Below are 101,000 nucleotides of genomic sequence, written 5' to 3'. Positions count from 1 at the left end.
GCAGCCCCAGGGGACTGTGACATGACTGCGCCCCGTGCAGCTGCAGGGATGCTCTGCAGGATGGGGTCCTGCTGCACACATCTCCCAGCGCAGGGATGGGGAGAGATGAAAGGCAGCTAAAAAATTCAAGGAAGACAAATCCATCGAGGGCCACTAAAGAAACTACTTCGGGCTCAGGAAATCCCAGCGCTGTGGTTATCAGTGATGATAGCAGGGAGGGACCGGGCCCTTTTCTTGTGCTTCCCCTCTGGCTCCCAGTAGGAGCCAGCAGGGCCACTGGTTTGGCTCCACATGACCTCCGTGCAGGGACTGGGACCAGGTGGCCTTTAGGGTCAATGCAAACAGTTCTGTAATTGTGCAGTTCTTTGCAGGGACGTGGATGCTGATGGAGGGGGCACTGCACCCATGGGATTCACCATCAGAGCTGGGGCAGTGGGAGCCCCACAGTGCTGTGCGCACACAAAATGAGGCTGTTTGCAGTCCCAGAAGCAGAACACTCCAACAGTGGAAGGCAGGGCTTCCTGGGCTGAGCCCCACTGCTAAATAAAACACAAAGGGAAGAGTAATTATCTGCCATTAATTGTTGAGAGAAGTTTTGTTGCGTCCTCTCAGGAGATGCCTTACCCATCCCACCTGCAATGAAATCCTGTGCAGATTGAGTTTATTTTAAGCAGCTCTGGACATTTCATCCCTGGTCTGATTTGAAAATGACAAAGAATTCTGAAAAGTATACAGAATAGTTGTAAGTAAGGAATGTGTAAATGGTACCAAAATGCTCTCAGTGCTTTTGTCTGCACGACGTTTGAGGGAGAGTGCAGGATTGGTCCTGCAGTCATTAAAAGGATGCTCAGCCCCTGTCACTTACCTGGGCTCTGGCTTCTGTGTTTCCCCATTAGAGTTTATTCATGCTGATAGCTATTATTTTGTTGGATGATGGATGCAGCCCTTTCGGCAAGCCTTGGGACATTGCCTAGAATTACAAGCAATTGAATAACAGGGAGCTGGACGCAGAGGCCCTGCTTTCACTCCTGTCTCGCTCATTTCGTCGGGAGGAGCTACAGCAGAAACACGGGGACTCCCCCAGCTCCACCTCAGCCCCTCCACGGCCGTCCCATGCCCATGCTGCCTGGGGACATCGCAGCCTCGTGGGGCAGCAATAGGGGGTGGGGGCTGAGCCTTTCTCCAGAGCATTTTCCTTTCCCTCCAGCTGTGCTCAGGAGCTCTCAGTGCCCATCTCTGCAGGTGGGAGAAGGGCACCCCATCTGGACACCTCGTTCAGTCATCCCCCACGAGCACTGAGCTGAGAGCTCAGCTCTTCCCCAGCACGGTGACGTGATGCTGAATCCCACGGTGTGCTCCCACCCTGGCATCCCCAGAAGTCGTTTATTTACTTATTTTAATTCCAAATCTTCATAATTCCCTTATACAAATATATATATATATATTGCTTTTAATCCACAGCATCTCCTGAACCGAGGGTGGTGCGTTTTTTGAGACGTTCTTCCACAGATGTGCCACTCCCTCCGAGTGCAGCAGAAAGCACAGGCACGCCTCCTGATGGCAGCCCCCAGCCCCCCAGGGGGTAAAGCAACTGCTCCGGGCTCTCTGCCAAAGGAGGGTCATTGTGCTCAAGCAAATCCTTGCTTTGGTAAGAAATCACGGTGCTGCATTAAGGGGAAAAAAAAAAAAGAAGAAAAAAAAAAGGAGGTTTGGGGGCAATCTGGACGCCCAGCTGGGGTGGGTCCCACTCCTCTGCGTTATCTCTGCCTCCACTCGCCCCCCCCCGCGGCATCTGGAGAAGCTCACAGCCCGCAGGCTGTTTATCTCCGCTGCACATCTGTAGGGCAGGGAAGTGCCCCCAGTCCTGCTGCAGGGAAGGAGGGGATTGACTTTCCAGACGGCCGGGAGCTGAGCTACAGAGAGGTCAGGCGGGTTGCTCCAAAACCAACTCACTGGCCAAGTCCATGTGGGGCACTGCAAACCGTGTCAGGGCGTTGTGAACGTGTGCCCTGGAGTCTCCATATGCAGTCATCATGTATTCTTTTTTCTTCCTTTCTTCTTTCTTTCTTTCTGCTTGGGTAATGAAACAAAACATTTTCAGAGCACACGGCCGCAGTGCCTGTGTTGAGGCCTTACAAGGTGACCATTCAAATGGAAGATGGGAGATGTGGAGGCATTTACTTGGTAAAGGAGAAGCTTGTTTTTGAGGCTGGGTGGGACTGAGTGCTTGAAGGCTGCTTCCAAACTCTCATCTGGAGCCTTCCCTTGAAGTACAGTGCTACCAGGCCCAGCAGCTGGGTGCAGCTCACCGCTAAAGCTTTGTGCACGTTTCCAGGCACCTTGCAGCAATTTTTTTTTTTTGTATTTTTTATTATGATTATTATTTTGTGTGACTATCCTTTCTATTTCGCTTCGACCCCCACCTCCCTCCTGCCGACAGCCGCGAGCTGAGGCATCGCTGGGAGCCGCCTGCTGCCTCTGCCCGGCACTGCAGCCGCACCGCGCTGAGCCGCAGCGATGCGAAGCTCCGTGCTCTGCATCACAAGGCCACGAGCTCACGAAGCCCAGCAGCTGCAGGCAGGCTGGAGAAGCAGCCCTCTTTCCTCCCATGCTCTCCTTTCAGGGAGGCAAAAGTCACAGGGCAGTGAGCCTTTTTTCCTATTAAATCAGCTGGAAAACTTGCACCAGGGTTGCAAGCTCACAAGCTCTCCTGTGGCATTGGTTCTTTTCAGTTCACCTTTGCAAGATCTGAAGCACGTCATTGCCAGCAGATCCACATTATGCTTTTCACCTTCATTTCACACCCAGTGGGTTCATCCAGCCCTGACTTTGCTGCCTGCCTACCCCATTCATCTCCTGAACACCAAAAAGAGATGGAGTCAAAACCGCCCTGAGCCCCACTGCTTTGGGCTGCTTCAGTGCAGAGCACGAAGGATGCTCAGCAGCGCTCCGGCTCTGAGCAGCACAGCTGCACCTGGGTTGGGGCAGGTGTGGGGCTGACACAAAGCCTCCCCACAGCACAACACCACTGGCTGCACCCAGCTCACCCTGAGTCATTCCTGAACCTGACCCCGCCTGCCTGCCCTCCTTGTTCTGACTGGTGAAGCCTCAGTTTCCTTATTGTTCTACTGCAGCAGACTGTGGCAAGCCAAGGAGCTGAGCCAGACGCACAGCAGCGCTGGGGGGGATGCCCAGCATCGCCATGTGGTGACCCCTCAGCAGCAGAGCCAAACTCAGCAGCCTGCATGGACCGGACCGTGCTGGAGTTCTGCACTTGGCATCTCCGTGTGGTGTGTGCGTGGGGATGGTCCCTCCAACAGCAGTCACCTCCCTGAGCTGAGCTGCACCCCATGGAGCCCAGGCCCTGCGTGCCCTCCCAGCTGCCCCCAGGCTCTTCTCTTCCCACCTGAGGCCTGGAAAGAGGATGTTGTGCTGGGAAATAGCTTCAGGTACGGGTGGAAGTGAAGCTGTGGGTACTGGGAGCCTTCCGAGCAGTTCAGAGGCTTTCCCATACCCTGGAGCACTTTGGTTTGAAAGGCACGTGAAGAGTCCCACACTTTGGCTGCAGATCTGAACTTTCATAGATCTTAAAACCAGAAAGGACCATAGATTATCCAGGCTGACTTCCTGTTTAACACAGGCCATATGAGTCCATCCTTATTCCTACAGTGAGCCCAATAATTTCTCTCTGGCTATGCATCTCTTCCAAAAAGGCATCCGGTCTTGATTTAAAGACTTCAAGAGATGGAGAATCCATCACTTCCCGTGGCAGCTTGTGCCAATGGTTATTTCTAATAAAGGAGGAAACTATTTAGAGCTGGGCTTACATCTCAGAATCCTCTCTGGGTAAAGAAGCGCTCAGCAGCTGTCTCCCTGGTAAAACAAAAGCACAAAGCAGATGCATCTTGTCCCAGAAGTGCCTCTGCTCTTTCCTCCTATTGTAGTTGCTCTATCTTATGCTGATCTTTCCTCTACGAGCGTCATCTTCCGTAGCCCATCACAACTGTGAGAGTTGAGCTTCAGCAAACCTGCTCCTTCGTTGTAAGTTGGTTATCTTTCTCAGAAGCAGCCCAGCATGTTTTGCAAACGCACGCGTTTCACAACCCTGGGAGCGTTCAGCCACCACCAGCTGTGACACAAGGTGATGCTGTGCTGAAAACTGTGCCGTGGGGCACCTTCCCGTCCTCCTGCCCCTAAGGCACAGAGCCATGGGAGCACACTGCCAGGTTACCAGGACAGCTCTGCATGTCCCTGTGACACGATGTATGTGACTGCCTTGGAGTTGGAGTCGTGCTACTGGCTTACCCTCACTGCTGGACTCCCAGCACAGCTGGGCTGAGATCCTCTTGGGCTCATTCTTGGGTACATTCCGACAGTGTGCTGACACCCAAAAGCCTCTTCCCATGGACTCACCACTTTGCTCCCCTCATTTCTGTCCCGGTGCCATCAGACTGTGCAGGATTGTGCAAAACCAGATGTCTTTTACTGAGTTATGTGGAGCATCTCAGGCAGCGTCGCAGCACAGGGAAAAGCAGTGCTGGGAGAGCAGCGGAGGAGCAGGAGGGAGGGAGGGAGGGAGCTGCTCTGCAGCTCTTGACAATTTAATGCGCTGAGATAAAACCTTGTGCTTCTATAGGAGGGCTGTGAAGCCGCTTAGTGAAGAGATTTGGCACCCACTGAGCACCTGTATGAATCAACCTTAAACGGCCCCAGTGGGAACTCACTTGTTCTTATGGCTGAAATAACCCCTCCTTTGCTGGAACGGGTTTCCCAGTATTGCAGCTGAGCTCAGCTCGTACTCCATCTGGAAAAAAGGAGTTCAAGCAGGCCTGAGCCAAACCCACAGATATTTTTACTCACGCTATATATCTGTGCTCTATATGCTGGCCACTGGGGACAAAGCTGCCATCAAATCCCAGATCTTAGATCTTCCAGAATCACATGGGAGAGATCACTGGGATGAGGGGAAACATCTCATGTTGTCTCAGTGATTGACACAGGCTGCCAGCCCAGATACAGGAAGGGCAAAGTATGGCATGGAGGGAAAAACAGGATCAAAACGCATGGGGAGGCATTGAGTTTGAGAGGCCGCATCCTAAGAAAACTCACTCCAGGGCTGCTTCAGAAACAGAGCGCGGGGGAACAGGACTTCACGTCCGCAAATGCGCCCAATTTCTCTCTCTGCTTATGAGAATTTCCTCTCCAACCACCGGACCTGGAGGAGCAGCCCTGGACCCGGCCGAGTGCTATTTCCCAGGCAGCCAGCAGGTGCCAGCAGCTCAGAGGGTTAGAGCCGCGCGGTGCGGGCTGAGTGCCCCCCAAGGGCTGCGTGCGGGGCAGGGAGGAAGAAGGCATCTTCGTGGGGAGGGGGAGATCGCTGCTGCTTCCTGCGGTTGGACCTCTGGCTCTGGGGCAGCTTTCGGTGATGAAGCCGCTGCTACCCAGCGCTGGTGTGCGCTGGTGCAGGAAGGGCACCTGCTCTCTCCAGCAGCTCCAGCTGAGCTGATGCTGCCTGTCTTTGCCCTTTAAGGAAACATTGTTCTTCTCCAGGGCCATGCAAGCACTGCTGCTGGAGCTCTTCAACAGCATCTGCAGCACTTTACAGGAGGAGATTTCCTTCTCACTTCCCCAAAATGGCAAAGAGAAAGACAAGACACTTCTCCATTTTCTGTATCAGTTACCAGGGGACGTTCCCCAGCCAGCCCTGGGGAGCACTCAGCTCTCTCGGTTCTGTTGGTGCCCATCTGACCACTGCCTTCATCCCAGCACTGGGAGAATGACAGTTGGTGCCCAGTACCCCCAGGACCATGCAGGGCAGACGACCACAAAGAAGGAGCAGCTCTTGGGGTTTCTCCAACTCAGCTGTGTTTTTTCCTTTCCTGAAAAGGCACACAAGAAATACAGCTTCTCCATCACGCTGATAACCTTCTGACCCCCTGCTAGCTCACCAGCAAGCTTTCGGTAATTCCTCTAATCCCCAGTACATCCTGACCCCCAGGTAGGCACTAACACTGCCCATCACTCTGCATGGTGGGGCTGGCACCCCCAGGACGTGGGACGAGGCAGACAGTGATGCAGGGTATCCTCTGGGCTTCAATCTGAAGGTCTCTAAAATGAGAGTCCTGAATCTCAGCCTTCCTTCTGTAGCTGCACCTCCGTAGATGGAGAGGTGGGAGAATCAGCACACATGTTCTCATCAAAATGTGTTTCTTTTCTTCTTGGATCTTTTCATGGATCTTCTTCCTGATGCTGAGAGGTAAAGACAGTCAGTGTTGATGGGTAATATGGTAAGAACACAAAAACCCCTTTTGGTGCCAGGTAGGGCAGGGCAGCCAGCTGCTTTGGAGCTTTATCATTAAGGCCACTACACATGAGGGCAATTTTGCTTGTGACTTTGCCTTTGCAGTCACAGAATTCCTCGCCTCACTGCTGCAAATCTGTACCTATGTCAGCAGAGGAACCTCAGTTTTCACAAACCAAAGCCCAGGCCAACGACTTCTGTACCTTCAAATAATGTTTTACACTCCCAGGTCTCCCAGCACACTGCTCTCTGCGGCTCCACAGAGGTGTTGGACAAATTTCCTGTCTCACTTGTGGAGCAACGAGCCACAGCTTTATCAGCAAGTACTCCTCGAGACAGACCCCGCTCCCAGACAACGCTGTCTCCATAAAAAGAGAGCTGTGAAAACGACGCTACAGAGTAATTACTTTCCTGCTCACCGCAGGCCGGCAGTTCAAAACCACAGCTGGAGAGCTGACAGCATGTGCTCTCTTGCGACAGACGGGGGATGCTCATAAATGCAGCTTATCCAGAACGTGTGCACGGCATTTTTTCCCCCCACACACATATCAAATGAACTTCTCTGCTAAAAAGTGGAAAAACAAATGTTTCATCTTAGGACCGCAATACTGGTTAAGAAAACAAACAACAAAAAAAGAAGCACTTCTCTCGAAATGACCAAAAAGTATTGATTTTCCCACTAATATTTCTGTTCTACTGTTGAAGAAAGCCTGTGAAACCTTCTCACTTAGGAGATAAAATAGTGTCTTATCATTAACTTTCCTCAGGGAAAACTTGCAGCCAGAACGTCCCCGTGATGTGTTACCTGGCACTCGAGCCGTGTTAGAGAGGCACGTTCCCCAGGTCACAAAGCAAAGCCAAACCTCAGCCCCAGCTCTGCAGGTTATTTGTCTCCGCCTGGAGCACACCTTGACACTGGGTTTCCTGGCACTGGGAAATGCTGGAAGTTGCTTAATTGAACTGGGACCACAGGAGGAGAGCACAGTGCCAGCATGGGGTGCCACTAGGCACCAGCAGCAAAGATGCTGAAACATCTGAGCTGTGCAGAAGATGTGAAAGGGGCATTCCTGCTCCCTTTGCTGTCGCTTCGTCACTAACATGTTGCAGAAGAGCCGAAAAAGAAACATGCTGCCACCAGATGTTTAGAACATCTGGTCAGAGCAATAAAGCAAAAATAACAACAAAAATAACCGTGGAAAAAAAAAGAAAAAGAAAAAAAAGGAAAGGAAAAGAGTTGCGTTTTTGAAGCCTGCAGGTTGCTGCTTTCTTTTTGACATGACAAGGTGGAACTTAGCATGAGGTGTGAGCAGCATGCCCCAGGAGAGCGCTCACATCCCCGGTCACCAAGAGTGGCAGCCTGTGGGATTTAGACACCCACCTCCCTCGGGCAGCCCCATGCAGATCTGAAGCCCTCCTGATGTCTGGGTGTCTTGGACGGGCGTTTATGGCCTGTTTCATCTGCACATGACATAATCTGTATTGTATTTATAGCATCCCTGGGTGGTAAGGAAGTGTTCTCATCCCCGTTCTGCATACTCATCCCAAAGTGCAAACAAGCACCGCAGTGAGCTGCGGTTGGGATCCATGGAGGTGAAATTAGGGAAGTGCCAGCAGAAGCAGAAGTGCGTTGGGTTACAGCAGGGCCCCGGGCTGGTGCAATCCTGCATGGGGACATCCTGCTCTCTGCTCACAGCCGTTTGCTTTCTGTTCCAGTTGACCTTGAAGCGAGGCTTACAGCCAGTGCCCCATCCAGCACTGCTGCCACATCACTGCTTTGCACTCAAACATCAGATCCCCTGAGCCTGAACCCATGCAGAAATGTCCAACTTTTCCCCAGCCTGACTCTGCAAGTTGTTGCAAGGACCTGGGAGCCCAGCTTGACCAGTGCACGGCTGCTCACTGCAGCATTGGCCACCCAATGGGCCCAACACTGCACAGTTTTCATGCCAGTGGACATGGTGGCTTTAATAACGTCCAGTAATCACAGCTTGAAGGTGGTGAATGGGTTTGGATTGCTTTGTGTGACATTTGTACCTTAGTTGAGCTTCCAGATCTTCTCACCTGCACACGGAGCGGTGATGCTGGGGTTGTACATCTGTACCAATGTCAGCTGTGGTCCTCACCCGATAATCCTGTCTTTGCTGTGTCCCACCAAGTGTGTGATGTCTGTCTCACTTCCAGTGTGGGACAGAGATCCCTGGGAGCAGGGGACAGCGTGCCACCAGAGGGCACCTCCTCCTCCCAGACGTGCTGCGGTAGGTTACACATATATAAATATATACGTGTACGTATACATATATGTATAATGTCTGAAGGCAGGAAGAATGAATCACTTGGCAGAGGTGGAGCCCTGTGTTGGTGACAGGCGCTGACTTGTGAGCAGCTCTCCTGGTGGGACCGGGAACTGGCGGTGCAAAGGCAAACACGGCTGGCGGTGGCTGGCTGGAGGATGGGTGGAGGGGCCGCCGGGAGCCACGGGCTGAGCGCTGACCTGGGAGGCAATAGAAAGGCAAAGCAGCGTGGCTTCCAAGCTAAATAAAGACAGAGATTCCACTCTGCCTTCAAACACCCTCTGCTTGCGCTCGTTTCTCCACAGCCATTTAATAGAGGCCATACAGCAGCAAAACTGATTCACTCAATGACCAACCCAGGTTTGAGCTCTAGCCTTTGCATCACATCATTGCCCTGGAGCAAAGGGTTGAGTGACATGCGTGATGAAAATGAGAGCTCTGAAACTCAGGGAGCAAAACCTGTTTTCCATGCACAAACGTTTCTTTCTCTGGGTGGTGCTGTCCTGCCTACTATCAGCATGGGAAACTTCAGCATCCTTCTTTCTGCCAAGGTTGCTTGCCTCCAACTGGTCCCTCTCATGTTGTTCCCTGGAAAATACCATGATGTACATCTTTCCTAGGCAGTTTTGAGATGTATCATGGCAGTGCATAATCTAAAGCCTTGGAAGGTGAGAATCTGTCTTGGGATACTATCATGAATGAAAGAATGATTCTGACTACAGCAGAGAATAGCGAGGTCTCGCCTTGATCAGACCTGGTCTTTGCACATGCCACTGAGGGAAGCAGCTCTTCCTAAGTGGCTTTGTATTTTCTTCAATATGAAGAAGAATACAATTAATTACAGAACTGGCGCGTGGACATGAGCCCAAACATTTTACCTCAGCAGGTGATTGTAACAGAGGAAAAGTGCATGAACAGTGTAGGGAAATGTAAAAGCAAAAGTGCTGTAATCTTGGGAAAATCTGTGGGTTTTTAAGTATTTCAGGCAGCTCCAGACTAGGAGCAGGGGGATGCTTTTTTCCCTGAGTTCTGCTATGCTGCAATCATTTGAGCCAGCTCAGCTGGATGGCCATTTTTCTGATGCAGAAGAGGAACGAGGACATCTAGGCTCGGGGGGTGGAGGCAGTTATCACTTTCCAAATCAGCCAGCAATCACAACACCCAACACATGGGATTGTGTTGAGCCAGGAGCTGCTCCTCAGGCACGAGCACCACTCATGGTATGCAATCACCTCACAGTGGTCAACACAACCCACGACTCCACTTGAACCCAGGCTCTCCAGAGAGCCCCCAAATCGGTGGTCTGGCTGTTACTTCAGCAGTTATATTAAGTAATAGGAATAATTTGCCCTCCTCCAGCTACTCAGCTTGTGATGTGGCCGCCTGCCCGGAGACAACGTTCCTGCTGGATGAGGAGGTGTTTTGGATGGCGAGCTTTCTAGGGCAAGGCTCATCTTTCTCAGGTGTTCAGGAGACACACGGAGAACGCTGGAAACTTTAATAAGCACCACAGTAAATCCTCAGAGGATTTGATCTTCTTCCAGGACAAAATCTGGGGCACGGCTTTGGAGAGGAATGGAAAGAATTCTCCCCCTCAAAGGCAAAACCACAGCATTTCACAGTGTCACCTTTTCCTGAGGAGAAACAGCAGCTTTCCACTTGCTGGAGAGGTACGGGGTGGAAGGCAGGAGGGCGATGGTTTCCTTCGTAGACCCATTAATCTGCACGTGTGCTGGAGAGGGACGACCGCCACGTTGCTTTGCAGCCTGCTCATGCGAAATTTCATGCTTGTGAATGTAAATTTCCACCCTGGCTGACATCAACGCTGTCTCTATAATTCCCAGGCATCTGGGCAGGAAACATACATGCTCCACTCCGCTCAGTTGCCCAGGCACAGCCTGTGCATCTCAGCCTCGACCCTCATCCCAGTGCTTGCAGAGTGTGCTGATAGTGAAGATGCATTAGCAACAAGCATGCACGTGGCAAACTGTTTATATATACAGTAGCACTTTTCTAGCTTCCAGGTGTAAAAATAGACCAAGTTTCCTATTGCCTCTCTCCCCTGTTGGCTGTGTCTTGGTCCACTGGAAGTAAACAGCAGTGTCACAGTGAGAGTGGGATGGGGAGCAGTGATGAGCTGGGTCCCCCAAGAAAGGCAGCTCCGCCGAGCAGGGAGCTGAAGAAATGAACTTTCTGAGCCATCCATGATTTTAAGCTTTGACTATTCCAACTCAAAAATGTTTAAGAAAATAAGAAGGGAAGGGAACCATGAAAGTAGAAATATTTAGTTCAGAAATAATTGAAACACCTAAATATTGAGCTTTCACGCTATTTGAAATGAAACCAAAGTGTCTTTTCTGATCAAATATTTCTCAGGATGGAAAAAATAGATACACATTTATTCAACAACTACCAAAACAAGGCACTTGAGGTTTGAAAACAGTTGGAAGAAGGTCTGAATTCAAGACACATCTGTGAAACATTTCAGCACTGCTGAACTTGCAGCAAAGGAGGGTTTGCTGGGCTCTAGTGAAAGGATACTTGAGCAATCTCCCCACCACCTTTCTGCTTCAGACCTGCTCTCCTCGCTGCCTCCTTGACCATCTCCAACCCAATAGGTTCTGAATATTTTTGCCCTGAAATCTGAATCTCAACTCTACGGAAGGCGGTGGTGGCTGTGCCATCCATCCTGGTGGGATCACATTGTGAGAACTGGTCAGTGAAAAATAGATCCTGGCTTAAATGAAGCAATCTTATCTTTGGCTTCTCTTCCTCTTCCTGAGGGGAAAATGAATGAGCGTGGCTGCCTGGCATAGCTTCCATTTCCCTGAGTGGTTACGGGTGGTTGGGCCCTATGAATCAAAGTGTCGCAGCAGGAGCCAGGAAATAGGTCAGGATGGAGAACAGGAGCTGAAACCACTCTACCACGAAGGATGTAGGCAAGGGAGAGCCCTGAAAGGTCTTCCCTGGCTTCAGCCAGGGATGCGGGTGGTGTTCTGGCAGATTCCCAAGATTTAAGGTTTTCACCATGCATTTTCTACGAGAAATTTCTTTTTTGAGAGGTCAACCATAAAAGCCGTGCGCTTGCAGCCGCCATCTGCTTTTGTTGCAGCTTTGGTGGCCGCATGTACACATGTAGGATGTTAAGGATTTTGACTGAAGTCAAAGACAGCAGCATGTGGAGTTGAGAGGGTATGACAGAACGAAGAATCTGCGTGAGTTTGTTCAACAAATAGGAGAAAAACTTACATTTTCTTCCTCCCTAAAATAAACTCATTTGATCCTTCAGCCAATCCCTGCCTGTCAGACCTGTGCGTGGTTTCTGTGGGAAATGGAGTTCGGCTCTGCTGGCTCGCTTCAGCCTTTTCCAGCAGAAGGCCAGGCTTGACACAAGCCAGCTCTCTGCCTTCACATCCTTCTCTATCTTCAATATTACACAGCCCTTGTTGCCATAGCATCTGAGCACAGTTATCTCCACAGTGACTTCATGTAATGGAGTCCTGCTATTATCTCTGTTTTGCAGATGAGGAACCAAAAGACAGCAGAAATGAAGGACAGGACTGCAAAGTCCTGACACTCTTGAACTTCTCTTGGCAAAGCACAATAGTACTGAATTCTGCTGCCTTTCCTTGGGCAGAGAGTTTTATAAGTCCTCCTAGAACCTATTTATGTCAATAGGTGCAGGAACTGTTCTGCATCTGACTTGCTGCAATTCAAGCAGCTGCCTTCATGGAGCACTTGGTCACCAGGGGAATCAGCAGCTCATTGTCCTCCCTTGACTCCTTGTGCTTCATTAGAGCCTCTCTGATGAGGAAATGAGTTGGGTTTTCCAAATGAGGCATGCCTGGGCCACTGATAAAGAAGGCATAAATGGGAACTTCTTTCCTTCACATGCCTGGCTATTTCTCCCTGCTTCTGGTTGTTCTCAAATAATTTTTTTGCAGAGGCAGCTGATGCTGTTATCATGTGGGTGCTCCCTGCACGTGCACCTCCCAACTCTGTGCAGGGTGCAGAATCAGCCCCTCACATTTCCCTGTGTTGTTTGTACCCCTGCTGCACCCCATCTTCTCGAGGAATATGTGCCAGAGACTCCAACTTTATCACAAAAAAAGGCTCTGAATCTTGCACCCAGCCGAGTCAGCAGCAGGTTTTATTGACTTCAGCACCATCATAAATTTACATAGTACTTTCCATGCAGGGATCACAACTCTTTATCATTCCCTTCAGGCCCCGGCTGCCACAGACCCGCAGTCATTATCTGATCCGTGGAAGTCGGGATATCTTCGGTACCTCGAAGATCAAAAGGAAATTTTGCATGGTTCAGAGAGAAGCATTCTGGGGCTGCTGGATGTGCTTGCTGTGAGCAGATTTCTCTTCCTGTAGGAGCCAGTGGGAGCTTTGTCATCAGGATTAAAACCCTTGCAAGAAAGCTTTGTGCGTTAACCGCAGTGATCCAGCCAAAGGGACCATCCCTGCCTCCTACAGAAACAGTTGTATAGAAGTGTTTATAGCCACGTTGCTCCAGTTTTCCTTCACCCCAAGCATTTTACCAGCACAAGGGTATTCAGCTACCCCACAGCACGCCCAGCACTATGCAGTGTAGCTGTGCCATAGAAGCACAACATGAGCAAAGTCAGCTGCACCTGTAAACATACACCTTTTTTCCCTATAATCATCGCAGCATCAGGGTTATTCTGTCAGCTGAGCTCTGTCAGGCAGGAATCACACTGTTTCACAGGTATCACCAGCACTGTGCTTAGCAACGTGTGCTGTTAGACCTTGCCTCCTCTGGATCTGGGAAGTGAAATAAGATAGAGCTGCAAAACCTGCAGCCCTTCCCCATGGCTTCAGCAATTCCTTTCTGGGTGTCACTCCAGCAAAACTTGGCCTCAGAGTGCCTGGAAGGAGATGGTCATCCAAGCACTCTGCTGTGGAAACACCGCCTTCCCTTTGGGAATGGTCCAGTGTTTAGGAACGGCCAGAATAACAGGAGCACATGGTTTACAAGTGCCTGTTGCACTGGGACCTCCACTGAACTTCCTTCATCAATCTCCATCAATCCTCCCTCTCATACAACCCAATTTGGTCTCCAAAACAGCTCCCTTCCTCTTTTACCCTCCCCTCTCTCACTACTCCCCCAGCACACACATGCACATTTCCTTTTCCTTAAGAAAACAATTTTCAGATTTAAAAGTGAATTCTCAGTGCAGGCTGGAAAAAGACAATGCAGCCTCATTCCTTATCTCCTGCTATCTGCTGCTGCTTGTACTCACAACAGGCTGTAAGTCTAGATTGGGTTTACAGTAGATTTGAAGTGTTTATGAGCCACAGGAGGGAGAGGAGGGGAAATCTGGTCAGTGAGATAAGTCCACTGAAATGGTGCTAGCGACTGGAGCAGAATCAACAAGTTGAGTGGGCAACCGGACACCTCTAAAGACCCAAGGATGCGTGACTCAGTGTCACGAATTCAGTCCCGCAGCAAACAGGAGCCCTTAAAGGGGATTCATTTGTGATTGTCCAGAGGGGTTCGTGCCTGGGATGGAGAAAGGAAACATCTTGATCTCTTTATAGGCACAGAATATTTTCCAATTAGGAGCCCAGATTTAAGCTTCTCGATCCATAGCTTTGCTCCGAAAATAACTTCTGGATTTTTGTGGATTGCAGAGCACATGCTGGTTTCAACAGCAGCTCGCGGGTCACTCTATCACACTACAAGGTTTTATAATGCGTTGGGTAAATCTAGAAGCTCTCTGGGGCCTGGAGCATCATCTGGTCTTTGTTCATATGCCACCTAGAGCAATGTGGCCTAGTACCAACAAGACGAGGTAGTAGCTGTTCACATGGTCGCTAGAATATTTTTATGATCACCTTTTATCCCCATGTGGACAAGGTTTGTGATAGTAACTGGAAAAGTGTGCAGGCTTCATCTGTAATGTATTTCAAAGACAAAAATATCTGGGTTAGTTTTATCAGAGAACAGTAATTCACATTGTTCTAGACAGCTCAAAAAAACTGTCTCTAAGTATGGCTGTTAAAAAAAAATGTGGAGTTGTATACTCTTCCCCTCAAAGCCCAACTTGAAGATGTCTACGTGCTCTGAAGGTTATTTCTAAACTGGAAAAATATTGCAAACCATGTCCTTCAGGAGAGATGGCCTTTTTTTACCTCAAGAGATGCAATTTATTATGTGCTTTTCATATCTTAGCTACTGAGCAGGAAACATGAGCTGATGTTTCTATAAAACAGAAGAAAGCACTCAGGAAATGTTTCTCCCTGTTGTCACAGTACACGTCTAAGTAACTCACACCAACTGCCCAATGCAGGAAACACATCTAACCATCCCTGCCCTCTGAAATGTTCAGGCCAGGTCTGAGTGTCACGGCTTCGACACTTTGATGAGCTGCATAAACAAGAAGTCAGTGCCAGGACACCAGCACAGGATGTGGCACAAAGAAAACCTTGTCAGGGTAGAGCAGAAGGCCATTTCTGTAATTATTTACTCTGTATTTCCTCTAAAATGTGCCTGATTCTGATATCAGGGGCAGCAGTGTACATCCAAAGTTACTCCAATGAACTGGCTTTGGATTCAAAAGACCACAGATGAGACTACTCTCATCTATATAAGACCTGTGAATTCTTTTGAAAGAATTAATCTCCTTTGACTTTTTGGAGACCACAGTGACACGGATTTCTGACAGTCACCAGGTGCAGAAAAGCCAGGATCATCACAGATTTTGTACAGGTTTTGTTCTTTTAGTTGTTTGTTTTAATCATGTACCAGTGCAGCCTTTCATTTGGGTCTGTTATTCAGTAGTTAATCTATTCGGCATCTTCAGGTTTCCTCCCCTTGTTGTCACAGTCCCAACACACATCTGATCGCAGCCATGAGCTGCCATCTCCTGAGGTTTATGTGCTCTTTCAATGCTCTTAACCATTCACACAAAAGCAGACCAGTCCTCCCCTTCTCATTCACACAGATTCCTTTTTATCCTACACACCTTCCCTTGTGAACCTCCTTCAAATCCCTGTTCCATCCCTTCCACACTATTGTAATCTGGGGCAAATTTGTTCTCCTTCCATCTCCTTTCCTCGCATGGGGAACAACGTTGCTTTCTTGTCTGAAACAATCTCTGTCCCAGAAACCCCAGGTCAAAACAAAGCCTGCTGAGCTCAGTACTTTCCAATGTCTTTGTTCTGGTAGGAACGTCCTAGAGCCACCCCAGCAAACAGGGATGTGCACTGACATGGAGCCACTTCACAACACAGCAAATGCTCACTGTAAGCACTTCGTAATATTAACCAGAGATTTCCCAAATCGTCACTCCTTTCCATATGGGAACAGTTATTTGCACATAAAGCACCTTTATACCAAAAGAGCTGCAGCCTTGCTTGGGAGGAGCAGGCACTGAAATGCTTTAATTTGACTGGTGTACTCCAAGCTGTCTGATGATAGTGCGTAGACAAGGCCCAAGGCATAAGAACCCTTCAAGGAAAAGCCTTTTGAGGAAAGGGCTGTAAAACACCATTTTATTGTGTTGTTCTAAATTTCCTTTTTATTTTATGGTTCATCCAATTCGAAGAGAAACCTTCTCCGCAGAAAAGTGCAATGGGAAACATGTCTCCATGTCAGAACACTGGGAATCACATCAAGCTCCTGTTTTAGCCATTTATTTTTCTTTAATTCACTTCTATTTTTTTTTTTTGGTCTTTTTCACGCATTCAGCTGCTTGCATTGCTTTTTGGTGGAGCTGACCACTCCTTGCTCTCTTCCCTCCTGCTCCCCTCTTTCACCCTCACCATTGGCTCAAATATGAGCTGAGACGTTTTAAGCTCTGGAAAGAGAGAATTGAGGCATCTGTGTGTTTGTTTGCTTTTCTCTGCAGACACCAGAGCAGACAGAGGCCCTTCACAGCTCCGCATGGTTCCTCACAGCCGCCTGCTTTCTCCTGTGCAGCAGCTACTCCAGGAGCTGTGGCCAAAATTAACTGGGGAGGTCCTCAGGGAGCTGCAGAATCCCACTAGCCCTGTGCAAGCTTTAAGAGCTTGAGAGGGAGCAAGCCAGAGGTGTGAAACAGATGAGGTGGGATCAGAGGGGTTGGGGTGGGAAGTGGGAGATTATAGAAATGTGGCACGATGCATGGTTGAATGGCAGCCGTGTCCTGAGAGGTGCGAGGAGCCTCGTGCTTCCCATTGGCTGCTCGTTGGCCTGGGCCCGCCCCCTGGCTGAGAACAGCCAATCACGTGCGCCACCGCCCAGGATGGGAAGGCTTCCCACTTGTTGGCCGCCATATTGTGTGATGTAGGGATGTTCCCAGTCCCCTCATGGTCACACTCGCTCTCCCCTCAGCACCCAGGGGCCACAGCGTGGCAGGTCTCCTTGTCCCTCAGCAGGCTCACTGTTTGAAAAAAAGAGGCTCCAGGCACCACCCGCCCCTAAAATATACGTGCAGCATTCACCTCAGCATTCCTGCCACAAAATCAACTCCAGTATGACCAGTCTGTATCCGAGGGCCTTGCATCGGGCCCAGACAGCCTTTCACAGGCTGCTCAGGGGCACCTCTGCTTTGTCCAGCTGGTGTTTGGTCACCACATGAACCCAGAAGGACCTGAGCTCAAAAACTCCATCAATAAAAGCATCGCAGGACTCACTCCTACAGACACGAACCCCCAGCACAGCCGAGGCTCCATCCAGGGCTGCTGTGGACAGCTGGGAGGATCAGAGCCTGCGTGGCATTACAGATGTGCAAAGATCTCTGTCCCACTTTCTGCCGTGCTTTCCCGCTCCTTAAGGTCATAGCACCTCGTGCTTGTACTTTTCTTCCCGTCCTTTTGTCTGTTAAACTGTATTGAGGTCAGGAGGTGGGTTTCGTTATAATGTGTGTACACTCTGTAAGCCACCTGCAGGAGCGTGGCTCTAAGGTCTAGTGAGAAAACAGAAATAAAACTGTGCACATCAACCAAGAAACGTGCACGTCCATTCACAAGCAGAGCGTGGTGAGCAGGAGAGTTATGCAGATTGTGGATCATTTCCCTAAAAAATGGGTGAAAATTCGATTGGTTTTGCGTATGATTGTGCTTTTAAAGCCAAAAAGCGGGAGCACACTTTCTTCCAGCTTCCTAACATCATCCGAACAGCCTGACCCCATAACACCGCCCCAGCACAGACAGCTCAGCAAAAGTGAGAGGTTCTTGTTCCCGCTGAGCAGAACGTTTCACTCCTAAGGGACACGTGAACTTTCACCCAACATTCCTTTTTCGGGAACAATAAGTAATCCAACAATCATGCCAACCCCTTCTTTCCTATCCCCCCATGTCAACTCTGGAACTGAAACTTTTCTTTTGTTGTGATAATGATTTTAACATTTCTGATTGTTTATTTTAATGTACTAATGACAATCACTGTTAATATGAGACCTGAGCGAAACACTTTATTTTTTATTTTTTATTTTTTTGCTTTTTCAAATTTGTTGTTTGCGGTAGAAAGTGATTTAGCAAAGCTGAAATGTTTTTTCCCAAACACTCACAGCAATTGTGATGGTTTCCAGTGGAATTCATCCAACTGCTTCAAACCAAAGAGCCTTTCTCCACTGAAATGGCTCTTTCTGATCTCTCTGAAACTGTCCTAAGGTGATCGCTTCCACTTCTGAACCTCACAGAGCTTCTTTTTGCACTGAATTTCCAGAGTTGAGCTGCTTGTTGATTGTAGGTGAAAACCGAAGTTGGCAGGTAGGAATCGCCTGTAGAATTAATATTTTAATTTCAGCAATGGTCTGATTGTGACCACTGATGGTTAAATGCAGCCGCTCCTCAGTGTTCCAACCACCTACTGCGCCAATGTTGCTTATAGGTAGCAAACACAGACACATTTGCAGACACAGAGGGGTTCTCGTCCCATCCAAAAGCTTCCCTATAATACACCAGGTGAAAAATCCTATGGACATCATCTCTCCATGGCAGTTCTCTGTTTCACCCTTCCTCTCTTGAAGAGGAAATTTACGAGGCTGCCTTTATTGGGTCTCTTGGACCTATCTGTGAGATGTCTTTGTAGCAGCAAAAGTGAGCTCAGAGGCACGCTCACTGCTTTGGAAACAGAAAGTGGGAAGGTGTGTTGGAGTTCACCGTGTGTGTGTAACTTTGCCTCCTGGTCTCAGGTGGGTCTTTAAGGTCTCTTCCTCCCAAACACAGTTGTTTTTTTCTGGTGGAGAAGAGAATCACAGCAGGCTTTGGCTCGTCTGGATACCTTGGACCCAGGTTGCTAATGGCCTTCAGATTTTGGAGCAATTCCATGAGAAGAATAAGGGGAAAAAAAAAGTTGTTGCCATTGTTTACCCATGGCATGTGGAAATGATGATGGCCAGTTAAAAATCACCACATTTTCCTCTTAGGAAAGAGAAACTGAAGCTCAGAAGTGTGTGTGTGGTTATATGTCAAGCACTGGAACTCCTTTTGACTTCACATACTTTCCCCTTATTTCTAATTAACATGTTGAGGAATTTTAAAATGTAATAAACATTATTTCTAAACAACCAGAAAGTAAAGCTTGCTTATTTCTGGTTTGATGTAAACATTTATAGCACAGCTCCATCCTTAAACAGTTAATCTTATAGCGACCTATTAAAATAAAATGAATTGTGTTATAATTCATCCTAAAGCAACCTCAGGGTTAGTGTATCAGGTAACTCCTGCTTTTGCAGTCCTCATGACGTTTTTAATCAAATTCAGCTGTAATTGCTGGAGCATACACATGCCTCTTTTAATACTCTGCCTACATTTGGGACTCATATGAGTCTGTTTTCTCTTAACATATCTAATAAATAGAAAACATGAAAAGAGCACATTTTGCAGGACTCTGAGCTTTTCCACCGTTTCATTTGTTCTAGCAATTGTCCGACAGGCTTATGAGAATCGAGCACTTGTCAGCTTTCCCCCCCTTGGATAAAATTCTTTGTGGGTTTCAAGTCACTGTTTGTGTTGCTAGCACCCTGTTAAAGGGGCATAGGCACAGGCAGGAGCAGCTGCCACAGAAGTGAGGTGGAAGCGCGGATGTGCGAGAGGGAGAGATTACACAGGCGTCTTTAAAAATCGCTGCCGGTGATGGATGTTGAAATGTTGCGTACATACAAGTCACCTAGGGTTTGTTGGTGAAAACTCGAGATGTCATGTCTGCGTGGAAGCTATTTGAGTAAACAAAACTGCTGTAACTTTCTCTGCTCGGGAGTTGGGGGGGGGGTTACCGTCCCATGCTGCAGCTGTTTCCAATTTGCCGGCAATTTTCTTTTGGGCTAGTAAAGCTCCCAAGATGACTACAACTAGCCACATGGGTTTCACGACTGGATTGCGGGGTTTGATTACGAGGAGCGGCAAAAGCAGCTCGGGGTTCGGGGGAAGCATTGCCCCTGGACTTTTAGGTCCCTTCCATCCCAACTTTTTGTTAACACCAGCCTTTAAAGTTTATTTCACTGCAATTTAATAGGTGTTGCGCTCAGTGGTCCCGCGTATATCTCTCTGCTGGAAGCAGGCTGCGATTTTGAGCACGTTTGCTTAAAAACAAGGGAAATTTGAGGGGAAAGAGCACGGGGAGGGGGTGCAGGCGCCCGTTAGCCGCCCCTCAACGAAAGCGCCGGGAAGAGGGGCTGGTTAGCACAACAGCACGCCCTCGGGGTTCCTCTTCAGCGACGTGGTTTTTGTAATTCACACGTGGAAACGTGAGAAAAGACTGAAAAATGACTTTGAAATGTGATCTGATTCGGTCGCTAGCTGGCTCGCTTGCGAGGGTGCAGGAGGAGGCGTTCACGTCCCCGCCGAATAATGGGATTAAGGCTCGTTTTTAACCCGATGCGTGGGATTTTTTTAAAGCCAAGAAAAGAAACGGCAGCGCCGGTTCTGTTCGGATCCCCGAAGGATCTGCCTCTCCCGCACACCTCGCCAGTCCCCTCTGCCGCGTTGATTTTCCCTTCCCTCGGAAGGTCTCTTCCCCAACTCATCCTCCTACAATCCCAGGTGCTTACCTTACCGTGCCTAGGAAACTCTCTCGCGTAACAGAAACAACAACAACAATAATAACAAAGAATCCGAAGAATTTCTATATTAAAAAGCGGTTCTGGCGAGGTCCCTGGCCACTAGGTACAGGTCTGAGTCTGTTTTCCTTGGAAATTGGGAGGAATGCTAAACGGCTCGTCTAGCGCAGAGTAAATTGTGTGCGGAGCTCTAGGCACGGCTCCCAAGTTGCCCTTTCACCCCTTCACTTTATATGCTCCTCTTATTAAGGAGAAAAATGTTTCAATATGTTGGAATTTGGGGCAAAGACGGGAAGGAGAGAAAGAATAGAGTGGAAGGACATTTTCCAAATAGTTTTGGTAACCCTTCTGGGGGTTACATTGGAAATTGATGTCGTACGAAGATCCCGGGCAGTTTCTCTCCCAGGTGAGTGCAAATTATTGCACGCCAGCCCTTCCAAGATGGCAATACACGCCAGGAGCGTGACACCGCCTGGAAAACACATCCCTGACTTGAAGACGTGTTTTCTTCTTCTCCCTAAACGTGTTTCTGTTTGATAGGCGCTCCTCGGTAGCTCAGAGGGTCTGGAGGTTTTGGCTTGCAGTGAGAAATTACTGATGTGGTGCAGAACAGGCTGGGGACGGCTCCTCGCTCCTCCAGCCGTGCTGTTCTGCCCAGCCCGGTGAATGCAGTCTGTGCTATTTCCAGTTTTGCTTCAGAGGGAAACGGGTTAACTGTTTTCAAGGTAAGAGTCAGGGGAAAAAAGCGCAAAGTAAGGGATGATGATTTTAAAACGGATATTTGAAACTTCCTTATTTAAAAGGGGGATTTAAAGTAGCACTTGAGCTCCACTCAGCGTCTCTTTTCGGCTTGACTCCTCAGCAGTATTTTTTTTTAAAGTTGCGAATTTTTTCTTTCCTTTTTTTTTTCCTCCTTTAAAGTCGCAAGTAGCGCCAGACAGGCTCAGTGGGCGAAGATGTCACACAGCCGTGATTAATCTGAGGGAGCAGCCGAAATATTGATAAGGGGAAAACGGAAATCAAATGAAAAGTAGAGGGCACAGAAGAGAGGGAAAGGAAAGCACGTACTGGAGCTGCGAGCGCTGCAGAAGCCCCCTGAGGAAATGCCTGGTTGATGCAGCCTGTCTGGATGGGCTGGGAATTCTGACTCCAGCGCTGCTTCGGATCTAACAAGTTTAATCTCTCCTTTGCAAAACTGCAGCGGCAGGGTAGTAATCCACAGCTGGTGGGGAGCTTTGGTTTTGGTCTCAACCTGGATTTTTACAAACTGATCTGCCACTGGTTGAGGGGAAAGGGTATCAAAGGTGAGTCATTTAAATAATAGTAATAAGACTGAGCAAGAGGTGAATCTAAAAGTAGTTTAAGAGGCCCTTTTATGTTTCTACTGATGCTGGCAGGGTAATGCGATGGGTAAATAATCCACAGCAGACTTCTTAAGGCTAGTTCCAAATATGCAGATGTATTTATTTATACGAACACGCGTAATTGTACGGGGGGAGGTGAGCGGGGTGGGGGAGCGCTGATGAGGGGTAAAGAGGGGAGCAGGGGAAACCGAGACGGGAATCCTTGACCCTAGAAAATTTACTGGCTAAGGAAAATTACCTTGTCCTTCGACTCTGCCTGCCCCCACCCCCCGGTGCAAGTTCAGAAGCAAAAGAAACTGGAATGTGTTAGGAGGGAGGACGACAGAAAAAAAAAAAAAGAGGAATTGTACTTATCAGAAACACATTGCCGATTTTATAATCAGTTGCCCTTCTGTGCCAGCTGGCCGCGTAATAAATGCTTTAAAAATCAATAAAAGTGTGTGTGTGTGTGGGGGGGGGGGGGTCGTGCAGATAGAGAACTTTGATTTTTGCGGAGTCGTTGTGCTGTTGCCCTTTTTCCGCCTTCCCCTGCTCTGCTCTGGGGCTGCACCCGCTCCGCCGCTCCGGGACCGTCCGCAGCGCTCTGCGCCCATTCCTCACGCTGTAGTTTCGCGTGGTAAATCCTGGATGCACCGATCCACCCCCTGCAAAATAGAGGCAGAACGGCAGCGCTTAGAGCTGCTCGCTAAGGGGGGGAGAGAGGGGGGGTTGGTAGTGCTTTTAACGACACACTAATTACAGCAAGCTAATCGTTTTCTGGCGCGTCTGCAGGGGTCTGCAGATCTTGAGTGTAACGGGAACAAGTTGTCAGACCTTGTAGTGACTACAGAGTCATTTTCCCACGTAACTTCACGTTTTCCGCGGTCGTAGTTCGTCCCTGCAGCGATGACTTTGGGGTTAAGGGGGAGAGGCGAAAACCTGTTCGTCGGGAGATCGTCAAGTCTTAGAAATACAGCAAAACGGAGGCACGGCACTGATGCAGACCTGAGATAAAGCACCTCTGTGTCTGAGGAACGGCGCTCACCCAAACGGGAACACTGAGATTGACATCTCTGGGTTTTTGGTGCTGTTTGGAATGCTACTTCCGTTCGCTATATTTAAAATTTATTGTTTAATTATTATTGGTGAGAAAGGTTCTTTAAATCAATAGAGGCCGGCAGGCTAATGGCGCGGCATGGTTTCAATGAGACACCAAAGGCAACTGCCCCTCGTTTAGCCAAGTGAAACCCTTGGATACAAGTCAATAGGGTTAACTAGTCTCGACATGAAAACATGAGTATTTCAGATGGCTTTTAATTGTTGGCTAAGAAATTCAGTTAATCAAATGTCAGACGTTTCCCTCTGCTCTCTCCAGAAGTGAAGAAGGCTCTTTTCCTGAGGGGACTAAAAATCCAAACGCAAAGACAAACAAACTGTTGTTAAACATGGAAACAAACCCCTGCTTTGTGAAGTTCTAGTGCCTGACATTTAGTTACTGCGGTGGACGTTTATCTGCGTCCCTTCTTTCAATGAGTGCACTTAAGTGCTTGATGACTTCTCTTTAAATTATATTATTAGCCTTACTTTGTAAACAGTGTTTTGGTTTTTTACTTTCCTGTATATATAGGCATGACTTTGTTTTCTATTTTAATTTCAGATAAACTCTAGGACCTCTAAGTAAATCTGTTAAACACGTGAGGATGTTTCAGACTGTACCAGACACTTCGTCTTACGTCAAGGTAAGACATGACAGCATCTTTAAACAGGTAATGTCAAAAATCACAATCCTTCGAAAATTTGCTATTGTCTGTGTTAACCGAAAGTCTGTTTCCCGTTCACTGATCTCAGTTGGAAAAAAAACCCAAAACAAAACAACCTTCAGTGCAAGAGGGGTTGTCATGGTTCTGGAAGGCAGGGCTGAGTCCAAAGCTGAATCATGAGAGCAACAATAGGTTACAGTGCTCTTGTCCTGCGTAATGCTCTGGAGCTTGGTTTTGTGGATCATACTATAACCACTGTTACTGTGAGGCTGTCCTGAGTCACATTACAGGAGTGGCTTGTTCCTCTGGAGCCAGTATGACAGCGGTGGTGTGCAGCTATATCATAGTGGTTTCTTAAATTGGCTTCCAATTTTCTGATTTCCTCGGTATCATTTAATACTGAACTAAAGCTAAACTTCGTTTAATATCACTCTACTCCTCTGCCACGCCAGCCACTGAATTCAATACTCAGGATGATATGAAAAGTTCTGATTTTGAACGGTACATTTCTAATCAGATTTAGAAGGGAAAAAGCATTTAATGGGTTAAAGCAAAACATCTCTTTCAGTTGCTGAAGAAATGGATTGTCACACCAGACAGTGCTTTGTTAAACTGGCATTTCTTTCACAGTGTCACTTATGGTTTTCCTCAATCAGTTCTTCCATACAGTTCTGTAGGAAAATTGGTATTACTGGGAATGGATAATGCCAGAGAGTACAAGAACTTGCATTCTAATTGTTAATAATGTATGTACAGTTTTTTTTTAATTAAAATGTGAATCTGAGAATGTACTTCAATGTGCCACTTCTATCTCTTTCTTAAGATTAAAACAAATTCCAAAGAGGAGTTGGCACAGCCTTGTCCCTTTATAACTCAATTGAGTACTATATTATATTTGACATCATATAGTTTTTTTACCACAACAGTTCCCAAGAATGTAAATAAACCAAGCCTGGGACATCTGGGTTACACGTTTAAGGCAAACCCTGCATGCAACAGCACTTAGGGAAAATCTAAAACACAAACGCCTTCTCTCCCAGGCTGAAGAACTGCAGAAGGGTGTTAACTAGAGCTGGGTGGATAATTTGTAATGAATAATTTATTACAGGAATTTTCTCTGTCTCTTTCTTTTCTTTCCCCTTAGCCAGTGATCCATGTGTTGATTGCGATTTTCATGTGCGTACACATTATTGGAAATGATCCACTGGATGATTTCTGTGCAGAATCCCTAGGCTGCAGATCATTTTGCCAGCAGTTTTTAGTAGTATCGGAAATGCAAGCTTGGTGGGAAGGATCCTAGGTCACACAGAATTACTTGTATTCCCTGGTTGGATGGTCTTGTGCAGCTTTCTGGATAAGGTTTCTTTAAGGAATTGTACTGAGCATGGTCAAGATTCCAGATTAGGTTAATATCCCTCTAAGATCACACTCGTAACTCAGAGTTTCAGGGAACTTTGATTTAATTTTGCTTATTAGATTCACATAGCTTTGGACCAGATTCTGGAAGAATATAAACTCCATGCAAAACAAATGAAATTAAAGTCTCAAGAAAGCAGATTCAGTAAACATTAAAGCAAAGAAATAAATGATGCAGTCTGTATCCAGCTTTAGGATTAACATATTTGGTGTTCATATGTATGGGAAATGATCTTAGATGCGTTCTGTTTACAATGAAGAGATGAAGGTCCTTTGACATCCTATAGGACCTTCAAGCAGGCAACGTGCTTGGACAGAGCTCTCTTCAGACAAAGGTGTTTTATCCACAGAGAAGAACCCCTGGAGCTGGACATTCGTGCAGTGTTTCAGCCCTGGTGGGATGAGTAAGCTGTGTGATGTTGAGCTCTGCCTCTTCTTTCAGCCCTTCATTGTCAGCTGCCATAATCTGGGGCAAAGGCCTTGATGTTGGTATTTTGTCTGTAAAGCTTCATTCTCACTAATGTCACTGGGGAAATAACGTTCCCGAGGTTAAAAACTCAGCAGAACTTTGAAAGAAAGCTCTTAGGAGTGATCCTTTTGCTCAGGGCCCACGTAGTGCTTCTGGCTGTGGCTGGCTTATTTGTAGGAATGGCACTATCGATCCAGGCAGGTAGTAAGGAAACCCTGTAGTAAGGGATCCCATCCCTTCTGGCATTGCCTCGGTGTTCCTGAGCAAAACACTTCAATTCTGTTTCAATTTCTCCATTTCTAAGTGTGGATGAAGGTGCTGTATAAGAAGGAAGCACTGTTCAGTTTTAGATAACGTTTGCTTTCTCTTTCCCATTTCTCTGCGCTCATCTTTGAGGACTTACCAAGCTGTGGTATGCAAAACACTTCAACAAGAAGCTGAGTTACCCTTCTTTCTCTCTACCCACATCTCTCCTCTTTCTTTTCTCTTTTTCTTCATGTCATTCCGTTTCCAGAAAAGTCTTATTTCTTTGAATTATGAGGAAGATGAACTTTTGTAATGGCCCTCATGGAATCGCAGCTGATGACTGGCACAGTGCCTCCATCTCACAGAAGAAAGGCAAGATTGGGATCAACGTCTTCTAAAAGTTCTCTCCAACGAATGTGTCGCGTGTATAAGCACTGTTTACTCTTTGCCTCGTTCAGAAGAAGGACTCGTCTCTATTAGCTGTAAATGAGAGGGATTTACAAGCAGGGTGTTCCGCTGGAGGTCTGGGGAGGAACAAACGTGGTGCCATAGCCCTGAGCTACAAAACGAGCTGTGATCACCCTCAGGCCACACAGCTTCCTAACCACGTTTTTCAAAATGCAAAAGCGTGGGGTGGGACACGGGAGGGAGGAAGCAGAGGTTTTGAATTTTAAAATGGTTTGTTTTAACAGAGGTGGTTTATGTTGAGTCACACTTACTTGCCAGTGTTGTAACCTCGATTTACATCATACGACACAGAGACCTGCATCTGAAGCACTGTTATAAGATCCTATTTAATCTCATGACAGCACACGTTCTCTGCTGTGCATCCTTCTGGTCTGAGCCTCAACGCAAAGTGAAGTAGAAATTCATAAGTGCTACGAAGTATTTATGATCCTTATTCGTTTGGTTTTTTTTTTCTATGTTCTTGATAAATTATTTCTCTTCCACATATCATGATGATGCTTACCGATCTGCAAGTAGTTAATAGTAGTTAATAATTCGCAGTATATCAGAGGGTGGTAATCTCATCTAAACATGAGTATTTGACTGTGAGAATGAAATATGTAACATAATTGGGAAATTACATTTTAAAAGTCTGCACTGCAATCCGGACTGCAAGGATACGGAAAACATTAGGACTGTAAGCAGAGCAACGTGACCTTTGCATGCTGATTTTTTTATTATCACCGTTGCCACAAACTACTATAGGACAGAGCAATCCTCACTCCCCCTCTTGTATCGCCAGTCTGTGCTCGGACATGTCTGTAAAGGCAACACTAGAGTAACTTCACGGTGCTGCAGTCTGCTGCAGGAGGCCTGCCTTAGCGGGGGTTTGAACTAGATGGTTTGGACTAGATGTTTGAACCAGAGGTCCCTTTCAACCCCTACGATTCTGTGGTTGTGCTCTCCAGCGTTTTTCTTCATCCCTTCGGTACCCACCTCCTCCATCTCCCCGTCCTCGTGCAGCAAGGCCCCCGCTTCTGCTGTGCCCGCTGCTCCTTAGGGCCCCGCTTCGGGTAGCAGCCGCGGACGTGAGAGTTTGAAAGCGAAGTGCAAAGAAGAGGGCCTTAATGGTCTATTCCAATCTTAAGTATCTGTGAAGTGTTGCTGCTGTTGGGGAATCGCACTTCTCGCCCTTTTAGCCTAGGAAGCCCCCCTGTCTAGAAGCCGCAGCACCATCATATCGCCGGCTCGAGTTCTGCTTTCCAGCTGCGCTGGGGACTCCTACTTTCCCCTACCAAGGCCACCGGATTCCCTTGGGCTGGAAATGGTCTCCAGGCCTCCGAACGGACACGAAGATGGACATTCACTCAGCTGCCTGAGATGGGAAGAAGGACCCATCGTGCAAGCGCAGGACTTCTCGCTTTAAAAATGGATTTCATGCAGCCATAATGTTTGTGGTACCGTACAAAGAGGCATATTCATGGAGGCAAAATAGTCTGGGTGGCTGGAAACAATATTTGGTTTGTTCTTGCTTTCCCTCTGCCTGGAAAGTTTACAGAAGCCCTGAAGAGAGATTTTTGTTATTATTTTTCTTTCTCCTGAAGGACAAAACAGTGGGATTTTCTGTGGAGGGGGCAATGCGAAGGCTACTGACAAACCCGGCATGGACATTCTCCCTGCCACTGCAAGAGGAGCAGACAGAGGCTGCTCCGGGCACAGGTTGCGTGGGAAGAATATCCTAGTATTTATTATTATTATTATTATTATTTTTCAGCAGAAGTCTTGCGGTAGAGAGGATAGCTAAGGGACCAATCGAGGGACGCGTCAGGGATTGTCAGCCTGGCTGCATCCCACAGGAGCTCAGGGGCACACGGACGATGGAAACGCGACTGCGAAGAGAGGGCAGAAACCTGCAGCACGCACTTAAGGACAGCTAGAGTGCTTTGTCCCGCAGACAAGGGGAAAACCAGGCTTCATGGGCTGCTTATTTTCATGTAGTTCAAGTAACGTCGTTCCTACCGAGGCTATCCTACCCAGTTCTGTCTTTTTTCTTCCTTTTTTCTTCTGCAATTTACGGCGTCCCGCAGAATCTCTGGTCCTCGCATGTGGGCTCAGGAGGGCGGCATCAGCACCCTCAGACAACGGGGGGTTGGTGGGCAGTTGCGAGCACCGCCCAAATCTTACACAAAAGCATGGGTTCCCATCAGCTCCTACGTCATTCTCACGCGGAGTGATGGCTAAACTGTGTGTGTAGCGAATCGTTCTCGTTCTGAGGCAGAAGCGCCGTTGTTTGACTTCACAATGCGTCCTGACAACTTGCTGCTGAAGGATTTAGCTCGTTTGCAGCCACTCCTCTGTTTTAAAGACACAAAATCCCCTTCCATTTCTCGGTGCCCAACACATCCTGCCTGATCGGGTAACCGTGCGTGGGGAAGGGCTGGCTCTGCTTCTCCCTCGCTATGCTTTCAGGATACTGTTTGGTTTGAAGTCGAAAATGTGGGAGAAACGTCGTTTCTTCTGGAAACGTGGCACGCTGAGGCTTTCTAAAATGAACGGCACTCGGGCGCAGGGGACAAGATTTTATACTCAGCCACTCCGTCCCGTCCAGATACCAGCACTAAGGCAGCCCACTCCCTCCTCAACTCTGAGACCTTCTAATAGCTCCGTTTTTTCCCCCCGTTATACACCAAAAACGACCCCCACCAGTCAGCTGGAACCCGTGGGTTTTTATTCCAGCCTTCCATATGCGTTTCCAACGCTACGCGGCGGGAAGGGAGCAAAACGGGAGGAAAAAGTGAACGCTAAGGGGGAAAAATGCTTAAAATCTTTCCCGCAAATCTCCAAATATATGAAGTCTGAGGAACAAATTCAAAGCAGGCACAGATGCCTGAAGAGAAGTTAGAAATATTCTGTTCCATTCAAGCGCATCAAGGGTCTAGCTGAAGTCTTGTTTGGCTAAGGTCAGACGAGACTGGGTTCTCCAATAAAAATAAATCTCAAATTAATTATGGCCTCAAGCGAGGGGCCAGACCTTTGGAGCTAGTGCGGTGCCGTCTGTTTCTTTGGCCTTCGGTATTTTTGTTTTTTTGTGCTCAGCTTTTCAATAATTGCGGGATGGGGGAGGAAAGGAGGGCGGGGGCTGTTTTATTGGGACATGGGGCTCAAATAAAACTAGCCAGGACGCTGCTTGCCCACTCTCCGCGTAATTGCAACGCAGCTTCAAAGCTACTGCATCTCCTCCACTCTACTTTTAAGACATTATGTTTTACTTAGCGCTGATTAGCAGTGAGTAACTTTCCGGGTTCAAGTTCCCAAATCGCATGGGCTGTTCCCGAGGACCAGGAGGGACCCGATCCTCCTGCTGAAAACTCTCCTGCATCCGCTTTATTGCTTTTGCTGAAAAGCAGAGGTTTGCCCAATTAGTTTAAAGTGGGATTCGTTTCTGGGGACCAAATCCCAGGGCTGTAGTTGGGGCTTTTTGCTTCTGAGAATGTGGGTTTAGAAAACAAACAAAACACGTTGCGTTTTTCATTCTGCGATTAAGTCGCTGCCAGAGGAAACTCAGCGCAGGGAATTTGAAACGTTCGCTGAAGCTGATGGAGATTTTCCCTCTGGTAAAGGCTGCGGCAGGATCGGCGCTGGCCTGCGGATACAGCCCCGGGCAAGGGAGGATGGTAAACACCGCAAATGCGTTTCTGGAGGACGGTATATTTAGAAAGTTTTATATGAATTCAATCTATCTAGCGCAAGGAGCGCAGGCACGTGCACAGGGGACGTTAGTTAGGAAGCAGGAGGTGCTCACGGTCCGCTCTGCGGTGGCGGAGCCCGACGTGGCCGCTCCCCGGGGCTCCTGGCCGTCCCCTCGCTAGCCCCGGTGACAGCCCCGGGCTGCCGGCAGCTGATGCTGCTGGGACGAGACGAGGTGAAATGAGCCAATCCCCTTTCGTCATCCGAAAAGAGTATTTTCAACCTGCAGCAGAGGCCCGAGAGGGTTGTCATTATGCCGCTTCCCGTGGAATAGCTAGGTTTTAATTATTGAACGGTGACCACTAATCTCGCGTATCTTTGAGGTTATGTCCTCCCGCGATGGACCTGCGGTGGGTTACACGCGGGGGTTAACCCCTTTCGTACTGGATGTGGAATAGTCTCGGACTGCCCCCCGTGTGTCCTCATTCACCAAACCGGCATTTTCACCCCTGTGTGCGGCTCCAGGCTGTGTAGCTCAATTGCAAGGGCGAACGGAGGAGGTGGGGACATGCCAAGCACTTGAGATCAATATTGAAACCATTAAAAACATCGGGTGAGAATTTTGCTGCACTGATAAGCGCAGTTAAAAAATAACAATCGAGGAGCGACTGATTTCTACCAGCCTGTCCCAACGTAAGCAGTCGAAATCTTCAGTGGTTGCCAAGATCAAATGATTTTCCAGATGTCTGGTGGTAACCACATTAAACGGATCAGAATTCCTTTACTGGATATACATACGCATCCGAAAGCGGAGCGGCAGAGCCCGCACACCGCCCGCTGCTCCCCGCCCTGCTCTGCGGGTCGCTGCCGCTCACCTCGCGTGACGCGGAGCCCGGAGCCGGGGAATATTCCGCCCTCTTCCCAAAAGTCTGAGATAACTTCAAGGGATTCTTCCTTTTTTTCCCCTTTTCTTTTTTCCTGGGTAGTGGGAGATGAAGGGAATTGTTATGCTATATGGGAGGAAAGGAGCAGGCTTGTCTGTTATAATGGTTAGCTACTTCGCTCGTTATCTTATCTGATGGGTGACCCGAACGTGCTGCATTTTGAGTCGCCCTCAGACATGCAAAATAAACCCCTGAGGGTCACGGTGCCCTTCTGGCAATAAAATGCAGAGTCGTGTTCCTAAAATATCTCTAGGTGGGATGGAGGGGGATGCTTGACATCTGCCCGTCTTTGGAAGCACCGGGGAGCTACTGCGAGGGCTGGGCTTGTTTGTCTCAGCAGCCCGGCGTTTTGGACGTGTAGGACTCCTCTCGAACACGCTGGCCACGTTTTCGGGTGATTTCTCGATGCACCTCTTTGCTCCGTGAGGTCCGTGGGTGAAAGAGGCTCCTTCCACGGTATTTTCCCCCTTCCTTTCGCGGCCAAGATCCCTCCCTCACCCCCAGCCCTGTCGTTTTTCAGCGCCGATGGAGAATGTTGTCTAGAAGGGAAACCATTTGGGTTTTGAAAGGATGCGTTTCACTCTTCCCTTTAACCTCTGGCTTTTCTGCTTGCAGCAGCCGTGCGGTAAGGCTACAGGGGGAGTGGAGAAGAGAGTTAGCTGGAGGGGTGGAAGAGAGGGGAGGGAAAGAGAAAAAGAGTAATGAGGCAAGCAAAGGGTTAACCGCGATTTCTTTTAATTGAACTCCAGTTCTTGTGGCCCTAGGCAAGGGGGGACCTGACCCCGCTAGCAGCATCCAGATGTGCTGCTCTCCGGGGACCCCAGCGCAGCCCCCTGGATTGTAAAGCAGACAGGGGAGGACGGGGGTGGGGGGCGGCCGGGCTGTCCCCTCTGCCCCTCCGCCTTCACCTCCTGCTTGCAGGCGGTCTCAGTCGCCGGCAAGCGGCGAGGCAAAGCTTCAGGTCTGGTCACGTTCAGTCCCTTGTCTGCATCTGAACTCCCAAATTGTAGCTGAATTGATGAGACTAATTTCAGAGGAGGGGGGAGGGAGGAGAGGGAGGGGCGAGAGGGATCTACAGCTCGCTCCTGCCAGCTTCGAGCTTGGAGAAATAAAGTATAATAAGGCATCTCTGCAGCAGCCGAGTAGAAACACTAGTGGCATTATTGCATTTCCCTTTTGGAAGGGGCGGGTGCAGAATAACTTTGGATATATTTTGATCTCCCCCGGCCCCCCGTGTTTGGACTAAGGACAGGGGAAACAAAAAGACTTGGACACAACTGGCACTGGACAAGGTAATGCCCTCCACCGAGAGATGTGACGTTCAGGAGTGTCCTCCTGCCTTGACTCTTGGCTTTGTTGCACCCTCCGCTCTTCTCCTCGGGTTGCGGCAGTTTGCAGAAGTGGGGGATGCAGGATGCCCAAAGCGCTGCATGATGTGTTCCGCCGGTGGCTGCGTTATTCCTGCGAGGGAGGGGGTGGGCAGTGGTGCTGGACGGGCGCGTATTGTCTCCTTTCCTCCGGTCCTTCCGAGGCTTTCAGCCTTGCCCGGAAAAAAAAAAGGAAAGCGCGTTTCTTTCCGAGCGATCGCTCTCGTTTGAATGAAAGACGGAGTTGCACGTCAGGGGCTCGCCAGGTCGAAAATGGGATTTAAAGGCTGGTGTTTTGATTTGGTTTTACTGGAGTGCCTATGCTGACGCGAAACTTCAGCTGATCTGTCAATTATTTAAATTTTTGTCTTTTTTCTTTTTTTCTTTTTATTCTTTTTAGTTTATATGTGTATTTTTTCCATCTGAGTGGGTTTTTAACAGCTTAACAAGAAGGTTGTGCCGGGAGAGGAGACGGGGGAAGGTGCTCTCATCTCCCGGAGTGCGATGGATGGGCTCCCACTGATCTTAGGACATTTGCTTGGGAGCACGATGTCCCAGCCCTTGAGACGACCGGGAGTGAAGGGGATAGGGGTGAAACTGGAAAAGAGCTTCCACTCTCCCGCAGCCCCACTTCCAGAGCGTTTGGTTTCTGGAGCCGTCTGCCTGCCTTACATTACTGCACTCAGTGCTCCTGGCAGGGACCGGCCCCTGTCTCACACTCCTTGCTGGGAGCCGTGCCTGGGACAGGCGTGAAGCGGGGCCACCTCAAGTTTTAAATACGTTTGGATCATCAGACTTTACTTTTCCTTTCTTCCTTTCTTCCTTTCTTCCTTTCTTCCTTTCTTCCTTTCTTCCTTTCTTCCTTTCTTCCTTTCTTCCTTTCTTCCTTTCTCCCTTTCTTCCTTTCTTCCTTTCTCCCTTTCTCCCTTCCTTCCTTTCTCCCTTCCTTCCTTCCTTCCTTCCTTCCTTCCTTCCTTCCTTCCTTCCTTCCTTCCTTCCTTCCTTCCTTCCTTCCTTCCTTCCTTCCTTCCTTCCTTCCTTCCTTCCTTCCTTCCTTCCTTCCTTCCTTCCTTCCTTCCTTCCTTCCTTCCTTCCTTCCTTCCTTCCTTCCTTCCTTCCTTCCTTCCTTCCTTCCTTCCTTCCTTCCTTCCTTCCTTCCTTCCTTCCTTCCTTCCTTCCTTCCTTCCTTCCTTCCTTCCTTCCTTCCTTCCTTCCTTCCTTCCTTCCTTCCTTCCTTCCTTCCTTCCTTCCTCCCTCCCTCCCTCCCTCCCTCCCTCCCTCCCTCCCTCCCTCCCTCCCTCCCTCCCTCCCTCCCTCCCTCCCTCCCTCCCTCCCTCCCTCCCTCCCTCCCTCCCTCCCTCCCTCCCTCCCTCCCTCCCTCCCTTCCCTCCTCTCTTTCCCTCTTGCTCTTTTTTCTCTCCCCCCTGTGTGCTCCCACTGCCTTGTATTTACGGTTTTCTCCCCTTACTTTTTGCCTATGACTGGAAAACGCATTAATAAAAAAATCTGTGGGAAGAGACGGAAATTCAGTGAGTCAGGCTAAAGCTGCTCCAGCCAAAAGGGGAAAAAAAAAAAGGCAAAAAACATGTTAAACTAAACTGTGGGATGACACACAGTGCTCGCTAATTCGGTCTGGGGTGCAAGGCAAGGTCTCTGCTGGACTGGCTGTACTACGCCAAACAAGAGCTGACAGAGGTAGCTATTGTTCTGCCCCTTCTTATCTAAATGGAGCAAATATCCTGTATGTAAAACATATATATTTTGATCAAGAAGGCAGGACCAGTGGAGAGACGAAAGTTTCCTCCTCGAGTGACTTCACTTCCCAAAATTAGCAGAAAAAAACGTTTCATCCGGTTAACTGTCTCTTTTTCGCTCTGCTGCAACAACCAAAGTTAAAAAAAGAGAGGCAGAGAGAGCGAGGGAGGGAGAGAGAGAGAGAAGGCGAAGGGATAAGCAGAGGAGAGTAAAATCCCTGGAAAGACGGAAAGAAAAGCGAAAGAGAGACGGATTAAAAAACTTCGGGAGGCTTCAGTTGCAGGCTAAACCGGGTCAATGTGTGGAATATTGCTGGTACCGGCTCGAAGTTATTCTAGATGGACGGCACTATTAAGGTAAGGGGGCGGGAGGGGACGGGGACCCCCGGCGGAGCGGCGCGGCGCGGAGGACCCCTCGGGCGGACTGCCCCGCTCCTCCGCTGCCGCCGGGGCTCTCCCGGCGCCCGGGGCTCCGCGGTGCGGGGCGGTGCGGGGCCAGCCGCCTTCCTGCCTCCACCGCGGGGCGGATGGGGCCGAGGAGAGCCCCGGGGACGTGCCCGGCTCGGGACCGCGGCGGAAAGGCAGTGACAGCTCCCGGCCCGTCGCTCCGCACCGCCCGGGGCAGCCGGGAAGAGGGGTGGCTGGGGACCGCGGGGCTCCGGGCTGGTCCCAGATGTGTGCCGCTGGCGTCTAGGTGGCAGCCGGCTCTGATTTCTTCGCCTGGTCCTGTCTGAAAGCATTGCTGGTTCTGCTGGTCGTCCGGGCGTTTCCTCCAGTAATTGCGGAGGGAGCAAGGAACTGGGTGGCTTGGAGAAATTTCACCCTAGCTTGGGGCGAGGCAAGGAGAAGGGGAAGCAAAGAGTGTGGCAAACAAACCACAAACATAACCAACCTCTGGTGGCCTTGAGCAAGCGAGGACGCTGCTGGGGCTTAGAGAATGGTTTCCCCTCCTTTCACCCTCATCAAAACTTCAGCTTCTGCAAAGACAAACCAAGCCTTCTCCAAGTCCCTTGAGGTGTCTTATACTGTTTCTCCAGGGCCAGGCAGCGGCGGGTTTGCTTTCATGCTCTGGGGGACCTTTGTGCAATGCTTACGAGCCCTTCTTGAGGGAGCACTACAGCACAGAAGTAGCTCAAGCAGCAACCTTAAAGCGAGAGACACTGTGGGTGTGTTTGAGTTGGAGGATTTCGAAAGATGCGTATCGCCTGGGTGGGGTGTTGATCTCTTCTTAAAAGACTTCTTTTTTCTTTTTTTCTATTTTTTTTTCTCTTTCTCTCTCTCTTTTTTTTTTTTTTTTTTTTCTGCTGACCTGGGGAGAAAGAAGCTGCAGACTGGCAGGAACTGAAACTTTCTCCCTCACTCTGCAGCTTGTGACAAGTGCACAGTTTGGAAGGGTCTCAAGAGAAGGGAGGAGGGAAAGAGATGGGCAGGAAGAGAAAATGGAAAGAGGAAAAACAGAGGGAACAAAAGGGGAAATGTCAGAAAGGAAGAGAGAAAGCAGGAGCGTTGAAAGCACAACATTTGGGAGGTATGGCAGGAATAAGACACATCTCCCCTACCACCTCTTCAGGTCTGTAGCAAAAGTAACCTGGGCCTCATTCAGGATATGTTTAGTGTACCACAACCTTCTTTGATTTGTGGAGCCCTAAATATTGTACAGCGAAAGTGCAGAAATTTTCCATCTGTACCTCCGCTGCAGTGCACACATGGACTCGCTTTCCTTCACAGACCATGACCCCCCAGCACCATCCTCTGAAAGTGTTCCCATGACCCACACTGCCCATGGTGGCTCCTGGGAGCTCCTCCTCTCCCCCTGAGCTGCAGTCTCATTTCTGTCACCCCCAGCTTTGGGGATGAGGAACTGTGACACTTAGCAGGCAGGCCCTCAGTCACGCTGGGGAGGCTGTGGCAAAAGGAGGAACTCAGCCATGTCCTGGGTCACTGCCCCAGCTCCTGGATCTGCTTTGCAGCCTTGTGCTACATTTTCCTGCTTCACTTGTAGTCCAGAAGGAATTTGGCTGAGCTGAGACATGGGATACAGGCACACCAGACTCAGCTGGGATCCTGAACTGAGTAATTCTCAGATCATCAGCAACTTGCTGCAGATCCTCTCCTGCTGACCTCCTCCTCTAACTGACCCCTTCTTTGTAAAGGGCGCTTACACAAGTGATTGGAAGCTCCTGAAGTGTCCTCAGGGTTATAGGAGATTTGCAAATTTGCTTGCTGTAGAGAACTGAGTGGGTTCCCAAGGAGCATCAGAGCCATGCACTGGCAGATTTGCTGCAGTTTATCACTGAAAGGAAGGGGTCAGGCCACCCTGCCTGCCTGGTCCCAGGTGAAGGGCAACGAGAGAGGATGTGGCTTGAGATGCTCAAATGTTTTTAATATGCTGAGCTCTATATATAACCTGTGCTTCAGAGCAGATCTTCTAAATTCTAGGACATAGTAAAGCAAACCTGTACTGTACCCAGGAGAAAGCACTTTTAAAGCAATGGTACCCTTAGGTTGGCTATCCTGAAAGATGCATGCATCACTTTCTCCCAGAGCTGTGCATTTGGGTTGGGAAATAATATGTCAGAAAAGAAGCAGATAGATGGCTGGCAAGAAAAACAGAAGAAAAAGTTTTGCATTATTTAGAGCACAGTGAGGGAGCAGATGAAGCCTGTGGTTAAGAAGTGTGGTTAAAAGCACTTTGCTCCGTAAACACTGAATGATACCTTCTATGTAGCAGGCAGTGCTATGCAGCTCAGATTAGAAATGTTGGAGGGGTGCACCTTCCAGGTGTATTCTTGACCACTGTAAACAAGAAAAGTGACAATGTTTTTTCAAGTCCATGTAAAACTATTCCATGGACGAATTGCTTTAATGGAGTTGAAGACTCTGTGCCGAGGTGGTGAGAGGCAGTTTTTTTTCTGAGCTCTTTCAATAACGTGTTTGATGTCTGATGTGTGAGTTGGAGTGGCTGGTTTGAACAGTGACCTCTACAGCGATGCTTTGAGGCCTTCTGCCCTGAAGAACATACAGCAAACCTTAGTCTTTATTAATGCATCTTCATAATTGTATTGATCTATATCCTGTGAACAACGCTTGCAGAAGATGATTAGGAGCCAAAGAAACTGATGACAGTCTATGTTTGGATTAATTTTAAATCTATAATATTTTCATTGCATGCCTCCAGATATTACAAACCACATCTTCCTTGGGTTAGCATCTCACTTTGGCTTAATTTATGTCATGTTTTGTGCATTTTGGCTTTTATTTCCTCAAATGAAGTCAAAAAGGGTACATCTAATGTCAACAAGATGCCCATGCATGGACTTCCTCACAATAACAAACAGTGTGGTTTCAAACTGGCTTAATCATTTCAGTTCCAATTTACATGTGGACTATAATTAATCAAAGTAACGACACTTGCCAAGGCCTGAGTGTAAATTAAAAAAAAAAAAAAGCACTGTTTATGTAACTGCTGCTTTCATTCTGTGAAAACATTTTCATGCTTATGCTCTGGACATAAGAAAGAGACCGTGTGAGGGACATTCAATGCAAATGTTGCATTGCCAAGCAGATGACAACCGTTCTTGTCTCTTTTTCTTTCCACCAGAAGACAACTTGTATGCTGGTGTTGCTATAGCGAAGGGCGGGGTAGGATTTCTTATTGCAATCACTGTTTCTTGTCATTTGTGAACTGTAGGCGTTCGCTCATTCGCTCTCATCCTGAAACTTGGCCATCAAGATCTCAAACTAAGAACATGTTTCCTTTTTGAGATAGTTTAAATGTCTCTTTTGCCATTTTTAAATTGCCCTCGCTTTGGCCTTTTAGAGATGGCCTTTCCTGGCAAGAAGGCATTGACTCGTAGGACAAGAATCTTACTCTCCAGAATGAAAACACTCCACACAGATGTTTGCTCATATTTTCATGTTGCTGCCCCACAAAAGCGGTTTTGAACAAAACCCTCTGAAATTTCCAAGGCTTACATTCTTTGTTTGCTGGTACCCTGGTAGCTGTTCAGATGTCGTACACACTGCAGAATGGCTTTCCAATATACACCAGCAAAAACCTGACAGAAGTGTTTTGTAATTGCCGTGTTTTCCTAATGTTACTTCTGTTGGTGCTTCACTTTCCCTCATCAACTGATCCGTGTGCCAGTGCATGCCTTCAGCCCCAGTATGCACTTACCACCGTGCCTCAGCGCTGGGTGCTGTCGACTCGAGGTAATCAGTGCTAACTCCTGTTCACTACACCAGCTAAACACGGGGGATGTCTTTCCAGGCTCTGTAAATGGAGCAGTTCAGCTGTACTAGACTTGTTCTTGCCCTGGGAAGGAAGATTAGCCCAAAACAAACCTGATACACAACAAAACAGCTCAACTGCTTAGATTTTGGGCACTTGGGGTTTCACTCCGAGGCTTTAAAGAGGTGCTGAGAGCGTTGTATAGTTTCTCTGCACCACTGTGGATTTTACCCTAACAGGATGTGGTCACTTTGAGTAGTAGCATGCGTGTCTTGAGGACTTCATGCCTTTATTTTTGTTATTTACTTTAATTTTATGATAATCTCGCTGTAAGATGGGGGAAGGCCCAGCTTTTATGAGTCCTTGCAGCATTCTTCTGAGCAGAATTTTGCTGCAGTCAGTGTGTAAGAGTAGAACTCTTCATCAGAATGCTATGAGAAAAAGGACAGAAATTAAAAGGGGTAACAAGTAAGGTCACACTTCACACCTCACTAAAGTAAGGCCTGAGATGACATGCTGATAAAGTGAGGCACGCTGGGGGAAGGGCATTTATAGCAATTTTTGCAGAAATGTTCTCTTTGCGTCTCTTCTGCCTTTCCAGATTGCTTCCCTCTTAATTTCAGTTCACATCTCAGAGAGATCAGCCCTAGAATTTATGAGCATATAACCTCATGGCATGGAGCACCTTCCATACTTCTCTCCATAAAACGTCAGCGTCTGATGTTCTTCCACAGTACCCCACTTTTTGCCTTTGAAAAGTGAAATCTTCTCATCCTACTTGAGTTTACTGGACCACTTAATGACAGACCCTGTACCCCATCTCAGTGCACCATCACAGCCACCAGGCTGTGGATCGGGTAACAGCACCAGCCTAAAATATGCTGGTAGAAACAGCAGTGCTTGGCACAGGACAATCTGTTCTGCTGAGTTCCAAATCTCCAAGTCTTCAAAACGTAAATGTATCTACTGCTTATTTCCTCTCTTTCTCTCATTACCCAGGCCATATTATTACTGATGCATATCTACACAGCTAGTAATATTGATCTAGAAACCCGTCTCTTGTAGTAAAGCCACAAACGTTACCTCCCTCCTCCCCCACCTCCGCTACAAAAAGATTTTCCTTTAGCTGTAAGACCTAAACAAAAGGATCCGTGTCACTGTATGTTACTGCTGAAGACATTTATGTATGTCCCACTAAACTTTCTGTTTATCAAGGGACAGTAGAGCCAGAGGTAAAACTTGAAAACAGTGACGCGAAAGGGACCAGAAGTATGTATACCAGAAAACCTTCAATGCATCTATTTCTGTTTTGCCTCTGTGCTTTGAAGTCAGCCCTAAAAAGAGCCATGTGAGAGCATATTTATTTAACTGAGCACCCAGTTTGATTCGAAAACGTATTGACAATCTGCAGTTCTCATTAGCTTTCAAAAGTAACTGTTCCCCTGAAAACCAGGCTGCTTTCTGGGTGATTAATGAAGCATTTTGATTCTTCATGTAAATATGTTGTTGATTAAAATTCACAGAACTGGTTAAGGAGCACTGAGCACACAACTCTCTCTGGAAATGGGAGAAGGAAGGCTAAATCCCACAAGCATCTTGCCTTTGCTTCTTGGTGTTGCTATGATGTTGTAAAATGGATCTGCATCAGTAGCAAGCATTCTCTTGTCCTGATTATTTTTTTCCCCAAGATGCAGTTCAGAAGCACATCTCAGTAGAGGCTCCTGGAGTGAATGCCACGGATACAGAAAAGTTTACTTGTGTATTTGCGTGTGTTCTTCCAGCAGAGATAAACTCAGATAAACCAGGATTAACAATAGTGCTGTGAAGGAGCAAGGGGCAATGAGAAGAAAGAAAGGATAACACCTCCTTCTGCAAGTTGACAAAGCCACACATCCAGGAACTGAACGTTACATCTCGGCTCTGCCTGTCAGTCATGCAGAGGGGCTGAAAATAACATAACGAGAAGGAAGGCATTTAATTAGTCATTTGCTGGTTTCTCGCTTAGCAAAAAAACCCTGCCCTTCTTAACTAATACTGGTTTAGATCTGAGCGAAGGAGACAAATCAGCAAGAATGCAGTTTTTTAAGTTGGCTGATGAGTGAAAAAAAGAAACTGGAGTAAGGTATGGTGGGGTCACTGGAGGGTGTGGTGACTTTGGGAAACCGATTTCTGTACGATGAGAAAATCCTTATTTCAACATTTCTATAGCAGCTCTCTTTTAAAATAGATGATAAGGAAGAGATTAGAAGAGGTTAAAACACCATTTCTACAGCTCAGCGTAGAATTTGGCTCTCTGGTTTCTTCTGAATAGCTCTTCTTGTTGTTCCAAGCTTGATTGACTTATAACTGCATCTGAACCAACCTCACATCAGTTCTTTTTTATCAGCCAAAGTGAGACTTCCTGTGCTCCACAGTCTGGTTTCCTGATGTGTTTCCTTTTTCCTTTTAACAGAACAAAGGAAACTGTAACTCCTCCACTGCTCCTGTTCCAGATCTCCTTGGGACTTCATACAGTTTAGTACTGAACATTTGCCTTTTGTTTTTTCTGCCCAGTCTCTGGGTCAGGCTGCCTAGAGTGCTAGTGCCCTCTTTATATCTAATTCAGTTTTGCACTGCCTGCTGCAGAGGGGCAAGAAGTCTATAGCTGCTGAAATTAAGGCACCTTCTCAGCAGTGGGCAGCAGCTATGCCCTAGTCTAACAAAATCAAAAAGAAGGAGAAGCCTGACCAAGAATCTTGCACTGTAGCAGAGATGCAGGATTTGTGATGTTCCCATAACGCAAACAATCAGGTGTTAGGATCTCACTGAGCTACATGGGCTTGTATGTGTGAATGTATTTGGTATGTGAACTCGGGACTGGAGTTTTGTGTCCTGAAGGAGATACACCACTGGCAGAAATGCCTCCCAGAATGGATACACTTGTACAGTACAAATGGCATTTTGCTAGTATGTACTGGAGCAGGCTACTCTATATACTGTAGCAGGAATTATTATTTTTAACAACTGCACTGATGGATAGTTACTCTCTGTACAATTCTTTTTCCCTACACTGTTGCAGGACTGCATTTATCTATCCGTCCTGCCAATGATATTATGAATATTCTATGGATATGAAAGATTCAATGCAAAATCCGAATTATTCCATGCAGTAAAGAGCTTGTGCCGTGGGAAAGCACTGCTTTTCCACAGCTACTGCACCCCACCCAGATGACAAGTGTGCTGTTCTGCTGAGATGCACCGTGGCTTCATAATCTTCTCATGTCAGGGCTGATGCTCATTTGTTATAAGAATCACAAGTTCATGGTGATAGAAATCTTAGGCATTAGTAGAGACGCCCGATCTCGTGCCTGCTGTATGGTAACTTGTCTTTTCAAAAAGAGTAATGTTATCTCAGATCAGGGCTGAGCACATGCCTATAAAAATGCTTCCTAATGCAACTAAGAGCAGCTAGAAAAGTACGGATTTATACATTAGCACAGAGGTAAGTGCAAATATGGGCCCCATTGTGAGAAATACAAACTGGATGTCTTCAAATTCCCACTGAAATCAGTGCTATTAATTCGTGGTCATGATTTATCCTTTTATCTAAACCACGAGAGTTCAATGGTCTTAAAGAGAGGATGGGAGACTGCACGCTGCACTGCCTACTGCCCATCTGTGTGCGGGGCAAAGTGAATTTGCCAGTTCCAGAATAGGTAACATATCTAAGGTTCATAGACTCAGGGTTCATTTATCCAAATGCTGAGCCTGGCCTGTGCTTTGTATGTGCCTTCAGCATAAGGTATAGATACTCAAAAGCATGGGCAGAGATAGGCAGTGGTTAGAACAGGCCAAAACAGCAGAAAATTCCAGCAGCACTCCAGCTCAGAAGGAAGAGCTGTCAGGGAGCCCTGCACTCCCGAGCTGAGCTGAGCAGAGCAGAGGGGCCCGCATTGCTTTAAGCAAGGAAAAGAGTAAACATCATTGCCTTCCTACAGATCTGCCTTTCTGCAGCTTTCAGAGTATAGACTTGAGGCTGTCTTATGTGATAACAAAATCCCATGCATTTACATTGCAAAATGTCACTTCTCATAAAACAGTTTTGGATTATATAGGGAAAGGTAACTAAAGATTACATCCCTTCTGTAAAATCCAGGGGAAAACCAAGAAAGTTCAGCCTTTTCTGCTGTATTCTGTTTATGGAACAATTTCTATACAGTCTAATTCAATTTCTATAAAAACTCCACTGATTTAATCCCTATTAAATTCTGAGGATTTGTCCATGAGGGTCGTGTTGCAGATCAGCCTCAAGGACAGACTCCTGATTAGAAGCAGAAGTCATGACTCGTATGATTAATTCCTGGTATTATGGAAGCTGTCCCTAGAGGATCCCACCACGAAGAAGCGTGGCACATAGATGGAATAAGAGCCCATAATCTAAACAGGCAAAGAAAAAAACAGAAGATTAAATGGAGGGAAAAAAATGGTCCCTCAGCAAGTCAGCATCAGGGATGCCATTCTCATCTCTGGCTTTAGAATTGCTGTGTGATTTTTAGAAGAGAGAGGATCTTGAATGCTCTTACACAGCCCTTGAAAGGGCAGTCAGTCTTACCACTGATAGCCAGAAGAGCTGCTGGAGTCAGAACTTATTGATACAGCACAGGCTCAAAAGCCAGACAGATCACTGCTTGCCAATTGATCCCCAAGGAGTGAAAGTTACTTTGAGTAGTTACCACAGTTGTTTTTGAGGCACACTGAGATCTAGACTACAGGCTGCGTGGCTCCTGGTCCTTCAGGGATGGTGTTCAGCAGCAAGGGTGGATTTTTCTAAGAATAACTGTCTGAATATGAAGGTAAAATTCATCTGATGTCTATGGTAATGTCCTTCACAAGGTCTCCAGTAATGTCTATCCTCCGACAGCACAAATGTAGTATTTAAGTGATATTTCTGAAAGCCATTCTCTTGACTTCGTTAGAACTAAACGGGCTTTAAAATAAACATGCTGGAGAGATTTGTGAGCTGAAGGCAGGAATTCTCAGCACCATTCTGCAAATGGAACCAATGCTGCCTGCAACAGCTCCACTCTGACAGGAGAAAGAGTAATCTTACATTGTGTGCAACCAACACAAAGGAAAAAAAACCAGTGTGTTTATCAGGATCTGGGGTGGTTTTAATTGACCCTACTTCTCTGGAATCTACCAGGCAAGTGTGCGTGCAGATTCTGCATGCTACATTTTATCTGAGTGATGGTGAATCCCCTGGTGGCTCTGAGACTGCACTTGAAATCTGAGATGTCTCTAGGAAGCTGAAGGGGAACTGCTACCACTCCAGTGGCACACAGCCCACCCTGCCGCTCCTCGCAGGGCAGTTGTGCAGTCTGGCAGCGTGATGTTTCTCTGCTGCAAACTTCCCTCTGCACTGTGTGGAATGGAAGCAGGAGCACGGCCAGATTCAGACTGAAAAGTGTTATTTTTTACCCACACGGAAATTACTCAGAGGAAGGTATGGATCAGGGCTTTGCCACGCTTCGCTCCTCTTCTTCTGAAAAGCAGCTCTATCCTCCTGCCCTGCCCCAGGCCCTTTGGATTTTGACTCATCCTCTAAGGATGGCTGTGTAAAGATGCATCACAACACGACGCATTTTGGTAGAAAAAGGTTATATCCACTTTCAGTCTGAGCACCAATGAATTCCTCCCCAGGACACACAATCTCTGCATGCTGATGTTGAAGATGAGATCGGTGTCTGTCCACTTTGCTGGCTTTTGCAGGGCTTCCCAAACTCAGCTTTGTGTTTATAGGAATCCTTGGCCTTTACAGCACTTCCAAAGTTGTGGCCAAAGTTTTTAACAAATGGATAGAGTTCATCCCTTTTAGAGAAAGAAAGCATGCCACTGAAGTTCAAGTTCTCAGTGATGTGTTTTGAATTCCTCTGGATTTACACCACAGTATCTGAGAGCAGACATTTTCTCATTCTCACAGAATATGGGGAGGTCATGAGTGGCTGAAATAAGCTGGCAGCTAGTTCCCTGCTTTTTGTTTTTGGTGTTCTCAAGTGTCATCTCTGCTTCAGGAAGGATGTAGTTATGGTTGATCATTAGTGTTATGAGTTATTTGTGCTACCATATTGCCTGGAGACTGGAGTTGTGCTAAGCACTGTATGTAACAAGAGATCATTCTCCTAAATTCCTTAGAAGTGAAGGAAAGTTGAGGCACTCAGTTTGAACTCCATAGTGGAAGCAATTCTGGAGCTGAGTCCTCTCTGCCCGCGCTCTGCAGTTCCTCTCACAAGCTCCTTAAGGTTCCTGGGTATATATTCCTTCCTCTGCCAACAATCCCCACTGGAAAGGACTTCTTTACCTTCCTCATTCTGATGGTCAAAATCTTTCTTCTCATTTTAAACTGCCATTTGCTCGTGACTGACTTACACCTGTTGTCTCTCAAGCCAGCTCTGTCTGCTAGCTTAACTAGCATGTCCCCTTCCTTGACATTCTGCCCCGGCGTGATTATAGTTCACTGACATAGCTCTCTTGGTCTTTATTTTGCTGGGATAGACAAAAAATGGAATCTTTTTCATCACTCGCCTTTGTCCTGGTTGTTGGTGCCCTCAGCTGCACCTGTTCCCATTTGAATTTGTCTTTTTTCAGCATTACTCACAGGGGCAGCACACACTGTTCCTTGTGCCTGGCGTTAACTCGCTCTGGAAGAGCCCTCCCTGATGCAATACTGATTTTTTGTAATACTTTTATTTTTTTTCCTCCTGGTGAGTCAGAAAAGTCTGTGAGCTGTTAATTCACTCCAGCCTTTGTCCTCAGCAGCGCCCAACCTGCTTCAGTTGCTCTGCCACAGGTTTCCTGTGTGAGTTGAAGCTTTCACTTCATCTCCTCTACCTCAGTTTTTCATCGGTAGAAGTAAGCAAATGCTTCCTTCCCTCTCTGCCTTGTCTGGTTGATTTGGGGTAGATGCTCTCAGAAGGTGGGACAGACTTCGGCTCTGTTCATGTGCAGCAGTGTAGGGAACAGAAGGAAACCACGTGGTTCTAGCAGTGCTCTGAGATGTGCATCGCTATTTTTTGGGTCATGCATCAATTTGTAAGGAGGGTTTGTGGCATTTCAGCAGTGGCAAGCAGGCATGTTTTCCCTTAGATCAAAGGCCACCACGAGCTGTCCAGAAGGAATAAGAAGGGTGTGAAGCCCAATAGGTTTTCCAGATCTTTTTCAGTGAGCGCTCTGCCCTGCCTGGTGAAGGAGTCCAGCAGAGTACGTGCACACGCCTGTGGAGCTGCTCCACTGGTACTCACACAGAGCACACACACACAGCCACAACTTCAGCTGGGCCTAAATACCAGATGGTTTCTCACATAAGCCAAACTCCTATGGATTTTAAAATATAGCAGCCACTCCATGGTCAGGACCCTGCTCCAGTTGTCTATTTCTTCCATCGATTTCTTACCCTCTCTTTCATACTTTTGCTTTAGGATTGGTTGTTTCAAAACTAGCAGCTGCAGGCTTACAAAAAAAAAAAAAAAAAGAATTAATTAATCAAATAGCCCTAAACCACAGAAACCTTATTTTGCGAGCAGCACATCTCTCACCAAACGCTGTTCTGAGCCCACCTGAGAAATGAGGAGGGGCAGAGGTTAGCTGACATGCCATGCAGACGTTTGGAGGTGGGGAACGTGGCAGGTCTGAGTGCACCAGCAGAGCAGTGAGGTCTGTGCAGCAAGGACCAGGCTGCAAAAAGGAGCACCTCTGCCTCCTGACTTATTATCTCAAATGCTGCCCACATCTTCCTTTACCCCGGGCTTGCCCAGGCACGGCATGAATGACACCAGCTATTTTCAGGTCCTGAGGGCTCAGCTCTGTTGAGTTGAACCTCCACTGTAGGAAGGTACATGCTGTTGTCTCTGCCTCCCTCACAAACATTTGCAGCACTGCTTCAAGACGCTTCTTTCTAAGCCCTTCCTCCACCTCACGGACGCTTTCTTCTCTACCTTTGTGACTCACATCTAAGCAGAAGTAAATGCTTGTGATTGTAACACAGATTAGCAGGCCTGCCATAGTTACAATTCAGGCAGCAAGTCAAAAAACTTCAAGGAATTTAACTGTGTGAAACAGTCTGCACCTAAGAGTTAAATAGCATCACCAGCAAGTGTTGTTCTTCAAGCGGCATTTGGTGCAGTGTTGTCAACAAATGCAGTGCTTATTGATGCAGGGCTCAGTGAATGCATCACGTATAAGGGAAACAAAGTGCGTTTGGGTATCTTCAGCTGCAGTGGATAAAAGGATGAGAGTTTTGCTCTTTCTCCAATTAAGCTGCAGGTTAAACTGGTAGAGCAAACAGATGAAAGATGAATTAAGCAATGCTAAATTTATATGTATGTACATATATATTTATGCATCTTTTACACCCTTGCTATTCCATTGACCCCATCAAAACTGCGCCGGATTCAAAGCAGGGTCAGTGGGGCAAGCAGGTCTAGATGACTATCACTGTTGATTTCCGTAGCACTGCCCACATAAAATGCTTTGAAAGTCGTTTTGCAGAACTCCTTGATTCTAATCTTTCATCTGAATCTCTCTGTTACTGAACCCAGTACTGTAGTATGGATTCATGCAGCCACCTATCTGCTTATGTGCAGGTTATTCTGCTTGGAGCTGGTGAAGCCTTGAAGGGGGCAGGACAACCAGCTCCCTCACCCCAGGGGAATGCTACAGAGGAGCTCTGAAAGATGGGCTTTGCTATAGGAGTGATGACTCTGTCAGAAAAGAACCCTGTGTGCTTACAGCATGAGATTCTTCGTAAGGACACTCTGTGTGCTCTGCCAGGCACTTTCTGTACAAGCACAGCGAGGCACCGAGCTGTCAGGCAGGTCTCATCATTCTCCATTGCTCTCCTGCCAGCCAGACCACGCACTTTTTGGAGCACGAGCCATCCTTGGGGGTGTGTTTGCCCAGTGCTAGCACAGTGGCAGCTTGAGGTTTACTCATTCTGAGTCAGGACGTGGGATATTTCACCAGGAGCTGTGTCCAAGATGTGCATTTGGTGATATGCTCTTTGTTATGACTCACTTAATGGGTCATGTAAATAAGAATACTTCTAAAGAGAAACATGTTCAGAAACCTGACATTATGTGTAACCACGTTTTTTTATCATATCAGGTGTCTATCAGTCATCTATTATTTATCAAAAAGATAAAGAGGATAGAACTCTCATTGGGAGTTTACTCTGCTCAGCAGATAACAGTCAGTCTCATGTGCCCCTTCTTTACAAATAAAGATGGACTTTGTGAAGAATGCTGTTCAGTAATTAGAGAAGAAGCCTGCAAGTGGAGTTTCCTGGGATTTATTCCTCTTTCTTAACCAGAGACCCTGAACAAATTGTCAGAGCTTTCTGTTCCTTAATTTTCCTAACTGTAAAATAATTATAGTTTATGCTCTTCAGAGAGAAGAAAACTGACAAATCACCATGAAGAGCTTTGTAGCCCGGGACAAAGAATGCTGAAACTGCTCAGCATGTCAGCAGAAAGCCCTCTGTGAAATAAAGCTCAAAGCATCTGGATGCATGGGTTGCTTGGCTAGGGGAGGAGATACACAATTTATAGGAGCTAAAGAGTTCTAGTCACTTATGAAATGCAGAAAGAGTCTCATCTTAGAGCAGCACTAACAGAAGTCCCACGTGCTGCAGTGAGTGCCCTCAGCACCAGGGCTGGGAGCTGTGCTCCTGCAGGCTGCGGGAGAGCAGCGGCCATCGGGTGCTCCCAGGGACTCTTTTTTCATTCTAGCCCTGATAATCAAAGATGAAAGGGTTGTGTTAGCTGTGGGTTGCTTTTCCTGAGCAGAAAGGTATGTAGTGTGTGCACATCAAGCACAGAAGATCCTTGCTCTGGTGTAAAGAATCTGATGAGCAGCACAGAAGCGTGCCGAGGGCGCCCAGCTGCACTCCTGCCCCGTGCTGCTCGCCATCCAGCAGCTCTCCGTGCTCTTATTGTTCCATTTTGGCCTGCTGAGACAGGTGCAAATCTGCTTCCAGATCACACTTGGATACATGGCAGGCAAATTTTCATTAGAGGCTGCGACAACAAGGAACAGCTCTTGTCTCTCAATGCCCTATAGAACTGGGAGCCTCTTCTGCGTGCACCTGACTGTGCGAGGCTCAGTGCCTGGCCTGCTGAGGACAAGTGCTTTCCAGTTGGCGGGGGAAAAGCACGAGCTTTGCACCATTTTGTCTTCTTACACTGTCATTTAGCAAGTGCCATTTGTTGCAAGCGGATTCTTAAACAACAAAGAGGAGAAAACATGCAGTTAAAATGAGTTTTGTCTTTTGAGCAGGCTGCCCTCATTTCATAGAACTCACAAATGCGGTTAAACATGGGAGAAATTCAGATATCTTTCTGAATATTATCAGCTGCATCTCCAGTTGTTTTCAGTACATCTTATGAAGGTATTGAAGAAAGCCAGCCTTCTGCCTCCTGTACTTCTACATGGATAGGTTACATCGCAGGTTAGATGAGCAACGGAAAGCACAGCTTCAAGGTAAACTAGACGCAGGGATAGAGATATGTGACTTGAGTAACACAGAGAAACAAGTGAGATCACCCCAAGAAGGTGAGAGGGGGAAGCTTTTATGCTCATCCGATGTCTAAAAGGTCAGCCCTGCTATCATGCTTAAACACATTTCCTCTTTGTCAAAAATGTCCTGAGCAACGCGAGGTGCAGCTCAGCCGAGATCGGGCAGGTGAGAACAGCACACGAGGACAGCACAGCTGTGAGCACCTCATGTCTCCAAGCTGGGCTGCTCATAAACGCTCTGTGTGATACAAGTGCACGAGTCAGGAGACATTTAGTTCTGGATACCACATGGCCAGAGGAGCTTGGAGAAATAGCAGTGTGAAGAGAAGCCAGAAGCAGGGCAACGTGGGGTGAGCTGACTTCTGTAGGAGGACTGAAAGAAGTGCTAGATGACATGGCAGTGCTATTGCCAGCTCTTGTGGTAATTGGTTTTCACTTAGGAAGCCCAAATTGCATTCTAATTCTATCAGAATTTCTGCATTTGATTACTAGAAGTGAATTTCTTAAGACTGAAGGGAAGAACTAGAAATTAAGTCCTGTAAAGATTAAAAACCAAGTCATAAATATAATCAGGCTTCCAACGATGATTACATTCAGCTAAAAGATGCTTGGTGCATACTGCAGGGGCACTCTGAGTTGGATCTGAATCAGAAAAATGTGAAGCATGATGCAGAGATACTGGTGCTAGAGAGAAAGAGATGTAGTGCATGTTGGCATCAGGGATCCAGTTTTAGGAAAGGCCTTACTGGGAGATGAAGTCAGATAGGTTGGTGTGCCCCCTCAGCCCCGTTTCATTTCTATTATTCCTTCTATCACACAAATGAGAAAAAGGGGGTGGGGGCTGAGTTTTATTAATTCGTGCTTCAGAATGACAATAGGACACCTGGACTAGCACCTGTCAGAATATGATGCAAATTAGCCCAGCAAATCTAGTCTTCATCAGCACAACCATAATGAAGTGCTAATAGAACTGATAATGATTTGAATAGTATTCATAGGAACAAGCTTTGCTCGGATATTGTCTCAATTGCATTAATTAATGCGGTACACAGAGAAATGCAGCGTTGCTCCCATTCATAGGGACTTCCTGATGCTTTTCTGTTGCTGCTTGTTTTTCTAGCTGACAGTGCCAGGACTTATTATATTTGCAAACAATGGGTCGTGAAGATGTTCTGATGTAGTCCAGAGATAGAGAGGTGATGATGGTTGGAAGCTGAAATTAAAGCAGAATTTCCTTCTGTTTTCTCAAAGGATAGGTTAGCATTTGCTAATAACTGTCACAGGCTGTGAATGGCCTAACTGTCAGATGATGGATTTTTCTCTCACTGTGTATCTCTCACTGACATACTGGTCTTCCTAGTTTGTTTGCATAGGTTTTCTGAGTGGATGGATGCATTTTTACCACACAGAGTTGTTATGTTGTCTATTTCATCTCACGTTTCTTCATTTATTTGTTTCTACTGAACTTCAAATTTAGGACATAAGAATGAATTAGAAAAAAAAATCTCTTTACGACGTTCAGATGCAGACACAATGCAGCAAAGCTGAGGCTGATGGCCTTTGCATGGGACGTTGTAGTTTTTGTTGAGTGTCTCCCCAGTACAAGCAGGTAAATGGGAAGGTATTTTGTCACTCCAAACGAAAATAAGGGATATGGAAATGATTCTTCAAACAAAGAGAGTCCCAGGAGCAAACCCATCTGTCCTGAGGAAAGAGCTCTGGGTTCTGATCTAAGGATTTCAGTGTCATCAGTTTCTTTGTTATCAGAACCTCAACCTCACAGCCTGGGTGTAGCATGGACTCCATGCTTCAGAAATTCAATACCACTGACATGTGAGTTGTTGTTTTCATGACATCTCATTGTGGATTTGTAAATCTGGTGAAGCACAGAGGTTTAGGCCAAACATACTGGTTACCAGGGCTCCTGTTTGCACTGCAGGGAGGCTCACTGAGCCAGCTGCAGAGAAGCCCTCATATACAGCAAACCTCTACAAAGCAAAGAGAGGTTGAGGGACAGTGTGCAAGTTTAGCACAGAGAATACTGAGTGATGTGCATGCAAATCTCCAGCTGACACAAGCTGTATCTTCTCCCACAAGAAACTTCATAATAATCTGTGCAGAACATCACTTCAGGATAAACACAATAATGCTATAAATACCCCAGGCCATTTCCTGTTGTTTTTACTGCAGCTTGCACAGTGTTTGTGTCTGGGTGAGGGTGTGCCTATAATCCACACAGTAACACATACATTAACCTTCTCAGCTTCTGCCATCAATTGTCTCATGGGCCTGAATAAAAATGTGCATTTCTTTCTCAACAGATGCATTATTTGTCAGTTAACCTGTGGCTTGTCCCACTGAGATTAACACTAAGGACCTGAGCAACATCCTTTTCTTTGCATAAAGAGTGAAGAGCAGCAAAATGATAAGCTCCTGTGCTAGTGAACACAGTGCTGAGCAGAGCATGATGCACATCTCTCTTCTGAAGTTATTTCAGTTCATGCATAGTCTTAATTTTGAGTCTCACACTTAAAGGAAATTAAACATGAATTGAGATGACAGAAATGTAAGCTGCCTCCTGAATGTTTCATGCTTGATATTTGCAGTATTGTATATCTTGTCCGAGTGGGTCAGTTCTTTTAGTGAAAAGCAGAAGTTAACTTTTGGTTTGCATCTGCTTGTTAATTGCATAAGTACAATGAGGAGAACGTGGAGGAGGGAGGAGTAAAGGAAAGAGGGAGGGCTCGGAAGTATTAAGCATGAATTACATCTTTGGAGGACTAGACCAAAAGTTCCTGTAACTAAATCATTTTCAACTGAGCGATTTCATTTAAACTGGTGATTTTTTCAGCAGAGTTGGCAGCGTGCTTTTTACAACACAGAACAAACTGAAAGCTGGGATTGTGAATACTTGCTGAATGGCTTAGATTTTCCATCGAAATTAAGCCAAATATCTTACATACAAAAACTGACAGAAGAACTTCTGAAGGAGACACTGCACTGCTGAAGCCTTGAACGTGATGCTCCTGAAGTGAACTAAACCCCAGACTCCTGCTAGCCAGGCTTACTAAACATGCAGAGAGCATATCTGGTTTGCCATGCTAGCAAACCGCTCAGCTAGGAAGAACATTTGAACTGTACAAGCTTGCCTGATCAAATATGCATCTCCATCCTGGATGCACACAGAGAGAAAAATGTGGGTCTCCCCATCTTCATTCAACAAAGCAGTTAAATTATCCCTTCAGCTTACATGAGAAATGAAGGTGATTTTGCCAAGATAGTTATTAGATGGACAAACTGCTCTGTTTGTGAGAGAAATCAAGCTCCAGCAGCCATTCCACTTGTACTGAGACTTCACCCCCATGCAATTTTCATACGAACTGAGTTAAAGCAATGAGCAGCATTTTCAAAAGCTTTAAATGAAGATGAGGAATATTCTGCTTGCCAAATTCACATTTATGCCTTCTAAGAAACCACCTTCCTTACACATCTCGTTGTGGCTCAGCATCTAAGTGGGTGTCATGACAATCCAAAGGAGAGCAAAGCACGTGTAATGTTATCACTGTAAGATAGATGCAACATGCATTGCCTTGATTATGACATGGGGCTCCAGCCTTGGAGGGAAGTGCAATGGAGCATTTTGGGCATGCATCACGTGCTGGGGAAAGGACAGCTAGTGAGGGAGACAAAACCACTGCCATATCATGTTCTTTGGCTACTTCCCCTGCAGTTCATTATCTTCCTAAATTTAGAGACATGATCTGTAGCCCTCAGAAGCTAGCTGCTACTACCCAGCTCTTCTGTGAAAGCAGAACAGTGGGTGTTCCACCATCTCTGCTTCCCACACGTTCATCTGTGTCATTAGCACATTACCACATACAAGCTTTTGCCCTTCTAGCTGTTGCTGGGAGATGACTCATATTTCCAGGTAGGCCAATCTATTCTCACACCTGCTGGTAAGGGTCAGGCAACATTTATACTTATTTTTTCATCCCTCATAAGCTGCATCGGTAGGTGTGTGCCATGCTTCCCATCGTGCTGTCTTTTGTGGATTATTAAGAGGTATCTGTGAAGCAAATGCTTTCCTGTCAGCTTTTATGGTGTAGCCAAGCAGTGGATGCCCACGGCTTCAGCCACTGAATGCTGCAAGCCAGCATCCCTGTTTCTGCCTCTGCTACCTGCTCATTCCCAACCAAACAGAGCGAGTCAGGGGATGAATTGGGTGTGTACAGCTCCAAGGCATAAGGGAAGCCCTAATATCTCTCAGAATCACTTCAAGTGTAACTGCAATACCATCCCCACTTCGTAGATTTCATCTGAGAACTTCAGCCGCTGCATGACTGTGTGGCCCTTTCTTCCTGTGTTCTCTGGATTGTTCTCACCTAACTCTCATTCAGAACTGTGCATCCACTAATTAAGTGCTTTACCCAAAGGCTCACTTTCACTATTTCTCTTATTTCGTACCAGCTCCGTAAGGTGCCACGTTTTGTCTCTCAGAGCAGCCCAGGTATACTGTCCCAATAATAACAATACAGTTCTTCATGTGCTGGTGACTGTGCGTTGTTGGTGTGTACAGAGCTCTTTTTCTTGCCTAGGTAGGATTGATTTGTCTCTGCCTCCAAAAACTGTAATAGTAAACCCCAGTGTTTGTATCAGGGAAGTCCAGAAGAAGGATCGTGCTAGATGTGCTCCGATCTCTTTCAGCTGGACTTCGAATCAGAAAAATGCAAATCTATCAAAGCCCTCCCTACTCACTGGAAGGGTGGGTTCGGGCAGTTTCCTCATTTTGTAAAAAGAAAGGATTTAAGCTGTCTGAAGTCCTGCTTGATGCTTTCTCAACTTTTCCAAGTTGTGTTTTGAAAAAAAATCTTCATTTAGAAATGAAGGCCAACTGCAATATTTGCAGAAAACTGAAAGGGCTCAAACTGCAACGAGACAGTCATTATCTGAAGCATTTCAGTTAAGCAAAGATGGAATTCTCTGGATAATCCTTGTAACTTTTCACCCATAATCAGAGCTGGAAAACTCAAAATCTTGATGAGTTTCTCCAGATATGAGACAGTCATTTACCACATCCTAGGTCTGTCTCCCTCTCACCTTGCAGCCTTGACAGCCACTTTTGCCCTTATTTTGCACAGAGAACTTTCACTTGAGTTGAATAAATAAACTGCCTAAGTGGTTTACCTGAGAGGTGCAACCTCAGGGTCTATCTGTGCACTGACTGCCATGGCATCAGTGTATTTGTGTGAATTTGTTTGAAATTTGCTTGCAATTTCTTGATTTTTTCGGTCAGATAAGGAACATATGATTGATTTGGTCAGAGACACAGGGAACTTGCTGCTGCCCTTTGCATCAGAGAGCTTCACGAGGCTTTATTATGGAAAAAGAGTAAGGGCAGTCTTTTTCTGGTTGTAAAACTGCTTCCAGTGTGAACACTGAACATACCCTTCTCTCTATTCTTATTTTCACATCTCAGAGTAGAGCTTACCGTGCTTACCTTCCCAAAATCCTGGTGAGGGACCAAAATCTGATCACTGTGTTATGGCTTAGCAGCAAAGATCCAGAAAGCCTCAAAACTAACAGGACCTAGAGAGCAGATGAGCCCACATCTCCCAGGCATCACTCTAGTATTGAAACCACAAGACCATCTATTTTTTGTGCTTCGTGTACACTTCCTGCTCAGTTGAGAGCTGAGGAAACAAGGTATGCGAAGGTGTGAACACTGTTAGTGTTGGTATTGTGAAAGCTGCAGGACAACGGAGATACAAACCATGACCAAATCTGGACCAGTGTGCCAATGAGCTGGGCTCAGAAAGGAACCCGTTCTCATCCCCCCAATGCATTTCCAATCGCAGCACTCATCTAGCAGCAATATATTCCTTGCACAGCCCTTCTGCATCTGGATACACATGCAGGTATTGCCTGGAACTCTTAGGGCGAAACACAATGTTGTTATTGATTTGGGACTACGCCAATGAGTGCCTCAAGTTTGTTTTCTTTTCTAAGCCCTCAGTTTCAGTAACGAATCAGAAATGGGTCTTTGAAGTTGTTTTGGGTTTTTTTTTTTGTTCCTTTTTTTTTTTTTTTTCTGCAATGCTTCCATTTACTTCTGAAATAACTGAACAAATAGCAGAGCAGGACCGTGCCTGGCCCTGAGCCAGCTAGTGACAGCAGGGAAACGACACCCACAGCCTAACGTGGCTGAGCCCGCAGAGAAGGCACCCACATTTCTTGGGCCAAGGATAACTGCTCTCTTAAGCTGCTCCAAGCGTTCCAGCCAAGTGGATACCTTCTTTTTTCTATCCATGGAGGAGTCTGAATAGCAAGCCAGCGGAGGTTCTCACTTTCACAAACACACAGAAACCCTAGTTGCCTCTCTGTAGGGTGGCTGTCTGGTTAGCACGGTCAGAATTAGGAGGGGGGTTATTTTATTAGCCGGTAAAGCTGATTGATTTATTAGAGCAGAAATCTCTTGCTAGCTCCAGCACAGGTTATTCTCCAAATGCAAACTCTATTTCATTTCACACACACAAAATAGCCAAAGTGCCTGTGTTATGAATAGGCCCCTTTGTTACCCTGCGAATCGACAAGACAGACTGTTTAGTTCATGTCTGTACATTAGCAAAGGAGGACGGGGTCTGTGAGACAGATGTGGCCTTTAATTGCATGGAAATATTAGAAGATCGTTAAGCCAATTTTGACAGGGTTTTCCTCTTATGGAGCGAGCAGAGCGTTGTTTCAGGGAAGGAGTGGGGAGCAGCCTTGTCTTGCTGGCCCCACAAATAGGACCTTGTCCTACTCTCTCACCCCAGTGCTAAACAAAACCAGAGGAGATTTAGTCAGAAGCCCCACTTTCCTGCCAGAACTGCAGAGCTACATCTCAGAAAGAGCTTGCTTAAATTGCATCTGATAAAAGGCTTTTCAACGCAGCTCAGGGGACTTGCCCTGGTAGAGATAAGAGGAGCTGTATCAGCTCTGCTGAGAACATGGAGATGTGCCGAGAGGCCTGCTCCTTATTTGTGTTAGCATGTTAGAGTGTAAGAACCACTTCAGCAAGAGGAGAACAAACTGCAGTCATCTCAGAAAGCATCACAGGGTTGCACATGAAGGCCACCCTCTCCCCTGTATTAGAGCTAGCTTTTCTTTCGATGGCCTGGGTTTTGTTCTTAGTTTAGTTACACTCTACCAAATGACTTGGAGTAGAGTATTTGGTTGCTCTGTGCTGGTTCCTATGCCGTAAAGTTGAAGTAACAACCTCAAGTCTGTTTGCGTGGCACTGCTGAGATGCTGTTCTGTCTCTTACACTGCTATAGCAGGAGGTTACTGGCAGCTCGGTCTTGTACAGTTATCAAGCCAGAGCTAATGATTGTCCTTAGAAACCAACCCAGCCAACTAAACATGAAATTAATTGTCGCAAGTGGTGTTTTGCAGATGAGTTGCAGGAAAGCTGGGCTGACTCTGCATGGACCATGTGGAGATCTGCATGGTGGTCCTAGAGATGGCAGAAACCTGACCAGAACCAGCCCCAAAGCAGCTCCTGTGTAAATACCCATCTGTGTTTCAAGCAGCACCTCCTGCAGAGGAGAACACTGAGATTCCACGTGAGCTTACCTAAAGCTGGAGGCTGAACTGGTCTCAGTGCTGGGAATTGACTGCTGCCAGCCCTGGCTGCCAGCCCCTTCCCTCCCCAACATGCCATGAGCCTGGGCTCCACTTCTTGCCTGCTTTCACTTCAGCAAATCATTTGAAACTCCCTGCCATGAACTCATTTGTGGCCTCTGCCTCCCTGGCCTGCTTTGCAGGGGTGGAGGACAACTGGGAAGAAGCAGCCATCAGTTCTCACAGGGGTGGAAAACTAGCTGCGAGGGCAGACTTCTGGAGGTGGCAGGAGCAAACGACCTCATTTATCTAAGCAAGGCTCAAAGCCCTTCTCAGTACCGTGCTGATAAAATCAACAGACTGTGGGTTAATGGTTACTGGTAAGAGATTTTTGTAACTTTTTTGCTCAGCCTCCTAGGAGAATAGGTTTTGCTTTTGTCTAGCAGTTCTAGCCTTAGGATAACACTTGTCACTTCTCTGATTTGTTTCTTCCCAAATCTGAGAATTTCTGGAGTTATGTGTTGTACAGATACAGAAACTGAGACACGCAGACATCAGTGCATATATTTAATCAACCCATTCCTGAAATAGGTTGTTTGTACTTCCCAACTGTCTTACTGTCACGTCAGGCACCAGAAGATGTTTTACTATTGCAGGTGAAACATGAGTGTTGGTAGGATACTCTGCTCCTGAGCCGCGACTGTTGGTATCTCTAGGAACAATATTACCTTGAAAATTCCTTTTTGTATTGTAACTGTAGCTTTGTGTTTCAGCCCAACTGCCAGGATGGGATTGCTGTCTGAGAGGTGACAGTGCTGGCTACGAGTGAGTCCTTCCAGGACCTTTTTCTTGCACCAAGATTAGAACATCAATGTTTCTTTGTAAAGAAATGAAAAGCCCCTGGGAACTTCCAGTGGAGTAAACTGAGTTTTCCTGTTCAAATATCTTGATTGAGATTGACAAAGAAAATATCTCAGTGTAGTCCTGCTGAGCTGTTTTCCTTGGAATGCCACGAGTAGGCTTGTCCACAAAATCTCTGCTTTTCCTATAGGCGTATGCAGAAACAATCTCGTCACTGGAGCCACAGGGGCTGGGCTCAGTGCACAAGAAAAACAGAGATCCATGCCATCCCAGCAGGGTGGCAGCCTTCAGTTCCATGGCCAAGTCTCCACTGAGACAGTTGGGAAACGGATGAGGAGCCAACACAAGGCATCAGTGCACGGCTTTATGAAGCACGTGGCAGGGCAGTGGTGGTACCTGTGTTTGCAGCCAGGGCATATGGGCAAAGGAAATGGAAAATCTAGTATTGTTGCTAACTGCTTCTGCTTTGGTTGTTTTGTCCTGTCACATTTAAGCCCAATGTTCTAGAGGGTTTCAAGGGTCTGAACTCCAAACTCTTCTCAAATATGAGTGCAATCTGTGCATCTTAAAGCTCAGTTGAAAATCTCAACCTTGTGCTTGTTTATCCCAGTAAACACCATTCTGCAGAGAAAGAGGCAGAGAACAGTTTCACAACACTCTGTCAAATATATGCATATGCTGAGTTTGGAGTGATTTTGCAAGGAGCAGTGCAGGGTGGGGCAGGACTTGGGGAAGAAACAGGCTCCTGTGGGTCCTGGATCGCCATCCGTTCTTCTCTCCATACTTCATGTGATGCACACTTCACAGCTAGCCTCAGTAACCAGCTCTGGGCTGAAACACTGCATTTATGCTCTGAGTATCATGAACAGTGAGATCCTGAACACAGATTGAATACAAACAAAGCTCAAACCTGGAATGCAAGTAGGCTCAAGCACTAGTGCTTGTAATGTCAAGTTACATCTGGTGTAGGACTCAGGACTTCAGGGCTGTGTTGTACTTATATTTGCTTGCTCAGATACAGTGTCCAGGCCTTGCAGTATGCACTGTAGATGTCAGTGATGGGTTATGCTTTTTATTTCCTTTTGGCTGAACCTTTCCATCACCAACCATTTCCTGGGTAAAGGCATTCAGCTTTGCTCATTCTACCTCTATTTCAGGGAGAAGCACATACTGCGTTCTCTCCTGGAGACTCTACTGTGATTCTACCATGTTGTTGTTTTTCCTTAGTCTGGAATAAGTCATCTTGGGCTGAAAGTGCATGTTTTGTTCTCTGTGGATGGAAACATAACAGCATCCGATGAATGTTTCCTGATGGGCTTCCTGGGATTGTGAAGGGAATGGTGTCAGAGAACAAAACAGGATACGGTTACGGTGTTTGTGAATGTAACCAGGACAATGGTATCAAAGTGAAATAAAAAATAATGAATGGACCTTGGTGCAGCAGTGAGTCAGCGTTCAGAGGAACCTGAAGTATTTGCGTCTCTCCAAAATGCCACCTCCCAGATCTTACATTCCTGGGAGAACACCCTGTATACGGTTTCCAGTGCTTCAGCAGTAGGAACCACCCTGAAAAGATAATGATGCCCCTGATGTCCTTTGCCAGAGCAGCCTGTTAAAGGGGAGACACTTAGATGTGACCAAGCCCCCTAATACTTACAGGTTTTGCACTTTGAAAGTTAAATTTAATTAAAAATATTTTATTACAATAATATTATTAATTATGATATATATAATTCTAACTATTTATTATCAATAATTAATTAATTAATGAGATTTTCCACGTGGAAAACAAAAGCAGCAAAGCTGTTACATTGCTTCAGTTTCTGGTAGGAGTAAAAGCTCCACCGATAGTATTGATGGAAATCCTGATCACAGTTTTGGCACTACCAGCCATTCTCTGGCACAGCATCAAGGAGAGGAGCTGGACAGTGGCTGCTCTGGGATGAAGCTGAGGTCAGCATAGAATTCTGCATAGCAGAGGACTGCATTTATTCTTCCAGATACAGTTTTGGCTTGTCAGGAAGCCAGACTCTGAAACCATCTTGCAACTTTTCCTCCATGTGTCTTCAGCAGAAAGGACCATAAAAATGCTACAATAATATTTACTGAAGTGTGTATGTTCACAGTTATATCCATGTGTCTCTGTTTACAAACACATCTGCTCAGAGCAAGTCAATTATTTTCCAAGGGAAGGGAAAAAAAAATAAAAGGAACATGAACTAGAGCTAGGTGGATTTGACTACTGAGCTCTGGAAAGCGGTCACCCGTGCATGTCAAGTTACTCACAGTGAGCATGGTCAGCTCTGGAGTGGAGAAGATGTGGGCAGAGATCAGTGGTGATCTAAGCATAGTAAGCTGGCCAAGGGCAGTGCTAATGCATGGGAAAGGCTGATTGGTTTTCTGGAAACATGATGTGGCTTGGAAAAGATCCACGGAGATGATTTAGTCCTCCCACCTCAGCAGACAGTGCTAACTCCAGAGTTATGCTGATTTGTTCATGGAGGCAAATCCTTTTGTAGTAAATTTCACTGCCAAAAATGAAACCTGTCTCGACCAATGCCAATGGCAAAGCTTCCAGCACTTTTAACAGGCTTGAAGCTTTACCCCCAAGGTTTAGTACTCACCCTAAATCACCTCATGTGCTTTGGTTGGCAGACCTGAGCAGGAATTCTCCCAAACCTTCTGGTACCAGAAGCCAGAGGCTGTGATTTGTCCCTTGTCTGTTAATGGGCAGACACTTCATCCTCCTCTCTGCTATTCCCAGTGCGTATCATATAGGCAGGGTGCAAAGCACCGCAGAACAGCAGGATGGAGATGTGATAATCTCTCAGACATGTCCAGCCTTCTCGCTTCTTATTTCACCGTATTACTCTTAGGAGGTCAAGGGGCCACAGCAGTAATTTGAGCAGGTCCTTTTTTTCACTTCCTTTCCTGGTCCTGTGCTCAACCCACACAAAACCATCTCCTGGAGACTGCCCACGTGTCTGAGGCTGCTCCTAAGCCTCCCTATCATCATCTCTAATGCAGGAACTTGTTGGGGATGATTACTTGGGACCCATTTATTCCCACCTGACATTCAGCCTGTTGGAAACAAATCAGTATGGGCTCTGAGCTGATTGATGCAGAGCTTAGACTGAGAAAAAGGGTTTGGGTTCAGATCTTACAAATGTGCACATGAAGTCAAGTGCTCCAGAGCTCTTCTGAAAAGTGAAGTACAGAGTATGGTTTATTTTTTTTTCCTTTCTGAGTCAGGTTTTGGTGATGTTGAGATCAGAATAATAAAACATTCATTTTAGCAACCTTATTTTATCCACTTACTGTGCAATTGCATGGAAATAGTAGATGTAAAAATGAAGAGAAAAAAAAAAAAACACCAAAACCTTATATCCTTATAAGAAGTTTTGCAAAATCATCTTACCCCAATTTTTAGCTGGTTTTGTGTGATCTCTAATTCCACTCTGGTTTTGCTCCATATACCTATCTTCTTCCTGCTTTGTTTCCTCCCAGCACGAGTTTCTAAGTTGTGGTTTCCAATTTATCTGAATTGTGAAGAAATGCTGCTGCACTCTAAGGCTGCCAAGCTGAGCTCCACTGCAGCGCTCCTGATGGAAAGTGAAAGGAAGGCAGGCAGAGCTGCAGAGGAGATCCTGCATCACCGTTTGTCCGGGTAGCTGAGCTGCTTTGTGGTTCTGAGCAATTCTGCAGTGCGGAGTAGGTACTAAATTAGAGGAGTGTGAGATATCATCAAAATAATTAAATGGAAGCTAACGTGCCATGTTGTGGCCCTCTTTGCCCTACAAAGAAAGCTTCTTTTGTACAGAAACATGGTCTTAAAGGCATGCTGCCTTCCACTTCATCCTCAGTCCTGATGCTGCAGGGGGAAAGCAAAGACAGGGACAGCTCTTGAGGCACAGATGACAGCGTTTGGGTTGTCACAGCACAGATGTTATCAGCTCAGCTGGAAAATACTGTGAGCAGGACAGTTAGCCAGTCACTGCAATTCTGAAAGCAGAGAGAAGTCTAGAGCTACGAAGTTAGGCAGTGGTGACTCTCAGCCTTCTGTTGGTGCATTATGCTGGGTCTCTGGTGCCAGCTGCAGCCTGCAAATCCTCTGCTATAGAGGCAGGACTAAGAACGATCGTGAAGGCTGCAAGATTGGATTGTGGGTGTTAGCAATAGAATGCCTAAGTTTATAGTTTTCCAGGCGAGTTAAGGGAGTCCCTGCAGCAGTCACGTAATATGCTGCAAAGAAGGTGGAACAGCGAGAGCAAATCTCAAATCAAGTATACTGCAAAGATGTGGAATTCAAAAAACAACAGCCCTGGATGAGGCTCGGCACCCTCAGGGCACACTGCAGGACATGGCATCAGAGGACGTAGGGAGAAAAAGGGACAGGTGGGGGAGAACCTTGCTAGAGGTTATACCTAAGATCCAGGGCAGAGGTGAGAGTAATACTCTGCCTTCCTGTCTCCTAATTCCGTGCTCAATCCATCTGAATGTGTTGCCCCAAGATCAACCCAGACTTTGCTCCTCTGTACATTTTATAATTGACTCATTTTCTTGTAAGTCTGATGTTATCTCCCTTTTGCTTGTATGAGATGTTGGCAAAAGAAGTGCTGACTTGTAAAACTGCAGTGCCAAAGTCGTTTCTGTTCGAGGAGCAGAACCTCTGTGCTAACCTCAAGCCTTATGTAAGACTTGTTGCTGTTGGTACCTAATATTGTGGTTCTCTGCACTGCACATCTGGGCTCTGGCAGATGGTGGGTCTGAGCTGGTAGCATTCACTTCACAAAAATATTTCAGGAGTGATATTCCCACAGGACTAAGAGTGGTGAAACTATATTATTGAAAGAAAAGAAGTGAAAAAGTCACCCCTCTAGAGGTGGAAGTTCTTTCCCTGCACAGCATGATGGTTCAAGTACTCAGCATTTTCTTCTAAGCCAGACTTTGTGGAGGAGGATGAATCTTTGATCTTTAGCGATGCCTTTTAAATGTGGTTATGGCCAGAAAAGTGAACGCTAAGAGCTCAAAGTCAACATTCAGTGTAAATGCATTGCATGCACCTGGAAAGAGCTGTTATTGTAGGCACTGCATCATATCTGGGATGAAAACACTGACTAGTGTCACATCACCAGCTCTTGTTTTCCTGACCTTTCTCACAGAGAGGGGAACCAGGGACCTCTAGCAAGCTTTCCTTGGCAGTGAACTTTAGTTAAGGTTATAAACCTGAACTTTTAAGGGCCTTATCCAAGGCAAACCTTTGGAAGTTGGAGAAAACGTCAGGATATCCTGGGGCTAGGTCTGTTGTTAGTGCAGTCCTCAGTGCAATCAAGCCTGTGTTGGGGACAGTGAGCAGAACAAGGAGGTGAACAGTGACAGTTCACACTGCATATCCTCACTGAGTGCCCCTGACCTTGACCTGAGGATTGTTCATACAGAATACATCCCTTTCATGCAGAATAAATGCCCCACAAGTCCTGCTCAATGCATTAACCCCAGTAAAACCTTTTTGCTAACACTCAGATGCCATTTGCACTTGGCAGTAAAGCCTCAGGTAACTTGCTGAAGCACTGCCTCTGCCCTGCTGCTGTGCTGCCAGTGTGCCCAGCAGAGCAGGCTGCCTTTCCTGCAGTGCAGGAACAAAATCACAGCACAAATCACTACACGCGGGACCTGGCTCTACAAGCTGTTATTACTAATAGCCAATTCACATTTTCATGTCTAGAGGATCCACAGAAGTGTGCTAGCTCTGAAGAAAGTTGTCTCAGGGCTCACAGCAATGGGAGCCTGTCACGGTGGGCTGCCTTGAGGAGGCTGAGGCCCTGCTGTGCAGGGGCTGAATTTGCCTATGGCTGTGCTGTGAGCGCCTAGACGGGGCTTGCCACATTTATGCCAGGAATGTGATTAAAAACTGGAAAAACTGAAGCCGGCCTATTCCCAGAGGCAATATAATGTAACGTACATGCCAGAGTAATACACACAAGACCCCTGTCTCAGACACAGTCTGGCCAGCTCAAGGACACAGCCCAGGAGGCGACAGCGTGGGGGGAGCTCTGCAAGTGGTGCCCTGTCTGGTGAGGTTGTGTTAGCACCTTTCACACCTTGCCTTGCTCTCCCAGTTGCCCGTCACCAAATGCTAAGTAACTGTAGGTTCCAGTGGGACACACATTTGCCCTCTGTTACGGAGTTTAACCCTTGATGACTTTCTCAGCAAGAACTGAAGCCAAACACTTCCTGATCAGATTAGGTCCTTCAAAACGGAATCTAGCCAAGTAGAGCCCCTGATAGCGAGTACAAGGCAGGTTGTATGCTTTCCCCATCCTGGCAGTCAGCTGAGCCTTGTCATCTTCCAGGAGAATGAGTCCCACATAGTCCTCCTTTTAGGGTGCCAGCTGAGTGGCCCCGTGCTCTCATCCCACAAGTTAAAGGGTACCTTCTGCCTACCACCCCTTTGCTTTTCTCCCAGGCTGTAACGTCCAGGTGACAGAAAAGCTGCGGCAGGGCTGGCAGTGTGCCACTCGACTTCACTCACATGCAATCAGCAATGCTTGTTTGCTATTTGCTTGCACGATCTGACCGGGAGCAGGTGTTACAAAGCCACTATCTCTCATCTGCAGAAGCTGTGTGTGTCATCGGTTCCCTCGGAGCCGTGAGTCTGCAGTGCCTGTGGCTGTAACTAACCCAAGGCTTCGGCTCAATCACTGGTTCAGTCACTGCTTGGGCCTGCCACCACGGCAGTCAGCACATTTGAATTTCCTTTCCCGTGTGCGATGAAGTTGTAAAGTCTGTACGTTTTGCAGAGTGCACAAAAGCAGCAAAACACAGAGCTGCTCCATGCAGCTTCTGCGTGCCCGCTGGCTGCCAGTGCTGCTAACACCAGGCTGTGCAGGCAGGGCACAGTGCTTGTCTTCCAGGGCAGGTCCTTATCTCAGGGGGCAGACTCTCCATCTGATAGCAACAACGGTGTATTTGCCTTTTGTTAGCTCTGTGCATTGTAAAGATACTGGCTTGATAACTGATCCTAGTCTGGGGCTGGTCTTTGCTTCTTGGGGTTTCCTTTTCTATTTTCTTTGCTTCAGAACCTCTCTTCAGGAGAAAAATGGCTTTAGGCAGAGATAATGTGTTCCCAGATATAGCTTCCCTCAAAAAAAAATAGATTTGTGTATGTTTTTAAACTGGAAATCTCCAAAAGCGAAGAGTTTAAGAGCATCCTGTGAATTCACAGTGGTACAGATGGTTTCCTTGCCTCTCACTATGAGGATCAGCCCTCACCTGAGACGCACAGCACAGACTGTGTCTAAGGATTCAGAAGTCAGTCCAGCACCCCGTGTGTCTGTGGGCCACCTACCACCTCACAACGCAGGGTGCCCTGGATTCAGGCTTGGCCAGGCCCACTGAAACTCCAGGCTACTGAGACAGGTTTGGTTTTGTTAAATGATCCGAGGTCTGAGATAAAAAAGTGCTGATATTTGTAGATGCAGAGCACTGATGTGACTCTTTCTAAGTGGGTTAATTTGTCCTGTGAATTCGGAACACCAGAGGTTTAGCAAGAGATTAGCTTTGAAAGCAAGGGCACTGCCTGCATGCCCATGGTGACCCAATGCTGCACGGGTGTTACAAGTCAGTCCACAGAGAAGGTGACTCTATGGCTCCCTTTGTTTTGGAGGTCTGCTCCATTAACTCACATTAAAGTAATGTGTACTTTTAGTCTGGGAGGTTCCTCGTTCAGTTTCTGGCTTGCCAGCCATAATGGCAGCTGTGCTGTGTGTGGTTAGCTGAGCTCCATCCAGAACATGCAGACCCTGTCCGATGCACTTGGAATAAGGATGGCTGTGCCAAAGCCACTCTGAGCCTGGAGTGCTTCATTTAGAAAACCCGAGCGCATCAACGTGAGGAAATTGATCGTCAAAACTGTTTGTCAACATTTTGAGTTTCAGCAGGAAAAAAAGAAAAAAAGGGATAACAATTTCCTGTTTTTAAGCATTTCTAGAAATGCAGTTTGGTAACTCACCAGTCCTACATTTCCCACAAAATAAACAAAAAGGGTAAAGTAATGCATTTTTTATCCCACCACTAACAACCCATAACTCCGACCTGCACTGACTGCTTCTGCTTCACGGGTAACCTCAAAATATACACTCCACACAAAACGCTTTGAAAGAAGATCCACAGAAATAATATGCGCCTTCAGATGACACTCCTGCTATTTTATATACTGCCTATCACTTTGGCTGGGTTTGGACCAGCAAGTGCAGGCAGGAGGGCAGGTAACTACATCAAATCTCAGGTGGAGCTGCTTCTCAGAGTCTGTTTTCAGCGATCCCTGAGCGTGGTGCAGCACCCAGCTGTCACCTTCACTGTTTGCAGAAGTCACATAACCTTCATTCTTGCCCCACCCAGCAGCTAGCAAAGGAACCCACTGGTTTTGCATATGGGTTGATGGACCCCGAAGCATCTGATTCAATCTGCAATCCTGACAGGTGGCGATTTCAGACAGAGCTGGGCAGCTGGGGGGCCCTCGCAGGTGCTCACCAGCTCAAAGAGAGAATGAGAGTGGGGTTACTGGTTTAGTCACAACTCTGAGTGCTTGTTTTTTCTCTCCTCAGGAGGCCCTGTCGGTGGTGAGCGACGACCAGTCCCTCTTTGATTCCACGTACGGCGCTGCCACTCACCTCCCCAAGGCAGACATGACAGCCTCAGGGAACCCTGACTATGGCCAGCCACACAAAATCAACCCTTTGCCTCCTCAGCAGGAGTGGATTAATCAGCCAGTCCGGGTCAATGTTAAAAGAGAATATGACCACATGAATGGATCAAGGTAAGGAAAGACTATTTCCTCCTCCGCTGCATCTCAAATAAAAGTCAAGTGCATATTGTCCATGTGTGCTCTGCTGTTCATCGAACTCAGCTGTTCATGTAGAGTCATTCCTCACTACCCCTGGAACCAGAGTTCCTTATCACTCCTGGCTTGCAGATCCTTAGTGTGTAACCCTACCCATTCTCCCTGAACGCTGTGCAGTCTGCGATGTGAGACTGCCAGGGCTGAGTTCATCCTGCAAGCACCATTTTGATATATACATTTCATCACTGAGTTCAGCATCTCACAAATATTCTCCCAAACACAAAGTTTATACCAACTATTAATGAAGCTGCTCTAACAGACTGTATGAGCTTCGTTGGAGGGGGTTCTCATTGCATCTGCAACTAGATTTGTGCTTTGCTGGGGCAGAAGGAACAGTAGGAAATAGGAGAGCTATTTGATGAAGGCAAGAAGAGGCTGAGGTACTTCAAGGCAGTCTAATAGGTGTAGCAAAACAAAAGTCATATGTACATATCTTCTGGGTATGTATATGAGACCACTTGTGAAAATGAGAGTAGGATTCAGTTTGAGCAGAGATGTGAACCATCAGTAACACATGGATTATATTTAGCCACAGAAATGGGAAGCCTGCCCCATGCTGTTGGTAGTTAGGGCTGGGGAAGGTGGATCGTGTCTCCATTCATCAAGGGAAACATTTTCTTAACAGCTCAGACTGTTTCTTTAAAGAACATTTATAGAAGTAAAAACACTAGGAAAAAAATGGCACCCTGTTGGAGAAAGTCATTAAGAGTAAAAATTTCAAGTTATTTCAGTTTGAAATACGTACAATTTAAAACTAATTCATTTGTAGCATTAGATTTTAGAGCACATTCATTTCTAATTACATCTTACTCACAAAGTCACAAAGATCTGTAACATTTTTATTATGCTAACGTAGTTAAACAATTGAGGGCTTTTCTTCTTGTCAACTTGGGACTCCTTTAACAGCCTACCTTCCTGCTTTCTGAGAACCTAGCAAGGTGTAGCTTGAAACAGAAAGCAGCCTCGCAGTTTCAGACTTCTATAGTGAGATGGTGGTGCTAAAGACTTCAAACAGCATGTTGTTTTTCCTCATCAGTATACAGATGCTGATTTTACTATGAGATAAAGGTCTAGATGTCAGTTGGTCTTTGATGGTGATCATGTGTAGACTGAATTTGATCTTGCCCCAGTTGTACCTTGGTGTCACATTTGGACCTTGGAAGAACTACTGGGATTTTTGCTCAGATTACAAGCTGAAATATAGGAAAATGGGTTTGTTTGTTTGATTGTTTGTTTGTTTTTTCATGAAAAATCCATCCCTAGAGAGCACAGGAATTGGGATGGATCTTGATCTCTCCATCCTCTGCAGAGTTGAACTAGTCATGAGAGCAGAGGTGGAAGAATCAATCTTACACGTGGCACAGGCAACACACTCCCACAGTCGTGTGAGGAAACCCCCTGTAGGACTGCATCGGTTGCTCGTGCCAGCAGTAGCAGACCAACTCTCACAGAGGGTTTCCTCTCTTCACTCTGCTTCTGTTTCACTCTAACAGATTCTGGAGGGCCCAGCAAGGAAGTAGTCCTGTCTCATTTACTGAGCTACCATAGGCAGTGAATATTTCTGCTCTTCAGATCTTGCAAATGCATGCTCTGCATGGATTTGCACGTTGGTGTACTTATGTATGTCCAGAAGTCTATGTAACATTTTCCTTGTATGTGTATTACATATACTTAGCAGTCACAGAGTCTTAGTCAAATGAACTGTCTTTCCACAGTGGTCTTTGTGCTCCAATTTCCTCTTCTGCTCAGAAAAAAAAGGGAAATAATAGTGCTTTGACAGACTGATTCATTAGCAACTGTAAGTGCCCCGATACCCCTGGAGAAAGGCTCTCCAGAAGTGTGTTTATTCTGGGCAAAAAGGAAATCCTTTTTTATGGGTTTACTTGAACCTACAAGATTTTTAGGCAGAAACTCAGTGTCCTCAGTCACTCTAAGAAGAGGGTAACAACTTCCCAACCAGTTAGAAAACAAGAAAGGACTGTTTTGGATGTCAGAACTAAGTGCTGAAATAACATTCATCCTTGCCTTTTGAGAACTTGTTAGCACAAGAGCTCCAACCGACCCAAGAAATGAGAACGTTCATCTCATGTATCCATCCTCTCCCTCTATTCATGACTAAAAATTTGCTCTTTCCTCTCATGTCCATCACAGTTCATTGTTTCAGGTCAGGCTGCACCAGTTGCTTGTTCCTCTGCCCATCAGCTGCCTGGCAGAACTGACACACCATCTGAGCAGCAGACACCGATCTCAATACAGATTAACTCAAACAGTGGACTGAATAACAAAGCCTCTTCCCCCTCCCTCTCTCTCTCCCTGTCTTTCTCTCCCTTGTTTTTCAAATACAGTCTCTTACCGAGTTCCAGCTGCCTCACTAGAGAGCAGCCTTTATTGTGTTTCACCTGTACTTGAAGCACTAGCATTTTCTCCTTGTCGAGAGAATGATTTGTGTACTCTGGGAAGTGATAGTGCTGTAGGAAACCAGACAGTGGAGGGAGCTGGGTGATGGTAAGGGGCCGTGTCCAGCTTTTCTTCTTTTTCTTAGTGCCCAGAACAGGTCTGATAGCTGTGAGGTATGATGTGAGGTGCTGCTGTGGTTTCTAGCATGCAGGGAGGACTCCTGGAAGAGCCCCTCTCAGTCCATGGAGCAGAGCCATCCCTCCAAGTTCTGAACACAGCAGCCCTGCCCAGCTCTGTATGATCTGTCCATACTAAAAATAATCCTCTGGTGTTCTGGATGCCTGCGTCGATGCAGATGAACTCCCCAGCGTAATTCCAACTGATGTTATGAATCTTGTCAAGTTAAAATGCTGCAGTCAGTGCTTTGAAACTGCTTTGAAAGCGCTCTCTTGCTTCAGAATATTAAAATAATGTTCAGGTCCGGGGATCTCAGAACATTTTAATGCCATTATAATTTTCTCAGAGCAAAACAAAGAGGCCATCAGTAATGTCTGTAGGAATAAAAGTGCCCTGTAAATAGCATGTGAGCCCTCTAGTGGGATTCACGGTGCTGTTGTAGTCCCCAGCCAGAGCAGCAGGCCGTGCAAGTACCTTCTGCTTGTGATGTACCTGGGAGCAGTGAACACAGACACCTTAGACCCACACAAGCCCCTTTGTTTTCCTCACACAATTTGAGTTTTGTAAACCATACGTCTTTTTCCATCCCTTTTACAGCCGTCTCTTCTTTCTGCAGGCTTCCATAAGCCTCTTGCTTTTCCAGTGTGTGCCTCCTCTTCAGGTATTGTCACTCTGGGTGTGTAAATGAGAGGCAGGGGTAAAGCTGAGGCTCCAGGAGCTCTGCCTCTCCCCCGAGAGCTCTGTTCCTTGCCTGCCAGAGGCATCAGAAGCAGAATCATGACACATCTGTTCCTACTTGCTTCTCTGAACAAAAATCAAATCTAATTTCACATTTAAAGTTGAGGTGACCAAATGAGGACTTGCACATAAAAGTGGCATGCTTAATTAAGAGAAAAAAAAACAGATGTGAAGAGGGGAGGAATGGAAGGATAGGAATACAAGGACACAGAGGAGGAGGAAATGTGCCGTTGGTCGCAGCTGAGTCAGTTTCAGAAATCTTTGAAATCCCTTATTTTGCTCCTTCAAGTGAAAGCCAAAGGTGATTCCTAGACAGAGGCTCTCGGACAGTAATTGCTTTATTTCCAAGTATCTGGAACACAAACTGAAGCAGTACAGAGGAGTTATTAGTCAATACCAGGCTGGCTGCTTGTCCGTTTTGGCCAGTCTAGCACACACTTTCCCAAAACACCAAGCTCTTGGCATCCCCAGAGACTGCTACTGGAGCTGCTGGAACGAAGAGTCTTTGAGCTGACAGTGGGAATGAGCACTGCCTCATATTCCTCGGACTCTGTCACCGCCACAGTGAATACACTGAAGAGATTTTGTGAAAGCAGCCTATATCCCTTTACATTCATAGATTACGACATTTTCTGCTCCAAACCTGAGCAACTACAGCATGTGTAGCCAGTTGAAAGCCTGGAGTAGGGATAATGCGTGAATAGTCAAGGATTAATCAGGCATCTGAAATCTCACAAACCATTTCAAATAATGAGGAAATTTTTATACGAACCTAAGTCTGCTTGTGAGTAATGCATGAAGTAAGAAAGGAGTGTATTCCAATGAATACGCCATTCATGGCTCATGGCTGCCTGTTCTCGTTTGATACTGTAGTTATTCCCATACTGAATTCTTCTTTGTACTGCCCGCAGTTACATGTACCCTCTGCTAGGACACTGCTAACCTCCTGTTAGGGCAGGCTGGGGCTGTGCACTGAGGCACCTCCAGGAGCAGCAGATACTGGTCAGACTGGTAGTGCTGTGTCATTTCCCACTGATAGTCTCCATTTGGACCAGGTAGGAAATGCTGCGTTGCAAAGGACACACATGCTAGGATCTTCCTGCTTGCTGTTGTTAAAGTTTCACGGTGTTTTTCTTAGGAGAAGGGCAGTTTGATCTCCTGCCTAATTAAGTTTTGGTAACGCTGTCCCCAGTTCAGTTTGTCTTTCTCCTGTCTGGGGTTAGTTGTGGATCCAGCCATCCTGAAAACTTGTCCCAAGGAAGAGGGGCATCTGTGCATCCACATGGACACAGCCCTGATCTGAACATTTCCCATGGGATGAGTGGAGTGGTCTCTTCCCACAGTGTACTGCTGGGGTAAACCAGTGGCTGCTAAGGGCCCCTCAGTCCCTACAGCTTCTTTTGGGGTCTCAGCCCTGGATACTTGGTTGTCTGGTTTTGGCTGCAGAGACATCCAGAGCAAGCAGAGGATCCGCAGGGCCCTAGCTGCCAAGCCAAGAGAGATGGCTGCGTCTGCAAAGTGAAAAATGGTCACGAAAGTGCTGAGGAGATATCTGACAGTGCTGCTGTTATTTTTGCTCCTTCGCTGTCAGTCATGTGAATGTGTGCAGTACTCAGCAGGGAGAGTGAAGACAGCCGGGGACCCTGCGGTCTGCTCCTGTGTGTCACTCGGTGCCACCAGAGCACGCGCACTCCTGCACAGATAAACGTTCTGGAAGAGGTACTTATCTGAGAGACTCGATATGTCCGACTGCTTCGTGTGGGTACGGCACACGTAACTATTCTAGCATAGATATTGCATATGGAAACCAAAGGGGTTATTTGTGGGGAAATCTAACCGGGGGCAGTGGGGGAGCGTGAGCGCCCTGGAAGGACGGCGGGCAGCAGGGAGCTGTGCCAGCACTGCTGGCACATGGCAGCGATGCTCTCGATGTTTTTGCAGAGTCTTCTCAGGACAGCCTGTACCTCAGGAAAGAATAAGAGCCTTTGTGCTGCTGCGGGGCTTTTTCTCTGCCAGTACAGGCAGCATTTAACACCTGACACAGGGAATTTCAACAGAACGTTAGGAACGATCGCGTTCCCTGTGAAAACCCCGGTGTCCCTGCAGTTGCTCAGGCTCTCCTCTGACTGCCACGGGGACATTAAACCTTCAGCAGTTTGCCTCTCTGAAGGCGGATTTTGGTTCCCTGCCTGGAAAAACAGTAGGCGAAATAGTAAAGCCTTAAATTCGAACATGTGTAAGTTATACATCTTATTTCCATTTTGAAGCAACATTCCCTCAGCAAGACATGAGGAAAAAATTACCATCTGCCTAAGAATATCTCGGTGGAGCATTTATCTCCCAGCCATGATAACTGAATTTCAGTAATTTCTTCCCCAGCCCCCCCGTCATTCAGATTAAGAAACAAATTTGTTTAGTGTCCAAACTTGGAAGTCTTGCCAGCTGAACTCAGAGGGTGGGATTTGGTGCACTGTCATAGTTTTTACCCTTCAGCAAATGGTTTCCTCCCAAGCTTCTTTCCTCCTGGCAGGGAAGGAAAAGCGGCGGGCTGAGCTGTACTGGATATAGGCTCTGGGCTTGCTTTGCATAGAGCTTGCACACTAAAACACTTCTGTAATGATGAGGGCAGTGATCCTGCCCTTCCCTGGTGCATTCTTCAGGGCTGGGATGTTCTGCACGCAAGTGGCTGGCTGTGGACTGGTATTTTAAGTGACCTCTAGAGCTAAAAGCGTGAGTTACTACTGCAGCTGGAGAAAAACAAAGTCTGTGCTCCCTATCTGTGGTTTGTAGGCCATAATTCTCCCAAAGCAGGACAGAGAAAGCCTTGCTTGCCAAGGGTCTGCGTGCAGTCCAGGCCTTAGTACAGTGCCACCTGAGTTGCTAGATGTTCCCTCCTCGATGCTCCATCACCTCAGAAGTAAAACTGAGGCCAGAGCCTTTTTCACACATGGTTTCTGTGGTCTGAAGCCCCTGACTCATGCCTAAGGCACCTAAGATTTCTAGATTTCCTATCCAAGCAGGAGACAAGCCTGGGACTGTTCAGCTGCTGAGAGCAGACAAGATCAGTTACATTCAGCTGCAGATAAACGTGACTGTAGATACCACACTGTGGTGTTCTCCTGCGACTATCCTGTCATTTTGGTCTGGGTATATTGTGTCCCTTCTTTGGATTTACACTGCAGAAAAGCCTTAGGTCATGAGGTGAAGCCTGAAGCCTTTTTGTGGATTCATGGGCTCCACCTCTAGCAGAAACACAGCGTGCAGAGATTTTTTAACACAGTACTGGAGTGAACAGCCCAACAAGGGCTCCTAGGAGCACAGAGCTGTAGCTGGAGGACTGCTGAAATGCAGCTAAGGATGCAGGGAGAGTGCAGCGAGTGGCTAGAACTAGGACCTGTGCTGTACTCACACACTGTTATCGAGATCATGGACTTCGGTTTCACACGCAATCTTGCAGCTGTCATTGGCTTTGTCTGAAAGTCACTCTTTCTTGAACTCATTTCCTTATCACAGATCCCTTCCGTGAGTCCTGTGATTCACAGAGCACCTTTTGACATTCACGTGGCCAGCCGGGAATGGCCTCTCCCACATCTACAGAAGCTCCCCATCACTTTTCCCTTCCAGGATACTTGCCGTTTCTGTAATTCAAATCTCCTTCTGCTACAGCAGGGATGCAAGGTTCATAATAATGACAAGTCATCTGTTTCCTTTCACATTTCAGGGAGTCCCCTGTAGACTGTAGTGTGAACAAATGCAGCAAGCTCGTCGGAGCAGGCACAGAGTCCAACCCCATGAGTTACAGCACCTACATGGATGAGAAGAACGGGCCTCCTCCCAACATGACCACCAATGAGAGGAGAGTCATTGTCCCAGCAGGTACCACCACATCAAACTCCTCGGGTGATATTACTTTGGACTGTTTTAAATATCCATCTGAACAGATAAAGCTTGTTTATCTACTCTTTGAGGAATTCTCTTGCTTACAAACCGTATAAAAAATGCAGAACCTGCAGTGCTTATAGGGATATGCATGGTGCAATCAAGAAACACAGTTTACAAGCAAGAATAGGCATAAAGTGCACCAAAATTATAACTCCCATGTTGCTCTGCAGGATCCAGATGCACTGTCATGTCATGTTGATTCAAAGTGAGCTATTGTGGTTTCATTCTTTTATTGGAAGTAGAAAACCAGAAAAATTGTATTTTCAGAAACTACGTTAACCTTCCAAAAATATTACAAGAGAACATTCCTGTCCAGATCTCTGCTTGTATTTGACATCCACATCTGCTGTCTGAAATTGGCAGCATGCACTGCGTGCATTTGGATAGTCAAGGGTGGAAGCTGCAGTAGCAGGCAACCTGTGAAGTCTGAACCTGGAACAAGAGGTTTATGAACACCACAGATATAAACAAGTTATCTGGGGAACTTTACAGCGAGGGAAATATTGTAAGTCAAACCATGGCCTGATTGACGTACCAAAACTTCCACAGATTTTGTGGGCATGGAACGGCTTCTCACACAGCATGTCAAGTGGTACAGAATCACAGAATCGTTGTGTTTGATTCAAGCAGTCCCACTGCTGGCAGAAAGAAATGTACTCGTGGAATTCAGCTCTGTTTTCTGATCGTGGCTTCACCACGAACAGATGACAGTTCCCAAGCATTTGTTTGCCATTTAGGATGAAAAGAAAAAGCTTGAACTGAATGTAGTGAGGGGAAGCCAATAAAAGATTGACAGCGAGTCTCAAAGCAACATTTAAGCCCTGGTTAGGATCTGCTTAGGCAGGCTGGCTAACGTAACTGGTGTCAGGATCAGATGCTTTCAGCACCAGCATTGCCTAGAGGGCTTCAGCTGATACCAGCTAGGGTACTATGAGGGATGACAAAGATGTTCAAGATGGAACATTTAGCCTGATCTCTACTGTGCTGTTCATGCCTAAAAGACCCAATGTGACCCAAAGTTTAATGCTGTTGAAATGTGGGAAATGACTGAAGGTGGCCTTGACGGAAGGGGAAAAAAATTATCCTCAGTGAAGGAAAGTGTAAAAGGACATTTTTCTCCTTGTGAGCATCCACAAATCAAAATGTTGAGGTATTTGTTAAATAGCAGAGATTTACCAGACTTTTGAAGACAATAATGGGCTCCATCCCTCACCAGCCCAAGCACACAGCTCACAGCCTGGGACCAAGACATTATTTTACCACTGAAGCGTGGCAGAGGCTTCCTGCCTCACTGCGAAGCTTTAGTTGCCATCTGTGTGACACCCACACATTTCTGACCCATTTTTCTCTACTACCTTGGGACCTGAGGCTTTACTATAGAGGAAGGTACCAGCTTTGACAGCCAGCTCAAACTTCTCCAAAATTTGGGCTTGATTTCACAATCCTCCCCAGCTGCAGTGGAACATGAATTTGCGGCTTACGTTTTCAAATGGCATACATGGGGAGAAATAGCACAGGAAACATCTGAAAATGCAGATATGCTCTGAAAGTGACTCTGTAAAAATGGTATCACGGCACAAACTCGTGGTAGGACTTTCTGATCCACTGCTCTTTTCAAAATTCAAAGGATGATTTCTTTTTTTAACTACTGATGCAGCAAACCATCACCATGGGGTCTGAAACTCCAGCCGGGTTCAATCTCTCTCTTACGTCACCACCAGTAATAAAGATTCCACAGCTGGAGCTTTGCTGACAGTTGATAGTGATGCATGGGACACTATGAAATCCACATTGCCATCCAATGGCTGTGTTGGTTTTACAGGGCTAGCAGAGGTGTTCTTGTCAGCAGGGTGAACAGATGTGACTCAGAGATGCATGGAAAGCTGTTCTGTTTAAGCAATATTTGGTTTTTTTCAGAATCTCTTTGCTGACCATAAATGTCACTGTCTTCAGACTTCAAAATGCCATCTGTTGAGTCTTTGTAATGCACTTGCAAAGGATGGTGTGACTTAAATGGCACTGATGTAATCAGATAGTACTGCAGAACTGAAGCTGTGACAAGCATGCACTTTGAAAGGGACGAGCTTGCTTTTGGAACCAATTGTTTTCCAGAGAGAGAGAAAAACCACAGTCAAATTCCACTAAGATTGTTCCCAAGCAGTATGTATAAGATTAAGGCAGGTGGAAAACTGTCAAGTGAACTTACCCTGCCACAGAGCCAGTGCCATCAGTGCGTGGGGCTTGTGGCCCTCTTAGAGCATCATGCTTGCACATCCTGGCAAAGTACATTGAAATCAACAGATTCAGTCCTTTCAGTTGTGGAATCAATGCTTAATGCTTTGATTGGCTTTCACTGGGTGCTAGAGGCTTGCGGCTCCCACATATCTTTACCCTCCTTTGTGCTTTCCTGGCAGATCCCACACTATGGACCCAGGAACACGTGCGCCAGTGGCTGGAATGGGCCATAAAGGAGTATGGGTTAATGGAGATTGACACCACCTTCTTCCAGAATATGGATGGCAAAGAGCTCTGCAAAATGAACAAGGATGACTTCCTCCGAACCACCTCCCTCTACAACACAGAAGTTCTGTTGTCTCACCTCAGTTACCTCAGGGAAAGTAAGTACTGCCCTGACTCATCCCAGCCCCAGTGTGACAGGCTGATAAAGCTACACGAGTACTGAAGTTCTAGTGCTCTTCTTGCAGGCAAATAGTAGCAAAGACAAGGGAAAAAAAGTACAGAGAGAGTCAAGCAGCAAAAGCAAACAAGGAAGAGAGGAATAAAAATTGGGTTGGAAAGCTAATTATAACTTAGCTAGAATTAGCAGAGCTACACAATATCAGGGAGGTGAAGAACTGAGCAGAACTCTTAAGATTAGATAACCTTACAGATAATAAAAACATCTGTAGCTAAGTGATAAAAATACATAAATTTCCAGTGGAGATTAAACCAAACATGAACTGATGTGTCACTGGCAAATTGTTCTGTACCTTGCATGGTTTCTGAAAGTCTCCTCTTCATCTGCAGCATGGAATCATCTCCTTTCTTCACAAAGGTGTGCTGAAAATGGCAGTGTTAGGACGAGGCCAGAGGACGGGAGCTCAATCCCTCATGCTCCAGCATTTTACCAAGTGGCAGTTTTTATAGGATATAGTTATTTGAGGACTAAAAGATCAGAGGGAATTGTCATAAAGCACAGAGGGAGGGCAGGTAGAGAAAATAAAAATCATGTTTTCTCCACTGGGAAATCAAGTTGTGATGTAGAGGCAGCTGAAGATCTCTCCATCTGGCCATTTCAATGAAGCAGTGAGGCAGCATTTATTTAGGGTGTTTTCTTCAAGCTATTCATCACGGGTCTCTCCCTGCATCTGCTAAAATCATGGGAGTTTTACACATTACAGTGGGACAAGAGTCAGATCACAGACGGGTGCCTCTGTAAGCCCCACCTTTATTTTGTTTGAGAAGCTGAGCCAACAAAATGATTCACAACAAATAAGCACACTGTTGGATGTGAACAGTTTTTGTCCCTCGTGACTTCACAATAAAAAAACTTCCCATCCAAATTTCATCCTGTTTCATCAGCAAAGAGCTTCTAGTTCTCAGAACGCTTCAGGATTACTGCAGACCCAAAATGCTTCTAACTCAGGTTTGCATTCAGAATTCCACATTTTTATGGGGGATCTTAAGGCTGCTTTGTGAAGCCAGAGCTGCTCTGAACAAACCTGCTGACTTTGGCTGGGTAAAGCAGACTCTTTGTATCCGGAAATGGTTTTAAATTCCCACAAGATAAATACTGAAGTGAGACGCTTACTTTTGAATTGTCTGATTGATAAGGCTTGAGAATTCACAGAAGGAGACGAAGAAAGATGTGTATGGTTTTTGGAGGAAAGAAAGATGTGGAATTTGAAAAGGCCGACAAAATCATTGAATTATTTTGTTGCTTTAGCTCCAGACAGCATCTTCAGTGGTAGTCTCAAGAGTTAGATATCCCATCACCTGGGATGTTCTTGTCTTGTTCTCATGGCGTAAGTCTGAAGACCTGGATTGAATTGTTGCCTTTACCACTTGCTGCCTTCCCCCTGTTTCAGAGCAAATTCCTGATTGAACCTAACTTTAGATACCTGAAGTACCTAAACTAGAAGTCTGGTCACGCTGACCTCCGAAGCACAGAGCACACAGAAGCCCAGGCTGGCAGACCCCTAATTCACACATCACATCTAAAGCCTGGAGCTGAATCTTTGCCTGAGTTTCTCTGCACTTCCATTCTACTTTCCCTAAAGCAGAGCTAGCAGTACTTCCTTCTGTCTTCTTCATGTCCTGTCATTGATAAGGCAAATCTGCACAATGGGGACTGTGCCTCCTATTTATCAAGACCTGGCACAACGGAGTCCTAGCACGGCTGGAGCATGTAACTGCTGCTGTAATACATGCTGAATAATAATCATAAAAATATAGTGTTCTGCTAGGGGAATGTCTATAATGATTTCCATGCTATTAAGCTGGTGTAAAACCCAAGGAACTTTGCTGGATTCAGACAAATTAGTTACTTCATTTTTACCGGGTTGCGTACAAGAGGAGAATTCAATCCTAGTCCATCCCTAGCTTTTATGATTATAGATTTCTCTCTGCTCAGCCCCTTGGGCTGTTGTAAGACGTCACACAAAAGCTGTCCTTATTAAAGCAAGCTCCTGTCTGAGTGGAGGTCGGGCAGCCTCTGAAGAGCATTCCTTTCCATGCAGCTGTTCCTAGTGCTGCCTAATGGCAGTCTGGTTTCTGGATTGCTGGTTAACTCCCTCACGGAGTAACGCCTTCGAAAGGAGCTTATTGTTTTTCCAGACTGATTTCCAGCGGATGTTCAGTGCCGAGCCTCTGAGCTCAGTGCCACGGGGAGATGGTCTTTTTTCTTGTATTTTCTCCTCTTGTAAGGCTGTTTGTTCCAGAGACATCCAGCAAAGTAACTGCGTAAGGTGGAGAAGGTGCGATGGCAACAGAACGCAGGAGAACTCCGGGGAATCAGGGGTCTGTAGGCTACACTGCATCTGCACAATCTCTTTTTGAAAGACATTTGTCCTCTCAGGATCTCAAGCTGTATTAGCAATGACCGGAGAGCCCTCAGCTTTGGTGTTTGTTTTCCAAAATCAAAGCTGATCCAAACTTTCTGAGCCTGTCCACTTGTCAGAGACCCCCTGGAAATGAGCTTCCTCATTTTTGGCATTTTACTTTGTAGGTCAGGGTAAAAGCATGACCAAGTGAGTTATCTCGTATTGGAAAAATGCACTGGTAACATCTGCAAGACTTCAACAAAAGTTCCATCCTAGTTCTGGAGGTAGAAGGTTGGGGTGAGCTATTTCATATAGATAAGGCTAAATTAAACCCACATCACAGTACCTTCAGCTTTCAGACCAAATTTTGGTCTGGACCAGAGCTCTGCAGTTGTTTCCTGTTTCCATAACCCATCAAAGCCATCAGAAATTCAGACATTTCTGATCCAGAAGAAATTCCAGACCCACAGAACCCAGTTCTGTAACCCTCCATCCTTTGCTGCCGTTCAAAACAGCCCCTACTATTGTTTCCAGGAAATACTGGTCATGCCCCCAGAGCAATCCTATTTCTTTAAGTGCTTCTTCAGGTTTCCTCTCTGGGGCTGTGAAGCCATGCCTTGGCCTTTTCTTCTTGCTCTTCCCTCTGTACCTTCAGGCTGCAGACTGACTGGCTGCTGTGTCGGTATCCTTTTAAAACACAGTCTGCCTGGTGAAGCTTCTCCAGCCAGGCAGCCAGCAGTGGGGAGGGAGATTAGAATGTTTTCATGCTATGCTTGGGATGAACATCAAAAGAAACCGGAACTGTCACCTCCTGTCCTTTTCCTCTCTAGTTATGGGGGGTCAGTTGTGTGTGGTGTGTACAAACAAAAAGAGCACGAAGGGGAAGGAACGAGACTGTGGCTAGGAGCAGAAGCAGAAAACTACTTTGTGGTTTTGATTTGTACATTAATGCCAAACAAAACTATACAGCTAACAGCAGCAGAACCCTGATTCTACCAGGAGACGAGGAGGGAAGCCCAAGTGGCCTTCAGGATAAAAAAACACTTCCCATTTAAGTAGACTTCAGGACTGTGAAACCAAGACATTGCTGAAACTCAGAAGACAATCTGCCTTGTGAAGAGGAAGGCTTTATGGAGAAAGAATGCTACTTCTCTCTCCTTTTCCAGCTTTCTTATTAATTAATACAGGAGAAATAAAGGAAAGGAGAGCCATAAGATAACATGTCTGATACTAATTACAGGAGAATAGCACTGCACTTAAAGCAGTGTTTGCAGAAAGGGCAGATTTTATCTAAGCTGTCACTGACCCAGTGAGGGGTTGAGGGAGTAAGAGCAAAATGAAAGCTCATCACAGCCAAAGTTTTGCCCAAAAATGAGTGAGGGAGGGAGCAGCCTCTGTCTGTCTGTCTGCTTCTCTCTGTCTTGATCTGTGTCTCTGGCTTTCTCCCTTTTCCTCCTCCATTGAAACCCCTTAATAGGAAACACATTTCCTTTTCTGTGGTGTTCCCACCAGAAACCTCAGACTGTCGGGCAAAGGTGAGAACTTTTAGCAATTAAAATGGGGGAGGTGCCGTCCCTTTCCAGTGGCTTGGGCTGCATTTTTTAGCATAAAGTAGCTGTAGGTTGGTAGGACAAGCTTGTTCAGCACTATTCATCACCCCACCCCCACCCCAGTGCAACCAGGAATTTGCAGCCTATTTAGTCATAGAAAGCTGTTTCTGAATTCCCCAGCACTTCCCTGTCTGGCTGGGGCAAGCCAGGCTGGGTGTTGTATTTAAGGTCTCTTTCAAATAGCCTAAAAAGAGGAGAGTGGTGGGCAGGAGCTTCCCCACAGAAAGAACATCTGACGAAAACGTGACAAAGCTGTGGACAAAGCTGTTGCAATTCCTCCAGCAGTAGCCAAACAGCAGTCAACCTCTAAATATTTACACCAGCTACTTTAGCTATCTGTAACCTTCACATTCAGAGTACCCTAGGGATCCTTTTGAACTCTTTACCTCCTAGTTTGCCATGTTATCCACCCCGGTCTTTCTAAGCATCCCCTGACTTGAAGCATTTGGTAGCATCCGTCCTCCACTCCTTATGAGTAGGTTTTGCTCTCCCAGTTAGTACAGGCCTCTTTTCCAGTGCCTTCTACCTCTGTATACTTGCTCTCCTGTGCATATCTTTGTCTTTGTTTGCATCTGGGAAAATCCACAGGACTCATAATGTCCAGCACCTGCAATGGCTGTTACTTCTGGCAGGGAACTGCCTAATCCTCTGCTCTCTGAGGAAAGTAAGACACACTGTGAATGCTATTGAGGGGCAAGTGAGGTCAATGTTATTTGGGATCATGTGGATTAGAGGAACTGGGGACTGTGTGGCTTCGTCACAAGATCCTAATCACGTAGTGTTACTGTACCTGCAAAAGAGGTATTCTCAGTTCTGCAAAACAATCGGAGGTAGTAAATCATACACAGAAATCTATGGCAAATGCTGGAGTACCAATGGGATTGTGCAGCTGTCAGCCCAAAACCAAGCATGTGACACTCTAAAAACGTTCAGATCCTGACAGTGCAATTCATCTCACTTCTACTGCATGTTCCTCAAATGGGAATTTTCCCTGTTACAGCTAGAGAAAGAGGAAAGCTTCTTTTGCCTGTAAGATAATCTGTGCCACAGTCATTTCCAGTCTCTGCTGTGCTACATGTTATACCTGCATAAATATGCTATGCAAGCTCCTCCTTTTATATCTGTTTTCAGCAGAGCCCCTGCTCTGTGAAGGAGGCCAGCAGCCTGGCTGTGATGTCTGAGTGGAGAAACAGTAGCACTTGTGACAGCAGCCACATTATGAAATAACTTTCTATCTATCACAGAACTGAACGTCTAATTGCCTGAAATAAACTGATCTTTAAATCCCAATGATAGCATTTTCTATGGTTCCCCCACTGGCAGAGTACCCCCAAACTGCAATAACTCCTTTTTCTTTTCACTATAGGTAGCTCACTGCTGACCTACAGTACTCCATCCCACACAGAAGCTTCCTCACGTCTTGCCACCAAAGAAGGTCAGTCCTTTCCCTTTTTTTTTTCCACTTTTTTAAGTTCTTTCACTTAGCATTAAGCGTGGGAACATTGTCTTTGTCCACCAGTGTTCAGTAACTCCATTTGAAAACAACTTGAGTGGAAGGTGTGAAATTTCACTTCTGCCTTATGGGATGACCCACCTAGGGGCTGTGTGCTCTCATTCTGAGACAGTTTCCTCACCTAGAGTACAAACAGTTCTGTGCTTTTCAGGAGAACATGGTTTCATTGGCAAACCACAGGTTCGTATTTCGGAGTAGAGGGAAAAGGCAGAAAGCCTTTTATGTAAGCAGCTGGAGGGAGAGACAAAAACCCCATTTCACTGCAAGGCTGCAGCAAACTGACATCACACGTTTAACAAGCTTCTGCACGGTGTGTCTGGCTGCTCCACCAGCTAGCACTGCTCTCACAGCCAGCACTTCTCTCTCGTTGTACCACACTGCACTCCATTCCAACATCTGTGTTGGACCCTGGGCACGGTATCAGTGCTGCTTTTTGCAGCAGCCTCTGTTGTCCAGCACATAACCATCCACTTGGGCTTTCTATCCCCTGACACACTGTTCTCTCTTTATGAGACAGGTATTAGTTGATAAAATATGGTATGTTACAAAGGTAAAGCCATTCAGGCCCTTCTGTGACTGACTGCTCTGACCCTAACAGTCATCCATTTAAAATTAATACAAGCTTGGCTAGCTCCTACTTGAACAAAGCAGACACACGTGCACGTGCTCCCCCACAGCTTCCTCCATAAACATACATGCACATCCAAGACTGCTCTTTCTGCCTCAGGCCAGGTGGTTGATAAACACAAAGGGAAGAAAGCAGTGATTTTTTTCTTATTAAAGAGCAATGCTCCATGTAAAATTACCCTCCTCTGAACGTTTTATACCCTTTGTCTTCCCAGGTTGAGCCTAGAGTAGCTTGGGCAGAAAGAAATTAGAAGGGAAAAATGTTCCTCCCCCTCCCTCCATTTTTACTGCCCTCAAGTGTGTTTCTTTAGTGCAGCTGACAGAACTTTACATTTGATTTCTGTCAGCCAGGCAGTTGTACTTTACATGGTACTTTCATCATATGTCAATAAAGGACTAAACACACCCCTGGGATGCTCAAATAAAAATCAGGAACTAGCATAGAAATGCTGAAATCCCATCTTTTATGCTTCCATTTCTTCCTAGAGTGTATACATTTCCTTGACATTCATTTAATGTTTGAATGCTGTTCTAGGACAAACCGACTCGTTTCAGTTTAACCGATTCAGTGCTACTGATTCATGCTCCCAATATTATCAGTGATTTATCAAGATGACAGGATAAGGGACGTGAACATGACAGGCTGACAGATAAGGAACTGGGAGAGCAGAGTCAAGTGTCTTGTCCAATATCCCAGAGGAAACTTGTGATGGACAGAAAACTGGACCATGGGATTGCTCAGCCTCTGTTTATCCATCAGACAAGATTTTCTCTGCTTCCTCTTAAGGCTTTTTAATGGGTTGCCTTCAAGATGATGGTGAAAAGGAATTTCAAGTTCAAAACGGCTATTTCTTTCTCCTAAGTATTTTCTTTTGCTTTTCCTTCCCACAAGGTTAAAGCTTTGTTCGTTTGTTTGTTTAATTTTACATTAATGACTCTCTCAGTCCTGTGAATTTTTCTTCTCTCCACACCTGTGCATGAAAACAGACAAACAAATTTTCCTAACCTCTCTCCCCTGAGGATTCAAATGCAGAGCAGGAGGAGGTGATGGAATTGTAAGACGCATGTCAGGGACAGGAAAGCAATGCTGCTTTCTTCACTCCTCTTGTAATTTTTCTTACACATTCTGCAAGAGCACACAGTTAATGCACACAACCTGCTCGTGCAAATTGTGGGGAGAAATGCATGCTCTTTGCATCTGCTTCCTGCTCTATGCAACATATGCCATCCACACACTGTGAAAACCAACCTCCGTGGCAAAGAAGGTACGGCTGCAGCACAGACAGATGCAGATGTTTCAAGGCAGGGACTGAAGCTGCTTATGGCTCTGCTCTTCCCCACAGCTCTGCTATGGACATGGCAGAGCATCTCTGCATGCAAGCACAGCCTGTGTCATGCAGGAGCACAGGACAGCACTTGAGCTGGAGCCCACCAGGCAGCACTGCTCTCACAGGTCTGTGTTTCATGCTGTGGCTCTGCAGACAGGGCTGCTCTGGCACACTGCAGCTGCAGGCTTTACTCCCTTTTTGCTTTCAGCCTTCTGCTCACTTCTCTTCTGCAGCGCCAGTTCTGTATGTGTGCCAGCAGAACCTGTGGCACTGCTTTCTAAGGGTTAAACTGCTTTCATGGCAGAAACAGATACTGTAAATTTAGACAGCTTTTGTGTAAAGAATGTTCCTTTTGTTCTCAGATCATATAGGTAGGATCGTGGTAGTGTTCAAAGGAGTCTTGTTGCCCAGCTTCCTTGCTCCTCAGTCTCATAAACACTCAAAAGTATGGTATTTAGCGTCATTGGTACAAATTGTCTTCAGCTGCCTTTGAGAAACAAATTGCTCTAATGAAAATCACCAGTATTTTTTGGCGAGAGAACAATTCTCTGGAAAATGAAACGAGGTTGCTCTCATTGCTGAACGGAAAGATTTGTGTCCCTCTCCAAGCACTCTGCTAGAGAGATGGTCCGTTTCATTTTCCGTGACTGCTTGGAGTAATGACCAACCTACTGTAGGTACAGGAGACACAGGAGAACAACCTGAGACCGCATTATCTGCCTCAGCCCATGGACACTTTAAATTGCTCACCTTCAGAGTGCTGCCATTTGAGTAGGTTTCCACAGGGAAATGGAAAGTGTATTCACATGCAACAACATTTGGAAGGCCAAAGAGCTGTGTCTTGTATGGTTGTGAGCGATCTGGCCTCAGTCCAGCACATTTTTAAAGCCTGCATTACTTCTAAGCATGCTGGGGGTCTGCACAACTCACACGGTTAATACAAAAGCCAAGTGCAGTACAGGGTTTGAACCAGGTGCCAATCTCTTAGCAGGAGAGTGCTGGCAGTTTCCAGAGAGAGAGGACCCGTTATGTGCCAGTGTTAAAGTGACACGTGTTTGCTTCCAGCTTCCAGGTTAGGGAGGGTCTCATTCATGGCTGGGCTCAGCACCTTTATCCCTGCATGTCTCAGATCAGCCTGTGGCAATGCAGTCAGCTGGAAGAGTGGCAAATCAGGACTAGCCCGATGTCTCATAAATCCAACCTCGATTCAGGCAACTATCTGCCTCTGCAGAAGGCTGCAGGAAAAGCTGATGCATTACTTTGATTTACAGAGGCAGATTTGTATGTGAACCCATGAATGTAAGAAGCAAATTGTAAGGAGTTGTTCTGTGGCTGTTACATGCTTATGTTTGCATTATGAAAGTGCTTGTGGGAACACTAAATATTTCTGTTTGGATATAAGCTGTGTTTGCTTAAATGTTTTGTTTAGTTGTTGGCAGATTTGAAAAGATAATCAAACCAGTGAGCTCTGAACACACAGTGTGAGTTCAGACCCACGTTCATTAGGAGCTCCCAGGGAGGAGTCTCCCAATGCCGGAGCATTGAAAAGCCGTTTTTCAGGTCTAAAAGATTGTCACCTGAAAAATACTGAGCAGTTTTAGTGAGCTCTTGTGCTGAGTGTGTCAGCAAGGCCCCCTGCCCCCAGCAGAGCTTATAACCCTCCGGAGTTACCCATGTCACAGAGCAGTTGCAGCTTCGTGCCCCCTTGGCTCTCTGTGCATGCATTTGTCGGCTGTGTCTGTGTGTCCGGCGGTGAAATACCCCTCATCCATTTTTAGCTCTTGGCAGAAAAAAGGAGAGGCATTTTTGGTGCTTCTTTTAATGTGACTGTGTGTCCAAAGCGGGGATTTATGCCTTCAGGAGAGACAGTAGCTAGCACTCTTGGATTTTTCTTTTTTCTTACTTTTTTTTTAATTGTTTTCCTTTGAAATTCCAGAGTTGGTGTTTTGTCTGCTTTCTCCCTGACCCTCTTCGGAGGCAGGCGTGTGTTTTTTCACCAGAAAAACTGGAAACAAAGAATCGTTGTCTTTAAGCTGTAGCAGGCAGGAAACCCAACTCACAAGGGATCACCCTGAGCCAGCGCTGTCCCAGAGTAGACTCCAGCTCTCTGAATTCAACCTGACAGCTTGTCTGGAGCACTTTCTAAGTAACCATTATCCTTCCTTTTCTCCCAGCAAAAGAGCTATTATTTTTTTGCCTAGGGTGCACTGCAAGCACTGTTTTTGCACATGTGTGCGGGGGTTACATGTTTGCTGGGGCGCAGTCCCTCCCACGAAAAGCTCTTGGAAGCACTTTGTTTCCTAAGACAAAAATAAGTGTATTTCCTGACACTGCGTTAAATGCTGTAAATCAGCAAATGCTATAGAAGCCATTACTGCAAAGCTGGTGCATGTCTGCCTTTTTTCTTTCCCCTTCCCTTCCCTTCCCTTCCCTTCCCTTCCCTTCCCTTCCCTTCCCTTCCCTTCCCTTCCCTTCCCTTCCCTTCCCTTCCCTTCCCTTCCCTTCCCTTCCCTTCCCTTCCCTTCCCTTCCCTTCCCTTCCCTTCCCTTCCCTTCCCTTCCCTTCCCTTCCCTTCCCTTCCCTTCCCTTCCCTTCCCTTCCCTTCCCTTCCCTTCCCTTCCCTTCCCTTCCCTTCCCTTCCCTTCCCTTCCCTTCCCTTTTCTCCTATGTGTGTACTGCTGTATCAAGCTTTTTTCTCCATGAATGCACATTTCTTCCTCTTTACTTCTCCATTTCCATTTGTGCATTTTCAATTCATCCATACTTCAAACACATCCACCATTCCCCCTCCCCCCCCAGATTAGCTTCTGTGCCTGTGCAGTGCTGTTTGCACAGTGGTGCTCATTAGGCCGTGCGTTTTGGATGGACGTGTGTGTAGACGTGTGAAGGGCACTCACTGCCATGCAGTGCTGTGTCTGCATGCTCTGCAGCATGCCTGTCTGCACGTGGCTCTTCACGCCTGCAGCCCCAGATGTCTCTGCAGTGTGTGTGTGTGTGACTGTGTTGGCTGCAAAGCGCCTGCTTTTCAACGCTGGCTCGGGGAGGGATTCTTAGGACACAGTCTTCATCGTGGGCTGTGCACTGGGACATCTGCTGCTGTTATTAAAAAAAAAAAAAGCAACAACAACAGAAAAATTCTCACTGCTTCCTCCTTTTCTTTTTAACTTGCCTTTGTAAGCACTGTGCGGGGTAACTCAGACGGGAATCAGGAAGTTGCACGGCTGCACAGCTCAGGGATGTTGTTCTTGCCATGCTCGCCCAACTTGGGGCTGTCGCCTGTGACTCAAAGCAAACAGGGAACGACTCCAGCGTTTGGAGGCTGCAGCTCTCCGGAGTGGGGGAGCAGAGCTGCAGGCCCTGGAGCTGCGCAGGAGCTCCTTCAGTCCCCCTCTGGGAATCCTGAACCCCACTTTTGTGCACACACTCCGGGCTGACCCTGGGAAGGAGCGGCCTTTGGGCACGGTGCTTAGATCCAAAGCTAAACCCAGCATGGGACTCACATCGGAAAAAGCTGATGACTTTGGTCTGTATTTCACTGAGGATAGCAGTGCAGAACTGAGCTTTTAGCTGCTCCCACTGATTCCCTACGTGAGTCCTGCTCTTCACGTGCGTGCTCTGCAGAGATTTCTTATGCAAATCCAGCCGTCCTTTCTCACTTGGTTTGAGGTGAAACCTTGTCAAAAAAGCAATGTTGTTCCAAGTCTTGGCTTTTCTCATCTGTAAAACAGGTTAATAGCAATGTAGAGTTGTTTGGTAATAATAAATGTGTTTGTTTGGTGTTTAAACGGTGAAATAATCAAATAGTCCAATAATGGAACCATACAGAAGTTATTTTGAAATGATTTTGCACTCAGCTAGTTGCTTCCCCTTACTGGAGAGACTTGGAATTACTTAATTCCACATACGATTCCTGTGCTGGTGAATCTTTAGCAGAAGGAGCAGAGTATTGTGGTCCTGAAGTAGAAAGAAATGAGTTTTGTGCTCCAAGCCACTGGAGTCCCTGACATAATCACAAGAACAGTCCTAATGCTGGCTGTGAGTGACTCACTGTGATGGCATACATGCTAACTAATGGTTTTAATTAGCAGAAATAGCAAATTGAAAATAATTGGATGCAATTCAAACTGCAGGTGAGGTTGCAAGGCCTCCTGGCTGGGTGCATCCTATAGGGCTGAGCATTACAGGAACACAACCACTGATCTGCACAACGCTTTGGATGGTCCACACGACTCCGCACCCTCTGTTCTGCCCTCCTCTTCTGTTCCACTCTCTCTGCCACACAGTGCTAAACCTCCTGCAGATGGAGCCTCACACCTTCGTGCTGAGAAAAACTTTGTCTAAGAAAGCCTCACACTGCTGTCATTGTAAGGTTTTGCACCATATGTACCGGGCATTTAGCTCTCGTACTTTGGGAAGACCTTTGCTGACTCTACAACCTTTATATTTGCTGCCACGATTTCAGACAATCCATCTAATGTTTCTAGGAGGAGCTGGAGGTGTTTCTGGCTTCTTTGCCCCTCCAGAAACCCACAGTCTAGGTTTCTTCTCTCCAACTGGCTTTAAACACAACTCCACCTCTTCGATGTGATCTGCAGGAGGTTCAGTGACGGGAGTGTGAGGGCTGGGCGCTCAGCAGCTTGGCAGGACTTGCTTACATGTTTGGTTTGCAGCAGTAGTGGCTTTGTTCCCATGCATCTACACTGGGATTTTTCCAAAGTACTACAACACTGCCAGTCCCAGCCACCACACACAACCTCACCTGGGGAGGCAGAGCAACACAGTCCTGTGCCCTCCTTTCTCTCTCTCTATTAACTGGTTGCCACAAAATAGACCCCGAGTGGCCACTCAGACTAATCACGAGTCTGGATCCCCAAGGACACCTGGTTCTGCTTTCCCCATTTAGAGATGCTAATTTAAATTCCAGCCACTAAGCCAGGATCTTTCTTCTTACTGAAGCATAAGGACTCATGGCATAGAACAGAATGTATTCTGTATGGAGAATCCCATCAATCCCACAGCCCACTGAAATCTGCTGCCTTCTTTCCCCCCATTGCTTCACTGAAATGTCTACAGACAAATCCTGTCTGGAAATACACTGCTCCTGCTCCCTAAACAAGTAAGACCAGGTATGCAGGAGCAGTTCCTTCTGTCTTTCAGTTTTCGGGGTGTTTTTTTTTGACACGGGAGCAGGAGTTGTTTAACCTTTCTTCGTAAAGCACCCCAAGATCCCATGGTAAAGCATAGCACAGAAGATGGCAAAATGACCACAGTTGTTACTGCTGTCATGATCCAGGTGAATCAGGCAGTGTGTTTCAAAGGGCATCTTAAAGCTCATCAGAGAGGTCTTGCTCTTCAGTACATCGTATCTTAGCAGTGGTTCCCTAATGGCTTGTTCACTAGACTGCTTTCGAGCTTAAAGCTCTGCTCAGCCTCTGGGATGGTCTTCCTTACAGTGTGGGAATCTGCTTGGGGATTTTAAGCCTCGTTTCCTAGGGAAAAGAGCCTGTGGGTGTCTGCCCATCTCTTCTAGCCCAGAGCTATATTTGAGGCCATTAGGCTATTTAGGCTGAATAGCACCCAGAGGTACAGGGAACAGGAGCAGCCTGGCCCATACACAGCGGGTCTGTGAAGGTGGGCTGGTGGTGCAGTGGAACCTGCCTTATCTTCCCCACTGCAATGCCGTGCCCCCTACAGCTACACTGCACAATGTGCAGCTGCTCTGCTCCCCCCTGTCCCAGACTCACTCAGGGGATGCCTGGGGCTCACTCCTTGTTTCTTCCCCCAGTCAAGTCCCTCCTTTGTTGTGCCAGATTGTCTGATTAGGATAATTCAGCTCATCTCTTGAACTTTGCATGACAACCTGCGTAATGCCCAGGCTTGACCCCCCTCATTTTGACATGTGCTAAGCCTTTCCCCAGCAGACTGCTTCACCACTGCATCATTTCTCACTGACATCTAATTCCAGAGGAATCAATGGACTTTGAAAGTGGGGTTGCACAGACGAGGATGAGAACTTCCAAATGGCACAGGGGGTGGTGAGGGAGGAGCCGAGGAGAGATCCGGGGTAAACAGATGGAGTTAGGAAAGGACCAGTGCTACGTGGTGTGTTTCATACAGTGTGATTTCTGGGAAAGAAACCTCATCTGGTAACAGGAGGCTGGAGCCAAGGAAAGTGCATTTATGCATGTAAATAAATAAAACGATATTTAACCTCCTTCCCAGGCGCACTGTGAGTGTGAATGTTTGCAAAGCCCTGAGATCCTTAGTTGAAAGGTGCTGTGAAAGTGCAAAGCATTATTAATATTCTTTACCTTGCTCATAATAGAGTATGCATTCATTCTGGGGAATTTCTGGACACAAACCAGACAGCTGCAGAATGACATCTCTTGAAAGCATCTATGATTTATTTTGTGCTCTTTAATTCCATTTTGTATTGAACACACATTTGTCATAGGACTGTTGTTCCACTGGGTCTTCTGAGTCTGAAACAGACAGAGGGACCTGATCCCATGCTGGGATAAATTGCCCCCTAGCTTCGCTGAAGCAATTCGCTGATTTACACCAGAAAAGAACCTCGGTCCAAATCTTTTAATTGAATTTCCATAGCTCGGCAAGTTTTGGTGTAAAATCCAAGTGGTTTTAATGACAGATAAGACTCTGCCTGTAACTAACTGTCTGGCTGCAGTTCTGTAGGAGCTCTGCGAGCCACTGGGCGTCAGGTCCTGGGAACAATATTGTTTTTGCAGAAATCCGAGTCTCTGGATAGGTTCCCTGGCTCTGCCTTTTCCATTTTGCTTTAAACACGTTCAGCTTTAGAGCCTGGGCCTGGAAGCTGGGAGGGCTGATGTGGTTCTTTCACGTTGCACAGATTTTTGTGAAAACAAAACAAAAATAGCTTGGTGGATTTGGAAGTTTTTTTCTTTTTTTTTTTCCTTTTTTTTTTTTTAAGAAGAAAGAAAGAGTTGGAAACACGCACAGGCTGCATGAACACGTTGTTTCAATAGCACTGCCTGTGCTGCTCTTATGTTTAACCCTTCTCACGTTGGGGAAGTGACAGAACTCAGCCTAACATCCCAAGTGTGGCTGTCTCTGCAAATGCCCACACATGGCTCCACAATCCAACCTGTATGTGGGAAACTGAGGCAAAGGGACTCCTCCAAGGGACAGTAAATCTGGATTCAATCTTGGTTGAGTCAAATCCAAGCCAACAAACCCACTCAGAGGGGTGTGAATGATAAAGGCTTAACCAAACTTACCTGGAGGACCAAGCCTTGATCCTTCTAAATGCGAGCAGCTGTAACAATACACACCTGGTCAGCGAATCTGATTGTGATACTGTCACTTAATATTACACAATCTCAGGAAGATGCATTCCACATTCTTTCCATGACACTTTGAGCAAAGCAGCCTCCTCCTCAGTGACAGAGTTTCTCCATCTGGAGGAGGACGAGGATGATCATCTCTCCAGATGATGGCCTATTTGTTTACTGGAAATGTGCTGATGCAAGTGAACCCACCAACCCGTCCGTGGCCCCTGGTTCCCTTCAGGCGCTTTTCTGACCCAAAAGAATCAGAGAAAATTGGGAATTTTCCAAACGAGTTCTGTTACTTTTCAGAAAGGATATTTTTCCCAACTTGTGAATTATTTCTCTGTTGAAAAACTGCCATCTTCCTTCTTAACAGGCTCGCCATGTAAGTGATGTTTCCATTGCAGTTACTTAATAGCAAAACTTTTTGACTGAGCAAACCAGAAAGTGCATTAGCATCTCAATCTGGACATTTCTGAGGTTTTGCCTTTCTCTCTCAACTCAGAACCGCTACGTTTCTTTCAAAAGATTTCCCCAAACATTTCTCTAATAGCTCCAGTTGTAATACTTATGAAGAACATCCCAGGGGAGAAATGAAGACTGGCTGCAAAGAGGACATGGGAAAAGCCAGTGGTTGCTTCAGACCTCGTCTCTGCTCTCCTGATTTCAGCCACTGATAGAGCACCCCGAGCTCTGGGTGCACTGGGTCTGCACGATGGTTTTTCAGCAAGGAAAATCATACCAATAGCAGCTTATTCACAGCAGGGACAGCTGCCGAGGGCTGAGCTGGGATGAAGGTCCCTGGTACTGCCCGGCTGAGAGCCAGTTTCCAGCCCAGGGGCAGCACGGCTGGGGTGCTGCCTCCCTTCACAGATGCCCTGTCTCACTTTTTGTACCAGGCTGAAACCGTAGCAGCAGTTTGTTTTTCAGTCTGATCTATTTGCAGTAGGGTTTGTGGTTTCTAGTAAAAGAGGGGGAAAAAAAGCAAATAAATAAAATGAAAAGAAAAACAGGCACATTAAATGAGTTCTTTCCCCCCTACTTCCCTCTCTCCCCTCCTCCCGTTTCTCTCCCTCTCTCCCCCTCCCTTCTCCCGTCCCCTCTCTGTTTTCCTTTTCATGCCAATAACTGGAAGGCTGTAATTTCAAAGCTGCAGCAGTTTTCCCAGCGCCGCCAGGAATGCGCGAGTGCTGCGACGTGTCTGCAGGGAGCAGTGCAGCGTGGCACGGCGGGGCACGGGGCAGTGCCAGCTGTGTGCTCACAGGGACGTTTGAATTTCACCCGAGAGCATGCCATTTATCTTTTTCCTCCTTAAAATAGTCTCTCTGTTGTGTTTGTCAAGTCCACGGCCTCCCCGGGATTTCAAGCTGCCATCGATTTTTGTGTGGGATAACAAAATGGTTCATCTCATCCTCCTGTTCTGCCCACTGCTGTCCCAGGAAAGGAGGCCTTCTTTAGGAGGACAGAAGTTGCACTCCAAACTCTGCAATGACTGTACTTCATGGTCACAAGGTGTCACGTTCAAGCACTGCCCAAACAGCCAGTCCATACAGCACTGTATTTACAGCCTGTGGTCTTTGTGCAGAGGCCACGGGAGCGAGGGAGATGCACAGAGAGGGAAGCCAATAGTGCACCCATAATAACTTGTGAGACCCAGGTACAAAGCTAGATGCTTGCAAGTTTGTCTGGGAAGAGCTCATTTCAACCCATCTGTGCCTGTTGTCTTTTGTCATTAGATCCCTCCTCCTATGATGCAGTCAGGAGAACAGGATGGGGCAGTAATATGAATTCTGGCCTCACCAAAAGTAAGTTGTCCCACTGGGAACTGCAAGTTCTGCAACGGAAGATCAAAATGAGATTGTGGGAAAGATGGACGTGGTTGGTTTGTGTTATCAGAGCAGTGGAGGACTTGGGAATAGTAAGGCAAGAGCTAGAACTGGTATGGAAAGAAAATCCTGGTGTCATTCTTTCATGGACCAATACAGAGCCAGCTGTCACATCACACTTCTTTGCTTTGCAGCTTTGTCAACTATGTGCACTCTAAATGTGAAGACTAGTCTTGGAGTTACAGTTTTCTGTTAAGAGAAATGATACAAAGAGGAGGAACAGATGTTAATGTCAAATTAATTCATAGAAATGGCCATGATGTTTTCAACAAAGTCTTTGATTTGGTAAAACCAACCATTTTTGCATTAGAGTTAGTTAAAAAGGAGTTTGCTTTTCCAAAAATTACTGACAAAAGTTCCTACATAAAATAAAAAGGTCAGAATTAATACCTTTTTAAAAAATCTTTTTTTTTTCTTCAAAACATTTATGTGAATGAGAGTGGAAGTGGAGTTGTAATAAAAGATGGAAAATGAATGAGGTGACTACATCATACTTCCCTTCCCTCGTCTGTGTGCTTTCAGTTTACAGTGAGATCTGTAATTTCTGGTGATACCCCATATTTTTTATAGTGCAATCTCAAAAGTATCAGCTCTTAGGCTTAGAAAACATTTCCCATCTCAATTGCTGTTATTTCCGTTGTGTTCTTGCACTTGACTTGTTCCCTGCTCATCGTTCCCTCTCTGTTCTAGTAAATCACATCAGATCTTTCCCTGGTTTCACAGGTCCTCCTGTCGCAGGGACACAAAATGTGAACAAGACAACAGAACAGCAACGGCCCCAGCCAGGTAACTGCTGACTGTGCCACCACTGCCTTTGCTAAGTAATGGTATTTTGAGCTGGATTGGGGAAATAAACGTGCCAAGCAGCAGGAGCCATGGACACAGGACAAACTTGCAAAACCCTACAGGGAAGTCTCAGAGTAATGAGTCAGCTGTGACCTAGCACTGACAGCAACTGTCCCAAACTGTTTCTGTTTCAATGCTTTGTCCTTCCCCATTCAAAAGAAACATCCCTGTTTCATCTGAGTCACGTGCAGTGCCTAGTGATGGTGTCTTCTTTGAAGCACCATGACACGCAGTGCAGTAGGTTGGAAGCATGCAGCTGCTCGTGCTGCAGCACTGTGCCTGCTCACTGCCTCCTCACCTCTGCTGCAGCCATGTCCAATGGAGGCATCTCTGAACAGAATCAACTGGGCTTCCCAAGCGTCAGAGGAAACCAAATAAGAAAAGCAAACCCTGCTGGACAGCAAGCAGTAGTGTTTCCTGCTCGTTTCCCAAGGGGCCTTTGAAAAGCTAAATACCACCTTCCCTGCTTTGCACAGCTGCTTTCCATCCTTCTTTTTTTTTTTAGAGGGTTGGTTCTTTTGGCATCAGTTCAATCCACGAGCAAATGCTATAGATCGAAATCACCAAAACCAGAGAGAAGCAAAGGAGAAGTGTAGACATTAGGGCTGAGGAGGCCCCACAAAAAGGGAAGGAATTCATTCCTAATAAATGCATTGTGGAGTTTTCAAGAAACACTCAGCCTCATTGGAGCCAGTGATAAAACTCCTGTTACTCTCATTTGTCCAGCGTTCTTGTTTGCCTCAGTAAGGGAGAGCTGGGTGAGCATTTCCTTGATCTCAGAGGGAAGCGAGCTGGACTGTGAACAAGTGAAACTGAAAACCTTATCTTCTGACTGGTTATTTCTATTGGAAAAAATGTATTTGCTTCTGATTTGTTCCTTCTTTACTCACCCACACTTGCTTTTCTTGTGCAGCTGAACGTTGTAGTTGACACATAAGTGTAGGGAATGCCCAAAAGTTTATGAACTTTGAAAGCTGGCAAGTCTGAAACCAGTGTTAGAAGTGCAGTGCCATTTTGGATTCCATGAATAATCGTTTGTGGATTGCTAAAAATAATTAAGGTCAGGTCAGCCTGGGAGAAAAGGCAGCACAGGTGAAGAAAATCAAGATTTGAACTGGTTTCTAGAACAAAAGTAATTGTTGTTTCTTTAACTTAGATGGCTTTTGTTGTTGGTTTTCTTTAGATCCCTATCAAATCCTGGGGCCCACCAGCAGCCGTCTTGCCAATCCTGGTGAGTTCCTCTTCGAATCTGCTCCTCTGTTGTCATTTCCTTGTGACATACTGCTACTGTGTGTACTGGATGAGTAGGTGTTGTCAGTTCTTGGAGTTATGAGGTTATGAGGGCCACGGATTGTAGCAGCTGAGGCCTCACAGGTACTGGATGTTCAAAAAGTTGGACTGAATTACTTGAGAGTGATAACTGTAAGCACTTTGGGGTGACACTGTTATATTACCAAAGGAACATCTGAAGGAAACATCCTCATAGGGTTCTTTACCTTTCCTGTTAGTGTAACTGCACAAAGTAAAACTAGGAGTCAACTGAGAAAGAAATAATCTTACATAACTCAGAAAGAAGTCTTTCAAATTTGGAAAGAAAACCGTAGGTATCCAAAACAATACCCATGGTAAAGAGCAAGCAGTTGAAAGTGGAAATACGCTATGTCGACCTTCCAGTGAAAAATTCTGCACAACAGTATGCTTGGAAAAAGGTCTGTTTATGAACAACTCAAAGATTTTAGGGCCAAAGGCAACCATTATGAAATTTAATATGACCTCAAACTCATAAACAGAACAAAGGGTTGACTAATTTGTTTGCTGGGAATAGTTTATCCATTCCTACATAAGACTTTCTAAGGCTTGAAGGAGCAGTTCCCAGTAAAGATCGAGATAGTCCTTCTGTTTCCTGCCTTTGTCTTTGCTTTTAAGCAGGAAACACAATGTCATTTCCCTTCCTCTTTGGCTTGCTTCTTGCAGGGAGTGGGCAGATACAACTGTGGCAGTTCCTCCTCGAGTTGCTGTCGGACAGTTCCAACGCCAGCTGTATCACGTGGGAAGGGACCAATGGGGAATTCAAGATGACAGACCCAGATGAAGTGGCACGGCGCTGGGGAGAACGCAAAAGCAAGCCCAACATGAATTATGACAAGCTGAGCCGAGCCCTTCGATACTACTATGATAAGAACATTATGACCAAAGTGCATGGCAAGAGGTATGCCTACAAATTTGACTTTCATGGCATTGCCCAGGCTCTCCAGCCTCATCCCACTGAATCGTCAGTGTACAAATATCCACCAGAAATCTCCTACATGCCTTCTTACCATGCCCACCAGCAGAAGGTGAACTTTGTACCCCCACACCCTTCTTCTATGCCTGTCACATCGTCCAGTTTCTTTGGAGCAGCTTCACCTTATTGGACCTCCCCTGCTGGAAGCATTTATCCAAGCCCCAATGTTCCTCGCCATCCCAACGCTCATGTATCTCCACACTTGGGCAGCTATTACTAGATGCTTTTATCTTCAAGTGGCCTTAACCAGTCTTCTTGGACCTCTATTTTTTTTTTTTTACATCTGGGATTTTTTTGTTGTTTTTCTGGGGACCCTTGACGGATAACTGTGGCCTTTCCGGGACAGAAGTGAAACTGGATATTGGCTATTCCTGGATCAAACCTTTTACTTTTGTAATTTTGCCTCTTGTGTCTTGAACTGAGAGAAGGATGCTTCTTTGGGCCAGTACTCTGCATTTTTCTTTGGTTTTTAATGCTCATAATCCTCTCTAGGAATTGACTATGAAGATTGTTCATCATTACCTGGATGATTTTTGATGAGATAATTTTTTTTTTTAAGAACTCAAAGCTGGTTGACAAGACATAGATCCAACTGTGGGTCTTAGGAAAACACGACTACAGGTTATTTTCTCGCTTCGGAGAGGGTAGGCAATTTGACCACAAAGTCAGGAGGACCTTGGGCTGCAGGGGACTACAACTGGAATCTTAGCTTTAAGGCAGATGAGGATTTTCACCCAACTGGAAATTATAAAAATATATATATATTCATATATATATATATGTACATGCATATTTTAAGAAGTAAAGGGCATTGAAGGAAATTTCTAGGCTGTTCAACTTCAGTAGACTGTATACTAACTCCAGAAACATCAGAAACCAGAACAAAGAGTAGCTTGATGTCGTGCACGTACGTTCTCTGAAAGCAAAAGTGAAGTGAGTGAACGACGGCGCGTCCCCGGTGGGACCGCTCCCTGCTTCCGATTCGCGAACGCTGTGCGTTTGTCAGACCGTCATCCGAAGGGTCAACAAATCAGAAGGCAAATTACTGTATAAATTATGCAGAGTTATTTTTTTTTTCCCTATATCTCACAGGTTTAGAAGAAAGATTAAATAAAACGAGTTGACCTCGGTCACAAATGCAGGTTTGTTTGTTTTTTTCTTTTTTTACTATCAGCTCAGTTGTTTGTGGGTTGTTGTTTTTTGGTTTTGTTTTAATGTAATTTGTACATCTTTCCAATCTGTACATTTGGGCTGTAGCTTTGTACTTTTCGCTAAAGAAAAAAAAATAAAAAACTAAGACGTGAGTAATGTATCTGTTGGAGATAGCCTAGGTCCTGCAATGGGATTCACAACCGACCCCCAGACTACCAGAAACCTTCCAGATTTCCTGAGTCTGTCTAGAGTAGATCTTTTCTTTCATTAGCTTGTCAGAGCTGTTTGCAAATTAACTCCACTTAGCAATCGTGTTTGTCTTGAAGCAGATGGGAAACACACTGAGATTTTAAAGCGACTATTTCAGCATTTTGTGATCATTTTCCCCCAAAATCTTCAACTTGGGAAACATTTTAACCACTTCACGGAGACAATTACCAAATGCTTCTCAGAACATCTTCTGGCGTGGATTTCCTTTCCTGTTTTAAACATTTGACACTTTCCTGCCATCCATCGCTAACTTTGCATGTGCTAATTTGATGATCCACAAACAGTGGTTTGGTGCCATAAACAGAAGGGTAAACCACAAGCAGTTCTGCTTTAGAACAGATGTCTATAGGAGGACGACATGGACAGCCCATTAGCTAACTTGTATTAGCTGGCAAACAATTAACAGGATCAGAAATATCTAGTCTAGACAAAACCTCCGGGACTCTGCGTGGGTGCGAGATTCGGTCCGTGTGCATCCGATTGCAGGATGAGAGCCTGAAACCAGAACATTATGGTCTGCTCATAACTTTAAACAGAAGCACTGATGCCATTATTTAACAAAGATAAAAAGAGAAATAAGGTGGAACGAACTCGCTCAGGTCTCAGTGCTTCTGGAATGTTCATAAGCAACGTTACCGCAATAATGGCAAAATTTAACTATGAAGAAATTACCCGTGGAAATGGGGCTTTTGCTACTATATATATGCAATGTACTTTTTGGATATTAAAATATATATAATTTTGCAAGTAATCTTGGTGTTTTTTAATAAAATGTATTAAGTGTTACAATGAAATAGTTGTATGAAGAGGATGATGTAAAAAATGTGGCAAAATAAATGGTGGTTTTCTTCCTGAAGGCATCATCTTGTCCCACTCTCTCCCTCCTCTCCCATAGCTGCCAGCAGAGCACGAACTCACATCCAAATTAAATTCAGCTAAAAGGAAAACAAGAAATCTCTGAAGTAACAGCATTCATCGTCCTTATCACTGGAGCCAATATGTATTGGATCTAATTTAGGTATCCAAGTGTCTCAATCAGAAACCTGGGCTCCGTTTTCATGTGGAGGGAGAGAGAGAGAACTGATAGAGCAGCAGAAGCACGAGGTGGGATTACATCTTTGCTCACTGTCCCAGTGATTGCATCCCAGCCCTGTGCCAAGCACTGGGCCATGCTCCTGCTCCTCAGGGTACCCAACCAGACACGGCAGAGCGTGCATGTGCAACGCTGTGTGTATCACCAGCCTGCCTGTCTGCTCACAGTTCTCACCTGTCCCCAAGCCCCAGGGAAATCCAGTGCTCTGAAGCATTCCTCAGGTGGAGCAAGGGGCTGCAAAAACAAGCACTGCCAAGGGATCTTCTGGCTGTGTGTAAAGGTCAGGCAAAGGCACTTCCTGTACTTTTTCAGACACACGGTGGTCCTCAGAGATAGCTTGATCTTTCTGCAGATTTGATAAGCCCTTGGAAATACATAACTGCACAAGCACACCATTTCCTTCCTCCACACACAGCCTTTTGTTGCTAAGTTTCTGGTGCAATAGCTTTCAGCAGCGGGGTTAGCAGCAGCTCTGAGAAGAGCCACGCTCTGCAGTGTGCTCAGCCACAATAACAATGAGTGTTTTGTGCTCATCTCTATTGTTTTTCACTCCAGCACCATCCGTGGTCACCTGTAGAAGTGCTGAGCATTTTCCTCCAAGACAACGTACCCACCCAGCAGAAAGCAATAGGAAAATCAGAGTCTGAGATGGCACCAAAGGCAGAATCTGGAGGTTACAGGAGTACAGCAAGGTCTGTGACAGCAACACTTGGCCAGCAGCATCCTTAGTGAAGAGAAAAGGGCTTTTGAAGACATCCAGCTATTTGAGCAGCATCTTTCTGGCTGCCCAACTTTCAGCACCTTCAAGGATGGAAGGCGATCCACGGCGCCCACAGCTCAGGTCCTTCTGGTCTCTTTTCATCCCTCTCTTCAACGCAAGGGCTGGTACCCATCTTCGCTGGTGTTCGCTAACATTCAGCATTCAGCAGAGTTTGCTGCCCACTGCAGGCTGCGATCTCGTTTGAAAAAAGGAAGAGATCTCACAGAGAGATCTCGGAGCACAGAGATCTCACCCCACTGTGCCAGACTGAGCCTCAGCGTGCTGGGCGCTGCCCGGGCACCCTTCAGCACTTCCCTAAGATCTGAATAGTTCACAATGCTCAGCTAAAGGACGGGCGATAGCAGAGCAGAGCAGCCCAGGCGCAGCCGCAGCCAGCAGGCTGAGCTGTGCTGGAAACCATGGGGATGATAACGGGAATCTCCCCCCCTCGGCACAGGGAGACTAAACAAGCCATGAGATGGTGCTGGCGGTACTCTGTGCTTTTCCCAGGGAGGCACGGCCGACTCAGACCCACCCGGGAAGCGCTGCTCCCCGTGAAATCGGAGCTCCGTTGGCTGTCATTATCGAGTCCGCTAGCATTCACCGCCATTTCTGTTTTGTACTCAAACGTCTTAACAGGATCCAGCTTTAATACTGAAAACTAGACTCAGCTTTCCGTGTCACCTCCTACAGACAGCGCAGCCTAACTAACGTGTCAGAGCTGCTTCCTTACGGCCTCACCCGCAGCACCTGGGAGCGCGAGGCGGACCCGCCCGTGGGCGCGGGCAGCGCGCGGCGCTCCGCGTGGGCTCGGATGTCCCGGGAGCGCTGAGGGGCGGAGCCTCTAATGGTCGTCGGACATCGAGGGAGCGCCCGCGGACCCGCCCCGCGTCCCCGGACCGCCGTCCCGCAGTCGGTGCGTGGGGCCGTGGGGGCGGAGGGACGCGTGGGAGCCGCGTGGGGCCGGGCCGGCTCCTCGCGTGGGAAGGCGTTCGAGATCATGCTCCGTGCGCTCTCACGCGGCGCTGAACGCTCACAGTGCCCGAGCGGCCGCGCGATGCCCACGCGTGGGTCGGGAGCGCTCCCGAAGCGGAGGACCCCCCCCACACACACTCACACTTTGGCGCCACCAAAGTGGCTCCGAAGATCCGCGCTCCTCCGGGCGCGGGCCCTCAGGCGGCGGCGCGGGGCTGCGGCGCCCCCCAGCGGCCGCGGGACGGAACGCAGCGGCGGCCGCGGGGCTCGGAGGGCTTTGGCGCCGATTCACCGGACGGTCAGGAGCTCGCCCGCTTCCCCCGTCCCGGGCTGCGCTTTCTTGCATGGGGAGCGAGATCGGCCCCAGCGCTGTGCCGGCTCCAGGCAGGGCTGAACCGAAGGGGGCAAAGTACGAGAGAGGGAAATAAAAGCTCTTCCCGGCAGAATTGACATGTCTAACCGCATCAGCTGCTGCGTGGGGCGGGGAAGGAGCTGCCACACCTCGCCCGCTCTCCTTTGCGCCGGGGCTGTGTGCGCTGCTGACTTGTTTATGGGCGAGTGGCTGGGTTTACGAGGGAGCAGGAGCACGCAGGAGTCAGCAGGCAGTCACTGGGAGCTGCTCGGCAGTGCAGTGCCGCATCACCACAGCGCGGCTCTGTGTGCGCATCCCAGCGCTCCGCGAGCTTCGTGTCGTTGTCGGTATGTAGGAGTTTCTTTTCACCCATCACCACCGAAGGGGGTGTGCAGACAGCTCACTTGCACATGTTGGTATACTGAAAGCAGTTATTTTAATTCATGGCCCTTTCTCCAGCAGCCAGCAGGATGCCTTATTCATTTGCCAGCAGGAGGGTGAGTCTATTTCAAAATGAT

General features: G+C 46.6%; 1 protein-coding gene across 1 annotated transcript; it reads left to right on the top strand.

Moving 5' to 3' along the window:
* Positions 1–33,763: 33,763 nt before the first annotated feature.
* On the top strand, positions 33,764–96,832 carry FLI1 (Fli-1 proto-oncogene, ETS transcription factor). The gene is made up of 8 exons (XM_065738570.1): positions 33,764–34,399; positions 65,888–66,099; positions 73,217–73,371; positions 75,852–76,055; positions 81,456–81,524; positions 93,474–93,536; positions 94,780–94,827; positions 95,571–96,832. The coding sequence occupies exons 1-8, from the start codon at positions 34,382–34,384 to the stop codon at positions 96,098–96,100; spliced, it is 1,299 nt and encodes a 432-aa protein (XP_065594642.1). The 5' UTR covers positions 33,764–34,381; the 3' UTR covers positions 96,101–96,832.
* Positions 96,833–101,000: the final 4,168 nt, after the last annotated feature.

The sequence above is a fragment of the Cyrtonyx montezumae genome, unplaced genomic scaffold (genome assembly GCF_038088225.1).
Source record: "Cyrtonyx montezumae isolate F1298 unplaced genomic scaffold, pur_monq_1.0 scaffold_22, whole genome shotgun sequence".
NCBI classification, from domain to species: Eukaryota; Metazoa; Chordata; class Aves; order Galliformes; family Odontophoridae; genus Cyrtonyx; species Cyrtonyx montezumae.
Note: the sequence above shows the minus strand (reverse complement) of the source record. Positions and strands in the feature narration are given on the sequence as shown.

What these genes read in the sequence shown, in the direction of transcription:
- FLI1 (XM_065738570.1), top strand. An exon ending in GAGAGTCATTGTCCCAGCAG is followed by an intron (nt 73,372 to 75,851) that starts GTACCACCACAT and finishes CTTTCCTGGCAG; the next exon opens with ATCCCACACTATGGACCCAG. An exon ending in CCTCAGTTACCTCAGGGAAA is followed by an intron (nt 76,056 to 81,455) that starts GTAAGTACTGCC and finishes TTTTCACTATAG; the next exon opens with GTAGCTCACTGCTGACCTAC.